The sequence below is a fragment of the Fundulus heteroclitus genome, chromosome 24 (assembly GCF_011125445.2).
Source record: "Fundulus heteroclitus isolate FHET01 chromosome 24, MU-UCD_Fhet_4.1, whole genome shotgun sequence".
Classification (NCBI taxonomy): Eukaryota; Metazoa; Chordata; class Actinopteri; order Cyprinodontiformes; family Fundulidae; genus Fundulus; species Fundulus heteroclitus.
In genome coordinates, this window is record NC_046384.1 from 1800570 (window position 1) to 1907944 (window position 107375).

Here is a 107375-nt window from a genome sequence, read left to right on the forward strand (position 1 = left end):
ACAGCAAAGCACCCGCAGCTCTCCAGCTCCTGCACGTCCACCTGCTCCTGCCATCACCATCCTACTGCTCCAGCCTGGTACAGACCGTTGGTTTTCTTCCTCCACTATCCACCAAACCTTCAATAAAACTGTCAAACAAAGCGCTGCATGTGGTTGTGTTAGGGTTCTCCTACAAAATCATGACACCTTCCTTAAAGACGGCACTAGTCGGACAGCATTTGACAGACATAACTCTTCGTGGTGAACGCTGATGCCCTCCTGCTTTAGCTGAAGAGTCCTGACCAATTAGGCCCTTTTGGATGCAGCCTCTATATGTGAACATGCTGAACTAGCGGACAGGTGCCCTGTGCAGCACGTTAACTTTTCTACCTCGCCCTGTTAACAGGTTGGCTAACCATCTAGGTAACAAACAAAGTCAGTGTATTGACCTACAAAGCCTGGGATGACAAATTTAAAACTTCAGATTCCTCAATTTTGTCTAAATAGAACAGGCCAATCAATGGCATTCTCCGCTATGTCTCCTATGGTCGCCGCCAGGAGAGTTTGCTAGTAGTTATCACTAAATTAACTCTCTAAGAATAGCTTCTGTCATATATCCCAATGGTACATGAAGAAGTATAGATTATTCTTCTTATTGCCAGATTATGTGCTAACAATTAAATTTAGAAACTACATGGAAGGTTTTTATACAAGAACAATGCAGGGTATAGGACTACTTCCCTACTTTGACATTAGTTGTGGTTTATTTATTTAGCATCGTCTGTTCATTTTGGTGAGCACAGACACACTTATAACTCCTTTAAACATTAAACATCTGCATCAGACGGCATGTGTCAGGGTCCAGTCAGCAGCGCCTGACAGGCTGCTGCAACCTTTTCTTTCTCTTCCACAGGTGGCTTCAGTTGACAGGGGGCATAGTGCTCAGCTGTTTCTCAGTCCATGGGGCAGTGGTGGAGCATTTAAGCGGAAGACGGCCAGCTGATCGACGCCAGTGTTAACCTTGTGTGGTTGCCTCTCTCCGCGAATCCTACTTTGCTGCTACCTTCGTCTTCTGACCTTGTATCTCTCTAAGATCCCCTCCAGCCTGTCAGCTGGCAGCCAGGCCGCTCCACCTCCAAGCCACTCCATGTGACTTTCACCATCTGCTGGCCCGTCCTCCTGTCTCCCAGCCGCTTGCTCTGCCGGCCTGTCGTGGCCTCACCACAGGCCACTCACCCTCCCTGGACCACTCTCTGCCACCTGCCTGACGGTTCTTTCTCCCCGAATGGTAAGCGTTTGCTGCATACTTTGGATCTGTTACCATCGCTGGCTTCTGACCTCTCCCTTATCTTTCTGCAGCTCTCCGGGTCCCGCTAAGAGGTCCGACCGGCTCAGATCTCGGTCTCTGTCATCCCCCTCCCTCTCCCTTTAAATAAACCATGTAAATCTGCTCCTGTTCTCCTGTTTTTTTCTCTGCATGTGGACGAGAGCCTTAAACAATATGCCATGACAATATTAATTTTGATTTAAAATAGGTCATGTGTAATTTCTAAATTTCACACAAATAAGGCATCCAGTGGCACAAGAGCACCTGCCCCCCAAAATGTGTGTGCATGCCACCGACCCCACACTGAAAAATGTAAAGTGCAAATAACCCCAATGTCAAGGCATAACTCCAATCCTAGACAAATTATGAAAACTTCTACCAAAGTGGGTAGTGCTAAGAGACACTGAGCTAAGAGTGGCGATGAGTAGAGGAGTTAAGCTAGGCTGTGGTCAGGATGCTTAATTATACATGCTGAAACATGGAGTGACACCTGTATTTTGACACGGATCAGTCTTTTCAGATGGAGGATTCCCCACCTTCCTGGTCACCAGAGGTGTAGGGAGGATTTGTGGTGCCCAGCATGTCTGAGCCTTATCAGTTTAAACTGCTGATTCATGGTGCTGACTCAACAATGCCTGAAGCTAGAGCTGCCGAGGCAGTGGAGGAGAGGATGGATCCAGTTTCTTTTAGTATTATTGTTAACATGGGCAACATTCAAAGCAGCAACAAACACTAAATGCTATTGACCAAGGGTGGGGGTGTCTAAGTGAGATCCTTTTATACCCAAACATGGGCCTGAGACATAGACATCCACCAAGCAGTACCATTTTAACCATTAGGAAAGTTTAACTGCAGTAGCCACATTTCAAACCATAGGTCAGCACTAAGACAGTTTTAAGCCAAATATTGCAGAATTAAACAAGCTTACAGACAAATTTCACTATTTGCACAGTGACCCAGTTTATACAGTTTATCTGCAAAAAAGTTGATTCAGGGTTTAGTCTTTAGAGACTTGTTAATTTTTGGTGTTAAATCATTGTTTTGTAATAAAAAGTAGATGCCTTTTAAAATATTTTCCAAACTCTAACGATGCAACCAATACCCCTAAAGATTTTTCTAATGTGAGACATTTATGATAAAAAAAAATATTACATGTTTCACCCTCTAACATTGCATATTAATGCCTTTTATAACTACAAATCCCAGTTGCTTAAAGCAATTCTTGATGACGAATCCAAACCTTAGTATTTCCAATTCACAGTTTGGACTCTTGAGTCCAGCAGAAAGCAGCGTGGCTCCTGAGTCCTGCAGGTCATTGTTGCTGAGGTCAAGCTCTCTTAGACTGGATGAGGAGCTTAGGACTGAAGCCAAACCCTCACAGCTTTTCTGGGTCAGGTTACAGAAACTAAGCCTGCAGAAACAATCAAAAATTATAGGAAGGACATTTAACTTGGAAGCAATAAAATCAATGTTCCCTTAGTTTTAACTATACATGACTGAGCCCATTGTTTGTCCTCTATATCTCAGCAGTCTGTAGATTTTATTAATCCATCCATCCATCCATCGTCTTCCTCTTATCCGGAGTCGGGTCGTGGGGGTAGCAGCTTCAGTAGGGAGGCCCAGACATCCCTCTCCCCAGCCACTTGGACCAGCTCCTCAGGAGGAATCCCAAGGCATTCCCAGCAGAGAGACATAGTCCCTCCAGTGTGTCCTGGGTCTTCCCCTGGGCCTCCTCCCGGTGGGACGTGCCCAGAACACCTCACCAGGGAGGCGTCCAGGAGGCATCCTGACCAGATGCCCAAGCCACCTCAACTGGCTCCTCTTGATGTGGAGGAGCAGCGGCTCTACTCTGAGTCCTCCCCGGATGACTGAGCTCCTCACCCTATCTCGAAGGGAGAGCCCAGACACACTACGGAGAAAACTCATTTCGGCCGCTTGTATCCGGGATCTTGTTCTTTCAGTCACGACCCAAAGCTCATGACCATAGATGAGGGTAGGAACGTAGATCAACCGGTAAATCGAGTGCTTTGCCTTTTGGCTCAGCTCTCTCTTCACCACAACGGATCGGTACTCGATAGTTGGAACACACCCTCTGGTCCCCCTTTTTAAATAGGGGGACCACCACTGTCTGCCAATCCAGGGGAACTGCCCCAGATATCCACGCAATGCTGCAGAGCCGCGTTAACCAACACAGCCCCACAACATCCAGAACCTTAAGGTACTCAGGGCAAATCTCATTCACCCCCGGGGCCTTGCCACCGAGGAGCTTTTTAACAACCTCGGCAACCTCAGCACTAGAGATGGGAGAACCCGACCCAGAGTCCCCAGGCTCTGCTTCCTCAATGGAAGACGTGTGGGTGGGATTAAGGAGGTCTTCGAAGTATTCCGCCCACCGACGCACGACGTCCCGAGTCGAGGTCAGCAGCACACCACCCCCACTGTAAACAGTGTTGGTACTGCACTGCTTCCCCCTCCTGAGACGCCGGATAGTGGACCAGAATCGCTTCAAAGCCGTACGGAAGTCTTTCTCCATGGCTTCTCCGAACTCTTCCCATGCCTGAGTTTTTGCCTCGGCAACCAGCCGAGGCGCGGAACATGGTCCACTCAGACTCAATGTCCCCCGCCTCCCTTGGGACGTGTTCAAAGCTCTCCCGGAGGTGGGAATTAAAGCTCCGTCTCACGGGGATCTCTGCCAGACGTTCCCAGCAGACCCTCACAATACGTTTGGGCCTGCCAGGTCTGACCGGCTTCCTCCCCCACCATTGGAGCCAGCTCACCACCAGGTAGTGGTTGGTGGAGAGCTCTGCCCCTCTCTTCACCCGAGTGACCAAGACATGTGGTCGCTGGTCATATGAAACAACAACAAAGTCGATCATTGAAATACGGCCTAGGGTGTCCTGGTGCCAAGAGCACATTTGGACACCCTTATGCTTGAACATGGTGTTTGTGATCGACAATCCATGACGAACACAGAAGTCCAACAACAGAACACCACTTGAGTTCAGATAAGGTGGGCCATTCCTCCCAACCACGCCTTTCCATGTCTCACTATCATTGCCCACATGAGCGTTGAAGTCCCCCAGCAAAACGAGGGAGTCCCCAGGAGGGGCACTCCTCAGTACCCCCTCCAAGGACTCCAAAAAGGGTGGGTAATCTGAACTGCTGTTTGGAGCATAAGCACAAACAACAGTCAGAACCCGTCCCCCTACACGTATGTGGAGGGAGGCCACCCCTCGTTCATTGGGGTGAACCCCAACGTACAGGCACCAAGATGAGGGGCAACAAGTATGCCCACTCCAGCTCGGCGCCTCTCACCAGGGGCAACTCCAGAGTAGAAGAATGTCCAACCCCTCTCAAGGAGACTGGTTCCAGAGCCAGAGCCATGCGTCGAGGTGAGTCCGATTATCTCTAGTCTGAACCTCTCAACCTCGCGCACTAGCTCAGGCTCCTTCCCCACCAGAGAGGTGACATTCGACTGCCATCCGTTGTACAATGCACCTGGCCCCTTTGGCCCCTCCGACAGTTGATGAGCCCATTCGAAGAGGGACCCATGTTTCCTCTTCGGGCTGAGTCCAGCCGGGCTCCATGGGCAAAAGCCCGGCCACTAGGCGCTCGCCAACGTGCCCCACATCCAGGCCTGGCTCCAGAGTGGGGCCCCGGTGACCCGCGTCCAGGTAAGGGAACACAACGTCCACTAATCTTATTCATCATAAGGGGGGTTTGGGCTGATCTTTGTCTGGTCCCTCACCTAGGACCTGTCTGCCTTGGGTGACCCTACTAGGGGCATAAAGCCCCTGACAGCATAGCTCCTAGGGTGATTGGGACACTCAAACCCCTCCACCACAGCAAGGTGGCAGCCCAGGGAGAATGGAAAATGCATGGATGGATTAAACAGGTTTCCAGAGTTTGCTTTTTTATCCTCCGGAAAATCGCCTAAATTAGAAACATTCGGTCCAGGAGTGATGCTGAAAAACTAGTCCATGCATTTGTTACTTCAAGGCTGGACTATTGTAATTATTTACTATCAGAAAGTCCACAAAAGGCAGTTCAAAGTCTTCAGCTGATCCAAAATGCTGCAACAAGAGTTCTGATGAAACTGCATGCATGCTCAGTATGAGGGATTGCTGCAAAGCCATCAACAATACAGACGACTGTCCACTGTTACTCTACGCTCTTTCGGGAGGAGTGAATGCTGCTTGGAGAGACTTGATGCAACCTGCTGGGTTTCCTTAGAGAGGAAACTTTCTGACCAACCTGGAGGATCTGATGGAGTCTGACTTTGGAAAAAGTCTTGAGATGATGTGTGTTTTGAATTGGTGCTATAGAAACAAAATTATTAACTTCATTATCTCTCTCTTAGAGTTAACACCATAATGAAGTGTGGGTTAAAAACTCCTGTGATTCATGAGCTCATTGATTCAGGTTTTACCCTAGAAATTTACTCTCTCGTGAGCGGTCATATTTAGAAATTACTTGGATTTAGCAATCTTAATTAAAGAGGACCACATTGGGTGGCATGTCATCCCCATCATAAGAAGAATGAGAAGACCACCCCCTACGCAGGCCTGGCAGCCCACCAATGAATGCTGTGTCTCTTAGATACCAATGAATGCTTTGTCTCTTAGATAATCTTTACAAATTGTTCAAAGATTATGCATACAGACACAAAACACACCAACCTGAGAATTTCCGGTTGCAAATGTCTATTCTCCAGTCCAGACCACAGCAGGTTCACGCCTGAATCCATCGGGTTGTTGTTACTGAGGTCCAACTCTCTTAGACTCCAGCAGGAAGTTTTAATAACTGAGGACAGAGCTTCACAGCTTCGCTCAGAGAGGTCACATCCACTCAGTCTGGAAAGAGATTAATACAGATGGCATTAAGTTATTTTTCTTTCCATGTCATTCCAGCCGACAAGATGGTGTTTCTGAAAAAGGACTTACATAGCTTTGTTGGAGACTTTGACCACTGGCAGTAGCCTGAGAAGGGCCTCCTCTGAGGCAGAGTATTTCTTCAGGTCAAACACACCCAGATCTTCTCCTGATGACAGTAAGATGAAGACCAGCGCTGACCACTGAGCAGGAGACAGTTTTTGTGTGGAAAGACTTCCTGAACTCAGAAACTGTTGGATTTCTGTCACTAGAGAATGACTATTCAGTTCATTTAGACAATGGAACAGGTTGATGCTTTTCTCTACAGACAGGTTTTCACTGATCCTCTTCCTGATGTACTGGACTGTTTCTTGACTGGTTGTACCTTCGGTCACTGAAATCAGACCTCTTAGGAGAGTCTGATTGGTCTGCAATGAAAGACCTAGAAGGAAGCGAAGGAACAAATCCAGATGCCCAGTTGGACTCTGCAAGGCCTTGTTTACAGCAGCCTGGTGAAGCTGAATTATTTTCTGATTCTGTTTCTTGGAGGTTTGACCCTTATTCATTCGATTCACACCAGAGTTGATGAAGGTCAGATGGACATGGAGAGCAGCCAGGAACTCCTGAACACTCAGATGGACAAAGCAGAACACCTTGTCCTGGTACAATCCTCTCTCCTCTTGAAAGATCTGTGTGAACACTCCTGAGTACACTGAGGCTGCTCTGATATCGATGCCACACTCTGTCAGGTCTGATTCATAGAAGATCAGGTTTCCTTTCTCCAGCTGATCAAAAGCCAGTTTTCCCAGAGACTCGATCATCTTCCTGCTCTCTGCACTCCAGGGTAGATCTGTTTCAGCTCCTCCATCATACTTGACCTGCTTTACTTTGATCTGAATAACCAGGAAGTGGATGTACATCTCAGTCAGGGTCCTAGGTAGTACTGCTCTCTTGTTGGTCTCCAACATCTTCTCCAGAACCGTAGCAGTGATCCAGCAGAAGACTGGGATGTGGCACATGATGTGGAGGCTTCTTGATGTCTCGATGTGGGAGACAATTCTGGATGCTTGTCCCTTGTCTCTGAACCTCTTCCTGAAGTACTCCTCCTTCTGTGGGTCAGTGAACCCTCTGACCTCTGTCACCATGCCAACACACACAGGAGGGATCTGATTGGCTGCTGCAGGTCGTGTGGTTATCCAGAGGAGAGCAGAGGGAAGCAGTTTCCCCCTGATGAGGTTTATCAGCAGAACATCCACTGAGGTGGACTCTGTAGCATCAGTCAGGATCTCCTGGTTCTGGAAGTCCAGAGGAAGTCGACTTTCATCCAGACCATCAAGGATGAACAGAACCTGGAAGTGTTCAAAGCTGCAGATTTCTTTAGTTTCAGAAAAGAAGTGATGAACAAGGTCCACCAAGCTGAACTTTTTCTCTTTCAGCACATTCAGCTCTCTGAAGGTGAATGGAAATATGAAGTGGATGTTCTGGTGGGCTTTGCCTTCAGCCCAGTCCAGAGTGAACTTCTGGGTTAAGACTGTTTTCCCAATGCCAGCCACTCCCTTTGTCATCACTGTTCTGAGTGGTTGATCTCTTCCAGGTGGGACTTTAAAGATGTCTTCTAGTCTGATGGTTGTTTCTGGTCTGTGTGGTTTCCTGGATGCTGTTTCAATCTGTATGACCTCATGTTCATCATTGACCTCTCCAGTCCCTCCCTCTGTGATGTAGAGCTCTGTGTAGATCTGGTTCAGAAGGGTTGGACTTCCTGCTTTAGCGATGCCTTCAAACACACACTGGAACTTCTTCTTCAAGGTGTTTTTATGGTTAAGTTGTAAAACTGAGGGAAGAAGCCCTGGATGAACATAAACAGGATTATTCATGGTAAGTGTGATATACCTTTAATAAGACATTGTATAATATTTAAAAGTGCATAGCTACGTTATTTGAGTTTCTAAAATCTATTTGTCAGTAGCTCACCCCTATTGCATACAAGGTTTTATGAAATATTATCATGTCCTGCTGGCATATTAGTTATTTTGGCGTTTTACGCTTTATTTTTGCTCAATTCATTAGTAAATAAAGCCTTTCATGTTTATTCACGATTTTAACGGAAGTATAAACTGCACATACACAGTCGGGGGTTAAAACAAGGAAGCGGCTAACACCTATTAGCATCTCCCAGCGAAACATTGCAGAAAGGTCCAAGATAAAACAAAGTGCAAAAAAATCTATCATTCCAAGAGCGAATAGCCTGGAATGTCTCTGGCAATCCAGTCTGAACGTTTGTGTTCACTGAAGCAGACGCTAAACCTGCCGAGGCTCAGATGTGACGCAGAGTTGACTGACGTGAGTAAATGTTCTGATATGAGTTTCTTAAAGTTGCTGTAGATCGGTTTATTTAATTAATAACGGTTGATATTTGATCACGCTGAGCTGCCGCTTTACTACGAGGCATTGCAGAGGGTCAGGCTCAGTCCAGCATAATTTATTAGTGATTTATTAATTAAGCAAACCAGAATTGTGGTAGTTCTGCAATACTGCCGCTAGATGGCACCACATCTGTTTATAACTGGACATCGCACCCGGTGCTGGGGCTTTTTTTTATCCACAAAATGGACCATTAAAACATTGTGAGGATGGAGGGTTGATGTATATAACCTTAATATATCATATCAAGCAGTTTTTGGTCTTTTTATAAGCATTTAATGTGGCTATATACCTTTAAATTCAGATAAATTTATTTAGACTTCAAATCAGAAATTTGCATAAAAACACAATTTATGTAATCTAAATAAAAAACAAGAATATTTTAGTCTGTTGTAATGTCAGACTGTGATAAATATGGATTCAGTTGAGGATAGTGAAAATGAATTAGATTTAAGGGATGATAAAGATGGCAAGTGAACAGAATACCAGTCATACAAAATTGAGACAGATGAGTATCCGTTTTGGTGGCCTTAGGATTGCGTCTCTGCTATTTGCGGATGACGTGGTCCTATTGGCTTCATCAGGGCATGATCTACAGCTCTCACTGGAGCGGTTCGCAGCCGAGTGCGAAGCGGCCGGGATGAAAATCAGTTCCTCCAAATCCGAGACCATGGTCTTGAACCGGAAAAGGGTAGAGTGCCTTCTCCGGGTTGGGGAGAATGTGCTGCCCCTGGTGGAGGAGTTCAAGTATCTTGGGGTCTTGTTCACGAATGAGGGGAAGATGGAGCGGGAGATCGACAGGCGGATTGGTGCAGCGTCTGCTGTGAAGCGGGCGCTGTACCGATCCGTTGTGGTGAAGAGAGAGCTGAGCCAAAAGGCGAAGCTCTCGATTTACCGGTCGATCTACGTTCCTACCCTCATCTATGGTCACGAGCTTTGGGTCGTGACCGAAAGAACGAGATCCCGGATACAAGCGGCTGAAATGAGTTTTCTCCGTAGTGTGTCTGGGCTCTCCCTTAGAGATAGGGTGAGGAGCTCAGTCATCCGGGGAGGACTCAGAGTAGAGCCGCTGCTCCTCCACGTCGAGAGGAGCCAGTTGAGGTGGCTCGGGCATCTGGTCAGGATGCCTCCCGGACGCCTCCCTGGTGAGGTGTTTCGGGCACGTCCCACCGGGAGGAGGCCCAGGGGAAGACCCAGGACACGCTGGAGGGACTATGTCTCTCTGCTGGCCTGGGAACGCCTTGGGGTTCCTCCTGAGGAGCTGGCCCAAGTGGCTGGGGAGAGGGATGTCTGGGCCTCCCTACTGAAGCTGCTACCCCCGCGACCCGACCCCGGATAAGCAGAAGAAGACGGACGGACGGACGGACGGACGGAGTAGGTGAACGAGAATCAGGACGAGTTTGTGGAAATTATAACCTCTTAAAAACAATTCAGAGTAATAGTAGAGTAGTATAGGCTACAGAGTATATTATTGGTCTGAATCTTACTGTAACGAACTTTACATTATTTTTTATGAAACTATAAAGATCAAAGCAAAAGTGTTGATAATGACTCAGACATACGTTTTAAAGGGCTGTTGTATAGTAATGCTTGGCTTACGCTTATTTTAAGAAGTAAAACAGTACTGACATTTTTTACCAATGTAGCACTATAATAGCATTAATGTATATCTACAATACGCTATACATGTGCGTTTACGTCACATGGAAGTTAAATAAGAATTCTTTTATTTCTGCCATAGCTTAGGTTCTGTCTTAGTTTGCGTTTTGGTTTGTTTTTCGTACTTTGATTTTGTCTATGTATTCAGTTTACTAGTGTCCTGCCACTGTTTGGTTTTCTATGTTTTGAGTTTTCTTTTGTTTCTGTTTGTGCAGTTATTGTTTAGGTTTGGTTTCTGAGCTGTTCTTGTTTTAGGCCTCGGCACTGATGACTGGTCTTATTACTTACTTCGTACACCTGTCTAACTCTACCTCTCCTGCAATTACCTCTAACCAGTTTCACCTGTTTCCACCTCCATATAAACTGTTTAGTCCAGACATCAGTGCCAGGTTGTCTTGTTGAGTCTGTTCTTGTTATGGGCGAGTCTTATCCAGTTCAATTTCTGTTTCTGTTCTGTTTTTGGATTTTGACCCTGTTTCCCTCCAGAGATCTGAGCCATCCTGTTCCTGCCTTTGCCTGCCCAGCTGGACTGGACCGTCGTTTGGTGCTACGGTCCTGTTGGTTTTTGTCCCAGTTTTTTTCTTTTTTTAAATAAAGAACCTGTTCTGAACCTCTGGTTGAATTCTGGCTCCCCTGCCTCTGACCATTAAAATCCCTCAGTGGGGATATTTGGGTGTGACTGTGGCAAAAACATGGACAGTTACACACAAGTTTTTAGTGATGAGAAAAAAAAGAGTAGTAGAAGAAAAAGACAAACCAGTCTAATCTAAAGTTAGTTCTAAAAAAAACACAAAGAGTAGGAGATAAGGACACAGACTGCTACTGTCAGCTGTAGTCCAGCATGGTAGCACTGAATCTGGTGTCAGTGTGTAGCATGTCCTGCGTATCATGTGACTTTGATGTTTGATCATATTCTGATGAAGCCCAGTTAACTAGAGCGATGCCAAAATTACATTTCAAAAGTCTATGTATGATCTTTGTCCAGTTTATGTGGGTGTCTGCTCCACTTTTAATTCAATTTTATTTCTATAGCGCCAATTCATATCATCTCAAGACTCTTTAGAAAGTAAATTTCAATCAAATCATACAGATTCATCAAAAAGTTTCCTATGTAACCCGACAGCATTCACTTCTGATGAAAGAGCCTCTCCTTACTTCAGACATTAATTGTTTTGGTTCTAAACACTAAAATGAAACTTGGGCATCACATCGTTCTCAGATATTTAATCATGGTTCATAACTATCCATCCATCCATCCATTTTCTAAACCGCTTTATCCCTCATGGGGTCGCGGGGTTGCTGGTGCCTATCTCCAGCATTCACCGGGCGAGAGGCGGGGTACACCCTGGACAGGTCGCCAGTCTGTCGCAGGGCAACACAGAGAGACAAACAGGACAAACAACCTTTGGTTCATAACTAAAACATCAAAAAGATTAAATCAGAGGAATCCTCTTACTGCTCTGCAGACGGTCAGCCAGCTCCTCCTGCTTCATCCTCCTCAGAAAGTTCAGGGTGATCTTCACAAAGGCCTCTCTGCTGCTCCTCCTCTGCTCTTCATCCTCCCCCTCCAACACCTCCTCATCCTCCCAATGACTCTCTGAGCATTCTGGGTAATCTGTACCCAGAACCCTCTGGATCTTCTTCAGCTCCTTCTTCACAAAAGTGACCATGTTGTCCTCCAGCAGCTGGAACAGAACGATATATGAATGAGACCATGGAGCCAAACATCAGGACCAGGTTGGACAGACATGGAGTCCTCTGGTCCACAAAGTCCAGCATGGAGACGACTGAACAGAACCAATGGAAGACCAGCTGTTGTTCAGGTACAGACCATAAATATGGAGTCCAGCTGTGTCTGATGCTGCTTAGCAGATGGACCACTAGGAACCTCTGAGGTCCATGGGGACACTCTGTGGAGGAACCAGAAAGAATTAATTCAGATTTTGTAAAACAGTCAGACAAAGATAAAGGTCCATGTGGTGTCCTGCTCCAGAGGCCATGTCTTTTCCCCTCAGTGCCACCTGTCACCAGACATTCCTGTCCGTTCCTGCTTGTGACTCTGTTGTCCCATGGCATCACTCTCTGCTCCCATACACTGGCAATCAGACCTGATTTCTAGGAGCTGCTGCACCTGGGAGGAGTGTTCCTGGCTCTCCCAGTGTGTTATCACCAGACTATTGATAACCATTTAGACTAGACAATACAGCGTTTCTTGTTCTGATATCCTGTTATCAACCTGTCTCTCAGTCCTGTTTCTCCTGCCTGCCTCTGTCCCTGTCAGATAATTCTGTTGGTTTATGATCTCTGGACACTGACCTCCTGCCTTGCCTATCGACCTAGCCTGCATGCCCCTGTCTGGATTCTCATGCCCATCAGTAACTAACCAAGCTGGACCTCGAACATGCCTCCTGTCTATGTCCCACCAAGATTCCTTTGCATGACCCACGAACTGTCTACGACTATCTTGCCTAGCAGAGCACCAGTTATCACGGTTACATGTGGAAATATGGCTGATTTCTCTCCTTCTTTCTTCTGCTAAATGCTCAGTTGATGATTACTTGAAAGCTGAGCGTGAACATCCAGAAGAACATAAAGCTGATTGTTCACCAGAGGTTCAGTTGAAGACTTTATTAAAATTCTTATAAATTGTGTAATGTCTTTTGTAATTTAGGTTCTTTGTATATGTATAGCTTTAGGTAAAGATAATATAATAATATATGATTCTTCTTTCTGCTTCCTTTCCTTCAGGACTTCAAAATGTTTGTTCATATGTTTAATTTTTGTGTATAACACAATGAATGAAATAAATGTAAAACATAAGATAAAAACAACTTTCCCCTCTATTTTCCATCCCTAACCTGAACTGTACTGAAGAAAGATGAAATCTAGACCAAGTCTGGGATCGAAATCTGCCGCTGCTCTGTTTCCATTACCAACAGGAAGCTGGAGACACATCATTACACCAATAACTGATTATTAATGAAAATATTACAGTGCAACAATGTAGCGATAACTTTGCAAAGAGGATTCTTCATAAAATGAACATTTTAGACAGCCCTAAGCATTCCCTTCATCAGACTTTGAATTGAACTGAACAAGTCATTTCAATGGTTTATATACAAACATCCAGTCCTATAAAAACAGGTGAAAACCAAACAAATTATTTCATAAAACAATCCACTGGAGTCTGAAATAGGAACATATTTATTTTCTAATGGATTTTTTTCTTTTTATACAGTTAGAACATTTAGACAGAACTCACCTCTCTGCAGCTAAAGGTTGGTCTGATTTAAAAACAGGACCAACTTCCTTTGACCAGTCGCTCTTTAGGGACACACAGCTGGGTTCAGGTTCTGGTTTGAGATTCTGTTGGATCCTGCAGGAAAAACAGTAAATCAAACTTAGTATGATAATGTAAATAAAGTTAAACACTGAAGCCCAAAACTTTCAAGTCTGACAGGATTTCTGGTTGGAAGTGGATCCAAATATTCATGGTTTCACTTCAAACCTTATATTAATGACTTATTAATAATTAACAAAGGATGATGGTTTGGGTTGCCAGCAGGAACTGATCAATAATCAGAGCATTATGTAGATCAGTGTTTGATAGAAATAGAGATTGGCATAAATGTGGAACTGAAGCTTTTCAGCCTGAGTCAGTTCCCTTTTATACAGATAGAACATTTAGACAGAACTCACCTCTCTGCAGCTGAAGGTTGGTCTGATTTAAAAACAGGACCAACTTCCTTTGACCAGTCGCTCTTTAGGGACACACAGCTGGGTTCAGGTTCTGGTTTGAGGGTCTGTTGGATCCTGTAGGAAAAACAGTAAATCAAACTTAGTATGATAATGTAAATAAAGTTAAACACTGAGGCCCAGAACTTTAAAGTCTGACAGTATTTCTGGTTGGAAGTGGATCCAAATTAGGGCTGGACGATATAAAGTAAAAGCATATCGATAAAATTGAAATATTGATCGACATCGATAATTATTAACAAATTCAAAACATGTATTTTAAGTGCAGCCCTGGCCATTTTATGCTGTTACTTAGCAACCTATTTATAGATAAACATTGAATTCAAACTCAACCTTTATTCAACCAACTTTTTACCAAAACTGCAAGTTTTTGAATAAGAAAGAAGAAAGTGATTTCATGATAGAATGCAAAAGGAAGGAAAATTGTTATTCTATTGAACTTTTTATTGGACCCTTTTTTTCTATCATCCATATACGTCTATCGATCAATATATATTGTTACTGAACTATCGTCCAGCCCTTATGCCAAATATTCATGGTTTCACTTCAAACCTTATTAATGACTGATTAATAACTAATAAAGGTTGCCAGCAGGAACTGAACAATAAATCAGAATTTTTTATGAAGATCACTGATGTGTTCAGAAATTAGAACTTCCATTAGATCAGAGTTAAAACTGCTGATGGAGACATGTTCATTGATCTTGTCATTTGTTTTACATAATTGATCTGATGTGTTACTCTTTACTGACAAAGTGAAGGGTTCAGCTTTGGATTTGAATTCAGGTTCAGGTAGTTTCCTGAAAGAACCTTCAATGACATGGAGAAGAGTCCTGGACAGTTAGAGAAGGTGATCTAACCTCTGAGCTTTACTCGGGTCCTCATGTTCTCCATGATGAGGGGTTCCAGATAGAGGGACTCTGTCCTCGCTGTCCTCACACTGATCCATGATGCTAAGTTCCCTTCAGCCGACACACCTGGACCTGCAGCCCAGAACAAACATGAGACACCAGAATGAAAATACAAAATGGTTCATCAACAAACAGAAACTAAAGGGGGATTTTATTGGAATGAAGTGATTCCAGGTTGACTGTAATAGATCTAACGAACTGCAGATCTGGACCAGTCAGACTGGTTCCTGCTTGAGCTAAACAATAATTCAGTTTACAAAATGACCTGAAGCAGAAAAAAACCCTGAACATCTGGACATTCTCTATTTCTCAACCATCAAACTACACAGATGGATTATATGTTCCATTAAAGCTTCTTGCAGTTTAATAACATGACAAATGAAACATTTTAACAACCATTGATGCCGTCTTATTTTAAAATGATTCATAGGAAGCAGCTGTTCTGCTGACTTTAAAGGTGAAAATGAAGGTTTATTTAGTGAAAAACCATCAGCATCTGATCATGTTGACTGTTTCAGCCAATAATCTATAATGCTGTAGATTTTCCTTTATATACAGTAAAACTTAAACTTTGTTCTGAAATAAGAAGTGAACACATTTAGCAGAAACACTGTTAGATTATTAAGGTACAAACCTACTTTAACTATAAAACAAAGTCAACTTACGGTTCCTTTAGACAAGACAGAGAACAGCAGCAGGAGAAAAAGACGACATGTCTGAACTAAACAGACTGCTGCATGCAAACAGTTTCCTGGAATTGGTAGAGCTTCACCTGAAATGGAGGCTGGAAGAGGAGGAGGGGCAGAACCTGTTTACCTGCAGTCAGATTTCCACCTGAGATGGAGGCTTGGAAGGTAGGAGGAGTTAAGGGGAGGGACAGTAACCGTGACAACAGTCCAAGTGCTTTCAGTTTGGACAAAGAGGGGATTTTTTTTAGAGTCCTGTCTGTCAATGTGGCAATAAGAATTGATGTCTCAAAGCTAGGTAGAGCTCGACAGATTTTGCTTTCACAAGTGGAGCAAACAGCTTTCGCCATAATGCTCCGCTTGATTTGTGCATGTAAATAACTTTATTGTGATTCCTGCGGGGAGAATTTCAAATTATATGGACACTACAATGGGAAAGTAGGAGAGTAAAAGAAAAACAAGATGAGAATAAAAGAAAGAGAAGAGGTGAAAGAAAGAGGAGATAAAGGGAGAGAATGATAAAACGTCCTCTGTCTGCTCCATCACCTGGAAAGAGACACAAAAAGAACAGCACAACCAACAGATATAAAGCAACAGATACAATCGTGTAACACCTTGATACCATTGCTAAATCATATGTATTATTATTTAAGCTGACATGTGTAATGTGATAGCCGAGAAAAGAAAGTAAATAAATAAATAAATAAATTACGGGCTTTCTGTATAGAAGTGAACACTTACTACCAGGAACCCTGCAGCTGTGGGAGTTTGTGAGAGTGCACTAGTTTAGGTGAGAATTATCCAGAAGAAAACAGCTCGATAGTGGTTGTGGAGAACCAAAGGCCCGCCTCCGCCGAGCACCGGGCGCCGGGGGACCCATAACCCCAGACCCCCAAAGGGGCTCTCAAAGCAGGGCGCCCAAGAGGGGCCAACACAGGAAATCTGCAACCCCGGAGCCCCGGCCGAGCCCTGGGGGGCTAGGCCTCGCGAAGCAGCCGCCAGGAATGAGCCGGCACCACAATCCGACCTACCTGCTTCGGTCCCGACCCCCCGTCCCGTACCAGACGCCCCCCGGGGGAGGTTTCTGACTTTAATTTGATGCAACTAACCAACATAAAGAGAGACTGCCAAGCAGCAGGAGAAGGAATTCAACCATCAATTTTCACCATCAGGAGAAATAGATTCAACAGAGTCTTAGAATGATCCAGCAGGAGTTACAGGATGGTGAGTATTTTGGAGGGATGACAGGTTTCCACAGAGCCAATGATGAGGAAAAGGAGCGGAGAGTTTGCCAGCCATGGACAGCAAACCAATGTTTCTTGCATTGAGTCTTGAAAGGCAGAAGTAGGCCTTCCATGCTCCAGCTGCAACTCCTTGGCTCTCTGCTGGATAACTGTGAGAAGTGAAAGAAACTGGAATCCCACACAGAGCCAAAACCCCAGCTTCCCAACAACAATAGCACTCTATAGACCAGTTCATTGTTATTGTTTTGATGCGGGTTTTTCGCGCATGCGCGCCGGACTGGTAGGCAAAAGGCAAACACAATGGCGGACGCAAACAGCAAAACTGACGAGTTCTCCACGTATTTTTCTTCTTTAGATAACGTATCACAAGATCGTTTTAAGAGTAAGTTTATGGTTGATGGTATCAGATTGCCAGATCCACACAGCAAAAGCCTGAAGGGACGGAGCCAGTCTGTGAAATGCTGCCCAAGTGTCCGTACCGCGACATACAGCTGCCTTATACTTCGGTAAAGTTAGAAAGATATTCACAGATTCGGCTTTTCCGGATCAATAACTCATCGGCGGATGATTTATTCTACAAAACAGACACCTCTCTGTAACCACAGCAAGGCAGACAGTGAGCTGCAACCATAGTTTCCTCAAAACGAGTCTCCCACCGCGCAGGGAGAATTACATTGGACCCAGGCCAGTACAGACAAGAGAGCAAGGAAGCATGAAACCACTGGACCCGCCCGGTAGGTTAAAAAAATTTGTTCACTACGGATTATTTTGGTGTTTTTGTCTTCTTAAAATGGGTGGGGGTGTCGGCGACATTGCAGCGTAAACACAGAAGTACTAGCGCCCGTGAACAGGGGCGTAATAGAGCGGCTGCTGCTCCAGACAGCCAGAGAAGCCGCTTCTGCTGCTGTCTGGAGCAGCAGCAGCAGCGGCTTCTCCGGCCCGTGTAGCGATCACCACCTCCCCTCCACCCCTATTTAAATAGAACAATGACTAGAGCAGAATTAAGTTGTATTTACCGGAGATGAAGTGTAGACTGCAAATTCTGTCGTAGTCTGATGTCTCCCCCAGTCCATTGGGAGTGTCTGCCTGCGCTCTTTTGAAAATATCCATTTCTTTCTTCGGTAAACGACAGAAACGTACATCCAACGATTTTGAATGCCTCTTTGTGCAACCGGGAGCACAACAAGTCGTAGGTATTGTTTAGATTCCAAAAATAAACGAACTAAACGTACGCTCTAAATCACCCGTTTTGTCATGTAGTAGACGAGAGCAGCTGTGCTTTCTGCCTACCCCGCAGGACCCGGATGTAGCGCTGATGTCACGCGTGAACTGGTCTACGGCATCGTACTAATGAGTTATGTGGATAAATGGGGCTAAGCTAACTCGAGCTAGCACATATAAACAAACAAATCTTCCCCAAAAGGTACTATAAACACAAATACTATCACTAACTTACTGAGACAGACAGCTTAGTGATAGTGCTGGTGACAACTTGTCTGCCAGACCGTATTTGGAGTTTACAGTTTTTGTATTTGATTAGTTTCAAGTGAAAGGTGTTATGAAGTCAGCCAGGAACTAACATGTGAAAGCCACAGTAAGGATTGTTGTTTTGTTTACTTTTTTTGGAATGACCATGACCTGGATGACTGAGAATCTTCACCAGCATATTTTATTTTGTAGGTTTTTTTGTGTACATAGTTCCTTAGCTTCTTTTATCTTTTTGCTTAGTAGCTTAGTTTAGCTTCACTAGCCTAGTAGTGAGGATTTGTTGATTAAAATATAGTCTTAATTCAGATAAACACCATTCTATAGAGATGCAAAGCCATCAGCAATGCAGACGACTGTCCACTGTGGCTCTACGCTCTTTCAGGAGGAGTGAATGCTGCTTGGAGAGACTTGATGCAACCTGCTGGGTTTCCTTAGAGAGGAAACTTTCTCACCGACCTGGAGGATGGAGTCTGACTGACGGAAAGAGACATGAGATGATGTGATGTGAATTGCTGCTATATAAGTAAAATTTTATTAATGTTCCGTGGATGTTGATTTGTATCTGTTCGTAAATTCTTGAACTCCTTTATTCTATATGTGTGCAGAGTTTGCTGTTAAAAGAACGGTAATACTTGAATCATTCCTTTTAACTATTGTCCTGATATCAGTTGATTAAGTATCTTAAAAACATGCTTCATGAAATATAATGAAGAGGTCTTCATTACTGGGACTGTTTTTATAAAAGTAACTTGTATTGCACTTTAAACTTGCACTTTATTTAGCACAGCATTTTGACTATGGATTTGCACATCAATAACCATTTGCACACAAGAAATTTTAACTATTGTGTCTATGAGGGGGATGTTGAGGCGTTAAGGCTGAATGCTGTTGCCAACAAATAAACTTGTTTCTGCTTTCACTTGGTTTCCGCTTTCATCATCATTCTCACTGAAAATTCAACCGCAAAAGGCCCCAAAGTGACATGGCACAACAAAGTGAACGGGACAAATGCCTCTGCAACTGTAACTACACATTGTAGGTAGCCTACACTCATTCATGCTTGTAACTTCTGTTGCTTTTTTGTGCCTGCAACTATTAATATTTAGTGTTTACATTAAACACCACACCCAAATATAAAACACAATAATATCTCCCAATGTGATGCATTAAATCAATAAAAAAATAGAACTGTTATTCCACAGTATACACTGATTTTTCATGGCTAATAAAGGAGTGGAAACCCAATCATCCTGTCACAAATGATAATGGGGTGAGCAGCTCCCAGAAATCAGGTCTGATTGCCAGTGTATCTCTGGGAGCAGAGAGTGATGCCATGGGACAACAGAGTCACAAGCAGGAACAGACAGGAATGTCTGGTGACAGGTGGCACTGAGGGAAAAAGACAGAACTTTGTTTCTCAGTATAGCTTCATTGTGTTAGGTGCCAATAATCTGAAGTATGAACGTACAGTCCTCGTCATGGCTGACCCAGGTTCAGTTCTCGCTTGAGGTCCTTTACTGCATGTCCTCCAAATCTCTCAAATCCTTTTTCTGTCAGGCTACTTTGTAAAAAAAAATATTCACTAGTGCCGTAAAAACCAGAAAAAGAATTTTAAAAAACTGTTCAACGGAAAAAAAAAACTTTTTTCATTCAGACATTTCAAAATAATGTAATTTATCACTATGATCATAATACCATAATGCCATGAAATTTTTGCTTGAGTTTATAACACAGTCAAAATTTCATCCCAGCCCATGCCTAGCTTAGATACTGACATCACAAATATTATGTAAGTTTGTGTACGGCTAAGTTCGGCTTCCTTCTTTGCTCATCTGCTGGTGGAGGCATGTATCGTACTATTCAACTGTTTTAATATACTTGGTGTTCAGAGTACACTTAGACTGCACTCAGACGCATAACGTCCCCTCTGATTCCTTTAGTTCCTCTAAGCACCCACACTCTAAAATAAACACCCTCTAAGTAAAACTCAAACACAGAAATAGACCATTACACTTTAATCTAAATGAGGGAGAGAAATGATTACAAAGTTCAGGCACTAGGCCCCTCTGCTGCTGGCCACATGAGAGCCACAAGCAAAAAGAGGCAGAACAAAGGAAATTACAAGTATTTATACCCTTCCCAGCATTTTATCACATCTTCATCAAATATACTCTATACCACAACAGAAGAAAACGTCATCAAACTTTCACAAAATAACAAAAAAACTTCCTGTCTCCCATATATCATGTGCCAAACCTGACCATTTTGTATGTTATTTGTCATTAGAGTAATCTAATAAACTAGGACAAACATAATGGAATGAAGGCTTTATGGAGCAGTCAAGACAAACACATTAAAGCATCATTGCTGAACAGCTAAATCTGTATACATGGAAGTTTATTCTCTCTATTGTTAGAATTTGTTTAGTGATCTGAAGCAAAAATATCAAAAACAGCAGAAATCTGTAAGGAGGTAAATGCTTCTTCACAGAACTGTAAATCACATCACATGTATATCTGAAGCATTTAAACCTGTTTATGTCCCATTTTTCTTAAAATAACATCACGTTTTATAGCTGTTGCTGCTCCTAAATTATGGAATAACTGACCATTGAATATCAGACATCTTCCTCTTTGGCTGTTTTTAAATCTCTTTTAAAACACTTTTATTTCTTGGCTTTTAATAAACTGTGACATTGTCATGTATGGCATTTTAAAATACTATTGCCGTGAACCTGTATTTTTAGCTTTTAACCGTGTGAGTATATATTTTTATGTTTTTAACTTGTGTTTTTAACCTTTCCTTGTGTAATGTACAGCCTTCTGGCCACCCATGTGGTTTTTAAAATGAGCTACAGAAATAAAACTGATTGATCAGAACAAATGCATGAGTTAATAAATCAATTGAAAATTACCACGCAGCGAACAACACAATAGCTAATCCTGCAAAGTTCTATGATATAAAATGTCATGAAGAACAAATTAAAAATTAGCTCTAACTGAGCATCAGATCTACACCTTTGCAGTTCAGTAGTAAAGTCATTGTAATCATCGGTTTAAAATAATCTACAATGCTAAAGAGTCCAAGCATCACATCTCAGATAAACTAAACCTTTAAGTTATTGTCTGTTTAAATTATACTAACTGTTGCACAGGTCATGATCCAACCCTTAATTGTTTACACTGCTCCCAAATGCTAGATAACTTGCATACGCCTTATCTAGGATGTTGCTGCACTAACATACATATTGCTTATTCCATTAAGCTTCATACATTATGGAAATGTTTTTTTTTCTATTTTTCTATTTTTTCTATTTTCTATTATCGGTTCTTAGGTAAATTAGCTGGAGTTATTTATCCTCTACTCTTGGTGTTTCTTTAGAGGTAACTCTAGAACGATTTGCTCTTTTTCTTCTGCTCTTTTTTCCTCATTACTACTGTAATAACTGTGTGTAACTGTCTGTTTGCCTGTGTCACATCTCAATTCGCCCATTGAGGGACAATAAAGGAATTCTTATATTTTCTAACAACTGCATTTTCTAACAGAGAAATCATTTTACCACAACGTTAAGATAAATGGAATATGAACAGTTTTAAAGATATTTTTAAGGTCACTGTAAAAGCCAATTTGTACAAAGTTCTATATAAGAAAGAAAGTGATGTGTATGGGTGTGTGTTTCACCAGAAAAGGCAAATCGGTTTTGACGCTGTCAACCTACAGCTGGCTGCTTGTATAATTTTTTGTTTTGTAAGCAAGCAAAGTTGGGAATAAATCGGCTTTTATCTGCAAGAACAGCGTCTGGACATTTCCCATCTACCATCTCACCCCGACAAGCACCAAGAGTATCCATATACACGCTACATCTCGTACCAACTTGATTACATTGACCGAGTTATTCATTGATATTGTGTCTGACGTTAGAAAATAGAAATTTGAGCAAATAGAAAGTAATTCATTGTGAAATGTCAGTGTAGTAGTTTTCAATTCAATGGATGATGCCGTCTTTGTTGTAATGTTTGGTATATTTCTCATTTCATAAACTCATGTGCTGAAATATTTTGCATGATATATATATATATATATATATATATATATATATATATATATATATATATATATATATAGTGTGTGTGTGTGTGTGTGTGTGTGTGTGTGTGTGTGTGTGTGTGTGTGTGTTTGTTTGTTCTTACCTCAGAGTGAGGACCATCACCAGTTTTTAACCAACAAAGTGAGGTCTTTTTTGGGAAGTGAGGACATTTTCCTGGTCCCCACTTTGTTTAATATAGTAATGAGCTCTACTAGCCATATAGATGTTACTCTGTCTTTTTTATGAAGGTCCTCATTTTTAATGTGAAATGAGTCTGAAAATTCTCAATTCTCTACTCAGTAGGTCCCTCTACTGTATAGTTCTGTAATTGCACTCAGGTTTCCACCGAACTGGTTCTCTACTGCTCCCCCTATGGGTGTTCTTGTGGGACTGCACCCAAATTGGACAAATCTTACTAGGTTGAATGCCTTTTTCAGTGATCAGTTTATTATTTATTATATAGGCAGTACATTTTTTATAGTGTAGGCAAAACAGATTAAGTATCAACCAAATATGTATTTTTTGGCTTTATGCATAAATAAAAATAGGTATATGCCTTCAGACTTGTTCAATGCCTAGACAGGGAACATGATATGCCCAAACAGGGAACATTATAACAGTGGGGATGATGGGCTTAACGGGCTGGTGACAGGCTGAAATCAGAGCTCAGCTCATTAAGGCTGCCGAACTCTCTGGAGGACCTTTGAGCAGGAAAAGACAGCGTAATTTTGAAACTTGTACTGAGAAACGGTAAGAACAAGATTGTGTTCTGCATTACCAGGAGATGCTAAACTGTGAGATGAATCAAAATCCTCCACTGAAAAGTGCCCCAAAAAGAGGTAAAAACCTCAAAGGTCACAAAAGGTCAGCAGTCAAATTAGCCTCATTCACTAACAAAGCCTCATCAAATCTGGGCCAAAACTGAGGTTTTGACACAAAGGGATCTAGTGCCATTTTCTATGGGTTGGTGAGGCTATGGTGCCCAGAGTTATAGTGCAAGGAGCCTCTAACCGGCTCCTGGCAGGTTCAGAGGCCAGACAGCAGATGTCGCTGACATTGATGGAACCCCTATTCAAACTTCTGTGCATGTTCCTATGGTTCAGTTGCTGCACCCAACTCAGCCACAGAAAAAGATAGCTTTTAAGCTTTTGATGAAAATAAGTCGTTGCTTCCAGCCTATGCCTAATAAAAGGCCTCAGTCATCATATTAGTGTTGACTTTCCATAGGTTGGTGATGCTATGGGTGGGTCATTTCTGGGCCTCCAACCTGGTCCTAGCAGGTTCGGAGACCAGACGGCAAATGTATCCCTCTGACATTGAGGGAACCCCTATTCAACCTTCTGTGCATGCTCATATTGTTCACTTGCTGCCCTCCACTCAGCCCCAGAAAAAGATTGCTTTTAAGCTTTTGATGAAAGAGAGTCTTTGCTTCCAGCCTATGCCTAATAGAAAGCCTCAAAGGCCTCAATCATCATTTTAGGGTTGAGTTCTGGCACTTGCAAATGGATTATGGAGAAGGGGGAGGACTGGTTTTAATCATCTAATCAGGCTCATCACAACAATACCACGCACATCCAGATCCGATCTTTCTAGCCTTAACAACAGCATCAAACAGACTCCCATTTCTGGTATGTCAGTGTAGCACAGCAATGGACCATTCTGCAGGCTGTAGGATATAGTTAAAATGCCATGCATGAGCCAGTCTCTTTATCAACTCTTCCCCTACAAATGGTACCATGCATTCCTGCAAAAACCTATCCCACCTGCAGCAGGAAGGCAAAACAAGTGTTTCACAAAATGGCGGATTTTTCCTCATAATTCCATTCAAAGATCTTGCTGGTATCAGTTTAGGCCCTATATAAAATGACCTTGGGGACCAATTAATGCTTATTATGGGCAGATCTTTAAGAAATCATAGTATATCTTGTTTTCTTCCTGTAAAGTAATAATTTTAATTTTGGATTCCTGAGTTTTAATATTTTGGACAGTAGATTTCTTTGCTGTTTAAAATATGTGTAAAGAAGAATTGCTGTTATGATTAAATATATGACAGCCTCAGTTAAAATTATGACACAAACCTTTTTCAATAAATTTATCAAAATGGGTTTTTTAGGACAGTACAGCATGTTTATTCTGTATAAACAAAATATTTTATGCCATTGATGACAACTAAATTAAAAATAATCATACAGAAAAACTAAAAAGGAATCCTAATCAATATGTCCCTAGAATAAAAGTGAGTGCAAAGTCATGCCTGTTTTTAGGATTAGGCTTAAGTCTGAGCCAGCAACCACTGAGTGACCCCTCCCCGACCCTCAACTTTGCAACTTTCACAACCTGCAGATGGCCCATCAAGCTATTATCCAATCACAGTCATGCATGTGGATTCTGCAATGTGCAAGAGGAATTAATGCTGCAGATTAGGAACAACAGTTGTTAGGCTCTGCTAATGTCCACAAAAAATGCTTTGTTTCTAAAATAAACATTCAAAGTACAATGGATTATTTTGTTAAAATTATTAATTTATCAGAGGGTAATAAATCAGAGCCACACAACCTCAAGCATTTATTTTTAGTACAGCATTGGTTTATTCTTCAGTGCATTAATCAGTAAAACGTAAAAAACATTTGTTTTCAAATCTTAAGTACATTTACTTCTTAATTACTTAAAATGTCAAAAAAGTTGGTTGAACTCCTCGGTCCTCACACTGATGGTAAAAAACTTTTTGGGTAAATTAATTCTTTTGCAAAATCTGAAGTGGTGTATTGTGTGTGGGTGACACCTAGTGACAGAAAATAAAAACTTTATCTTTCTAAGAAGCTCAGAACTACCGGTTTTTACTCAGTCCTCAGGTCCGTAGGTCTTACAGGAATGTGTGTGTGTGTGTGTGTGTGTGTGTGTGTGTGTGTGTGTGTGTGTGTGTGTGTGTGTGTGTGTGTGTGTGTGTGTGTGTGTGTGTGTACAAATTTATCCTCTTCCAGCTGAACTACATGTGCAACTTCTGTTATTAAAGGTATTCAATCAATGGATAGTGTATGTGTGTGGTTGTTCACATGTGTGTGCATACATACTTGTATTTATAGTATATGCAAATTCTCAACTAGAACCGCAACTCTGTATATCATTACATCATTGAAGATATTTTTGGTCAGTTGTTTACTGTTACTTGCAATATTATTATTATTATGCAGAAATGTGTCTGTGCATACACACACTGTGTATGTAATGTATAGATATACATGTACACTTGAGTGTGTAATTTGCAAAATACACACTCAAGTGTACATGTATATCTATACATTACAGTAGAAACTGAAGCTCTGTTGAGTGCTTATACTGGTTCATTAATTTAGCTCTATTGTAAATCTATGTGAGATTTAAAGGCTAATACACATAAAAGTATATGGTATTTGACATTTTAAAAGTCTTTAGCCCCCATGAACATGAGAAAATCATCGTTGTTCGATGCTGTAGCGCATGTATTCCCTAGTTACCAGGGGAAAATAGGGAGTACCAATATGGCGGCTGGTGGCTTCTCAGCGATGTGTTCTACCAATGGCCAATCAGCAATCCAGTGAAGAAATAGAGATCAGTGGCCCCATTTGAATCCATTGGGGGAAAGGAGGAAATTTCAGTAGAACTTTCAGAGTTGATTGGGGGAACTGACACCTACTGCCAGCTTACCAAAGGTTGGTTTTACCCAATCACAGTATCAAATGAAAATGTAAGCAGCAGCTGCTATAAGAAACCACAAGGTAAGCTGTTCAAGGTTCTTCTTATTGTTCTTATTTCAAAGATGAAATTGTGGATTCTGACCAAACAGATGTAACAGCAGCAGCTATGTCCTGCCGCACTACCATGTTGGTTCGGCTGTGAGCTCAACAGCTCTTGCTTTTGTCACAGCTGGTATGTCCCGCCTTAAACCACAATACTGCAATGTGATTGGCCCAAAGTGTTTTAGGTTTGGGCCCTCATGGTTGAAGCAGGAACGGTACGAGATGGATTCTTGTGTGTGTGTGAATGCACAAGGATCGTGAAAATTCAACTTGCAAGCAAGGTTAACTCTTTATATGCTTTACAGGAACACTGATGAATTAGTCCAAATTCCAAAACCAGGATACAGAGGTTCAGAGAAGGTGGTGTTAAAGGTGTAGAGGTGGCTCAATGAGTCTGAGCAGACTCTGTAGAAGGACAGGATGCCAGCAGGTTGATCTACATAAACCGCTACTCTGTTAGCCATGGAGGAGGAGGATATGGGTGTTATTCTCTTATTGTGCCAAGCAGAGTAACCGTCATGATCTGAGCAGCCCAGACTCCAGGACTGGTTGTTAAATCCAAACACGCAGTCTTCACTAGACCCTTTCTTTCTGATTCCTTTGTAGCTTATTGATATTCGAACGTTTCTATGCCATTCCACCTCCCAGTAACTGCGGCCAGTGAGACAATTTCTACACAGCAGCTGACAGAGATCAAATCTGTCTGGGTGGTCAGGGTAGAGTTGATCCTGGTCCACATGTTCCACCTTCCTGTTGCCTTCAGACAATCTGAGGTTTCTGCTCACTGTGTTTGTGTCGATTGTGAGCTGACAGGAATCTGAGGGAGAGAACAAAGACACTCCAGCTGCAGTTATTGACCATTTATTGATGATGACTCCTGAATGAGTGATGGGGCAGTATGGAGATGGCTGCTTCGTTGTCACGAATCAAATAAAATCACACTTACACTTCTTTACATCTTGTTTCAACCATTGGACTCCAGTTGGCTTCACCCTGAAAGGGGGAGGGGATCAGATCATCAGTGGCTGATGTAGCTAATGGTATAATTCTGATTAAAAAGTGATCCTTTATTTGTTAGCAGTGTATTTCTGCTCGATAAATGTGAAGATCAGCTAAACTCTGGAAATATATGGAGGGAGTTGTTAGAGTGTTGGCTGTTTTGGTGTTAATGACATAAACACCTGGGGTCTCATGTACCACACCTTTGTACACACAAAAAACTTGCAGCACAATATTTCAAGCACAGTTTGGTATGTAAAAACATGAACCCATCAAAATGGGTGGCAGTCACAAAAATTGTTTTAATCGACAATAACAAACCACAAAGTACTAAACCACACAGCAAGACAAGTTTATTTGTAAAGCACTTTTCAGTAACAGATGATTCAAAGCGCTGAATATGATAAAACTTTCATTTAACTCAACAAGCATCAAATCTGATCATTATTCATGAGTCTGAGCTTTCATGGTTTAAAGCTTTACAAAGAAATCCAATCAGATTTAGCTTCATACAATAACATAACACACACTGAACTCCCTGGAAACAACCTTCATCTAATGTAAATGTAAATATTCCTGTTTTTGTTACACATAGATGGAAATCAGCATCGGTCTGAGTGTCTGTGTGCTGATGTGCGTGAAACGCATATAATTCATCTAAGGTGGTCTCACTGAAACTGAAAATGGGTCAGATCAGCAAATCAACTCCTAACCAGTCAGGTGGGATCCTGTCTAAAATAGGGCCATTAATCAAAGGGAATATATCTTTAAACAGCTTGGTTGGGATCGGGTCTAACATACAGGTAGAACGTTCAGATGAAGCTAAAATTTTAGATAGCTCAGAAAGCTTTATTGTTGCTAAACAGTCCAAACACATCTACTCACGGTTCCATACATCTGACTTTGTAGTGTGCAGCAAGTTCAAAGATTTCTCCCTACCACTAACTTTTAGTATGAGAGCTACAAACTCTTTCGTACATGAGACCCCTGGCAAAAGGGACAACAATGAGACTTTTATTTGATCAGGGACAGAGTTACTACTGGTACCATGAAGCGATATCTGGACATCTATCTTAATAATTAGCTTAATTAATAAATCATTAATAAATAATGCCGAACCCAGCCTGACCCTCTGCAATGCCTCACAGTAAAGTGGCAGCTCGGCATGATCAAAGACCAACCTAAACTGACCTACAGCAACTTTAAGAGCCTCATATCAGAACATTTACTCATGTCAGTCAACTCTGTGGTCATACTGTATTCTGTACGACATTCATACTGTATTCCCAACGACATTCCAGTCTTTTCCCTCTTGGAATCATATTTTTTGTGTTTGTTTTTCACTGGATCTTGGACTTTTCTTCATTGTTTCTCTGGGAGATGCTAATAGCCGTTAGCCACTTCCGTGCTCTAACCCCTGCTGCGAATGCGCAGTACACACTTCAATTAAAATGATACACAAACATGAAAGGATTTATTTACTAATAAGTTGAGCAAAATAAAGCATAAAACATCAAAATAACAACTAATATGCCAGCAGGACGTAATAATCTTTCATAAAATCTTTCTATCCAACCAATAATAAAATAACGTGGCTATGCACCTTTACGTGTTATCCTTTCTCCACCAACTGGATCGACAAAAGTTTTCAGCATAGCCATAAATAAATCTGGGGCTCTTCATACCTGAGAGTGTCCAGGCTACAGCATGGGTCCTCCAGTCTTTCATTCAGTAGCTTCACTGATTTCTCTCCTGGATTGTTGTAGCTGATATCCAGCTCTCTCAGAAAGAAGGTGTTGAACCTCAGAGCTGATGCCAGAGACATACAGCCTTTTTCTGCAATCATACATCCTGACAGCCTACAGGTATACAGAACAACAGTCATAACAGAGAACACTATGCATAATAGTCATCAAAAACAGGTTACATTTGACACAAACTTTTAAAACCAGAACTATGATGCCTTCTTCTCTTCTAAAGGGTTTAGGTCTATGGTCTAAGATGTCCATGAAGGAAGGCTGACTTTCTGTCTGGTTGATTACTCTTTTGTTCATGTTACCACATGTTTATGGATCATTGTCTTCAAAATGTCTCAAAGGCCATTACATTTTTAGTGGAATAGTCTATAATTCTACCTTCAGTTTTGTTAACCATTTAAATCCCCCCCCAACCTTAAAAACATACTTAAATTAGGTGCCTGTTCAATTTGTGTTGTTGAATCATTGTACTGCTACAAAAATGTAAATAGCTTTTAACAATGGAAACAATACCTTTGAAAAAGTGTTAAAAATGTAAGATAAAAAAGAAATCTATGTTAAAAAAACAATTAAATTATTCACCTTTTAACACTGCATATATTAATGCCTTTTATTGAGTTATGTAGTTTCAGATGGGTCATCTAGAAATATTCCTTGGATTATTGTAATTAATTGCTCACCAATTATACTTCAATCACTGTAAATAATTGCAATAATTTTAACACCCCATGAGATCATCTTTTTAAACAGATAAAAAACAGTTTAAAACCAATTTAATTGATTTTAGGTTTATATTGAAAGATATTTAAATGATTCAAACGTTTGATAAAAACAACATTCAATACAGTTTACAGTAAAACTGTGTGAAAATATTTGAAACATATGAAAGATGACAACATATATCTCATTAAAAATCCCAGTTGCAATTCCTGATGATGAATCCAAACCTTAGTATTTCCAATTCACAGTGCGGATTCTTGAGTCCAGCAGACAGCAGCGTGACTCCTGATTCCTGCAGGTCATTGTTGCTGAGGTCAAGTTCTATTAGACTGGATGAAGAGCTTAGGACTGAAGACAAACCCTCACAGCTTTTCTGGGTCAGGTTACAGAAACTAAGCCTGCATAACAATCAACATTAAAGCAAATTAAAGGTAGGACATTTAACTTGGAAACAATAAAATCAATTTTGACTTTGTGTTAACTATACATGACTGAGCTCATTATTTTCTATGACTCAGTCGTCTGTAGATATAATGGAGCAGCTTCATTGCAGAAAACAAAGTGTATATATATATATATATATATATATATATATATATATATATATATATATATATATATAAAACCATCACTCTGACATGTATATCAGGTGCCGACAAGAATTAAATATTTTTCTTCATTTTGTCACATAGTAACTACAAATTTAAGCAATATATGTTTCTGTGAATGTATGTGATAAACCAACACAAAGTAATGCATACCTAAGTTACAGCGGAAATTAAAAAGGATCTTAATTATTTTTCTATAAGATAAGATAAGTTGTGGTGTACATTCATATTCAGCCACCTTTGCTTTGATGCTTATAAATAAAATCCAATACAACCCATTACTTTAAAGGTTAACGGATGATCTCTCTTCATTCACTATTCCTCTCACCATAATCAGTGTCACCTGCTGCCACCAATTATCATCAAGCAAATTCACCTGCAGGTCTACTTATTTAAACGTGCCTCCCACAACCATGATTTGCCAGATTGTCTCTTCTTGTTTGCCTGGATGTACGCTCCCCAGTCCATGTGTACTCAATGTGCTATCCTCAGCATTCCTGTGCTCACTCTGCTGGCTGCTCCAAAAACCAGAAACCTTGTTATAATAAAGCCAATTTTTAACACATTTTCAATATCCTCGACTGACAAAATGGACAGGTACAGAGTCCACCTCTCAAATGTCCCATCAGGGCACTTTCCAAGGTCGCCTGGCAGAGCATCTCAAAGATTTAGATCGAGTTTTTAAACAATGCCAAGCCAGAACAACTTTTATCTTAAAAGTTCAGTTAAATGAAATAAAGCACAAAGGGGGAGGCTTGATTAACCTAAAATAATTCAGACTAGAAAAATTGCTGAGAATAATAATAGAGGGGTTTAAATTAGTTTATTGTAAAGAAAACATTCGGTTCTTGAAGCTTTTGAAACACAGTTTACTTAAAATAAGATAAATAAAGATGTTGACAGCATATAAATTAGTAAATGAAAGGTTTATGATTTTACGACTAAACTTCATTCTGTTTAATGTTTGTCAACCACACAAGTAAATTAAAGAAGTGCTGTACCTTTAATGTGGATTGTTTGACATTGCTTTATTTCAATTTTGTTTGGACTAATTGAACCAACACTGCAGATGAGAAAGATGGACAATGTTTAAATTAGACAATGTGACATCATTGATATGGCAAAGATGTGCAGCATAACACACTTCAGTGGTTATTTGAGATTTCTTATTTAAAAAGGAGTGAAAATAGAAACATTTATTTAAAGGAAGCAACATTAAAATATAGTGAGCTGCACAAATCCATCCAAATTGGACTTAAATAATAAGGTTTGAATAGACAAAACCGAGATTATTCAATAATGTGATTAAAGGAGTAATAAACGAAGTTCACATTAGGCATAACAAACAATTGTTTTCAATCTAAAGTCAAGCTTTTATGTTGAATATAAGAAATGTTTAGAAATGTTTCTGTTTTACAAAGGACATATTTCTCAGATCTACAAATTAGTGCATCTTTAAAAACTTTAAAGTTTACTGTTTAGGTCTTTAAAAATACAGCTTTAACTTGTTTATAGTAATTTTAGCAAAGGTTAAATAAAGGGTTCCACATCAAGCTCATTAAATGTACTAAGCACTAACTGTGCATTAAGTAAAATAAGGAGGAGCTTAACTACATTGTAATAAGCAGAAACATCCATGGAATAAGTAGTACAGATAATCTACTGCCAGACACTGAAAGGTAAGGCCTTGGATGATTTACGTTAAGAAATACTCCTGAATATACATTTAGACATTTAGATTATTTGCATGTATGTGCAAACTTCTAAGCTAAGAGAAACATAATTTTGTACCAGCATATCTGCTGATAAAATGAAATTATGATCAGATAAGAATAACAATTGCACTCTGTTGTGTGTTATCTGTTTATGGGTTATGAACAATAGACAGGGGGTCATCAGCGCCAGGACACCACCAGACAGAACCACCCAGTGAAATGAACTTTGAGTCATGAGGAAGACAACAAGACCAAAGAGACTGCTAATTAATCTGATTAATTTACAGACCTAATTATTCTGATTCAACGTAGAGACATAAAAACGTAAACCATACCTATCTCGTACTTGTTTAGCACTTTATCCAGTCCAACAACCCCAAAGCACTTTACACTACGGTCAGACATTCGCACATTCACACCCTGACGGTGGTGAGCTATGTTAGTGGCCACAGCTGCCCTGGGCATACTGAAAAAGGCGAGGCTGCCCTACATCGGTGCTACTAGACCCTCTGACCACTGCCGGCAGGCAATTCAGGTGAAGTGCCTTGCCCAAAGACACAATGACTGACACGGTGGGAGTGGGAGATCAAACCAGCAGGACAAACTCTCTAACACCTATGCTATTGTTGCCCCACACTGTCTCCCCATACATTAGGACAATTACTTATTACCATGTTGTTATTTAATTTTAACTTTTCCTATTCCACCAACCTCCGTGATCGGGTTTTACTTTAGAATGGAATCCTGATAAATTCAATCAATTACTTTGATTACAGACATGTCTTGATGAAGAAAAAGAACAGCAAAACCAACCGATAAGGTATTACAGGTACAAACAACCAACACCACCTTAGGGAAGAGGAGAGAATGGCCCCAGTAAACCCCCAATAGCCACAACCCTGAAGCCCCCAGGAGCCATCAGGATGAGCCCATGGGCCCAGAGCTCATCACTTACATCACCTACCTTTCTTTATTCACAGGAAACTACCTGGACCCAGGTTTCTGTCCTTGAGGAGCAGTGGTTCAAATACATAATGAGGACCGTACCTTGACTTCCATAGACTTCCATTTATTTTCTCACCTTTCTATGGCCTCACTCTGACCCTAACATTTGGGGGTTTATATCTCATCCTTTCATAATTAACACCTCAGTGCTAAACCTAACCCCTAGCTCAGAAAAAAGTGAGGACCAAAACAGCTTAGACTGATAAATGGATACTTGAGTACCCCAGTTTAATGCTGCAAAAGTAAGATATTTACTGTAAAATCAACCTAAATCATACTCATTTGTCACCTGGGATGGAAGTAACATTCCTTATAAACAATCGGTTCTCTCCATCACTAATATCTTAGTGCAGTTTTCTCCATTCAAACCAAGAGCAGCAGGCTGCAAACATGTAAGCAAGTAGGAGAAGTGGACCAGAAATAGAACAGTATACAACATAATTTACCTGTCCTGTGAAAGTATAAATTTAGTGGGATTTCACAGCAACAACGCACCATTGAGTAAAAAGCTGTTCTCCATCAAAGGCTTTGTGTATGGGTTGTTTTGATTTTAACCACTAGGTGTCATTATTACTTATTGTTCCTTTAACTTACACAGACACTGCTCTCCTTGACATTTTCAGCGCTTACACCTCCAGGCCCCCTTTATTCTCAGGAAACTACCAGAACCTGCACCCAGCTGTGTATCCGTACAGAGCGATGGTTCAAAGGACATTCTTATTCATTTTAAACAATCAGAAAATGGGCGAGCTGTGAACCTCGCACTTTTTCCTTTCTCTGTCATGTTGCCCAAGTTTAGCTCTTTAAATCTTGTGAAGGTAAGGCATTCAGATTATTTCTGACTGTGATTGGAACAGACTGGAAAGTTCCAGAGTGCTGGTAGGGGTAAAATGTATCTGTGCAGTATCTGTGTAGGCCTTCACAAGAAACTAAGGACAAAGCCACGGCAGGTAGGCCATGTGGTGGTCCCTGACACTCGAAAGGCTGAATGCAGTCCATTGGACCAGTGTTAAACTGGGGGTCCCAGCCAGGATTGCTTGAACCTTGAGATGACATGCTGTGAATTGGCACTATGTAAAATTATAGAATCAGAGATGACCAAACTTGTTAGCCTATCTTCCCAAGCATAAGGAGACCAAGAAAACCACCCCCTACCCAGGCCTGGCAGCCCACCAATGAATACCTGGTGGCCAAGCTTTGTTCGTTGTGTCGCTTTGATAATCTTTACAAATCGTTCAAAGATTATGCACACAGATACAAAACACACCAACCTGAGAATTTCCAGTTGCAAATGTTTATTCTCCAGTCCAGACCACAGCAGGTTCACACCTGAATCCATCAGGTTGTTGTTACTGAGATCCAACTCTCTTAGACTCCAGCAGGAAGCTCTAATAACTGAGGACAGAGCTTCACAGCTTCGCTCAGAGAGGTCACACCCACTCAGTCTGGAAAGAGATTTAAACAGATGGCATTAATTTATTTTTCTTTCCATTTCATTCCAGCCGACAAGATGGTGTTTCTGAAAAAGAACTCACATAGCTTTGTTGGAGACTTTGACCACTGGCAGTAGCCTGAGAAGAGCCTCCTCCGAAGCAGAGTATTTCTTCAGGTCAAACACATCCAGATCTTTTCCTGATGACAGTAAGATGAAGACCAGAGCTGACCACTGAGCAGGAGACAGTTTTTCTGTAGAGAGACTTCCTGAACTCAGAGACTGTTGAATTTCTGTAACTAGAGAATGACTATTCAGTTCATTCAGACAGTGGATCAGGTTGATGCTTTTCTCTACAGACAGGTTGTCATTGATCCTCTTCCTGATGTACTGGACTGTTTCTTGACTGGTTGTACCTTCGGTCACTGAAATCAGACCTCGTAGGAGAGTCTGATTGGTCTGCAATGAAAGACCTAGAAGGAAGCGAAGGAACATGTCCAGATGCCCAGTTGGACTCTGCAAGGCCTTGTTTACAGCAGCCTGGTGAAGCTGAATTATTTTTGGGTTCTGTTTCTTGGAGGTTTGACCCTCATTCATTCGATTCACACCAGAGTTCATGAAGGTCAGATGAACATGAAGAGCAGCCAGGAACTCCTGAACACTCAGATGGACAAAGCAGAACACCTTGTCCTGGTACAATCCTCTCTCCTCTTTAAAGATCTGTGTGAACACTCCTGAGTACACTGAGGCTGCTCTGATGTCGATGCCACACTCTGTCAGGTCTGATTCATAGAAGATCAGGTTTCCTTTCTGCAGCTGATCAAAAGCCAGTTTTCCCAGAGACTCAATCATCTTCCTGCTCTCTGGACTCCAATGTGAATCTGTTTCAGCTCCTCCATCATACTTGACCTTCTTCACTTTGGTCTGAACCACCAGGAAGTGGATGTACATCTCAGTCAGGGTCCTAGGTAGTACTGCTCTCTTGTTGGTCTCCAACATCTCCTCCAGAACCGTAGCAGTGATCCAGCAGAAGACTGGGATGTGGCACATGATGTGGAGGCTTCTTGATGTCTCGATGTGGGAGATGATCCTTCTGGCCTGCTCCTTATCTCTGAATCTCTTCCTGAAGTACTCCTCCTTCTGTGGGTCGGTGAATCCTCTGACGTCTGTCACCATGCCAACACACTCAGGAGGGATCTGATTGGCTGCTGCAGGTCGTGTGATTATCCAGAGGAGAGCAGAGGGAAGCAGTTTCCCCCTGATGAGGTTTGTCAGCAGAACATCCACTGAGGTGGACTCTGTAGTATCAGTCAGGATCTCCTGGTTCTGGAAGTCCAGAGGAAGTCGACTCTCATCCAGACCATCAAAGATGAACAGAACCTGGAAGTGTTCAAAGCTGCAGATTTCTTTGGTTTCAGTAAAGAAGTGATGAACAAGGTCCACCAAGCTGAACTTCTTCTCTTTCAGCACATTCAGCTCTCTGAATGTGAATGGAAATATGAAGTGGATGTCCTGGTTGGTTCTGCCTTCAGCCCAGTCCAGAGTGAACTTCTGGGTTAAGACCGTTTTCCCAATGCCAGCCACTCCCTTTGTCATCACTGTTCTGATTGGCTGATCTCTTCCAGGTGGGTCTTTAAAGATGTCTTCTAGTCTGATGGTTGTTTCTGGTCTGTGTGGTTTCCTGGATGCTGTTTCAATCTGTCTGACCTCATGTTCTTCATTGACCTCTCCAGTCCCTCCCTCTGTGATGTAGAGCTCTGTGTAGACCTGGTTCAGGAGGGTTGGACTTCCTGCTTTAGCGATGCCCTCAAACACACACTGGAACTTCTTCTTTAAGGTGTTTTTAAGGTTATGTTGAAAAGCTGAGGGAAGAAGCCCTGGATGAACATAAACAGGATTATTCATGGTAAGTGTGATATACCTTTAAAATACATTTTATAATATTTAAAAGTGCATTGCCACATTAATTGACTTTCTAAAATCTGTTTGTCAGTAGCTCACCCCAATTGCATACAAAGTTTTATGAAATATTATCACGTCCTGCTGGCGTGTTAGTTATTTTGGTGTTTTACGCTTTTCTTTTGCTCAATTCATAAGTAAATAAAGCCTTTCGTGTTTATTCACAATTTTATCCGAAGTATAAACTGCACATACAGTCGGGGTTTAATGGACTCTGAACTGCTGAAGCCACAAAAATGGACTCTGTACCACATTCTTATATTTGCACATTTGCTCATTTGCATATTTGCACATTTGCCATCAGACTGTTGAACAGCCACAAAATGGACTCTGTACAACATTTGTATATTTGCACATTCCATCACTTTTATTATTCCTTTATTTAACCAGGAAAAGTCCCATTGAGATTAACAATCTCTTTTTCAAGGGAGTCCTGGCTAAGATAGCGGCAAAAGATTACATTACAAATTACATTACAGTTTACAATAACATCTATCTAAATTAGAATTTCATAAAACAGTTACAAACCATAGAACTCATTTCCAAACTTTTGAGCAATCGTTTAAAATGTCCAATCGGAATCAAATCCTTCAACTTCCAGTCTTTCTGAAGATTGTTCCATGCTGTGGGGGCAGAGTACTGAAAAGCTGTCTTTCCAGCTTCAGTGCGGATACTAGGCACAGACAGAAGCAGAGACTCTTGAGAACGTAGAGAATACAGTCCAGCCGCTCTTGGTTGAATGTACTTACAGAGGTATGAGGGGAGCAGACGCAGAATACCCTTATAAATGATCATATACCAGTGAGTGAGTCTACGAGTCTCTAATGCTGGCCAGCCCACACGTATATAAAGTTCACAGTGGTGTGTGCGAGGCTTACAATTTGTGATAAATCGTAGAGAGGCATGGTAAATTGAGTCTAATATTTTTAAAACTTGATCTGGGGCATTAATATAGATTAGGTCACCATAGTCCAGAATGGGTAAAAACGTTGCAGCTACCAGTCTCTTCTTCGACTTAGAAGAGAAACAAAGCCTATTGCTGAAGAAGAAGCCAATTTTCAGTCTGAGTTTTTTAATATATTGTTCAACATGAGGTTTAAAATTTAGATTATAATCAATTAAAATTCCTAAATATTTAAAAGATTGAACCCTTTCTATCTCTGACCCATGCAAAGTGATAAGAGGATAGCCATTTTGCAATTTTTTCTTTTTTCTTGAAAATAGCATAATTTTACTTTAATTTGAATTTAAAAAAAGATGTAATTTTAAAAGCCTGTACTGAACCAAATTAAAAGCAATTTGTAACGTAAAGACACACGCACTAGGGTTTTTTCCAAAACTGTAAAAAACCATGTCATCAGCATAAAAATGGCATCCTTATCTAGCACTACAAATGCTGCCGAACTCTCAGTTACCACTGTCGAGTTCTCCTGCACTGTTTACATTGTCTACATTTCAAATATTTACTAGGAAATCACTGCTGCACCTTATCCTGTAATTCACTGCTATTTACTGTAACTTTTCAAGTTGTATGCAAAACGAAATTTCGTTCTGTACGCACTCTGTGCATACTGTTAAGAAAATATCTTAGTCAAGCATAGTGGTGTTTGTCTCTCCCTGCTCCAGCGTAAGATAACATGCAGCTTCAGTTTTATTGCCGAGGGGGTGGTCAGAAGGAGAGGGGGTCAGTCATCCTCCCCCTGAGCCATGCAGGAGGAGTTTAAAGTTGATAAAAGGAATGTCTTAGTAAAACTTACTTCAGACAGACAGATAGACTTCGCGACCGCGTGGTGAAATCATCTTGATTGGTAAATGTATACTCTGTCTCTATATTTAATTTCCATGAATTAAATATGCATATTAAACTGTTCTACCTCTTGAGTAATGTCTTCTCACTTGCGGCCAAATCCGGAACTGGGGTAAGATGGGTTTTCAATAGACATGTAACAGCAGGCCGGTAAACCCAATCTTTTACAATACAAAATGACAAATAAAGTTGTCTAAGTCTAAGTCTAAGTCTAAACAAGGAAGCGGCTAACAGCTATTAGCATCTCCCAGCGAAACATTGCAAAAAGGTTGAAAAAATATGATTCCTGGAGTGAAAAGCCTGGAATGTCTCTGGGAATCCAGTCTGAACGTTGGTGTTCACTGAAGCAGACGCTAAACCTGCCGAGGCTCAGATGTGACGCAGAGCTGGCTGACGTGAGTAAATGTTCTGATATGAGGCTCTTAAAGCTGCTGTAGATCGTTGTATTTAATTAATAATGGTTGGTGTTCATCACGCCGAGCTGCCGCTTTACTGTGAGGCATTGCAGAGGGTCAGGCTCAGTCCGGCATTATTTATTAGTGATTTAATCAAGCAAACCAACATTATGGTAGTTCTGAGATATTGCCGCTGGCACGACGTCTGTTTATAACTGGACATCGCGCCCGATGCTGGGGCTATTTATCAAAAAAAAAAAAAAGACCATCAAACATTATCAGCCATACGAAATTGAGACCGTTGAGTAGGAGAAGAAGAATCAGGATGAGTTTGTAGGCATAACTACATAAAAAAAATAATAGAGTAGTATGGGCTACATAAAATATTATTGGTCTAAATCTTACTGTAACCAACTTTACATTAATTTTCATGAAACTATAAAGATCAAAACAAAAGTATTCATAGTGACTCAGACATACGTTTTAAAGGGCTGTTTTAAAGTAATGCTTGGATTACGCCTATTTTAAGAAGTAAAACAGTACTGACATTTTCTACCAATGTAGCACTTTAATATCACCCATAAAGCATCAATGTATGTAAAATACGCTATCTATGTGCTTTTCCATCATATTAGATTTAAATAAGAATCAGTATTCCTTTGTTGTCCCTCAGTGGGGAAATTCGGGTGTGACAGCGGCAAACACATGGACAGTTACACACAATCTTTGGTGATGAGAAAAAAAGGACTAGACGAATAAAAGCAAACCAGTCTAATCTAAAGTTAGTTCTAAAAACAGCAAGACTAGACGATAAGTGTACAGACTGCTACTGTCAGCTGTAGTCCAGCATGGCAGCACTGAATCTGGTGTCAGTGCGTAGCATGACCTGCGTATCAGCTGACCTTGATGTTTGCTCTTATTCTGATCCACTTTCATTTCAATAAAATTTTATTTATAAAGCGCCAATTCATGAAACATGTCATTTTAAGGCACTTTACAAAGTCAAATTCAATCATATTATACAGGTTGGGTCAGATTATGCACATTTCACTTTTATTGTTTTATTTTCCCATGTTTTAATCATGTAAAGCACTTTGCATTGTCTTTGTACTAAAATGTGCTATACAAATAAATTTGTATGTGATTTTCGTCCTGGCTGTGGAACACTGGACCAGCTCTATACCCTCAGCAGGATTCTGGAGGGGGCATGGGAGTTTGCCCAACCAGTCTACATGTGCTTTGTGGATCTGGAGAAGGCATTCGACCGTGTCCCCCGGGGGATCCTGTGGGGGGTACTCCTTTAATAAGGGCTGTCAGGTCTCTGTACGACCGGTGTCAGAGTCTGGTCCACATTGCCGGCAGTAAGTCGGACTCGTTTCCGGTGAGAGTTGGACTCCGCCAAGGTTGCCCTTTGTCACCGATTCTGTTCAGAACTTTTATGGACAGAATTTCTAGGCGCAGCCAAGGTGTTGAGGGGATCCGCTTTGGTGGCCTTAGGATTGCGTCTCTGCTATTCGCGGATGACGTGGTCCTATTGGCTTCATCAGGGCGTGATCTACAGCTCTCACTGGAGCGGTTCGCAGCCGAGTGTGAAGCAGCCGGGATGAAAATCAGTGCCTCCAAATCTGAGACCATGGTCTTGAACCGGAAAAGGGTAGAGTGCCTTCTCCGGGTTGGGGAGGATGTGCTGCCCCTAGTGGAGGAGTTCAAGTATTTTGGGGTCTTGTTCACGAATGAGGGGAGGATGGAGCGGGAGATCGACAGGCGGATTGGTGCGGCATCTGCTGTGAAGCGGGCGCTGTACCGATCCGTTGTGGTGAAGAGAAAGCTGAGCCAAAAGGCCAAGCTCTCGATTTACCGGTCGATCTACGTTCCTACCCTCATCTATGGTCACGAGCTTTGGGTCGTGACAGAAAGAACGAGATCCCGGATACAAACGGCCAAAATGAGTTTTCTCCGTAGTGTGTCTGGGCTCTCCCTTAGAGATAGGGTGAGGAGCTCAGTCATCCGGGGAGGACTCAGAGTAGAGCCGCTGCTCCTCCACGTCGAGAGGAGCCAGTTGAGGTGGCTCGGGCATCTGGTCAGGATGCCTCCTGGACGCCTCCCTGGAGAGGTGTTCCGGGCACGTCCCACCGGGAGGAGGCCCAGGGGAAGACCCAGGACACGCTGGAGGGACTATGTCTCCCGGCTGGCCTGGGAACGCCTTGGGGTTCCCCCGGAGGAGCTGGCCCAAGTGGCCAGGGAGAGGGACGTCTGGGCCTCCCTACTGAAGCTGCTGCCCCCGCGACCCGACCCCGGATAAGCGGAAGAAGACGGACGGACAGATAAACTTGCCTTGCCTTTCAGTTAAATAAAATAGTATTTCTATAGTTCCAAAATAAACTCATGTCATCTCAAGACTCTTTACAGTCAAATTCAATCAAATCATACAGATTCGTCAAAAAGTTTCCTATGTAACCTGACAGCATTCACTCCTGATGAAAGACCCCTCTTTACTTCAGACATTAATTGTTTTGGTTCTGGACCCCAAAACGAAACTTGGGCATCACATTATTCTCAGAGATTTATTCATGGTTCATAACTAAGACATCATGCAGATTAAATCAGAGGAATCTTCTTACTGCTCTGCAGTCGCTCAGCCAGCTCCTCCTGCTTCATCCTCCTCAGAAAGTTCAGGGTGATCTTCACAAAAGCCTCTCTGGTGCTCCTCCTCTGCTCTTCATCCTCTCCTGGCTCTACCAGTGTGTTATCACCAGACTATTGATAACCATTTAGACTAGACAATCCAGCGTTTCTTGTTCTGATATCCTGTTATCAACCTGTCTCTCAGTCCTGTTTCTCCTGCCTGCCTCTGTCCCTGTCAGATAATTCTGTTGGTTTATGATCTCTGGACACTGACCTCCTGCCTTGCCTATCGACCTAGCCCACCTGCCCCTGTCTGGATTCTCATGCCCATCAGTAACTAACCAAGCCTGGACCTCGAACCTGCCTCCTGTCTATGTCCCACCAAGATTCCTCTGCATGGTGTGTGGCACCTGTTACAGATTTTTTCGCCATGACCCCGGATTATTCTCTTGCCTAGTCCTTCTGGAAACCTCTACCCTGTGGACTGATTACCTGTGCTTGACCTCCGAACTGTCTACGACTATCCTGCCTAGCAGAGCACCAGTTACATGTGGAAACATGGCTGATTTATCTCCTTCTTTCTTCTTCTAAATGCTCAGTTGAGGATTACAAGAAAGCTGAGCATGAACATCCAGAAGACCATGAAGCCGATTGTTCACCAGAGGTTTAGCTGTGGACTTTCTCAAACTCTTTTATCCATCCATCCATCCATCCATCCATTATCTGACCCGTTTAATCCCTCATGGGGTCGTGGGGGTTGCTGGTGTCTATCTCCAGCGTTCACTGGGTGAGAGGCGGGGTTCACCCTGGACAGGTCGCCAGTCTGTCGCAGGGAAACACAGAGACAAACAAGACAAAACCATTCATGCACACGTTCAAACTCTTTTAAATTGTATTAAAATTACTTCTGTAATTTAAGTTATTTGCATATGTATAGCTTTAGGTAAAGGGGGCAGATAAAATAAGATTATTCTTCTGCTGCCTTTCCTTCAGGATTTCAGAATGTTTGTTTTATGTTTAATTGATGTGTTTGAACACAATGAATGCAATAAATGAAAAATAAAATAAAATCAACTTTTCCCTCTATTTTTCCATCCCTAAACTGAACCGTACTAAAGGAACAGAAAACATCCAACATCGGCAGAGAGTTAATCTCAGTCTGGGATCAGAGGCTGCAACTGCTCTGTTTCCATTACTGACAGGAAGCTGGAGACACATTATTAGACCAATAACTGATTATTAATGAAAATATTAGAGTGCAACAGTCTTTGAGAATTACTGAAGGAAAGTTAATCAGAACAAAGTCTAAAGGAAGGTACGAGGTTTACATCCTGAGATAAATCTGCACGCTTCATGTTAAACGTTGTCCAACCTCTGCAGAGGCTACCAGGAGGATTCATGGACAGAAATACTGTTGGTGTGCAGCAGGAAGGAGGCTGCAGCTCTGAAGAAGACCAGCTCTGTTCTGGGGACTCTTCTAGAACCTCTAGCGACAACTTTGCAAAGAGGATTCTTCATAAAACAAAGAACATTCTGGACAATCCTAAGCATTCTCTTTATCAGACTTCATGAACTGGACAAGTAATTTCAATGGTTTATAAAAAAAAAAACATCCAGTTCTATAACAACTGGTGAAAACCATCTCAAACACAAATTCATTCATAAAACAATCCACTAGAGTCTGAACTGGGGACATATTTATTTTCTCGTAGATTTTTTTCCTCATTTTCTAAAAATGGTTCTGGACTATAAATGTAGTTCAGCTGAGCTCCACACATCACAAGGACTCAATGTGTGGAGCTCAGCTGAACTACATCCATCTGGCAAGAGTAAGGTTACCTGAATTATAGCTTCAGCTGAAATCACCCTGAGCCCTGAAGGACCAATAGATGAACTATAGACACTTAGAAACACCTCCCACCATGCCCTGAACCCTCACTCACCGACAGTTGTCCCGGGCCCAGGACAGAGGGGGGGCCCAAAACTGACACTCTGACCATTTGTCAGAGTGTCAGTCAGAAGTTAGCATAAATGTGGAACTGAAGCATTTCAACCTGAGTTCCCAGTTCCCTTTTATACATTTAAAACCATTAGAAAAAGCTCACCTCTCTGCAGCTAGAGGGTGGTCTGATTTAAAATCATGACCAATATCCTTTGACCTGTCGCTCTTTAGGGACACACAGCTGGGTTCAGGTTCTGGTTTTAGGGTCTGTTGGGTCCTGTAGGAAAAACACTGAATTCAAACTTTATATGATAATATATTTAAAGTTAAACACTAAAGCCCAAAACTTTAAAGTCTAACAGTATTTCTGGTTGGAAATGGATCCAAATATCCATGGTTTCACTTCAAACCTTATATTAATCACTGATTGATAATTAATAAAGGATGGTGGGTTGGGTTGCCAGGAGGAACTGAACAATAATCAGAGATTTTTTATGCAGGTCAGTGTTTGATGTGTAATGATCTTCTTTCTTCCATTAGATCAGAGTCAGAACTGCTGACGGAGAAACATGTTCATTGATCTTGTTGTCATTTGTTTTACATGTGTTTATAATATATATATATATATATATATATATATATATATATATATATATATATATATATATTGATCTGACGTGTTACTCTTTACTGACAAAGTACAGGGTTCATCTTTGGATACAAGTTCAGGTTACTGATAGAAGCTTCAATGACATGGAGAAGAGTCCTGGACAGTTAGAGAAGGTGATCTAACCTCTGAGCTTTAGTCTGGTCCTCATGTTCTCTATGCTGAGGGGTTTCAGGTGGAGGGAGTCTGTCCTCGCTGTCCTCACACTGATCCATGATGCTCAGTTCCCTTCAGTTCCCTTCAGCCGACACACCTGGACCTGCAGCCCAGAACAAACATGAGACACCAGAATGAAAATACAAAATGGTTCATCAACAAACAGAAACTAAAGGGTTATTTTATAGGTTTGAAGTGATTCCAGTTTGGCTGTAAAGGATCTAACGAACTGCAGATCCACACCAGTCAGACTGGTTCCTGCTTGAACTAAACAATAATTCAGTTCAAACACTGAAGCAGAACAAACCCTGAACATCTGGACCTGCTGTATTTCTCAACCATCAAACTACACAGATGGATTATATGTTCCATTAAAGCTTCATGCAGTTTAACAACATCACAAATGAAACATTTTAACAACCATTGATGCCGTCTTATTTTAAAATGATTCATAGGAAGCAGCTGTTCTGCTGACTTTAAAGCTAAAAATGAAAGTTATATTTAATGACCTGAAAATGAAGGTTTGTTTAGTGAAAAACCATCAGCTGCTGATCATGTTGACTGTTTCAGACAATAATCTATAATCCTGTAGATTTTCCTTCATATACGGTAAACCTTAAAACTTTGTTCCGAAATAAGAAGTGAACACATTCAGCAGAAACACTGTTAGATTATTAAGGTCCAAATCTAGTTTAACTATAAAAAAGTCAACTTACGGTTCCTTTTGACAAGACAGAGAACAGCAGCAGGAGGAAAACAGGACATGTCAGAACTGCATGCAAACAGTTTCCTGTAGAGCTTCACCTGAAATGGAGGCTGGAAGAGGAGGAACAGCAGAACCTGTTTACCTGCAGTCAGATTTCCACCTGAGATGGAGGCTGGGCAGGTAGGAGGAGTTAAGGGGAGGGGCAGTAACCATGGCAACAGTCCAAGTGCTTTCAGTTTGGACAAAGACGATAGGTTTCTGACTTTAATTTGTTGCAGCTTACCAACATAAAGAGAGATGACTGCCAAGCAGCAGAGGAAGGAATTCAACCATCAACTTTCACCATCAGGAGAAATATACTCGATTTTTATAAAGAAAAATGTTTGAAATCCTTTAAAATAACATCTTAATCTGATTTCATCATAACAGAAATGTATATTCATGAAATTCCCTTTCCACTTCAGCCGCCATCTCTCAGCTGCTCCAGACCGGTACAGCTCTCTGGTTCTCCTTCCATCACTTCTCAATAAACTCTCTAAAACGTGGCTCTGTGTGTCGTTGAATTTGGGTTCAACAGAATAGTTTCCCTGACAAATGGCAAATTCAGCTACGGTTCTTTGTTCCTGTCCAGAGACACAGGTCTCTGGACAGGGAAGTGTGATCAAAATCTTGGCTAGAGGTTTGTTTGAACTCAAGCCGAAATTCAAAGGTGCAGCCAAAGTTAGGTGGATTATGAAATGGGCCTCAGTCCATTCTAAAGCTTTGCCAGAGAGTAGTGCTATTACATATGAAACTATCATGCTTTTTTTAACTATCCTGCAGGAAAATCAGAGGAAAACAATTAAAAGTGGAATTCAGAGAGATCAGAGAGATCTCAATACTGCGTCATGTAATGGAATGAGAGAGTTCTTTTCAGAAAGGAACTTCCTGAGAGAATGTGTTGGGTCCAGTTGACCTGAGTGTTCTATCATGATTTTGGTCCACAAGTAGAACTCACAGGACATGTAAGAAAAGTTAACAGTTTATTGAAGTAAGATATGGATGCAGCGCGGGGGGGGGGGGGGGGGGGGGGGGTTGGAACACTGGAACAAGTGATGGCGCATGGTGAGTATTTAAGAATGTGAAATGGAGAGAATAGGTGAAGTGATGAGCTTACTGATGAAGACGAGGATGAAGAGCCCACCAGGGAGAGTTGAGTGGGGCTTCCATCAGGAGCACTTTAAGAGGCAACTGATATTCTTAGAACGATCCAGGAGGAGTTACAGGATAATGAGTATTTTGGAGGCATGACAGGTTTCCACAGAGCCGATGATGAGGAAAAGGAGTGTAGAGTTTGCCAGCCATGGACAGAAAACCAATGTTTCTTGCATTGAGTCTTGAAAGGCAGAAGGAGGCCTTCCATCCTCCAGCTCCAACTCTGGAAACTTTCTGACCTACCCAGAGGATTTGATGGAACCTGACTTTGGAAAGAACTTTGAGATGATATGCTTCATGAATTGGTGCTATATAAATAACATTTAATTGAATTGAATTGTTCTCTGGATGTTCATTTGTATCTGTTAGTAAATTCTTGAACTCCTTTATTCTATGAGTGCAGAGTTTGCTGTTAAAAGAACGGCAATACTTGAATCATTCCTTTTAACTATTGTCCTGATATCAGTTGATTAAGTAACTTAAAAACATGCTTCATGAAATATAATGAAGAGGTCTTCATTACTGGGATTGTTTTTATAAAAGTAACTTGTATTGCACTTTATTGAGCACAGCGTGGATTTGCACATCAATAACCATTTGCACACAAGAAGTTTTAACTATTTATTGAACATTTTAACAATTAGCACGTAGCCTTTTGTTTCAGGCTGTGCACAGCTGTTGCTCATTAGAAAGTGTGGTGGATTTCTGTGAAAAGAGAAAAACTGTTATTTAGAGCTAAGGTCTCTGTTCAGAAACGTAAGAATCTGTTAAAAGTGTGAATATAAAGGAAGTGTTAGGATGTGGTGACTCACCTGTTTTTCTATGTCCTCTCCAGGCTGCTTGGACAAATAGGTCCTCCAGGGGTCCAGACACCATTTATAGGTTCCAGGAGAGACCACGGGAAAGCAGCGGGAACATTTGTTTTAAGGTGTTTAGGTGTCTAAAATATAATTATAAATATAAAATATTTCTAAAAAATAGGTGGGAACGTGTATATGTATATTCTGTTTGATAAGATTGTATGTTACAGGTTAAAGTTGTAAATTTTCTGAAGCAAAATGGTTTAGCCCTTAATCAGCTGTGGGTATTTAAGGCAGTGATTGTGTCTTTGAGGGGGGTCATGAGGCTGTAATGCTGAACGCTGCTACCAACAAATAAACTTGTTTCTGCTTTCACTTGGTTTCCGCTTTCATCATCATTCTCACTGAAAATTCAACCGCAAAAGGCCCCAAAATGACATGGCACAATAAAGGGAATGTGCCAAATGCCTCCACCTTTCTCATCCTCTTCCTGTCAGGCTACTTTGTAAAAAAAAATATTCACTATTGCCATAAAAACCCAGAAAAAGAATTTTAAGAAAACTGTTCAACGGAGCTCAGTCATCCGGGGAGGACTCAGAGTAGAGCCGCTGCTCCTCCACGTCGAGAGGAGCCAGTTGAGGTGGCTCGGGCATCTGGTCAGGATGCCTCCTGGACGCCTCCCTGGAGAGGTGTTCCGGGCACGTCCCACCGGGAGGAGGCCCAGGGGAAGACCCAGGACACGCTGGAGGGACTATGTCTCCCGGCTGGCCTGGGAACGCCTTGGGATTCCTCCTGAGGAGCTGGCCCAAGTGGCTGGGGAGAGGGACGCCTGGGCCTCCCTACTGAAGCTGCTGCCCCCGCGACCCGACCCCGGATAAGAGAGAGAAGACAGACGGACGGACAGATGGAAAAAAAATTTTTTTCCTTCAGACATTTTTTAAAATAATGTAATTTATCACTATGATCATAATACCATGATGCCATGAAATTTTTGCTTAAGGTTATAACATAGTCAAAATTCCATCCCAGCCCATGCCTAGCTTAGATACTGACATCACAAATATTATGTAAGTTTGTGTACGGCTAAGTTCGGCTTCCTTCTTTGCTCATCCGCTGGTGGAGGCATGTATCGTACTATTCAACTGTTTTAATATACTTGGTGTTCAGAGTACACTTAGACTGCACTCAGACGCATAACGTCCCCTCTGATTCCTTTAGTTCCTCTAAGCACCCACACTCTAAAATAAACACCCTCTAAGTAAAACTCAAACACAGAAATAGACCATTACACTTTAATCTAAACGAGGGAGAGAAATGATTACAAAGTTCAGGCACTAGGCCCCTCTGCTGCTGGCCACATGAGAGCCACAAGCAAAAAGAAGCAGGACAAAGGAAATTACTTTATAATATTTATAATATAAAGTATTTATACCCTTCCCAGCATTTTATCACATCTTCATCAAATATACTCTATACCACAACAGAAGGAAACGTCAACATACTTTCATGAAAAAAAAAACTTCCTGTCTCCCATATATCATGTGCCAAACCTGACCATTTTGTATGTTATTTGTCATTAGAGTAATCTAATAAACTAGGACATACATAATGGAATTAAGGCTTTATGAAGCAGTCAAGACAAACACATTAAAGCATCATTGCTGAAGAGCTAAATCTTGTATACACTGTTTATTATTTACAAGTTTATTCTCTCTATTGTTATGTAACCCCCATAAACTATGCTGATCTGTCTGCATGTTTAATGTGTTGTTTTGTAGTTCTTAGAATGTCCTGTAGGGGGCATTAGACCCACATTTTCCCCTGTGTCAGTACGAGAAGAAGAGTAAGAGCGAGGAAGAAAAAAAGAAATGGCAGACTAAGCACGTTTCAGCAGGAATAGAGAAGCTACTATGCAAAAGAGCTGTTGTGATATGAAAGAAGTCTGTTTATCTTGAACTGGACGATGTGTAGTCTGTTCTTCGATTTCTCCGGTTGTTTTTTTTGTTTGGATGACTGATATCTGAACGAGCCGGTGGAGTTCCAGAAGCACGAGGGTCCCGCCGCCATCGTTGTGACTCGGACTGAAGCCTGGGACGACGCAGAGGGACTGATGCTACTGGAGCTGGAGATTTTGCTTTGAAACCAGATAAGAAATTGAACACAAAAAGGAAATAAAAAAAGGGGGCCCCCAATCCTTTATTTTTTTGGTTATTCCACAACTACTTGTTCATGAACATTTTCAAACTGCTTTTTCCTCATTACTAATAACTGTGCGTAACTGTCTGTTTGCCTGTGACACACCTGAATTCCCCCATTGCGGGACAATAAAGAAATTCTTATATTTTCCTATAACTGCATTTTCTAACAGAGAAATTGTTTCGCCATGGGATTAAGATAAATGGAATATGAACAGTTTTAAAGATTTAACAAAGATCACCTTCTACATGCTTATAGTTTAACAAAGAAACACATTAAGGTGAAGCTTGTTGAAGCGGGCCTCTGGCTCCTTGTTGGCTGTCTGGGAAACAGAGAGCTTTCTCATTACCTTACCCTGAAATGTAAAACAATGAGCTTTCCCTGACAGATGATCTTTATTAACCTGGCCAGCCAGATTAATAATGTGCAGCACTCTATGTTCTGGACATCATTAATCTGGTTCTGCTCCATATGAATCCATTTGGGGAAAGGAGGAAATTTCAGCAGAACTTTCAGAGCTGATTGGACGAAGCGACACCTACTGGCAGCTTACCAAAGGTTGGTTTTACCCAATCACGGTATCAAAAGAAAATGTAAGCAGCAGCAGCTATAAGAAACCACAAGATAAGCTGTTCAAGGTTATTCTTATTGATCTTTCAAAGATGAAATCGTGGATTCTGACCAAACAGATGTGACAGCAGCAGCTACATCCTGCCGCACTGCCATGTCTATGTTGGTTCGGCTGTGAGCTCAACAGCTCTTGCGTTTGTCACAGCTGGTATGTCCCGCCTTAAACCACGATACTGCAACGTGATTGGCCCAATTTGGGCCCTCATGGTTGAAGCAGGAGCGGTACGAGATGGATTCTTGTGTGTGTGTGTGAGAACGCACAAAGACCGTGACAATTCAGCTTGCAAACAAGGTTAACTCTTTATACGCTTTACAGGAACACTGATGAATTAGTCCAAATTCCAAACGCAGGATACAGAGGTTCAGTGAAGGTGGTGTTGAAGGAGTAGAGGTGGATCAGAGAGTCTGAGGAGACTCTGTAGAAGGACAGGATGCCAGCAGGTTGATCAACATACACCCCTACTCTGTTAGAGACGGAGGAGGAGGAGATGGGTGTTATTCTCTTATTGTGCCAAGCAGAGTAACCGTCATAATCTGAGCAGCCCAGACTCCAGGACTGGTTGTTAAATCCCAACACGCAGTCTTCACTAGACCCTTTCTTTCTGATTCCTTTGTAGCTTATTGATATTCGAACGTTTCCATGCCATTCCACCTCCCAGTAACTGCGACCAGTGAGACGATTTCTACACAGCAGCTGACAGTGATCAAATCTGTCTGGATGGTCAGGGTAGGGTTGATCCTGGTCCACATGTTCCACCTTCCTTTTGTCCTCAGACAGTTCAAGTCTTCTGCTCACTGTGTTTGTGTCTATTGTGAGCTGACAGGAATCTGAGGAAGAGAACAAAGACACTCCAACTGCAGTTATTGACCATTTATTGATGATGACTCCTGAATGAGTGATGGGGCAGTATGGAGAAGGCTGCTTCGTTGTCATGAATCAAATAAAATCACACTTACACTTCTTTACATCTTGTTTCAACCATTGGACTCCAGCCGGCTTCACCCTGAAAGGGGGAGGGGATCAGATCATCAGTGGCTGATGTAGCTAATGGTATAATTCTGATTAAAAAGTGATCCTTTATTTGTTAGCAGTGTATTTCTGCTCGATAAATGTGAAGATCAGCTAAACTCTGGAAATATATGGAGGGATTTGTTAGAGTGTTGGCTGTTCTGGTGTTAATGACGTTAACACCTGGGGTCTCATGTACCACACCTTTGTACAGAGAACAATATTTCAAGCATGGTTTGGTATGTAAAAACAGGAACCCATCAAAATTGGTGGCAGTCACAAAAATTGTTTTAATCGACAATAACAAACCACAAAGTACTAAACCACACGGCAAGACATTATTATTTATTTGTAAAGCACTTTTCAGTAACAGACGATTCAAAGTGCCGAATATGATAAAACTTTCATTTAACTCAACAAGCATCAAATCTGATCCTTGTTCATGAGTCTGAGCTTTCATGGTTTAAAACTTTACAAAGAAATCCAATCAGATTTAGCTTCATACAATAACATAACACACACTGAAATGATGGAAACAACCTTCATCTAATGTAAATGTGAATATTCCTGTTTTTGTCACACATAGATGGAAATCAGCATTGGTCTGAGTGCTGATGTGCATGAAACGCATATAATTCATCTGAGGGGGTTTCACTGAAACTGAAAACGGGTCAGATCAGCAAATCAACTCCTAACCAGTTAGGTGGGATCCTGTCTAAAATAGTGCCACTGATCAAAGGCAATATCTCCTTAAACAACTTGGTTGGGTTTGGGTCTAACATACAGGTGGAAGGTTTAGATGAAGCTAAGATTTTAGATAGCTCAGAAAGCTCTACTGCTGCTAAACAGTCCAAACACATCTACACACAGTTCCATACATCTGACTTTTTAGTGTGCAGCAAGTTTAAAGATTTCTCCCTACCACTAACTTTTAGTATGAGAGCTGCACCCTCTTTTGTACATGACCTGGCAAAAGGGACAACAATGAGACAAGTCCAGAAACAGGAAGGGTTCTGCTGGTGGAAGCGACAGACATGTTACTGCTTTTAAATAGTTTTGCATTTGATCAGGGACAGAGTTACTACCGGTACCATGAAGTGATACCTGGACCCTACAGAGGTTGGGTCCAATCAGTCACATGTGCCATCCTAATTGAGTCTCAAACTAACTTTTGGGTTGTAGCCCTGAGGACCTTGAGGTACTCTGAGGAAGGCCATGAACTGAAACATGTTGGTCACATAATAAAGTGTTTTCTCAGTATTTTAAAGATACATAGCCACATAATATGCTTATAAAAAAGACCAAAAACCATTTGATGATGATAAAATAAGGTGATACACCAAGCCTTCATCTTGGTAGTGTTTTAGTGGTCCTTTTTAAACTGAAAGATAATTCACTCTTGGGAGTGATTAAAAGACATAAACAGATGTGGCGCCATCTAGAGGCAGTATCACAGAACTATCTTAATAATTAGCTTAATTAATAAATCATTATTAAATAATGCCGAACCCAGCCTGACCCTCTGCAATGCCTCACAGTAAAGTGGCAGCTCGGCATGATCGAAGACCAACCTAAACTGACCTACAGCAACTTTAAGAGCCTCATAAAAGAACATTTACTCATGTCAGTCAACTCTGTGGTCATACTGTATTCTGTACAACGATCATACTGTATTCCCAACGACATTCCAGTCTTTTCCCTCTTGGAATCATATTTTTTGTGTGTTTTTTTCACTGGATCTTGGACTTTTCTTCATTATTTCTCTGGGAGATGCTAATAGCCGTTAGCCACTTCCTTGCTCTAACCCCTGCTGCGAATGCACAGTACACACTTCAATTAAAATGATACACAAACATGAAAGGATTTATTTACTAATAAGTTGAGCAAAATAAAGCATAAAACACCAAAATAACAACTAATATGCCAGCAGGACGGGATAATCTTTCATAAAATCTTTCTATCCAACCAATAATAAAATAACGTGGCTATGCACCTTTACGTGTTATCTTCTCTCCACCAACTGGATCGACAAAAGATTCCAGCATAACCATAAATAAATCTGGGGCTCTTCATACCTGAGAGTGTCCAGGCTACAGCGTGGATCATCCAGTCTTTCATTCAGTAGCTTCACTGATTTCTCTCCTGGATTGTTGTAGCTGATATCCAGCTCTCTCAGAAAGGAAGTGTTGAACCTCAGAGCTGATGCCAGAGACATACAGCCTTTTTCTGCAATCATACATCCTGACAGCCTACAGGTATACAGAACAACAGTCATAACAGAGAACACTATGCATAATAGTCATCAAAAACAGGTTACATTTGACACAAACTTTTAAAACCAGAACTATGATGCCTTCTTCTCTTCTAAAGGGTTTAGGTCTATGGTCTAAGATGTCCATGAAGGAAGGCTGACTTTCTGTCTGGTTGATCACTCTTTTGTTCATGTTACCACATGTTTATGGATCATTGTCTTCAAAATGTCTCAAAGGCCATTACATTTTTAGTGGAATAGTCTATAATTCTACCTTCAGTTTTGTTAACCATTTAAATTCCCCCAACCTTAAAAACATACTTAAATTAGGTGCCTGTTCAATTTGTGTTGTTGAATCATTGTACTGCTACAAAAATGTAAATAGCTTTTAACAATGGAAACAATACCTTTGAAAAAGTGTTAAAAATGTAAGATAAAAAAGAAATCTATGTTAAAAAAACAATTAAATTATTCACCTTTTAACACTGCATATATTAATGCCTTTTATTGAGTTATGTAGTTTCAGATGGGTCATCTAGAAATATTCCTTGGATTATTGTAATTAATTGCTCATCAATTATACTTCAATCACTGTAAATAATTGCAATAATTTTAACACCCCATGAGATCATCTTTTTAAACAGATAAAAAACAGTTGAAAAGCAATTTAATTGATTTTAGGTTTATATTGAAACATATTTAAATGATTCAAACGTTTGATAAAAACAACATTCAATACAGTTTACAGTAAAACTGTGTGAAAATATTTGAAACATATGAAAGATGACAACATATATAAAGACATAAAGTAAATACAAATTATTCTCATTAAAAATCCCAGTTGCAATTCCTGATGATGAATCCAAACCTTAGTATTTCCAATTCACAGTGCGGATTCTTGAGTCCAGCAGACAGCAGCGTGACTCCTGAGTCCTGCAGGTCATTGTTGCTGAGGTCAAGTTCTATTAGACTGGATGAAGAGCTTAGGACTGAAGACACACCCTCACAGCTTTTCTGGGTCAGGTTACAGAAATTAAGCCTGCATAACAATCAACATTAAAGCAAATTAAAGGTAGGACATTTAACTTGGAAACAATAAAATCAATTTTGACTTTGTGTTAACTATACATGACTGAGCTCATTGTTTTCTATGACTCAGTCGTCTGTAGATATAATGGAGCAACTTCATTGCAGAATTAAATATTTTTCTTCATTTTGTCACATAGTAACTACAAATTTAAGCAATATATGTTTCTGTGAATGTATGTGATAAACCAACACAAAGTAATGCATACCTAAGTTACAGCGGAAATTAAAAAGGATCTTAATTATTTTTCTATAAGATAAGATAAGTTGTGGTGTACATTCATATTCAGCCACCTTTGCTTTGATGCTTATAAATAAAATCCAATACAACCCATTACTTTAAAGGTTAACGGATGATCTCTCTTCATTCACTATTCCTCTCACCATAATCAGTGTCACCTGCTGCCACCAATTATCATCAAGCAAATTCACCTGCAGGTCTACTTATTTAAACGTGCCTCCCACAACCATGATTTGCCAGATTGTCTCTTCTTGTTTGCCTGGATGTGCGCTCCCCAGTCCATGTGTACTCAATGTGCTATGCTCAGCATTCCTGTGCTCACTCTGCTGGCAGCTCCAAAAACCAGAAACCTTGTTATAATAAAGCCAATTTTTAACACATTTTCAATATCCTCGACTGACAAAATGGACAGGTACAGAGTCCACCTCTCAAATGTCCCATCAGGGCACTTTCCAAGGTCGCCTGGCAGAGCATCTCAAAGATTTAGATCGAGTTTTTAAACAATGCCAAGCCAGAACAACTTTTATCTTAAAAGTTCAGTTAAATGAAATAAAGCACAAAGGGGGAGGCTTGATTAACCTAAAATAATTCAGACTAGAAAAATTGCTGAGAATAATAATAGAGGGGTTTAAATTAGTTTATTGTAAAGAAAACATTCGGTTCTTGAAGCTTTTGAAACACAGTTTACTTAAAATAAGATAAATAAAGATGTTGACAGCAAATAAATGAGTAAATGAAAGGTTTATGATTTTACGACTAAACTTCATTCTGTTTAATGTTTGTCAACCACACAAGTAAATTAAAGAAGTGCTGTACCTTTAATGTGGATTGTTTGACATTGCTTTATTTCAATTTTGTTTGGACTAATTGAACCAACACTGCAGATGAGAAAGATGGACAATGTTTAAGTTAGACAATACAACATCATTGATATTGCAAAGATGTGCAGCATAACACCCTTCAGTGGTTATTTGAGATTTCTTATTTAAAAAGGAGCGAAAATAGAAACATTTATTTAAAGGAAGCAACATTAAAATATAGTGAGCTGCACAAATCCATCCAAATTGGACTTAAATAATAAGGTTTGAATAGACAAAACTGAGATTATTCAATAATGTGATTAAAGGAGTAATAAACGAAGTTCACATTAGGCATAACAAACAATTGTTTTCAATCTAAAGTCAAGCTTTTATGTTGAATATAAGAAATGTTTAGAAATGTTTCTGTTTTACAAAGGACATATTTCTCAGATCTACAAATTAGTGCATCTTTAAAAACTTTAAAGTTTACTGTTTAGGTCTTTAAAAATACAGCTTTAACTTGTTTATAGTAATTTTAGCAAAGGTTAAATAAAGGGTTCCACATCAAGCTCATTAAATGTACTAAGCACTAACTGTGCATTAAGTAAAATAAGGAGGAGCTTAACTACATTGTAATAAGCAGAAACATCCATGGAATAAGTAGTACAAATAATCTACTGCCAGACACTGAAAGGTAAGGCCTTGGATGATTTACGTTAACAAATACTCCTGAATATACATTTAGACATTTAGATTATTTGCATGTATGTGCAAACTTCTACGCTAAAATAAACATAATTTTGTACCAGCATATCTGCTGATAAAATGAAATTATGATCAGATAAGAATAACAATTGCACTCTGTTGTGTGTTATCTGTTTATAGGTTATGAACAATAGACAGGGGGTCATCAGCGCCAGGACACCACCAGACAGATCCACCCAGTGAAATGAACTTTGAGTCATGAGGAAGACAACAAGACCAAAGAGACTGCTAATTAATCTGATTAATTTACAGACCTAATTATTCTGATTCAACGTAGAGACATAAAAACGTAAACCATACCTATCTCGTACTTGTTTAGCACTTTATCCAGTCCAACAACCCCAAAGCACTTTACACTACGGTCAGACATTCGCACATTCACACCCTGATGGTGGTGAGCTATGTTAGTGGCCACAGCTGCCCTGGGCATACTGAAAAAGGCGAGGCTGCCCTACATCGGTGCTACTAGACCCTCTGACCACTGCCGGCAGGCAATTCAGGTGAAGTGCCTTGCCCAAAGACACAATGACTGACACGGTGGGAGTGGGAGATCAAACCAGCAGGACAAACTCTCTAACACCTATGCTATTGTTGCCCCACACTGTCTCCCCATACATTAGGACAATTACTTATTACCATGTTGTTATTTAATTTTAACTTTTCCTATTCCACCAACCTCCGTGATCGGGTTTTACTTTAGAATGGAATCCTGATAAATTCAACCAATTACTTTGATTACAGACATGTCTTGATGAAGAAAAAGAACAGCAAAACCAACCGATAAGGTATTACAGGTACAAACAACCAACACCACCTTAGGGAAGAGGAGAGAGGGGCCCCAGTAAATCCCCCAATAGCCACAACCCTGAAGCCCCCAGGAGCCATCAGGATGAGCCCATGGGCCCAGAGCTCATCACTTACATCACCTACCTTTCTTTATTCACAGGAAACTACCTGGACCCAGGTTTCTGTCCTTGAGGAGCAGTGGTTCAAATACATAATGAGGACCGTACCTTGACTTCCATAGACTTCCATTTATTTTCTCACCTTTCTATGGCCTCACTCTGACCCTAACATTTGGGGGTTTATATCTCATCCTTTCATAATTAACACCTCAGTGCTAAACCTAACCCCTAGCTCAGAAAACAGTGAGGACCAAAACAGCTTAGACTGATAAATGGATACTTGAGTACCCCAGTTTAATGCTGCAAAAGTAAGATATTTACTGTAAAATCAACCTAAATCATACTCATTTGTCACCTGGGATGGAAGTAACATTCCTTATAAACAATCGGTTCTCTCCATCACTAATATCTTAGTGCAGTTTTCTCCATTCAAACCAAGAGCAGCAGGCTGCAAACATGTAAGCAAGTAGGAGAAGTGGACCAGAAATAGAACAGTATACAACATAATTTACCTGTCCTGTGAAAGTATAAATTTAGTGGGATTTCACAGCAACAACGCACCATTGAGTAAAAAGCTGTTCTCCATCAAAGGCTTTGTGTATGGGTTGTTTTGATTTTAACCACTAGGTGTCATTATTACTTATTGTTCCTTTAACTTACACAGACACTGCTCTCCTTGACATTTTCAGCGCTTACACCTCCAGGCCCTCTTTATTCTCAGGAAACTACCAGAACCTGCACCCAGCTGTGTATCCGTACAGAGCGATGGTTCAAAGGACATTCTTATTCATTTTAAACAATCAGCAAATGGGCGAGCTGTGAACCTCGCACTTTTTCCTTTCTCTGTCATGTTGCCCAAGTTTAGCTCTTTAAATCTTGTGAAGGTAAGGCATTCAGATTATTTCTGACTGTGATTGGAACAGACTGGAAAGTTCCAGAGTGCTGGTAGGGGTAAAATGTATCTGTGCAGTATCTGTGTAGGCCTTCACAAGAAACTAAGGACAAAGCCACGGCAGGAAGGCCATGTGGTGGTCCCTGACACTCGAAAGGCTGAATGCAGTCCATTGGACCAGTGTTAAACTGGGGGTCCCAGCCAGGATTGCTTGAACCTTGAGATGACATGCTGTGAATTGGCACTATGTAAAATTATAGAATCAGAGATGACCAAACTTGTTAGCCTATCTTCCCAAGCATAAGGAGACCAAGAAAACCACCCCCTACCCAGGCCTGGCAGCCCACCAATGAATACCTGGTGGCCAAGCTTTGTTCGTTGTGTCGCTTTGATAATCTTTACAAATCGTTCAAAGATTATGCGCACAGATACAAAACACACCAACCTGAGAATTTCCAGTTGCAAATGTTTATTCTCCAGTCCAGACAACAGCAGGTTCACACCTGAATCCATCAGGTTGTTGTTACTGAGATCCAACTCTCTTAGACTCCAGCAGGAAGCTCTAATAACTGAGGACAGAGCTTCACAGCTTCGCTCAGAGATGTCACACCCACTCAGTCTGGAAAGAGATTTAAACAGATGGCATTAATTTATTTTTCTTTCCATTTCATTCCAGCCGACAAGATGGTGTTTCTGAAAAAGAACTCACATAGCTTTGTTGGAGACTTTGACCACTGGCAGTAGCCTGAGAAGAGCCTCCTCCGAAGCAGAGTATTTCTTCAGGTCAAACACATCCAGATCTTTTCCTGATGACAGTAAGATGAAGACCAGAGCTGACCACTGAGCAGGAGACAGTTTTTCTGTAGAGAGACTTCCTGAACTCAGAGACTGTTGAATTTCTGTAACTAGAGAATGACTATTCAGTTCATTCAGACAGTGGATCAGGTTGATGCTTGTCTCTACAGACAGGTTGTCATTGATCCTCTTCCTGATGTACTGGACTGTTTCTTGACTGGTTGTACCTTCGGTCACTGAAATCAGACCTCGTAGGAGAGTCTGATTGGTCTGCAATGAAAGACCTAGAAGGAAGCGAAGGAACATGTCCAGATGCCCAGTTGGACTCTGCAAGGCCTTGTTTACAGCAGCCTGGTGAAGCTGAATTATTTTTGGGTTCTGTTTCTTGGAGGTTTGACCCTCATTCATTCGATTCACACCAGAGTTCATGAAGGTCAGATGAACATGAAGAGCAGCCAGGAACTCCTGAACACTCAGATGGACGAAGCAGAACACCTTGTCCTGGTACAGCCCTCTCTCCTCTTTAAAGATCTGAGTGAACACTCCTGAGTACACTGAGGCTGCTCTGATGTCGATGCCACAATCTGTCAGGTCTGATTCATAGAAGATCAGGTTTCCTTTCTGCAGCTGATCAAAAGCCAGTTTTCCCAGAGACTCAATCATCTTCCTGCTCTCTGGACTCCAATGTGAATCTGTTTCAGCTCCTCCATCATACTTGACCTTCTTCACTTTGGTCTGAACCACCAGGAAGTGGATGTACATCTCAGTCAGGGTCCTAGGTAGTACTGCTCTCTTGTTGGTCTCCAACATCTTCTCCAGAACCGTAGCAGTGATCCAGCAGAAGACTGGGATGTGGCACATGATGTGGAGGCTTCTTGATGTCTCGATGTGGGAGATGATCCTTCTGGCCTGCTCCTTATCTCTGAATCTCTTCCTGAAGTACTCCTCCTTCTGTGGGTCGGTGAATCCTCTGACGTCTGTCACCATGCCAACACACTCAGGAGGGATCTGATTGGCTGCTGCAGGTCGTGTGGTTATCCAGAGGAGAGCAGAGGGAAGCAGTTTCCCCCTGATGAGGTTTGTCAGCAGAACATCCACTGAGGTGGACTCTGTAGCATCAGTCAGGATCTCCTGGTTCTGGAAGTCCAGAGGAAGTCGACTTTCATCCAGACCATCAAGGATGAAAAGAACCTGAAACTGTTCAAAGCTGCAGATTCCTTTGGTTTCAGTAAAGAAGTGATGAACAAGGTCCACCAAGCTGAACTTCTTCTTTTTCAGCACATTCAGCTCTCTGAAGGTGAATGGAAATATGAATTGGATGTCCTGGTGGGCTTTGCCTTCAGCCCAGTCCAGAGTGAACTTCTGGGTTAAGACTGTTTTCCCAATGCCAGCCACTCCCTTTGTCATCACTGTTCTGATTGGTTGATCTCTTCCAGGTGGGACTTTAAAGATGTCTTCTTGTCTGATGGTTGTTTCTGGTCTGTGTGGTTTCCTGGATACTGTTTCAATCTGTCTGACCTCATGTTCATCATTGACCTGTCCAGTTCCTCCCTCTGTGATGTAGAGCTCTGTGTAGATCTGGTTCAGAAGGGTTGGACTTCCTGCTTTAGGGATGCCTTCAAACACACACTGGAACTTCTTCTTCAAGGTGTTTTTAAGGTTATGTTGAAAAGCTGAGGGAAGAAGCCCTGCAACAGAAATATAAGATTTTTAATGGTATATATATATATATATATACCATTATTATATATATATATATATATATATATATATATATATATATATATATATATATATATATATATATATATATACCATTATTATATATATATATATATATATATATATATATATATATATATATATATATATATATATATATATATACTTATTATTAAATTACCATTTAAAAACTTGTGTGAGTTTATTTAGAATTAAGCATCAGGGACTTGCATAAATATATAATTTATGTACTACTAAATTAATTAAAACTGGAGCATTTTGGTCTAATATTCTAATATTATTCTGCTTATAAATCTGCTACCCCTACGACCGCAGGGGTAGCAGCTTCAGTAGGGAGGCCCAGACGTCCCTCTCCCCAGCCACTTGGGCCAGCTCCTCCGGGGTAATCCCAAGATGTTCCCAGGCCAGCAGAGAGACATAGTCCCTCCAGCGTGTCCTGGGTCTCCCTCTGGGCCTCCTCCCGGTGGGACGCGCCCGGAACACCTCACCATGGAAGGCGTCCAGGAGGCATCCTGACCAGATGCCCGAGCCACCTCAACTGGCTCCTCTTGACATGGAGGAGCAGCGGCTCTACTCTGAGTCCTCCCCGGATGACTGAGCTCCTCACCCTATCTCTAAGGGACAGTCCAGACACACTACGGAGAAAACTCATTTCGGCCACTTGTATTCGGGATCTCGTTCTTTCGGTCATGACGCAAAGCTCGTGACCATAGATGAGGGTAGGAACGTAGATCGACCGGTAAAATCGAGAGCTTCGCCTTTTGGCTCAGCTCTCTCTTCACCACAACAGATCGGTACAGCGCCCGCTTCAAAGCAGACGCCGCACCAATCCGCCTGTCGATCTCCCGCTCCATCTTCCCCTCATTCGTTAACAAGACCCTAAGATACTTAATCTCCTCCACTAGGGCAGCACATCCTCCCCAATCCAGAGAAGGCACTCTACCCTTTTCTGGTTCAAGACCATGGTCTCGGATTTGGAGGCACTTATCTTCATCCTGATCTTCGCACTCGGCTGTGAACCGCTCTAGTGAGAGCTGTAGATCACGCCCTGATGAAGCCAATAGGACCACGTCATCTGCGAATAGCAGAGACGCAATCCTAAGGCCACCAAAACGGATCCCCTCAACACCTTGGCTGCGCCTAGTAATTCTGTCCATAAAAGTTATGAACAGAATCGGTGACAAAGGGCAACCTTGGTGGAGTCCAACTCTCACCGGAAACGAGTCCAACTTACTGCCAGCAATGCGGGCCAGACTCTCACACCGGTCATACAGAGACCTGACAGCCCTTATTAAAGGGCCCAGTACTCCATACCCCCGGATTACCCCCCGCAGGATCCCTCGGGGGACACGGTCGAATGCCTTCTCCAGATCCACAAAGCACATGTAGACTGGTTGGACAAACTCCCATGCCCCCTCCAGGATCCTGCTGAGGGTGCAGAGCTGATCCAGTGTTTCACACCCAGGACGAAAACCACACTGCTCTTCCTGAATCCGAGATTTGACTATCCGACGGACGGACCCTCCTTTCCAGAACCCCGGAATAGACCTTACCAGGGAGGCTTAAGAGTGTGATTCCTCTGTAGTTGGAACACACCCTCCGGTCCCCCTTTTTAAATAGGGGGACCACCACCCTAGTATGCCAATCCAAGGGAACTGCCCCCAATGTCCACACAATGCTGCAGAGCCGCGTTAACCAACACAGCCCCACAACATCCAGAGCCTTAAGGTACTCAGGGCGAATCTCATCCACCCCCGGGGCCTTGCCACCGAGGAGCTTTTTAACAACCTCGGCAACCTCAGCACCAGACATGGGAGAACCCAACCCAGAGTCACCAGGCTCTGCTTCCTCAATGGAAGACGTGTTGGTGGGATTAAGGAGATCTTCGAAGTATTCCGCCCACCGACGCACGATGTCCCGAGTCGAGGTAAGCAGCAGACCACCCTCACTATAAACAGTGTTGATACTGTACTGTTTCCCCCTCCTGAGGAGTGCTAGCTCCAGGTGCTAGCCAACGTGCACCACTTTCAGGCCTGGCTCCAGGGTGGGGCACCAGTGACCCGAGTCCAGGCGAGGGAAAACAACATGAATTTATGTTGCTCATCATAAGGGGTCCAGTTGAGGATAGCCAAGATTAATTTGAGTTAAGCAGTGATTAAGATAACATAAAAGTATACCAGCCTAAAGAACAAGATACTCATGAGTAGGAGAACAAGAATCAGGACAATTTTGCCATATCCTCATCAAAACATTTCACTGTAATAGAACAGTAAGGGCTACAGAATATTGGTAACTCTTATATTGAACCTTACTGTTAATAACTTTGATGCCGGGCTCACACTGACTATGGTTACAGTTCTAAACCAGTGCAACTTCTCCGCATACCCCTACACATACTGCTCATCGGGAAACGACAGCCTGCTATTGCTCCAGCAGCTGAAATTGTGCTTGCAACAACAGAAGTTCATGTGATTTTTTTTATGTTGCAATCCCTCATTTTTGATTGTTAAATAGCCCTGATTTTCATTTCCTCGTCTTTCTGTATTGCTGTTTTGTGTACACTATCAAGAATCAAGAATATTTTATTTTCACCGCATTTTACTGTGGTGAAAAGTTTTTCTGGGCCATGCCCTGACTTAGGGTACAAACAATAAACAACAAGCAATGTTGACAAGGTAATAACAGAGCAAACAATGTGTACAGTTTTTTTTAGGGAGATTAAAGTATACAAAGCTAAACATCGCACTGCGATTTTATAGTCAGTCCTATTTAAACATGAAACTGCAAAATGAAACATTCCTGATGGTTCAAAGCGTGAAAAAATATATACAGTCACAGTAGTGATATTGTAACGTGTAAATACTCAGCATTCTAAGTAGGGGGTGATAGCTCTTACAGCTTTTGCAAAGAAACTAAATCTGTTCGTTTTGGATTTGATGTTTCTGTTCCATTTACCTGAAGGCGGTGGAACAAACAGGGATTTATTCCACTGCCTTCAGGTAAACTGGCCGAGGGTTTAGGAACTGTGGCAATGCGTCTGGCCCTTCTCTGGACTCGTGCTGCAGATAGAATCCCACAATTGGGGGAGTGGTGGCCTAGTGGTTAGAGCAGTGTGCTTGTGCTCTGAGAAGGTTGCAAGTACCCGGTACTCCAGACTGCTACACGGGCATCACTCAGTGTAGGCAGCCCACTGCTCCCTGAGGGATTGGTTAGATGTAGAGACAAAATTTCCCCTCTGTGGGATTATAAGGGAAGTCTTTCTTTCAATTCCCTGGGCTGTCCTCAACAACCGTGCTTAGTCCTTCTTCTCCTTCACTGTGCAGCTTCCAAACTACACAGTTATGCTAAGACATAAAACACTTTCTTTTGTAGCAATGTAAAACTTTTTTAACAGCTTAGTGGAAATTCTAGTCCATTTCAGTTTCCTGAGGAAGAAGAGCTGATGTTTGGCCCTCTTCACCAGGTGGAAGGTGTTTACGGACCAGGAAAGGTCAGAGGAGATGTGACTGCCCAAAACCTAATGCTGTCCACACACTACACACGCTCCCCCTGCATGCAAAGAGGAGTGTGTTCAGTCCTCTTGGACATTCCAAAAAAAGTAAAAAACAAAACGACTGGACTTGTTTTCCGTAGTTGAAGACGTTTTGCTTTCTCTCCAGGAAGCTTTCTCAATTCAAAATGTCTGGAGTAATGATGAGTACCAAGCTATATACCACTGTCCAAACAAATGCCTTGTAATGGCTTAGATAACATGCAAATTCAACAGAAACAGGTCCACCCCTTAGTCCTCTTGGACCTCCTCTAATCTATTATTACCTCCTTGGCCTTGTTAGTGTTCAATTCCAGGTTGTTCCTGGAGCACCACGGTTTTAGATTGTGGACCTTATCTCTTTAGTGGTTCTCATTATTGTTGGAGATGAGACTCACCACAGTCCATGGGAAGCATCTTAACATAGGTGTTCGGTTGTGAGTGAGAGCTGAGTGAAATGCTAACAATACATCATTCTCAATTGAGTGATTATTGTCTCTGGTCGGGAAATTGAGGAATTTATGGAACTTGGGGAGCACAGCTTTAGTTCAACATGATTAAAGTCTCCAACAACAATCACAGCTGCCTCTGGATTATTGTTCATTTGACTGGTGACAAAGCTGTATAGCTCCTCCAGAGTTAACGTAGCATTAGCTTTCAGCTGGATCTAAACTGCAATTATGATAACAGAGCTGAGCTCTCTTGTAAGTTTAAATGGTCTGCACCTAACTGTGAGATATTCCAGGTCAGAGGAGCAAAAAGTTCTGATCGACTGCATCTGTGCACCAGGCGTTATAACAGAGCAGATGCCAGAGTGCAGCTAACACAGCAGTGCAGTTAGCAGTGCAGCTAGCGCTAGCTAGTGCAGCTAGCTAACACACCTCTCTCTGTAGAGAGTGGTGTGCTAGCTTCTGGAATACTGTAACCTATCATCCATTATCATGAGAGAGCATGCTGCTCTCTAGTAACTGATGTTTTTAAGGGAGTCAAATATACTGTATCAGACCTCTCAACTTTTATCAAAAGTTAAGAGTGAGATTATGCTAATTTTGGGGGCGGGGCTTTTTTGGGGAGGGGCTAACTGGACCCCGGAAGAGCCGGTGGAGTCTCAACTCCATCTCATTTAGACATGTATTACTTTTGTTAAAAAGAGAAAGAGACGTATTAATACCTTATTGTTCAGTTAATGGAATAAAACATAAAAAACACACAATTGTTCAAATAATACTGAATAAAATTAAGTACTTTTAAGTTATTCACCGAATTATTACACTGTTACACATTAATCTATGGGTTTGTTTATCATTGTAGATCTATAACCTGATTGGTGAATCAGGCTGAGTTTCATCAAGTCTTTGTGGTCAACATTTTCCCCTCAGCAGCAACACTAAAGCACACAGAGGTTCCCGCTGCGTCTTTATGCACGATCCAGCTGCTGATGTCTCCCTCTTTTCAGCTCAATGCACTTCTAGACTGTTACAGTTTATAACCAGCCCGTTGCCAAAAAACGCATCCCCTGCTGTTTCATAGAAATATACACTTGTAGTTGATGTAACATTTTCTACGTGTTTACACATGTGTTCTGAACTACTAGTGTGAATTTCAGGTGTGTGGGTCAATTTTTAGATTAAAAACATAGGGGGATGCGTTTTTTGGCAGCCCCATAGCCAAAAAACGCATCCCCTGCTATCTCAGAGGAGTTGACACTTGTATGACTGTATTCCTGTATATCCATCTGTAATTAAAGGACAAGGGTCAGCAAATGCAAATTCTGCCCTGTAAAACAATGACAGCGCAATTGTCGCTCTATGATCTGAAGCCCCATTTGGAGCTTTTAAACAGGCTTTGAAAAACTTTGATAATTTGCTGCTGTAATATTATAGATTTTTCAGAATAAAAAGCTAGCAGATGTGCAGAATCAAAACATAATAGAAATACAATTATAGAGCATTCACTATTGTAAGAAAGCCCACGCTGTTTCTGGATAAATAGATTACTGTATGAGTTAAGCTCTATTCCGTTTTATGCCTCTTTCCTTGTAAGTTTGAAATGTCCCATGCTCCTGAATGCACCATAGATTTCTGACGCTCACGAATGCATCACACTGGTCTATGAACGCTGTGTCTGCACGTTTGATCTTCCGCTTAAGAAAAAGCTTTTCAGTTTCAAAACCCACGTCGGCTCTCACGGTTTATTGTTGTGCGTGAATGACAAGAGACCACAACAAATAAATTAGCCGTACCTCGGATAAAAACTTTGGATTTAATGTTGTTCATAACACCCGTACTTTTGTAAACGAATCTGCCAAATACACACAGTTTTTTTCACACTAGAAGTACATTTAAACGTTTTTATATAATTAATATAAGAACAAGTCGCTCCGTTGGTCGTATTTTAATTCTTTTCCGTCGATATTCATTTGTACAGAGCGAGGCGCGCTCCCGCGACAGGGGATGCATATCTCGGCAGGCATGCACTTTTGAGCATAACACCGGCTCACTGTCACCGCTGGTTAAGACTAAAATTATTCATAACTCTGATCACTCTTCCTGCTGCTCTGTTAACACGAACTGCAGCAGGAATTACTGATGGCCACAAGCTGTGAAAGAAGCTGAAACAGCTCAGCAGAAGGCGGAGTTTTGTGGTCCGCAGCCCAGATGGGCTTTGTGATTTGTATGCGTGAGAAATGCCATGTTTGCGTGTGAAATGCCATATGTTGCGTGTGAGCGTGTGAAGTTAGTGAAATGCGTGTGTCACACGGTCAATGCGTGAGAGTTGAGAGCTATGACTGTATAGCTAGCCCAAACCTTTAATGCCACTGTGCAGAACAGAGAGCAAAGTGAAAACATTTCAACATGGATGCTCTGTCTCGTCATCCATGTGTGGCATGAGCCTACAATTTATTTAATGGACTTCTGCACAAGGGGCCACTGGACCAGTCCATTGCTCGGCTCTAACAACAACCCTTTAGAGCACTGATGGAAAGGGTGGGTGAGGACCACATGGGCCAGTTTTGTCACACGGTTAGTAAAAACAGTTATCTCCTCACACCCATAGACTATTTTATCAAGTGGCTGCAGGCATGCCATCCTCGTGGAGGTGGTGTTCTGCTGGTTCGAAACAGCCCGGACCGTTCATGGAAATCAGGCCCAGAAGTTATTCCAGGGGGTTTCCTGGCATGTGCCACCTCACCCCCAGAGTGATGGTCTGGTGGAGAGTTTTAATAGGACAATTACGCAGCAGATACTTATCCTCATTTCAGAAAACCAGCAGGACACCTTCCCCTGGTTCTCATGGTTCTCATCAGTAGTTCAAGAGTATGCTGACCAGATGTATCTGATTTGGACAACCTATCCCTTGAAAAAGCTGTCCCCAGAAATGTCCCCAATTTCTGTATTTTAAGATTGAGAAAATAGTTGTGCAGAGCAAGAGCTACTAAGGTACATGGTTGCACTGCTGTCAGCATTACAGAGTATTACAAGTACAGCCAATTACAGCAAATGTTTTGTCCTATGATGTAAATTTTCCTTTAATGAACAGTCTCTTATTTCTTATTTTGGTTATCATGTTTTGTAGCCTTGTGTGACTCTGCATGCTTCCAGTTAGCCTTTCACTTTGCTGGTAGCATCAAGATTGAATCTGGCATCACTGGACACACTATAAATGTAGACATTTTCAGCCAGACACTCGGCATGTCCTGCATATGTACTGACTTGACCTTGATGTTTTGTTCAAATTCTGATGAAGGCCAGTTAACTAGGGCAATGCCAACAATACAATACAACATTGAAAAACTTTTTCCCAGATGTTGTAGGTGTGTGCTCCACATTTAGACTCTTTACTTCAAATATTAATTGTTTTGGTTCTGGACGCCGAAATCATGGTTTTATAACTAAGACATCATGCAGATTAAATCCGAGAAATTTTCTTACTGGTCTGCAGACGCTCAGCCAGCTCCTCCTGCTTCATCCTCTTCAACAAGAAAACTGTGATCTTCAATAATGCTTGTTTGCTGCTCCTCTGCTCTTCATTCTCCCCCTCCAACACCTCCTCATCCCACCACCGACTCTCTGAGCATTCTGGGTAATCTGGACTCAGAACCTTCTGGATCTTCTTCAGCTCCTTCTTCACAAAAGTGACCATGTTGTCCTCCAGCAGCTGGAACAGAACAATATATGAATGAGACCATGGAGCCAAACATCAGGACCAGGTTGGACGGACATGGAGTCCTCTGGTCCACAAAGTCCAGCATGGAGACGACTGAACAGAACCAATGGAAGACCAGATGTTGTTCAGGTACAGACCATAAATATGGAGTCCAGCTGGGTCTGTTGCTGCTGGGCAGACGGACCTCTGGGAACCTCTGGGCTCTGCTGGTCCTCTCTGTGGAGGAACCAGGAACAATTATGATAAATGACAACATTAGCCACCTGTGTCCTGTCTTTGGTTGCCCAGTTGTTGGCCCAGGATAACACCACAGAACCCAGAAGAGAGAAAAGTGTCTCATTTTAAACGCTCGACCACAACTTTCCTATCAGAACCACATTTTCATCTTTAATCACAGTCAGAACGGATCTGAATGCCTTAGCTTCACAAGAGTTAGAGAGCTAAACTTGGGCAACATGACAGAGAAAGGAAAAAGTATGAGGTTCACAGCTCACCTCTCTGCTGATGATTTGAAATCAACCCCAATTTCCTTTGAATCACTGCTCCTCAAAGACACACAGCTGGGAGGTTCTGGTAGTTTCCTGTGAAGAAAGAGAAATGGGAGATGTGAGTGCTGAAAGCTACATAGAGAGAAGTCCTGGTCAATTATGGGACTTTTCTACCGACCCCAATGCACCGTACTCTTTTCCATTCTCTGTGTTTTGAGAGTTTTTGACAGCATTTTTTTTCAACCCAGATGGATTTTCTGAACCCTGTGGTAATTGAGTGGAGTAGAGCTCTCATGTGAGCAGATTGCTAGTCCATGGTTGGCCACAGATGTCTTCTGTTCTTTCTCTTCGGTGACGGTTGCTTTCTCTCTCTGCTCTGGCTCTGCCCCCCCACCCCCACCCTCCTGCTGCTGCTGTGTTTTCGTCTTTCTGAGCACTTTTTTCATATCAACCGAACGCTGTAAACTATGGATCTGGAAAACTGGTCTCTCAATGATATTGATAAAAAAATTTCGACAGGTAGGCAACGTAAGGGGGACCCGTCTTGTCCTGATTTGACTCATTTCGTGGGATACACCCTATATTCTTGAATGGAAAATGGTGTGTCTTTCAACTTAGTCAGTCCTGGATGTGGAAACGTTTGCATGTTTGGATTGAGGATACTTGGAATTTTCTTATTGGATTTGGTGGATTTTTGATGTGTCAGCAAATACAGCGGATGTTGGTAGCCATTTGGCCTTGATCAGGCTGCCGGCTGCATATGACGCGCTCACTATGGCGGTGAACGGACAGATCTGGAAGGTGGAGGAGCAGAGCCGAAAAGCTGGCTGTACTGGAACGCAGACTGGCTTTGGTGGTTGAACTCAAGGGGAGATGGGATAAAATCTGGAAGTGAAGCGCGGAAAAGCCCAACAATTTGGAATATTGTATTTATGTGGAGCCAGCAAAGACTTAAAGCTGACGGAAGGCCCGTATTAAGACAATGTGGTGCCCCTGGGCACTATACCTCAAAGCCCCCTCTCCCCCCCTTACCCGTGCTGTCCTCCGGTCAAAAACTTCAGACATAATCAAGGGGATTTCTGTAATGTAATTTACTATTTATTTTAGCACAACCACTTAATTGATGTCTGTTCATTTTAGATTAATTTTCTGTAGCGTTAAAAAAGACAATAAATTTGCACATACTTGTGGACCAGCTCAACTATGACAGATTGAGGAGGGGGAGTGATAGATCATGTAGCCTAATCTTGATGTATTTATCATTTATTATTGTAACATCAGTGTTCACAAAACAAATAATGCATGGTCTTTCAACAATTTCAAGTAAATAATATAACAATTTATGAAAAATATATTTTTAAAGGATGTGTCATGTGGTGCCCCCCCATGGTTGGTGCCCACTGGCCCTTATGGATAATCCGGGAGTGCTGACGGGAAAGTCAGGGCAGCTTGCCCTCACAACAAATAACATATTTGCCCTCCCTATCTCTACTCCTAGATTGTTATGGCGGAGAGTGCTCAGAAACGCTCCCAGGCTGACACCTGAGGATGCTTTTCTGAAATGTTGGCCGGCTGATAACATCAAGGACAATGGCCTCTGGAGAGTGTTCATGGAAATATAAACACTTTCACCCAAACAGACGCACATAACTGATGCTCACAACAACATACGAACTTCATGCGATTAGTCTCCAAGGTCTCCCGCTTAAATGTTGTCTCGTCATATGTGTTTTTCTTGTTTCTTTGATATCTCAAACTGTATCCTGGAATCAGGATAAAGTGTGAAATATGTATTTTTCCCTCCCAATATGTGGCTCCTATCATTCCACAGAGTAATGGCAGCACCCTATGGTAACCGCGTAAGGTGGGGTCCTCGGCAGCAAGGCCTCAGTCAATTGTTCCCCTAAAATGTTTGCGATGTATGTGATGGATGGTTGTACTGGAACTGTACTTTCCCTCTGGGATTATTAAAGTATTTCTGATTCTGATTTCTGATTCTTATGTAGCCAGCCAAGAGTGGAGCGAGGGAAAAAAAATTACCAAGCTAACTAATTACTACTGAGAGGGAAACACAGGACTCCTTTTTTTAAAGGTCTAAATGGTCATGCTCCCACCTACCTATTTGACCTGCTCTTTATTCCTGCTCCAAAAAGAACCATGAGGTTGATGGGACAACAGTCCCCCCTCACCTCAGGTCAAGAGTCTGGGTGTCATCCTTGATAGCACCTTGTCCTTCTCCTCTCACATTAACAACCTTACCCGCTCCGCTTACTTTCACTTACGCAATATCAATCGCCTTCGCCCCTCTCTCTCCACTAGCTCCACCTGCACTCTTGTTCATAGTCTGGTCACTTCCCGCATTGATTACTGTAATTCTCTTCTTTTCGGTCTTCCTCAAAAATCCATTCACATGCTTCAGTCAGTACAAAACTCAGCAGCTGGCATCATTTCTAGAACCCCCTCTTTTCATCACATCACCCCAGTCCTGCAGCAGCTCCACTGGCTACCTGTGAAATATAGAATTCAGTTCAAAATCCTCCTACTTACTTTTAAAGTTATTCATAATCTCTCCCCTCCATACCTTTCTGATTTACTTCAAATTTCTACTCCCTCCCGCATTCTTAGATCCTCTTCTACCACTCACTTAGTTGTTCCTTCAGCCCGTCTTAAAACCATGGGGAGCAGAGCTTTTTCACGTTCTGCGCCCACACTCTGGAATTCTCTCCCCCCTGACATCTGCAATACCGAGTCTTTACCCGTGTTCAAATCCAAACTCAAAACCCACATGTTCAAGATTGCCTTTTCATTATGATTTTATATCACTTTCCTCTGTGTAATTTGTGTTGTTTCTTTTAATTATGACGACTGCTTTTACCATTTATTGTTTTTACATGTACAGTGACCTTGAGTGTTTTGAAAGGCGCTTGAAATAAAATGTATTATTATTATTATTATTATTAACATTAAACATTAAAGTGTTTTGTTTTTAGGGTCATTGTTTTAAAGAATCGGAATGCCTTAGCTTTACAAGAGTTAGAGAGCTAAACCTGGGCAACATGACAGAGAAAGGAAAAAGTATGAGGTTCACAGCTCACCTCTCTGCTGATGATTTGAAATCAACCCCAATTTCCTTTGAATCACTGCTCCTCAAGGACACACAGCTGGGGTGAGGTTCTGACAGTTTCCTGGGAAGAAAGAGAAATGGGAGATGTGAGTGCTGAAAGCTGAACGTTACATAGAGAGGAGTCCTGGTCAATTATGGGTCATGCCCCCACCCACCTATTTGCTGCTCTCTATTCCTGCTCCAAAAAGAACCGGGAGGTTGATGGGAAAACATCCCGTCTCTTAACATTAAATCTGCACAAACTCTGGATCATCTGGATTAAATCAATTTTGAAGACGCATTTCTATGATATGGCTTTTAGTATAAGATGACCCAAGTGTTTTGTTTTTATTGTCATTGTTTTAAATAGTTGTTTTTGTATTTTATTTTTCTTGATTTTTATGTTTGTTTGATATTTTTCTTAATCTATTTTACAGTTTTTTTTTCATTGAGTTGTTTTGCTTGTAACATACTTTATGCAGCTAGAGTTGTCTTAAATGGGCTGTATAAATACATTTGACCTTGACAGTCGTGTGTGAATGATAGAGCTCTCTCTCTCTCTCTCTCTCTCTCGGTGGTGTTAGTGTTGAGCTTCACATGTGAACACAGACATATGTGAGAGAGTTGTGTTCTCATTAATATGTTGCAGAGAAATTAGTTTGAACTTTTAGAAACACTCACCTGTTGGCAGCTGAAGGTTGGTCTGATTGAAAATCAAATCCAAGCTCCTTTGAATCACCTTTCTGTAAGTATCTGGGATTACATTTAGTTTCAGGTGCAGGTGCAGGTTCTGGTTCTGGTTCTGGTGTTTTCCTGTGAACAAAGAAGGGTTGGTGATGTGAGTGCTGAGCTCTGACATGGAGAAGAGTCCTGGATGGTTAGAGAAGGTGATCTGACCTCTGGTCCTCAGGTTCTCCATGCTGAGGTGTCTCACAGGGAGGGACTCTGTCCTCTCTGTCCTCACGCTGGTCCATGCTGCTCAGTTCACCTCAGCTCACACACCTTCTACCTTCATCTGACCAGAAAACATTGATGTTGTTATGGAGCCGCAGCTTAACAGGTATAAGATGATGGAGCAACATCTACAGTCCTGTTCAGTAAACATTTAGACCCTTTCAGCTGATAGATGATACGGCATCAGTGTTCAAAGCTTCCAGCTCATTATTAGTACACCTACTACAGGTTGCTCAGTGCGAGCCACCAGAACTGACAAAGACTCCTGGATAGGCGTGGAAACCTTTTCAGAAAGAACTGAGCCAAAGTCCCGTTGCCTCCATTTTTAGCCTATTTGCTTTTGCCATGACTCAGATAACTAAGAATTAACATTTTCATTATGAGGTTTTCAGCCGTTCTGGTGAAGAGAAGGTGAACAAAGCAAGTCTCAGGTATCTTTAATAATTATGGTAACAGGCTGAAACTGAATTCTTTTAGAAAACCTCTAAACAAAAACTTTTAAAGTGGATCCTGTCTGACTATGAAGTCTGACAGATGCAGTTTCAGAACCCCAGACTGTAGCTTTTGAGCCACTTTACGGTTTCCTGCAGAAGATGCGCAGCGCAGTGTGTTGGATGACTGAGCTGAAGCTGCAGGAAACTGATTTATCAGGCTTTAATGGTAGAGGCAATGGTTTGATTCCAGCAAATAGTTTGTTTAATAAAGCACAAAGAAACACCTTCAGCCTTTGCTAATGTACAACACTTATCCCAAGATGGACAAAAATGTTGAGCTTTCGAACATTTAAATCCAATAATAAATTAAAAATGTAACAAAAGTGTTGAAGTTCATCATGTTCAGGGCATTGATGGAGTCTAACAGGTTTCTTGTCTAAGAATTCAGGAAACTCTCTGCTGCAGGAAATGGAAGAATATCTTTAATTAGTCTAAAGGAATGTGGCCCTCAGTATTCTGCTCATCATTTTAACAGGTTTTTCACACTTAAGATGAGAATCCTGACTAAAACCAAAATGTTTCCTTCTGAGACTGTCTCAATGGTTAAACAGTCATTTTCTAATTGAAATCACTGACTGCGCACAGGGCCGTTAAGCAAAAGGAAAGAATATGTGGAAAATAACTTTTCCACACGTTCTCACATTACGACTACACACATAATAATAATAAGTCGTTTATTGGATTTTATTTGAAAGATCAACACAAGGTGGTTTACCACTGCAGAAGAGAAAGAAATTATAAATGATTTAAAACATTTTTCACAATTAAAAATCTGAAAAGCACATTTTTCAAAATGAGTCAATGCTTTGTGGAACCACCTTTTTGCTGCAGCTGCAGCTGCAAGTCTTTCAGGGTACGTCTAGTGACTGAAGTTTCTTCCCATCAACTCTGACCATCTTCCCTGTCCCTACTGAAGAGAAGCACCCTCAGAGCATGATGCTGCCACCGCCATGTCTGACAGTGGGGATGGTGTGTTCAGAGTGATGTGCAGTCTTAGTTCTCCGCCACTCATACAGTAGCGTTTTGCATGTTGGCCTAAAGTAAAATTTTGGTCTCGTCTGACCAAAGCACCTTCTTTTATATGTTTGTGTCCTGTAATGGAACATTTTCTTGTCTACTTCTAAATTTAAAAGTTGTGGAAAACGTTGTCACCTTTAACAGAATGGCATGCTACTGTAACATTATTGCTATGCTGAGACAGCCCTAGTGTCCTAGGCTATTATGGGACTAAGTTTTCAGAAATAAGATCATTTGTTTCAAATTCAGAGTCACTGAGAGGAAACAAAGAGCCGACTGTTCATGAACGCCTCACAATGATTTGAAATTGACTGCAGAAGAAAAACATCCAAACAACTGAAATCATCCCTGAAATGAGTAATCTAGGCAAGAAATGATGACTTATTATTATTTGTAAACTGTTAATAATAAAATATAATACCTGGAGACTTTCTGGCGTCCCGTCGGTCCCGTAGAGCTCAGACACTGTCAGAGTGTTTGTTTATCTGCTAACCTACCAGACCTGCTGAGCAGCTCCTCGTTCCAGCCAATGGGCTCAGATGGGTATGAGCTGATAATAAGGTGGAAAAACATTCAGGTGCTTTCCACCTCAGGGCAATTTTAGGACTTTTTGCATTCTTTATCTGTTGAGCTGCAACATAAGGACATTGAACTAGAAAAGCACTTTAAGCAAAAATTTAAAAAGGGATTTTCAATTATGAAAGAGGAAGCATAAATCTTATGCTTTCATAAGCAATGTTTTATTGGTACTGAATTTCCTCTTTAAGTAACTTCCTGTTAGGACATCACACAGAAACCTAAACAAGCAGCAACAGATAATCACCAGTCAGAAGCAGTGGGTGGTTTAGCTTTCCTGCTAAATTCATTTATGCTGATGTCACTTCCTTTATCAATGAAATCTAAAGAGAAACAATGATTCTGCGTATTTCCCAAATAGTTTTCTATATTCAAACAGGCCTCAGCTAAAATAATTAGGTGGGACCTAATTTCTTCTTTTTTTGGATTTTTCTCTTCCTGAATCATCAATATGCATCACAACCAGCCTCTGCATTATTAAATTGCAACAAACTGACTATATCAGAAATTTAAGGAATTCAAACATTGCATGGATGATTAAAACTTTTTATTAATTTATTTCCTTTTAACTGAATTTCCCTTCCAACAAATGTCTGATTTCATTTAACCATATTAAACAAGATCAAATCCCCTCAGATTAGTTGATAGAAATTATATAACTAGTATTTTCCAACTTGCAGAACAATAAGTTATTTACTTCCTTTCTTGTCAAGCCGATACATGTAAGAGAACAGAGTAAAGGTTTAATTATTGTTCTTATTGGAGAAAAGTAAGGGACACAAACCAGATGAAGACTGGCTGTTAATTAGATTAAGTAGAGATGAGATGGACCTGAAATAACATGTTTATTTATTAACAGTCAACACCAATGGTAAAATCTAGGTTATAATTTACTGAAATCATACTTCTTAAAGTAATTTATTTACAATATTTTAACTGAGACTGACTCTAGTTTATTAACTACTTTGGGCATGAACTTTAGCATATTTATATTTTTCTTCTGAAAGAAAATTTATTTTATTTCTGTTGATTTTTTTATTGCTCACATGAATCTGATCACATTATAATCATCCAGTCAATGTTTATTCTCTCCAAGCTACCAATAAAGTTAATAAACAGATTTTTGCCTTAATGTTGGTTGACTGTTTAACTCACTCAGCTTTCCTGCTAATTACAAAATTAAAGGCAACAACGTATATATTTAATTCTGTAAGTTTTATGGCAGTTTTTGCGTAATCATAGTTTGTAGGGAAGTGATGCTCTTTAAACATGGAGCAAACGGTACCTGAACGTTTATTTCCATTATTTAACATATAGGATCAGAACCGCATCATCGGCTGGAAGCTTTTATTTTATTCAACTCATTTACATTTTTTCAATAAACAAACAAACATTAAACCTGGATAAAAGGCCTAGTTAAAGATGAGAAACCCAGTTTGCTACAATGTGATGGGTTGAAATCAGTAGTGGAAGAAATAAGATGCTTCTGCTCTTATAAATATCAGATTTTTAACAGAAACCATCAGATAAAAATGAACTGCGGTAAACCTCCCAGGAGGAAACATTAAATTCAAGATGATTATATTTATGATCCAGAGCCCACGACACCAGCGGAATCAATTCTGGATCTACTGCGAAAGAGGATTAGTTCATCGCTTAGAATTCTGGGCTTGGCTTGTGTACTATGTTCATTAGGGTTATTATCCTTCTATACAGGCTGTGTCTGGTTCCAGCTCCGGTTTATTCAATAACCGAGTTTCCACATTTTGACCAGCAGATGGACCCAACCTACAACCATCCGTTGTTGCCCTGCAGGTTCATGTGGGAGGAGGAGGGTGCTGGTACCAGCAGCCAATCAAGACAGGACAAGTTTCCTCCAAAACAAAAGCTTTATCTTTTTCTAGGAATCATCGAAAATGAAAGCCTGGTATAACTGATCTGCTGGGTCTAAGTCTATTTTTCCAGAAAGAGGTTCTGAAATATTAGAAGTACTTTCTTCATCTGCTTATGTGAAATGTAAAATATTTAAATCTTTGTTAAAGGCTGAAAACATAAAGACCTGCACTGTACATGTGTTTTTAATTTTCTCTAGTTACTAGTTCATATAGTTACTATTTAAACTAATGATAATAAAGTCTCTATATTTATCAGGCCCGATTACCATATAAAGCTGTGTAAAAGCGCAATGATTATTACTAGGATTCAGCGAAGCGTCGAGGATAAACCGCAGTTTTCTGCTCGACATCACAGCCAGAACTGTTTCATCAGAACCAGCTGACTGCTGGTTCTGATGAAAACAACCTTCTCACGGCTAATTCTAATGGGTTAAGGCGGAAAACAAGCTCTTACTTTACCTTTAGAGGATCTTTCTGGAGACGCTTTTTTCCCCCGCGTCACAGCAAGGAAACGAAAGTAGTTTGTTCAGGAAGAAGAGGAAATCCCCTGGTTTCTCTGATCCGATAATAAATAAAGTTCTGCTGACCAGAACCGGTGATCAGATGAACACCTGCAGTTTAATGTAGGATTGATGTCTGGTCACAAAGTTTAAGTTCTGCATTTAATTCTTAATGTTTTATGGGTGATTGAGTTCATGTTTTTGTTGCTTTCAGACAAACGGAACCAACAGGTTTTATTTTTAATGGTTAATTCATGATTTGAAGGAAGGGATGCGCTGTAAACCCACGGAGCAAACGGTCCTGATTATATTGGATCAGAACCGCAGCATCAGCTGGAAGGTTTGATTTCATTCAACTCGTTTACATTTTTAAAAGGGAAACATTAAACCTTTTGCTACATTAGAGATCAGCAGTGGAAGGAAGAAAATACTGCTGCTCTTATAAAACTCTGATTTTTACCAGAAACATCAGATAAATATGACCTGCAGTAAACTTCTCAGGAGGAAACATTACCTTCCAGATTATTGGTTTATAACCCAGAGCAGGATTCGGAACCTCCTCTGGGCTGGGCCACAGTTGATCACGTGATTTCCGAGAAACGCAGCACTTGCTCCATGCAGGGCAGATTATGGCCACCAGATGGAGACAAAGTTGCTCATATCCACTTGCCTACAGAATCACAGGGGAGGAGGAGACACAGACATATATACGTAGACGCGTCATAGGGCGCAGGTTCGCACGTCAACGTCACCGCCATATTGTATGTGGCAGAAAAAAGTTAAGTTCTGTTATTGTGAACGTGGATCAGAGAAGATGCCTCATTCCTGTGCTGCATGGAAATGCATTCTGGCTGATTTCACTACTTGTACCTGCCTTCTATAAACTAAGGCTGCACCATGTTGCAAAACTGGACACACTAAAGCTTCAGAGTGGTAACACAGGCTATATATATATATATATATATATATATATATATATATATATATATATATATATATATATATATATATATATATATATATATATATTTGTGTGTGTATGTGTTATGAATATAAGGATCAATTTGTTAAATCTAAACATTGTGGTCTTCATTATTTCATAAAACCGTGTCACATGTGAACCTTTAGGAACAGACTTTTTGGGTGAGTATTAAAAAGGTAAAATTAATAATATGAGGAAAAAGAGTCCAAGGTCAATAAAGTAAAAATAAACAAACAAACACAAAAGTGATATTGTTATGATAAAAACGTCATATTATGAGAATTAAGGGGGAACATTTCCAGAATAATCACAGTTTGCAGAATTATTTCACTCCTGGAGTAATAGGGTCAGGTTAGATTATTTTAAATACTTTTATTCTTTAGGAGAATAAATTCAGGAGAATGAAGCTAAAGGGATACGAAAATAAACTTGTAATATTAAAAAAAAAATACTACTAATACAAAGTATATATAAAGTATATCACCGACCACTACCTGGTGGTGAGTTGGCTCCGATGGCGGGGGAGGAAGCCGGTCCGACCGGGCAGGCCCAAACGTACTGTGAGGGTTTGCTGGGAACGTCTGGCGGAGTCCCCTGTGAGGCGGAGCTTTAACTCCCACCTCCGGGAGAACTTTAAACACGTCCCGAGGGAGGCGGGGGGCATTGAGTCTGAATGGACCATGTTCCACGCCTCTATTGCTGAGGCGGCTAGTCGGAGCTGTGGCCGCAAGGTTGTCGGTGCATGTCGTGGCGGCAACCCTCGAACCCGCTGGTGGACACCAGCGGTGAGGGAAGCCGTCAAGCTGAAGAAGGAGTCCTACCGGGCTTTTTTGGCCTGTGGGACTCCGGAAGCAGCTGATGTGTACCGGCAGTCGAAGCGGCAGGCGGCTCGGCTGGTCGCCGAGGCAAAAACTCGGGCGTGGGAAGAGTTCGGAGAGGCCATGGAGAAAGACTTCCGTACGGCTTCGAAGCGATTCTGGTCCACCATCCGGCGTCTCAGGAGGGGGAAGCAGTGCAGTACCAACACTGTTTACAGTGGGGGTGGTGTGCTGCTGACCTCGACTCGGGACGTCGTGCGTCGGTGGGCGGAATACTTCGAAGACCTCCTTAATCCCACCAACACGTCTTCCATTGAGGAAGCAGAGCCTGAGGACTCTGGGTCGGGTTCTCCCATCTCTGGTGCTGAGGTTGCCGAGGTTGTTAAACAGCTCCTCGGTGGCAAGGCTCCGGGGGTGGATGAGATTCGCCCTGAGTACCTTAAGGCTCTGGATGTTGTGGGGCTGTGTTGGTTAACGCGGCTCTGCAACATTGCGTGGACATCGGGGGCAGTTCCCCTGGATTGGCAGACTGGGGTGGTGGTCCCCCTATTTAAAAAGGGGGACCGGAGGGTGTGTTCCAACTACAGAGGAATCACACTCTTAAGCCTCCCTGGTAAGGTCTATTCAGGGGTTCTGGAAAGGAGGGTCCGTCGGATAGTCGAATCTCGGATTCAGGAAGAGCAGTGTGGTTTTCGTCCTGGCCGTGGAACACTGGACCAGCTCTACACCCTCAGCAGGATTCTTGAGGGGGCATGGGAGTTTGCCCAACCAGTCTACATGTGCTTTGTGGATCTGGAGAAGGCATTCGACCGTGTCCCCCGGGGGATCCTGTGGGGGGTACTCCGGGAGTATGGAGTACCGGACCCTTTAATAAGGGCTGTCAGGTCTCTGTACGACCGGTGTCAGAGTCTGGTCCGCATTGCCGGCAGTAAGTCGGACTCATTTCCGGTGAGAGTTGGACTCCGCCAAGGTTGCCCTTTGTCACCGATTCTGTTCATAACTTTTATGGACAGAATTTCTAGGCGCAGCCAAGGTGTTGAGGGGATCCGCTTTGGTGGCCTTAGGATTGCGTCTCTGCTATTCGCGGATGACGTGGTCCTATTGGCTTCATCAGGGCGTGATCTACAGCTCTCACTGGAGCGGTTCGCAGCCGAGTGCGAAGCGGCCGGGATGAAAATCAGTGCCTCCAAATCCGAGACCATGGTCTTGAACCGGAAAAGGGTAGAGTGCCTTCTCCGGGTTGGGGAGGATGTCCTGCCCCTAGTGGAGGAGTTCAAGTATCTTGGGGTCTTGTTCACGAATGAGGGGAAGATGGAGCGGGAGATCGACAGGCGGATTGGTGCAGCGTCTGCTGTGAAGCGGGCGCTGTACCGATCCGTTGTGGTGAAGAGAGAGCTGAGCCAAAAGGCGAAGCTCTCGATTTACCGGTCGATCTACGTTCCTACCCTCATCTATGGTCACGAGCTTTGGGTCGTGACCGAAAGAACGAGATCCCGGATACAAGCGGCTGAAATGGGTTTTCTCCGTAGTGTGTCTGGGCTCTCCCTTAGAGATAGGGTGAGGAGCTCAGTCATCCGGGGAGGACTCAGAGTAGAGCCGCTGCTCCTCCACGTCGAGAGGAGCCAGTTGAGGTGGCTCGGGCATCTGGTCAGGATGCCTCCTGGACGCCTCCCTGGAGAGGTGTTCCGGGCACGTCCCACCGGGAGGAGACCCAGGGGAAGACCCAGGACACGCTGGAGGGACTATGTCTCCCGGCTGGCCTGGGAACGCCTTGGGATTCCTCCTGAGGAACTGGCCCAAGTGGCTGGGGAGAGGGACGTCTGGGCCTCCCTACTGAAGCTGCTACCCCCGCGACCCGACCCCGGATAAGCGGAAGACAACGGACGGACGGACGGACGGACGGACAAAGTATATTCAGAGATTAAAGTCCCTCTGATACTGTTTAAGTGACTGAGTAACTGCAGATTTGCCACATTTAAGATGGCGGACGCTCTGACGCATCGCAGCATAGGCAGAACCTGCCCAATGACACGTCTACTCTTATATTATGTCTATGGGAGGAGAGAGTCTAAATTGGTTCAGTTGTCTAAACTTCAGTCTGATGCAGTTTCAGCCCGGGTGGATTTCCCCAGGCAGAAGTTCTTAGTCCAGTGGGAACAAAAAACTCCTAATAGGAAACATGAAAACCCAAACCTGACCAGAGCTGCACATTATATCCACTTATAATAATCCTCCTAATGTCAACATGTTTAGGAAATAGTGTCTATGCATCCCACTAACATATTCATCCAGATTGATGGACTTTCCAGATCTTGACATCATAATATTCAACAATAATATCTCAGATTGATGTTTCGTTGACCTCTAGTAGCCTTAAATCAGACTCTTCACTAATTTTGTTAAAGACAATAAGTTCCTGGTCTATTAAAACTTTTAAAACTCTTAACTTTCCATTCTATAAAACATTTACCAGGGAGGAATATTCATTCAAGCAAATAATTTTTTCAGTTGACAACCAGCCAGAAATGAAGTTATTATCTTAAGTTATATCTAATAAAGAGATATTGGCACATGGAAAAAGTACTGAACATACTTACTGAAATTTATTTAATACTTTGTACAAAAGCCTTTGTTGGCAATGACAGCTTCAAGATGCCTCCTGTATGGAGAACTTAGTTCTCCCATTCTTCCACAAAAACAGTCTTCAAATGTCAAAATATATTTTCCATCAGTATTGTTGTTTTTGTCTACACAATGGAGGACAATTGCCATATCCTTGGGTGCAGTAGAGGCTAAATTTGTGTATCAAATAAAAACAAAACAAAACAAAATAAAATAACCACTTTATTGCTAACTGTGATATAATAATTATTTAGGGCATGATCAATGATGAGATCTCTAGAAGCTCAGCAACCCTGTCCAAGAAGGCTCAAAAGCTGCGAGATGTTTGCACTACTGCGATGGACAGATATCAGCGAGCAACAGGCCAGTACATTGGAGGGTGGCAGCAGTTTGTCACCATTGATCAGAACCACTTCAGACACAAAAGAAAGGCAAGCAGCATATACTATTAACAAGTTAGTAATGTACATTACGACATTATTACAAAATTATAACCAAGATACAAAATGTATAAACAAGAGCTATAGCTCACCATGTTAAAGAGGAATCTACAAAAAGTCATGAGTGGCGGGCTTATCGCAATGCTTTACCTCAGCGAGGTTACTCCCATTTCACTGTCAATCACAGTGTGTCATATGTTGATGCCCAAACAGATGCACATACTCAGCACATAAAGAGGGCCTGGAGAACGGTTAAGGAAAATGTGTGGAGACTCAGGGGGAATCATACAGAGGAGTAACTGGTAGACCATCTCAGAGTTACTGAATGATACGAGTTGCTAGCCCAAAAGCGTCACAGGGGGCCATTAGGACGGATAATCCATGACATCGCTGTGATGTATTGACATTAAATGTCTCTCTGAAATATTCTGTTTATTAAATGTTTAGCACAAACAGTGCTCAAACCTCATGGGTTTGTATCCTGTTGTATACTGCTGTTCTGCCATGGGATGGCTCAGGATGTGTGTTTCTGTACATTAAACACAATGTTCAACATGTTATCTGTTGTATGTCTTTGGTAAAATTTAGTACACATAAAAGTCTATGGGTTGAAGAAGGTTGAGATACAAAAATGTGATATTTTAAATATAACATCAAATTTCTGTACCTTGAACTTGTTTCACCCATTTGCTGTTCTACAAAGTTTCACAGGTATTAGTAGATGGTTCACAAACTATTTACAAGTGATCTGTAAAGTGTGAGTTAATGTAGTAGTTAAGTATTAGTTATAAGCTTATGTATGTTATTGAGACGTGTTGAGGAAAATAAATATCTTAGATGTATTCATATGGGAGTGCTGAGGAATGCATGAGTTTTGACTGTCTCCCCCTTTGAGGGTAAGATAAACATTACATGAGTTTTATGGCAGGGGGGGTAGGTCATTTGGCTTGACCCCTCACCGGGAAGAACAGCCTCTTTGTTTGAGAAACAGATAGCCCACAGACCCCTCCCTCCCAAACTCAGCGGAGGAGGCCAGACAGTGTATTAAAAGGATGTCTTTGCAAAACCTAGATCAGACAAAAACTACAATAGCTGGGAGAAGGACGTAGGTACACTGGTAATGTAAACTTTTGTCTCCATTCGGAATTCCTAATTAATTAAATATGCATATTACAATGTTTACCTCTGATCAATGCTTTTCTCATTTACTGTCAAATCTTAAACCGGGGTAAAATGGGCCTTCAGAGCTAAACAGGATTAGGCCAGTACATTTTAAATTAACAGACGTTATTCTAAAGTTGCAGCTATTCCTCATTTACCAGCAGTTAATAAATGAGGAATAGGTGCAACTTTAGAATAACGTCCCAATAACACATATAAACTATTTACTGATACTTAACAAGAAATTAGTAAGTAATTCACTAACAGTTTATTAATGGTCTATTAACTATCTATAATGCATAGTTATAAATCCTTGGCAAACTATTCACAAACACTTAACAAGTGATTAATAACTAATTAACAGTTTACAATTTATCTATTAAGTGGTTATAATGGATAGTTATTATAAAGTGTTGCCAAATATCTTTATTTATTGTATATATATTTTTATTTATATATATTTTGCTTTGGCTAGTTTCCTTCACTTTATCCATATGGTCTCTGATCAGAAAAGCGGCTTTTACGCTATCTTTATGAGATTGCTAGGGGGCTATCTAAATCCAATTTCCAATTTGGCTGGAGGCTTTTAAAAAATTTTAGGAATGTTTTTGGACTTCAAACCAAAGCCATTGCGCGCCCATTTTTCAGAGGGTGGATTTCTACTGTGTGAAGACGAAGAGAAGAAAGAAAAAAATAAATGTTTTCATCTTAATATAGCAGTGGGACTCGAAACCAGCTCTCCTTGATCACCGTCTTCTGTCGTGTGCTGGTTCCTTGGCCCCTCAGGACGTTGATTAGGCGATCAACCGCATACTTAGACCCGTTTAAAATCAATCATCCTGAATCATTCCTCTGCCCTTAAAATTTACAAAAAACTCTGCTCACATAGGATCTGACATCACAGATCCTAGAGATTTAATAAAAAGTAAATCTCAGCTTATTTTCTTCGCAGATGCTGCTGTGTTGTCATCTCCTCTGCGGCTCAAAATTCAAAACACCACTTCAGTCAGGGCAGAATCACCATTTGTTACTGATTGTTGACCTTGCTGCGGTCACCCCAGGTTCTTTTACAGAATAAGGTGCTGTTTCTACTGTAGACCTCTTTAGGAGTAAAAAGACTCCTGAAACCATAATTATATTTACCATATTTAATCTAAAAGGCAGAGAGATGCTTCAGTCCCAGTACTGGTTTCTCACACAATGCTGACGTCTTTTCAGTACTTCAGAGAGAGAGAGAGAGAGAGAGAGAGAGAGAGAGAGAGACTTAGAGCGAGTCTGACATTTATCCTTCACCCAGACCTTTTATAGGATCAGTTGTGTTACATCCATTCAGGAGCGTGTACAGCATGAAAACAGCCTTTCGTTCATCACATTGGTGGAAAGGATATTATAATGCAGACGTGTCCCAGCCAACACATTTATCCAATCAGTCATTCCGTCCAATCTATGTATGTCAGCCTCTGGTCTCCAGAGTCCGTTCCTCTGCAATCTCCAAGGCAACCGATAATGCAGTCCAGTCTCTGGGGTCACATAATCTCTTACAACACTTTCATCTGAATTTCAAAATTAAACCAAATCACACAAGCTAATATCAAGAGATTTCGAGAGGCTTTAATTTTGTTCCTTGGTTCCGGTAAAAGTCTCACATTTCTTTGTGGCTTAGAGTTTAGTCTGATTTTTCCTCTTGGCTTGATTGCACACCACCGATGTTCTGATTCAATTCATCTAATGACCAAAGAGCTGACATTAATTAATCTTTAGTATCAATGATGTTGAGACCGTTTAACAGCTTTAAACATTTTTCTAATGCAAAGCTACAAAACTGCTCCTCAGTGTTCTTCCTCTTTGTCCACAGCTCTCCACATGCTGCACTGAAGGACACATGCAGGGACATCTTGATCTCCAGTGAAAGACTGCGTCAGTGAAGAAACCTTGGTTCCAGAATAAGCTCAACAAAGAGTCACAGAGGAATCGGTAAAGACAGCAAACCCAGGATACAGAGGTTCAGTGAATTTAGTGTTGAAGGTGTGGAGGTGGATGAGTGAGTCAGAGGAGACTCTGTAGAAGGAAATGATGCCAGCAGGTTGGTCCACATAAATTGCTATTATGGTACAGACTGAGGAGGACGAGGAGACGGATGTTCCTGTGTTATTAGACCAAACACAGTTACCATGGCGATCAGAGCAGTTCAAGCTCCATGAACGATCATTCATTCCAAACCGGCAGTCATTGATGTATCCTTTTCTTCCAATTCCTTTGCAACTCACTGATACATCGACTCCTTTTCTTATCTTGACCTCCCAGTAACAGCGACCAGTCAGATCATCTTTACAAAGCAGCTGAGGAAGATCAAATCTGTCTGGATGATCAGGATATGACTGAAGCTCCTCCACATGTGTCACCTTCCTGTTGTCTTCAGACAGTATGAGGTTTCTGCTCACTGTGTTTGTGTCGATTGTGAGCTGGCAGGAATCTGATGGAGAGAACAAAGGCAATCCAGCTGCAGTTATTGATCATTTATTGATCTGAATGAGTGATGGGACAGTCTGGAGATGGTTGAAAGTGACCTGCTTTGTTGTCATGAATCAAGGTAAAACACACTTACACTTCCTCAGACCTGGAGTCAACCATTGTTCTCCAGCAGGCTCCACCCTGAAAGGAGGGGGGGGGTCAGACCATCAATCTCTTCCAGCAGGAAAACATGGACATTATAAGGCTCTTGGGAACACATTGTTCTCCATGGAGAAAAGAGCTAAGATAGCTAGTTCGTCAAACACAAAATACTGTCTTTTAAACTGAATTATTGATGTTTTTCCATGACTTGATTCATTACAGGTCACAACAACAGAGGTAGATTGAAAGATGGAGAAAATATTTGGTCTTTCAGACATTACTGCTGATTATTCCATCTCCTTACCTGAGAGTCTCTAGCCTCCATTCTGGATCCTCCAGTCCAGCTGTCAGCAGCTTCACTCCTGCCTCTCCTGGATTGTTGTAGCTCAGGTCCAGCTCTTTCAGATGAGAGGGGTTGGACCTCAGAGCTGATGCCAGAGAAGAACAGCCTTTCTTTGTGATCAGGCAGCCTGACAAGCTGCAAACACAGAATAAAATACAGTAGAATCATCCTTTATTGTCCCACAGTGGGGGTGAAGTGTGCAACTGAGGAGGGGGATTTCTAAAAAAAAATGTAAAATGTGTCTGTGCTTCTAGTTAGAGTAGCTTACGTTACCCTGAGCTAACTCTGTAGTTATGCTGCTAAAAGCTGCTAGAGGACATCATTACAGTTTCCCTCACTCCACTGTATCCTCATCCTACTCCAGTCTTGCATTAATTGTTGTTATTTCAACTTGTAACTGTCAGGATCCTCAGGGGTTTGATTACTTATTGTAGCCCCCTGGGGATACTGCAGCCTGCTAACGTTTTACACTTTTACTATTGTTTATCCAGAGATCCTTGTTTCTGTCATTAGTTTAGTTTTCTATTCAGTATTTGTTAATGGTATATTCTTGTATCTGTTATATTCGGTTTCTGTTTTAGTCACCTTCTGTTCATTATGATTTCAGTAATTCTTTTAAAATTTATGTTCTGACTGTTCTTACTTAGTTTAGTTAGGTTATTCCCTCATGTCTGGCCATTCCCATGTTTCCCTGTTAGAATCAGCTCTCCTTCTACCTGTACCAGTTCACAGCTCTTCCTTTCCTTCTGTTTAATGGCTATACTCGTCTCATCTGTGTAATTTACTACACCTGCTGCTCCTTCCTGTCTCCTCCCCTATATATTCAGTTAGCTCAGCCTTAACCAGTTGTGAGGTCCTCTGTAATGATATTCCTGTTCTGGTCACCTCCTTATCACATTCCTGTATTCTACTTCACCTACCTACCTTTATGTTTTGTCTTCAACGTTATTAATAGACCATTCACTTAAAAATTTGGTTTCCCACCTCATCTGCACCCCGGTCCACAAAACAAAACTAAAAACTTGACATTAACTTTATTTTCTCTCTGTCTTTTTTCTGTGTTTCTAAATAATAGTTACATCTGGCCTGGCATTCTGTTTAGCTGTGACATCATTCTGGGGGGCAGATTGGCTGAGCGACTGCTGCCAACTAATTTATCTTCTAGATGATCCAGCTGGTCCTGTCTCTCAGAGTCTAACCCTACTTCTCTCCTAGAAATAGCTATTGTCAGAGCTTTTACTGCAACTAACTGTTTCCGATCTCTTTCATCCTCCTCAAACCTGAAACAGAGTTTATCTGTTTAACTGTGTTTTTTCTCTCCCAGATGCAGCCACAAAAGGAGCTACCGCTTGCAGTACCTTTCACATTTCTCTCACAGAGAAAGTACTCCTGGATCATTGTGCTTTCTGTGTGTCTTCTCTAACCCCAGTGGGTCCAGGCAGATGAGCGTTAACACTGAGACTGGTTCTGGTTCTGCTGGAGGTTCTCCTCCTTGTTAAAGGGGAGTTTTCCTCTCCACTGTCACTTCATGCGTGCTCAGTATGAGGGACTGCTGCAAAGCCATCAACAATGCAGACGACTGTCCACTGTGGCTCTACGCTCTTTCAGGAGGAGTGAATGCTGCTTGGAGAGACTTGATGCAACCTGCTGGGTTTCCTTAGAGAATAAACTTTCTGACAAACCTGGAAGATCTGATAGAATCTGACTTTGGAAAGATCCTTGAGATGATGTGTGTTTTAATAAAAATTTTATTGAAATGAATAGAAAAAGATTTTACCTTAGAATCTCCAACATGCATTGTGGACTTCTCAGTCCTTCACACAGCAGCACTACTCCTGAATCCATTAGGTCGTTGTTACTCAGGTCTAACTCTCTTAAACTTGAGGACTGAGAGCTGAGGATGGAAGACAGTGCTGGACAGCTTCTCTCAGAGAGATTACAACCACCTGCCCTAAAGAACATAAACCATTTTAGACAAGAAGTATATTACAAAGGTCTGGTTATCTTTCTGTATATAAACTTACACAACTTTGGCTGTTGTTTTGACCACTGGCAGTAGCCTGAGAAGGGCCTCCTCTGAAGCAGAGTATTTTTTCAGGTCAAACACATCCAGATCTTGTTCTGATGACTGTAAGGTGAAGACCAGAGCCGACCACTGAGCCGGAGACAGTTTATCTGTGGAGAGACTTCCTGAACTCAATGACTGTTGGATCTCCTGGACCAGAGAATGATGATTCAGTTCATTCAGACAGTGGAACAGGTTGATGCTTTTCTCTGCAGACAGGTTCTCACTGATCTTCTTCTTGATGTACTGAATGGTTTCCTGATTGGTCTGTGAGCTACTTCCTTTCTGTGTCAGCAGACCTTGTAGGAGTCTCTGATTGGTCTCCAGAGAAAGACCCAGGAGGAAGCGGAGAAACAAGTCCAGGTGTCCATTTGGACTCTCTATTGCTCTGTCTACCGCCCTTTGGTAAAGATGTGTGGGGTCTGGTTTGTTTAATAACATGGATGACAGCGACTTTGTTTGTTGTTCTTCCATGAGATTGAGTCCAGAGTTGATGAAGGTCAGATGAACATGAAGAGCAGCCAGGAACTCCTGAACACTCAGATGGACAAAGCAGAACACCTTGTCCTGGTACAGTCCTCTCTCCTCTTTAAAGATCTGTGTGAACACTCCTGAGTACACTGAGGCTGCTCTGATATCGATGCCACACTCTGTCAGGTCTGATTCATAGAAGATCAGGTTTCCTTTCTGCAGCTGATCAAAAGCCAGTTTTCCCAGAGACTCAATCATCTTCCTGCTCTCTGGACTCCAGTGAGGATCTGTTTCAGCTCCTCCATCATACTTGACCTTCTTCATTTTGGTCTGAACCACTAGGAAGTGGATGTACATCTCAGTCAGGGTCCTAGGTAGTACTGCCCTCTTGTTGGTCTCCAACATCTCCTCCAGAACCGTAGCAGTCATCCAGCAGAAGACTGGGATGTGGCACATGATGTGGAGGCTTCTTGATGTCTTGATGTGGGAAATGATCCTTCTGGCTTTCTCTTCATCTCTGAATCTCTTCTTGAAGTACTCCTCCTTCTGTGGGTCAGTGAACCCTCTGACCTCCGTTACCATGCCAACACACTCAGGAGGGATCTGATTGGCTGCTGCAGGTCGTGTGGTTATCCAGAGGCGAGCAGAGGGAAGCAGTTTTCCCCTGATGAGGTTTGTCAGCAGAACATCCACTGAGGTGGACTCTGTGGGATCAGTCAGGATCTCCTGGTTCTGGAAGTCCAGAGGAAGTCGACTCTCATCGAGACTGTCAATGATGAACAGAACCTGGAAGTGTTCAAAGCTGCAGATTTCTTTGGTTTCATTAAAGAAATAATGAATAAGGTCCACCAAGCTGAACCTTTTCTCTTTCAACACATTCAGCTCTCTGAAGGAGAATGGAAATATGAAGTGGAAGTTCTGGTGGACTTTGCCTTCAGCCCAGTCCAGAGTGAACTTCTGGGTTAAGACTGTTTTCCCAATGCCAGCTGCTCCTTTGGTCACCACTGTTCTGATTGGTTGATCTCTTCCCGGTGGGACTTTAAAGATGTCTTCTAGTTTGATTATGGTTTCTGGTCTCTTTTTCCTGGATGCTGCTTCAATCTGTCTGACCTCATGTTCATCATTGACCTCTCCAGTCCCTCCCTCTGTGATGTAGAGCTCTGTGTAGATCTGGTTCAGGAGGGCTGGGTTTCCTGCTTTAGCAATGCCCTCCATCACACATTGAAAGTTTCTCTTCAGGTTAGATTTGAGGTTATGAATGCACATAACTGAAGATCCTGAATTTAGAAAAAAAAACATGTCAGACTAGTAATGAAACTACCCAATTATCTGACTACCATCAAACATTAAGAAACGAAATAGTAAATTCTGATCAAGGACAAAAGCAAATCTACAACCCCAGGGTAATATCAATGTCATCCGGTGCTTCAGGTTGTAGTTAGGCCTAACATTGCAACTTTGTCCTAAGTGGACTGGTCAGACTATGAGGAACTTGAGGACCTCTTTGGCAATTGAAAACTGACGATGAGTTTAACATGTCGGCTGAAATATGTTGTAATACCTATTAACTTAGAAATAGCTTTTTGTGATAATAAAGACTCGTAATTAATTAAGAAATAGAACATCATTTGTAATTTTTTCCACCCACATTAGTCACCAATTTTTCACCTGACCAAAGCATGCTAGGTTAATGATGTGGTTAGGTTTTAATGGAATTATTAGAGCAAAATTACTCCTGACCTCTTCTTACTCCTGACTTCTTCTAAACATAGAAGCAGCTGCACTTACAGTTACACCCTAACCTGGTTGAATCTAGTTAAACGCTTGCATATTTTCTGGGTAAGACTGTAAATGTTTGGGTTTGAGATGTTTGTATTACGTCTGCTCTGGTCAGTGACAAGGAAATAGACAGATTCAGAGGAGATCGGAGCTGAAGGAAGACAGGGTGGAAGTCTGTGGCCTTGTCAGGGGTGTGATTACATTGCCTCTGCTCTGGTTCTCAATAATGTGCTGGAACTTGATGGAATCATAGTTTCCTTTTATTCAATAAGTAACTGGGGAATCAGTTATTTATTTCCCACATTAGGTCCTACAAGACTGGAACCTACAGAGTTAACACATTACCAGAGTTGTTTTTTTAGCGTATTGCATTTGACTAGTATAAATTTATACTATGCCACAACGTGTCATTATTGGCTGTAATTTCAAAACAAAGAACAGAAAAGGTGAGATGAGTCTTCATCACTTCCCACATGAAAAAAATGTGAAAAAGCCATCGGAAGAAGACAACTTCCAAAGGACCCACATTTGTGTTCTCAACACTTGTAACATCACAAGTTGTTATTTTTGTGAAACTCTTCTATTCATGAACTTGTAAGACAGTTTGCTTCTTGTGACTGAAACCTAAGCTCACTCAATACATAAACACTGAAATTGGGCGTGCACAGCAAGAGGAAACTAGCATGTACATTGACTTTAGCGGAGCACATCACAATGATTGGTATGTGGGACAACCAATAGATAGTTGACCCCCCTGCTTAGCAAGTTTTCTGGGGGGAAACCTGAAAATGGGACACTTTTATAATCAGAGTTGAGGCTATTCTGGCACAAACTAGAGATTGTTGCTAGTGCTTAGCCCCAGGTTTCCACTGGATCAAGCACCATGATGCAGGCAATGACAGCTGATTTCCCAGTTTGTCTGTTGTTGTGTATCTGTACCTATCATTTCCAGTAAATCTTAAAAATATGTACATTTTGGCTGACATTGTAAAGCTTTGGCTTTGTCTTACTGCTCTGCAGAAGGTCAGCAAGCCCCTCCTGATTCATCGTCTTCAGGAAGTTTACTGCGATCTTCAGAAATGCCTCTCTGCTGTTCCTTTGTTTTTCATCTTCATCCTCCAGCACTTCACCTTTTCTCTGGCATTTTATGGTTTCTTTGTCATCAATGCTGAGAACCTTCTGGATCTTCTTCAGCTCATTCTTCTCAAAAGCGAAAATGTTGTCCTTTAGGGCCTGAAATAAAATAATACACAACTGAGCTACTACACTGAGATTATAGAGCACACATCAGATCCATGTTGGACAGACTTAGACTCCATTGATCTACAAAGTCCAGCATGGAGATCACTGAACAGAACCAAAAGACAACTGCCTGTTGTTCATGTATGTACCATAAATATGGAGTCCAGCTGTGTTTGATGCTGCTGGGCAGACAGACCACTGGAAACCTTGGAGGTCTGCTCGTCCACCCTGTGAAGGAACCAAAAAGAATTATCTTGCATTGTCTCTACACTATTAATTGTTTTGATTTTGCTGCATGTTTATGAGTGAAGATGATGTGATTTCAAAATAAATTTAGTGCCCCAGCTTGGAAAGCTCAATCTATTTGGGCAAGGTAAAGCAAGTTGGACAATACAAAATAAGTCTAACTCAAAATAATCGGAAGTGCTACAAATACATTAACAGCAAAATGTAACATTATATGAACAAAAATAGTTAAATATAAATTGAAACAGATTAATAGCTCTGAAAAAATAATTTGACCTGAGCATGCCTTACAAGGTCTCAAATGTGTTTGTGATGGAGCAACATCGGTACATAGAGATTGGAAAGTTAACTCTGATGTTTGGCAAGAGGTATTTGATGAAGAATCACAACTTACTACATTTTTGTTTTCCTTTAAGTTGAGTTTGATCTGTAAAACTGTGTTTTAAGGAGAAGGGGATTAAGGGAACAGCACTGGGTTTCTTTACATCCTATTTCTCCAATTGAAAAATAAGATTTGTTAATGTAAATAAATCTTCCTCAAACTCGAGGGTTACTTGTGGAGTACCACAGGGTTTAGTCCTTGGGCAAATTCTCTTTACTATATATATGCTTTCGATTGGTAAAATTATCAGACAGCATAGGATTCATTTCCACTTTTATGCTGATGATGGTCAGCTATATTTATCCATAAATCCTGATGAATCCACTCAATTACTTTTACTACAGGCATGTCTTGATGACATTAAAACCTTAGGCTCCTGGAAGATCTATCTCTCTCACTCTGTTCTCCAATTTTGCATTGTTTTTGTTATTTCAGCTTTTAACTTTATGTTCGTTCTGTCTTTTTTTTCTCTTCATAGTTGATTTATCTGACCTGACATACTGTTTAGCTGTGACACCATCCAACTTCATCTTCTAAATGATCCAGCTGGCCCAGTTTCTCAGAGTCTAACTATGTTTCTCTCCTTGACATGCCGGTGCAAATTCTCAGTTATCATCAGTCATCACAACAGCAAACAGACTTAAATTGGATGCAACCAGACTTTCGCCTAGTCTTTCTGAAAATGTTCCAACACCTTTCCAGGAGTCTCGGTCTATTCTGGTGGCTTGCACTTGAGCAACCTGTAGTTGGAGCGCTGCAGTTTTTAAGGACATGGAGGGCCCATCCTCCTAGGCACGTTCTCGGTCAGATGCAATTCAATGACCCACCCCAACTGTCCTGGGTTGTTAGAAGCTATTGCTTGGTGTGACAAAGACGGATGGATAAAGCAGAGCCAGCTGCGCACCTGTCTCTGCTGTACCAGTAATGATCCTGTTTGAACTCTGACCCGTGTCTCCTCCCTCCTGAGTGAAGGTTCAGTGTTTAGACGAAGGACAAGAACCTCAGAGACTGAGAAACATCTGAGACTTGGACATTTTTCACTCCCATGTGACCAGGTCACATTTAAAGGCAAATGTCTGATTTCATATTACTTTATTGTGGTTGATATTCAGGCTGCTTCAATCCCCAGATTTTACACCATGTCAGAGGAAATTATGTCACAAACTTGCTGCCACAAAATGTGTAGAAAATATGCAGTAGCAAAACAGAAAATGTTCTTTTATTTCTGAAACGTGAGCTAAAAAAAGCTGAAGTCATGCTGGGATGGAGGATAAAGTTACAAAATCCAGCTCACCTCTTTGTTCCCAAAGGTTGGTCTGATTTAAAATCAGTTAATCGTCCACTTGACTTGTTGCTCTTCAAGGACAGGCAGCTGGGTCCTGGTTCAGATCCAGGTTCAGATCCAGGTTCTGATCCAGGTCTCTTCCTAAAAATACAAATGGTTTAATCCTGAGTGCTCAGCTCTGACATGGAGAGATAACAGTAATAATCCTGTTTGACCTCTGACCCGTGTCTCCTCCCTCCTGAGTGAAGGTTCCTACCAACAGTGTTTGAGATGAAGGACAAGAACCTTAGAGACTCAGAAACTTCTGAGACTTGGACATTTTCACTCCCATGTTACCAGGTCACATTTACAGGCAAACGTCTAATTTCATATTCCTTAATGGTGGTTGATGTTCAGGCTTTTTTATTTTGTTTTAATAGTGTCCTGTCTGACAGTGTTGCAATAACTGAATTGTCTTAATGCCAGAAAGAGCCCAGCATATTATATTCTCACAGTGGAGCATTATCGCTTTCGCCATAGTGCGCTGCTTGATTTATATAGGTAAATAGTTTTATTATGATTTATGTAGGAAATAATTCATGTTATGTGGACACTACATTAAAAAAGTAGAAGAGGAGAGAAAGTGAGAAGAAAAAAAGGAGAAAAGGTGAAAGAAAGAGGAGACAGAAGAGAGAGATTGACAAAACTTCATCAGTCTGCTGCAAAGAAAGATGTAAAAAGAACAGCACAAACAACTGATATAGAACTACAGATACAATACAGCAACACCTTGATACCATCACTGAAGTTTATACAGTATTAATCAATACGAAATGCATGAAGTGGTAGCTAAGATAAAAACTGGTGAGTATATAAGTAACCGGATCCAAGAACCTGTAGGTGTTTGTGAGTGTGCGCTTGTGTGTGTAAAGTTTATCCATGGGGAAAATGTAATGGTGGTTGAGGGGAGCCAAAGACTCCCCCACCACCACCACCACTGGAGCACTAGCGGTGGTGGTGGTGGACCAAAAACCCACGTGGGGGACACAAAACCCCACGTGCCCAAGAGAGGCCAGAACAGGAAATCCCCCCCCCCCCCCATCAAGGGAAGAGGGGAGACGGCCCCCAGGAACCCCCCCAGCCGGGCGCATCGCCAAAGCCCCCAGGAGCCGCAGAGGAAATGATGTCACAAACCTGCTGCCCTAAAATATGTAGAAAATATGCAGTAGCAAAACAGAAAATGTTCTTTTATTTCTGAAACGTGAGCTAATAAAAGCTGAAGTCATGCTGGAATTTAGGATAAAGTAACAAAATACAGCTCACCTCTTTGCTCCCAAAGGTTGGTCTGATTTAAAATCAGTTAATCGCCCACTTGACTTGTTGCTCTTCAAGGACAGGCAGCTGGGTCCTGGTTCAGATCCAGGTTCTGATCCAGGTCTCTTCCTAAAAATACAAATGGTTTAATCCTGAGTGCTCAGCTCTGACATGGAGAGATACCATGATTGATCCTGTTTGAACTCAGGAGGGAGGAGACAGGTGTCTCCTCCCTCCTGTGAAGGTTCCTACCAACAGTGTTTGAGACGAAGGACAAGAACCTTAGAGACTCAGAAACATCTGAGACTTGAACATTTTTTACTCCCATGTCACCGGGTCACATTTACAGGCAAACGTTACTTTATTGTGGTTGATATTCTGGCTGCTTCAATCCCCAGATTTTACACCATGTCAGAGGAAATTATGTCACAAACCTTCTGCAGTAAAATGTGTAGAAAATATGCAGTAGCAAAACAGAAAATGGTCTTTTATTTTAGAAATGTGAACTAAAAAAGCTGAAGTCATGCTGGGGTGGGGGATAAAGTTACAAAATCTAGCTCACCTCTTTGTTCCCAAAGGTTTGTCTAATTTAAAATCAGTTAATCGTCCACTTGACTTGTTGCTCTTCAAGGACAGACAGCTGGGCTCTCTTTCAGGTGCAGGTTCTGGTTTAGCATCAGGTTTGGGTTTAATCCTGTAAAAAAAGATGGGATGCTGATGTTGAGCTGTGTTGACTAAGAAGAGGAGTGAAGATCTTTAAAGTATGTTGATGACATTCTTCTTTAAAGTAACAGGAATGTGGCCAGCCATTGACGTTATCCTTCATGTCATATTTGATAAACCAACCAAAATCTCATCAATTTCTGCTCTTATATTTGTCATGACTCTCCCTGGTCATTTAGTCCTTGTAGTGTTGGGCATTTAGAGATGCTGATCTCACCTCTGGTCCTCCTGTCCCCTACTCAGAGTGGGTTTAGAGGGAGGGACTCCATCCTCTCTGTCTTCGTCACCCTGGTCCATGGTGCTCAGTTCACAGAAGCTCACACACCTTCACCTGCAGAGGAAACCCAAGAACAGATCATCAGCTTCCTGATGATGGAGAAACTCACTGACAAACCGATACGTTTTGACTGGAAGCGTTTTACTTTCATAGATTAAGCACTACTGATGTCCCAGTCAGTCAACATCTGGACTTCTCATCTTTGTTCTGTACTGTTGATAGTTGGCATGTCAACCTTTTACAGCAACTGTACTACAACGGACCTAATGCAAAATCACAGCTGGTTCTCCAAATAGAAACAGGAAAAGAATTGTTTCCAACTATAGGCTGAGGTACATTTTACATCTTTCTCTCTCAACCCCTTTTCATCTACTTGGCTGTTTTCTGTGTCTACCTTGGGTCTAAAACCCACCGCTTCCTTAGATAATGTCCCCTGACTGAGCAGCTCCTGCTCCTGCAGCCTGGGGACATAAGTCGACACCACCAACAGTAGAGACCACAGTAGAGATCACTTATAAACAGTGTTATCAGATTAAACCAGCATGAGGCACCACCCACCCTCAAAGCTCCAAGGTCCAGTTAATGTTTTTCCCTCTCTTTCACTTAATAACTGCATGTCGCATGAAGTTTGTCCTCTCCTTATCTCCTTATGAGGCCCAATAAAGTTTATCAGTGGACTCTACACCTCCCTTTCTGTTCGTCAAATGGCTAACTGGGCGAGCTGATGATAAAAATGTCCAGAAGTGCACTTTTTCATTCTTGTAGTCAACACAGAATACAAAACACCAGAATAGTAGAGTCAAAACTCTGGCGGAAAATGTCAGAATACAAGCTATGGATGCAAAATGAAAATAAGAAAAGCAAATAAAACACATAGTGAGAGGAGTACAGCTGTATAGAGAACCGGTAGGACAACAGGTTGTTAGAGACGTGGTGTGAGAGGCTGCTGGCAGAGTTTTACTCTCCTGGTTAATGAAGGAGTGGAAGGAGCGCTTATTACCCCCCTAACTGTACTGAACGCTGTCCTTACACAAAGAAACAGCTGTGTTTCTGGCATCAGAGGAAGCTGAACTCAAGTTTTCCACATTGGATAAATGGCAACAACATGAAGAGGAGGAATATAAACTTAGAGATGGACCGTCCAAAGATCTTGGTGAATATCGGGGGAAGCACAGATCGACGGGTATAGCGGACCGACATAAACACCAGTTAGAACCTGATCAGCTAGTGTCACCACTCACACTGTGGCTTCCCAATATGTGTCAGTAAAATAAGAACATCCGTTTAGTCCTATTTCCAACCCGGAGAGAAAGAACCGTGTCGGGCCGAGCCCAGTCCGCCTTTAGTGGGTCAAAGAGCGCAGAGCAGCGGCTCCTCCTCAGGCTGATCCAGGCACTAAAAGCTGCCTTCAGCCCCCAGGAAGAGCCGCTCCACGGTAACTTTCCTCTGGTCATCATTAGATCTTATTAGACCGATCCTGCTTTAAACAGACCCAACATGGACAGGCTCCATGTTGGACTCCATGGGACTGAGTCTGCAGTTCCCGTCTGGTCTGTCCAACTATAGAGCTCTGCTGCAATGCAGCAACTGAGCTGAAAGAGAATTTCAAATAATTAGTAGATTAAATCTTGTTACATACCTTCAGACGGAGGCTTCTCATGAAGAAAACCAACTGTGTCACAGCTTTGTGTCAGAGTGAAACTAATCGTGGAGGATATGGGGGGAAGTCTTACTGATAAAGTTTATTATGTGTGATAAGAAAGGACAGAGTGTCAGCATTTAGTTACACCGTACAATATGCTTTATTCCCCTACACACTTCCACTTTATTCTTATGCTTTATTAATATTTAGATTGATAATAATTATTAAACAACTGTCTGATCCACTTTTTAGGCAGACCTGTGAAAACACCGTTGCAGTGATCAGTTCTACTAAAAATAATCGCATGGATTAGTTTTTCCAGATCCTGCTGAGACATCAGTCCATTAATCCTGGAAATGTTCTTCAGGTGCTAGAAGGTCCACTTTGTCTTTAGATGGAGGTTCAGGTCTGAGTCCATCACTACTCCCAGATTTCAGGCCTGATCAGTGGTTCCTAGCTGATGCGACTGAAGCTGTGAGCTAACTTTTGATCTCTCCTCTCCATCCATTTTCCATTACACTTGTCCCTGTTGGTGCCTATCTCCAGCTGTCAGTGGGTGAGAGGCCATTCTATCACAGGACAACAGAGACAGACAGGACAAACAGCCATTCACACATGGCTCCTGCATTTAAATTCTGACCAGAGTTCTCAAAAAATAAACTTCTTAATCAATAATTTTCTCGATGGCATTAACTTGGCCTCTGGTAATAAAGTAAAAAATCTTGGTGTTATTTTCGACCAAGACATGTCATATAAAGGTTTCCAGAGTTTCATTTTTTCACCTCAGGAATATCGCCAAAATTAGAAACATTCTGTCCAGGAGTGATGCTGAAAAACTAGTCCATGCATTTGTTACTTCAAGGCTGGACTATTGTAATTCTTTACTATCAGGAAGTCCACAAAACGCAGTTCAAAGTCACACACATACTCAACCACCCATTGTTTGGATCCTTTCTCCTGCAGGTTTATCAGGGAGGAGGAGGAGGTGCTTGGAGCAGCTCCAGCCAATCAAGAAAGGAAATGTTTCCTCTAAAACAGAAGTTTTGTAATTTACTAGGAATATTTGAAAATGCAAAGCCTGGTATAACTGATCTGCTGGGTCTAGGTCTATTTTTCCAGAAGGATGTTCTGATATTAGAAGTATTTTCTCCATCTGCTTATATGAAATGTAAAATCTTTGAACCATTGTTAAAAGCTGAAAGCATAAATATCCTGCACTGTACATGTGTTTTTAATTTTCTTTAGTTACTGTTTAAACTAATGAGAATAAAGTCTCTATATTCATCAGGCCCCATTACCATAAAAAGCTGTGTAGAAGCGCAATGATTATTACTAGGATTCAGCGAAGCGTCGACGCCCAAACGCAGTTTTCTCCTCGACATCACAGCCAGAACTGTGAAGGATGAGCGGTTCTGACTGCTGGTTCTGATGAAAACAACCTTCCCACGGCTAATTCTAATGGGTTAAAGGCGGAAAACAAGCTCTTACTTTACCTTTTACACCAGGGGTGTCAAACTTATTTTGGTTGAGGGGCCGCATACAGCTTTATCTGATCTCAAGAGGGCCACAAGAGTTAACTCATTGCAAGATTAAATAGAACTAATAAATGAGGACTTGTTGTTGATTTTTATATTGAATCAATTTCACTTTTACACAATATATTATGAATAACCTCAGCGTTTTTAAGAAAAGTATGTGCAATTTCAACAATACTTTTACTCAGTTAAACATTTACTTGTGCATTATTATGCATAAAAACTGATCACAGTGATTGTACAATGTTGCTCCACTTGTGAAAGTCAAATCTGATGAGCTCTTTTTGGCATTAAGACAACAATTATTATTGCCATATTGCCAGACAGGACACTGTCTGGCAATGATAATGCATATAGCCACAATGATAATGCATATAGCCACAGGGCCGGACTAAATTGTTCGGCGGGCCGGATCCGGCCCGCGGGCCGTATGTTTGACACCCCTGTTTTAGAGGATCGTTCTGGAGACGCTTTTTTCCCCCGCGTCACAGCAACAGAAAGCGAAGTAGTTTGTTCAGGAAGAGAAGGAGGTTCCTCTCGTCTCTGATCCGATAATAAATAAAGTTCTGCTGACCAAAACCGGTGATCAGATGAATATTTGCAGTTTAATGTAGAAACTTATTGATCTCTGGTCACAAAGTTTAAGGTCTGCATTTCATTCTTAATGTTTTATGACTGATTGAGTTCATGTTTGTTGCTTTCAGACAAACAGAACCAGTTTTATTTTTCATGGTTAATTCATGATTTGAAGGAAGGGATGCGCCGTAAACCCACGGAGCAAACGGTACCTGATCACATTGGATCAGAACCGCAGCATCAGCTGAAAAGGTTTGATTTCATTTAACTCGTTTACATTTTTAAAAGGGAAACATTAAATCTGCAGAAAAGACATAGTTAAAGTAAAACAAAACAGTTTGCTACATTAGAAATCAGCAGTGGAAGAGAGAAAATGCTGCTGCTCTTATAAACCTCTGATTTTTTTAACAGAAACATCAAATAAATATGACCTGCAGTAAACTTCTCAGTAGAAAACATCAACTTCCAGATTATTTGGTTTATGACCCAGAGCAGGATTCGGATCCACCTGTGGGCTGGGCTACAGGTAACCACGTGATTTCCGAGAAACGCAGCATTTGCCCCATGCAGGACAGGTTATGGCCACCGGATAGAGACATAGTTCAACCATCCGTTGCTCATACCCACTGGCCTGCATGATCTCAGGGGAGGAGGAGAAAGACTAAACTTATTAATTTGTCTAAACTTCAGTCTGGTACAGTTTCAGCCCACGTTGATTTCCCCAGACAGAAGTTCTTAGTCCAGTGGGAACAAAAAGCCTCCTAATAGGACACAAGGAAACCCAAACCTGACCAGAGCTGCACATTATATCCGCCTGTAATGATCCTATTAATGTCAACATGTTTAGTAAAAACTGTCTATGCATCCCACTAATATATTCCTCCAGATTGATGGACTTTACATATCTTGACATCATAACATTAAACAATAATCAACATTTTGTTCTGTCTCTTTTATCTTCATAGTAGGCACACGTGGTCTGGCGTTCTGTTAGCTGTGACATCATCCAGGGAAGACGGCTCACCCGCTACTACCATCTAATGTAGAACAGATTACTAGATCAATGTGTGCTTCTGTGCTTTTTTGTCTCTCTTGTTGTGTCTCTGCTCTGTCTTCTGTAACCCCAGTCGGTCGAGGCAGATGACCGTTCATACTGAGCCCGGTTCTGCTAGAGGTTTTCCTTCCCGTTAATGGGGAGTTTTTCTTCCCACTGTCGCTTCATGCTTGCTCAGTATGAGGGATTGCAGCAAAGCCATGAACAATGCAGATGACTCTCCCTGTATAGATTAGATGACATATTTCATGAATTGGCACTATATAAACAAAATTTTATTGAATTGAATATCTCAAATTGATGATTTGTTTACCTCTAGCAGACTTTTCACAAATTTCTTTAGAGACACTAAGTTCCTGGTCTATTAAAACTAACAGTGATGTTCTGATCTGAAGATATACCAGGGAGAAATGGTCATTAAAGCAAATGATTCTTTCAAAGTAAAAGTGGTCCTCTTTCAGGGAGAGACTAATGCATCCTTGGTGCACCGAGGAGCATTATCTCAGACCCTTCCTCCAGCAGCTGTTATTCTTTAGAACCATCACTGCTACTAAAAAAACTCCCAGTGTTTTTATCCCTGGGGGAGTTATATATATATATATATATATATATATATATATATATATATATATATATATATATATATATATATATATATATATTGCTGGTTCTATGCACAAATTTCCCAGCACATTTTATTAACTCTCAAAATCTCCCAACTTTTTTTCAAACCTCTATTTATTAAAGAATTTTGTTCTATGTACATGACTATAACACAACTCTAGGGCACATACCAAAAATAGGCCCAATCTAAATAAAAGATAAACTAAAATGATCAGAGTACAGTTCACAATAATAGTGATGATCCAAGAGAAGAAAGCAAACTTTCAAAAATCCCCTGCTTATTTGCATATTTCATTTAATCTGCATGCAGCATTGTCAGTAAGAGTGCATAATTGAGTCTTCTGTTGTGAACCTTTCAGTTACTTACAACTGAATTTCCTCTCTGAGGGACAATGATTGTGATGATCTCGGCACTGCTGGTGGTCCAATCCATAACTCAGGACCTACAAATTACACCAATGTAGCATCCCAAGACTTTCTGCTTTACATTAATGTACAGTCGCTGTGTATATAGCTATAGATTCTGTATATAGATCTTTTTTGTCTGCACCATAAACACCAAGTATAATTCCTTGTGCAAACCTTGGCAATAAACTTGATTCTGATTCTGATACAGCATCTCCCAGTTATATATCCCAGTTATATATAAACTTATATATATACATATACCTATACGCCTACACACATACGTACCTACACGTATATATGTGCATATACATACGTGCATACATTGTACATATATACATACATGTGTATTGACATATTTTCCGGTGTTGATAGCAGCAGAAGTCACTTCTTTCAGAATTATTGCACGGGTTGTAGTACAGTGTATTAAATAGATTATTGCACGTTGGTCATTGCACATTAGTTGTTACAGTTGTGGTTACAGTTATAGTGCAGCATTGTATAATCTGCTAGCAGCAGGAATGAATGACCTGCGGTAGCGCTCCTTTTTACAGACAGGATGTCTAAGTCTGTCACTAAAGGAGCTGTTCAGCTCCTCTACAGTCTGGTGCAGGGGGTGGAAGGTGTTGTCCATGATGGATGTGAACTTGAACAACACCCTCCTCTCAGCCACTTCCTCCACTGAGTCCAGAGTGCAGCCCAGGACAGAAGTGGCCTTCCTCACCAGCTTGTTCAGTCTCTTTCTGTCCCGCTCTGCACTGCCAGGAGCCCAGCAGACAACAGCATAGAGGAGGGCTGAGGCCACCACAGAGTCATAAGAAGTTTTTAGCAGAGGCCGGCTCACTCCAAAGGACCTCAGCCTCCTCAGGAGGTGGAGCCGGCTCTGGTACTTCTTATACAGAGCATCGGTGTTATGAGTCCAGTCCAGTTTATTATTGACGTGAACACCCAGGTATTTGAAACTCTCCACAGTTTCTATGTCCTGACCCTGGATGTTCACAGGTGAGTGTGGTGGGGGTCTTCTCCTGAAGACTCCTGAAGGATGTGTACTTATTGGAGCTGACGGTTACCTGGTATATTGGCAAATTCAGAAGATCTCAGCGGCAGTTCTGGTCTTGCAGGGCCGTCCGGAGGTATAAGCGAACTAAGCGGCTGGCCACCAGGGGGCCCCCCCAATCGTTTCTTTTTTTAAACAATTAAATAACTTAAGTGATATAAATGAATGACTGAATGATGATGAAATTATATGTTTTATATGTTTTGTGACAGTTTGTATTCAGAAGTTTTAAAGGGGAAGTCCGGTCAACAAGGAAAAATCAGGGTATCATTAGCTATAACTAAAACTAATACGTTTGTGGTTATCAGTGTTGTAGTACTCGAGTCCGAGAGTTGGACTCGGACTCCTACATTCAGATCATTCTGACTCGGAAATTGAGAAAAAGACTCGACTTTTTTTAATATCATTAGGCTATAATTTTAATATGTCATTAGAATATTATTTGGTGTATGATTTTAATATCTAAATGTCGTACCGCGCACGTGACGTCACCATCTCATGAGCAACGCCCCTTGCCGCTAAGGTTGGGCAAACAGTGTGAGAGCGCACGTAGCAACCAGCCGTTACACATGCAACAGATACAAGGATATGACCGACTTTTCCGCTGTTAAACTTTCACAAAAGAATGTCCAGGCGCCCATTTTACTGGTAGAACTGTGGAACAACATACCAACGTTCAGCTCAAACGATGGCTTGAGTGTCGAGGGCTTAGAAAGACTGGAAAACGGGCCGAGTTGATAGAAAGGTAAGTCGTTGTTTTTCTCCTGCTCGGCGTTCATGGCGTCATTTGCAGTTTTTTTTCTGTTTGTAGTCACCGTCCAGGAATCGGTATACATTTTCCGGCCCGCCGAACAATTTAGTCCGGTCCGGTGGCGAAATGCATTATCATTATCCAACGGCTGTATCTCCTCGCTGCATCGACCGATCTGCACCAGATTTGTTGTGAGTCATGGGGGAACGCTGCCGAACACATTTGTGGGAATCGCCCGGTGGACGGGCGAGGAAAATGCGTAACAGCATCTGCGGTGGGGGGAGCCGTGGCGGTGCGCGAACCCCGTCGCGGCTCCGGGCGGCCGGCGGGCACCGTGGCGGTGGCCGGAGTGCGCTTGGCTGCGAGGGCCGATCGACGCCGCTTGCGCCTTTAACATCCTTCATATGCGGCCTATCAGCGTACCTCGAGTCGCTGTTGCGCGTTCCATAACAACAATGTTTAAAAACCATGGTTAGGAGACGTCTTAGACTTGGAAAAAGCAGTAGTTTTACCGAGTAAAACCAAGGGTAACTACAGCGAAAGAGTTATTAGTGCAATGGAATGTTACTGCTTCATGTCATACATCACACGTCAATAGTGACTCGACTCGGACTTGACTCGGATGAGTAGTGGACTCGACTCGGATTTTTTTTTTAATGACTTGGACTTGACTCGGACTTGAACACTGGTGACTCGAACCTGGACTCGGACTCGAGGCATAGTGACTTGACTACAACACTGGTGGTTATTTAATGAACTTATCTTTAATCAATAAGAAAATAAAAACATAAATTGTCGTCTGAATCACTGTGTATGGGGGCTGACATTACTGCCCATATTTGGGCAGTAAGGGGCGTTTGACATCACATCCTGGGGCGTGGAAAAGCGGAAGCGGCGACAGCATTTCTCTCCCCTTTCCATGCAAAGTCAATAGGAGCCGTTTTACACAGCTGCGATCATCAACAATTTTTTCGGATTTCCAGAGGACTTCACCGCTGACATTCCCAAGAGCTTTTGCTGAAGCAACAATGCCCACGTGCATGGCCATCGGATGTTCCAACACAACTGGTAAAAGTGGAAAAAACATTGCTTATTTCAACTTCCCGATTCATGAGCCACCGGGCTCGTTGCTGGATTGCCAACTTGAAGAGAGCGGATTTGCCATCTAACTTCTGGCCAGAGAGAAAACACGTCATATGCAGCGACCATTTTGAAGAAGAATGTTTTGAACATGACATGAGAGCGAGGATTTTCGGTAAGTTATTTTTTATTTTAGAATTTTTTTATTTAGAATTTGCGGGGATGGTCACCGAGCAGAGGGGCGGAGGGATACCACATGTGATGTGGTATCCCTCCGCCCCAGCATGTGCTGGAACGCTTTTATATTTTAATATTTATACAATAATGACCACCTGCCCTATTTACTTAAGTCACTTCAGCGCGATCTCTCCTCCGCTATGTGTGTGTGTGTGTGTGTGTGTGTGTGTGTGTGTGTGTGTGTGTGTGTGTGTGTGTGCTCCGCTGCAGCGCCGGCAAAGCCATGCTGCGGCGGAGCGCGCGCACACACACACACACACACACACACGTGTATACATATATACTGTAGGACCCGACTGAGTTTGCACTGGAAATAGGTACGCTGGATTCCGTCAAAAGTCCGGTTTCTGTCAAGAAACTCTTCTAAAAAAATCCATATCGCTATGAGATGATGATAGCTCCACGGAGCTCCCATCACTGTCACCAAGTACTTCATCACTCTCTGCTTCGTACAGAACACCAGTCGTCACCATGTTGGAAAATAGTGCGCCGTGACAAACAGAGTGTTGAAACTTGCTCAACTGCGGGTCCGCCGAGTGACGTCAAAAAATGGGAGGTGACAGTACTATTCTTGACCAAGATGGATTCCTCCACATAAACATGATTAAATGAAAATTATTCATAATTAAAAAAACGTATAAGTTTTTGCACAGTATGTAGTAGTTTTATATTTCAGCAGTTTGAATTCTGATTTTGACCGGACTTCTCCTTTAATAAAGGAGTGAAGTATTTTAAGTATTGTTTATTTATATATTTTGTATTAATAAATAACGTCACTGTATTTGTTTATAATATTTGCTATAACTTTATTGTGACATTTCTGTCAATAATCTTCTAGCATAGGTGATTCTGCGTGGTGGGAGGAGGGCCCAAAATCAAATTCTGCTTAGGGCCCCTAAGAGGTTCGTGCCGGCAGTGTGGTCTTGGTAAGGCTGCTGGGAGTGTGGGAAGGAAAATGGAATTGCTCTAGCTCAATTCACAGCAAAACACCAACATATTTGGCTGTTTGGGAGTGCTATGAAGAGGACCAGCAAAGACATGAAGGCTGATAGAAATATCACAGTCAGCCTGAGACAAAACAATCTGCTTGTTGACTTTGGCTTCCGATGCTGGCCTTGGAGGCTGGTTTATCTCTTTTTTTTAACAGTATCCAGTCTGGCAATGTGGCAATAAGAATTGTCCTAATGCCAAAATATGCCCAACAGATTTTACTTTCACAAGTGGAGCAGTACGGTTTCACCATAGTGCTCCGCTTGATTTAAGAATGTAAATAGTTTTATTATAATTCATGAAGGGAGTATTTGAAAATATATGGACATTACTATGAGAAAGTAGAAGAGGAAAGGAAAAACAAGAAAAAAAGAAAAGATCAATGAAAGAGGAGATAAAAGGGAAAGAATGATAAAAAGTCTTCAGTCTGCTTCATCACCTGCAAAGAGAGATGTAAAAAGAACAGCACAACCAACGGACATAGTGTAACAGATACAATAGAGTAACACCATGATACCATTGCTGAAGTATATGTAGTATTATTTAATTCGTACTGTATAATGTGGTAACTGAAGATAAAAATATGGGCTTTCTGTATGGAAGTGAATCTCTAAGTACCTGGAACCCAGCACCTGTAGGTGTTTGTGAGAGTGCACTTGTGCATTTAAAGTTTATCCAAAAGACAAATGCTTAATAGTAGTTGTGTAGAGCCAAACCCCCCCCCCCCCCTCCAGAGCACCGAGGCAGGCACCAGAGAACCTGAAACCCTAGATGCCCAAAGTAAAGGCGCCTAAGAGGGGCAAACACAGGAATTCTGTCCCTCCACCAAGGGAAGAATATAGACGGCCCAGAGGAAATGCCCCAGCCGCCGCAAGACCGAAGCCCCCAGGAGCTGCAGGGATGAGCCCATGGGCTGTGCCGGCAGCCAGCTATACTGAAGTGGAACCGGCTCTGGGCCCCAGGAACCTGAGGCCCCAGGGGAGTCTTGCCCCCTGGCGGGAACCCCGACTGAAGCAGCCGCCAGGAATGAGCTAGTACACGCCCAGGCATCCACCCCCAAACACCGAGCACCACCAATGCACCAGTTGGCCAAGGCGCCAGCCAGCGGAACGGGGCAGGATGGGGGGGGTGAGCTCCACACTTAGTAGAGACCTGAAATGTCCTGGGAGAGGGAGCAGTTCAGACCCGAACCTAACAAGTAAACAGAAAAAAACTCGTACACAGTCTCATTCACACCTTCCTACCCTAGTGCCCCCACTCGCAATAAACAGACTTAAAAAAAACAACAACTGCGTACACACATTAACATATACCACTGACATCCAATATTCCCAGTTCCAGGCACCGGCACCCCAAAGGGGTACCAGGCCCCAGGAGGTGAACCCTGAAACCCAGTTGGGGGGAGGGGTGGCACAGCCACAATTCAACCTACCTGGTTCCTGCTTCGGTCCTGACCCCCCATCCTGTACCAGGACCAGACAACCCCTGACACAAGCCCCCTGGGGATGGGGCCAACATGACCCGAATGGGCAAGTCAACCAGAACCCCCCTCCGCCCCTAAATAACTGACAGGCCCACTCCCTACCCCTCCATATCATAGCCACCCCTCTCCCCACCCATTTCTGGGGAAAGCAGAAGTGTCAGCCGCAGTCACAGCAAGTCACCCGGGCCCTACAACAACCGCCTGCCAAGACCCCAGACCAGCTCCACGCCCAAGACTCCGAAGGATGGTTTATCTCAAACTCTCCTGGATGTTATACAAACATGGCACTCTATACCCCACCCGTTCATGATACCTGTCGTGCTGGTCCTTCACTGAACTGCTGATAACATACCATCTGAGACTATGAATGAAGGGGGGGGGGGGCACTGGTCAGTCAGAGTTCTACACTGACTGACATACATATACACATACACATGAGGATGGCAACAAGTACACCCTCTTTTGACTTACT

General features: G+C 41.8%; 5 protein-coding genes across 5 annotated transcripts in view; all 5 read right to left on the reverse strand.

Moving 5' to 3' along the window:
* LOC118557840 (NACHT, LRR and PYD domains-containing protein 3-like) overlaps window positions 1-12228 on the reverse strand; it is a 16626-nt gene extending 4398 nt beyond the window's left edge. Inside the window, 4 exon segments of the mRNA XM_036128287.1 lie at window positions 2547-2717; window positions 6250-8023; window positions 11714-11942; window positions 12089-12228. Of these exon segments, the coding sequence (XP_035984180.1) occupies window positions 2547-2717; window positions 6250-8023; window positions 11714-11942; window positions 12089-12091 (2177 nt within the window). The 5' untranslated portion in view covers window positions 12092-12228.
* LOC118557839 (NACHT, LRR and PYD domains-containing protein 3-like) overlaps window positions 1-15659 on the reverse strand; it is a 53324-nt gene extending 37665 nt beyond the window's left edge. Inside the window, exon 1 of the mRNA XM_036128285.1 lies at window positions 15589-15659. The gene's annotated coding sequence lies outside the window, so the exon portion shown is untranslated. The remainder of the gene's footprint in view (window positions 1-15588) is intronic.
* A 7556-nt stretch (window positions 15660-23215) lies between these two features.
* On the reverse strand, window positions 23216-44086 carry LOC118557961 (NACHT, LRR and PYD domains-containing protein 5-like). The gene is made up of 11 exons (XM_036128494.1): window positions 43962-44086; window positions 43332-43445; window positions 43093-43100; window positions 41223-41336; window positions 34544-36317; window positions 34280-34453; window positions 29908-30078; window positions 28889-29062; window positions 27151-27197; window positions 26514-27021; window positions 23216-23240 (listed from the first exon to the last, which is right to left on the reverse strand). Exons 1-11 carry the CDS (start codon window positions 44048-44050, stop codon window positions 23216-23218), a joined length of 3198 nt encoding a protein of 1065 aa, XP_035984387.1. The 5' UTR covers window positions 44051-44086.
* Window positions 44087-49792: 5706 nt separating this feature from the next.
* Window positions 49793-76753, reverse strand: LOC118556182 (NACHT, LRR and PYD domains-containing protein 3-like). The gene is made up of 14 exons (XM_036128272.1): window positions 76687-76753; window positions 74178-74387; window positions 72189-72306; window positions 71973-72104; window positions 71284-71373; window positions 68195-68281; window positions 67838-67916; window positions 67466-67691; window positions 58176-59949; window positions 57912-58085; window positions 53646-53816; window positions 52602-52775; window positions 50475-50521; window positions 49793-50345 (listed from the first exon to the last, which is right to left on the reverse strand). The coding sequence occupies exons 3-14, from the start codon at window positions 72263-72265 to the stop codon at window positions 49828-49830; spliced, it is 3549 nt and encodes a 1182-aa protein (XP_035984165.1). The 5' UTR covers window positions 72266-72306; window positions 74178-74387; window positions 76687-76753; the 3' UTR covers window positions 49793-49827.
* A 6794-nt stretch (window positions 76754-83547) lies between these two features.
* On the reverse strand, window positions 83548-95929 carry LOC105922227 (NACHT, LRR and PYD domains-containing protein 4E). Its single transcript, XM_036128276.1, has 12 exons — window positions 95615-95929; window positions 95410-95523; window positions 95032-95163; window positions 94479-94598; window positions 93186-93317; window positions 91413-91491; window positions 91032-91254; window positions 87731-89519; window positions 87484-87657; window positions 85668-85841; window positions 85356-85402; window positions 83548-85223 (listed from the first exon to the last, which is right to left on the reverse strand). The coding sequence occupies exons 2-12, from the start codon at window positions 95487-95489 to the stop codon at window positions 84700-84702; spliced, it is 3474 nt and encodes a 1157-aa protein (XP_035984169.1). The 5' UTR covers window positions 95490-95523; window positions 95615-95929; the 3' UTR covers window positions 83548-84699.
* Window positions 95930-107375: the final 11446 nt, after the last annotated feature.

Coding starts and splice junctions, on each gene's coding strand:
- LOC118557961 (XM_036128494.1), bottom strand. CDS start 44,050: ATGGATCAGTGTGAGGACAGCGAGGACAGACTCCCTCCACCTGAAACC. Junction 34,454..34,543: donor AAAGTCTCCAACAAAGCTAT/GTGAGTTCTTTT, acceptor ATCTCTTTCCAG/ACTGAGTGGGTGTGACCTCT. Junction 27,022..27,150: donor GAAACAAGATGTAAAGAAGT/GTAAGTGTGATT, acceptor TCTCTCCCTCAG/ATTCCTGTCAGCTCACAATC.
- LOC118556182 (XM_036128272.1), bottom strand. CDS start 72,265: ATGGACCAGCGTGAGGACAGAGAGGACAGAGTCCCTCCCTGTGAGACA. Junction 67,917..68,194: donor TTCAAATCATCAGCAGAGAG/GTGAGCTGTGAA, acceptor GTTCCTCCACAG/AGAGGACCAGCAGAGCCCAG. Junction 67,692..67,837: donor AGCTGGACTCCATATTTATG/GTCTGTACCTGA, acceptor GTTCTGTTCCAG/CTGCTGGAGGACAACATGGT.
- LOC105922227 (XM_036128276.1), bottom strand. CDS start 95,489: ATGGACCAGGGTGACGAAGACAGAGAGGATGGAGTCCCTCCCTCTAAA. Junction 94,599..95,031: donor AAACCTTTGGGAACAAAGAG/GTGAGCTAGATT, acceptor TTGTATTTTTAG/GAAGAGACCTGGATCAGAAC. Junction 85,224..85,355: donor GACTCCAGGTCTGAGGAAGT/GTAAGTGTGTTT, acceptor TCTCTCCATCAG/ATTCCTGCCAGCTCACAATC.